At 40.2% G+C, this 131,025-nt stretch overlaps 5 protein-coding genes across 8 annotated transcripts; 3 read left to right on the top strand and 2 right to left on the bottom strand.

Moving 5' to 3' along the window:
* The first annotated feature begins 9,455 nt into the window (after nt 1–9,455).
* Nucleotides 9,456–28,264, top strand: gga3b (golgi associated, gamma adaptin ear containing, ARF binding protein 3b). Of its 3 annotated transcripts, none has more exons than XM_052132886.1 (17): nt 9,456–9,698; nt 10,486–10,570; nt 10,648–10,723; nt 10,801–10,899; nt 11,004–11,127; nt 11,216–11,319; nt 13,560–13,640; nt 15,218–15,355; nt 16,322–16,403; nt 16,505–16,621; nt 17,522–17,773; nt 17,910–17,983; nt 18,357–18,508; nt 20,163–20,446; nt 21,815–21,984; nt 23,595–23,705; nt 24,373–28,264. In XM_052132886.1, exons 1-17 carry the CDS (start codon nt 9,650–9,652, stop codon nt 24,481–24,483), a joined length of 2,109 nt encoding a protein of 702 aa, XP_051988846.1. In that variant the 5' UTR covers nt 9,456–9,649; the 3' UTR covers nt 24,484–28,264. The 3 variants fall into 3 exon arrangements, with proteins under 3 accessions (XP_051988846.1, XP_051988845.1, XP_051988847.1); XM_052132885.1 differs by having other exon boundaries at nt 20,160–20,446; XM_052132887.1 differs by lacking the exons at nt 10,486–10,570; nt 10,648–10,723 and having other exon boundaries at nt 20,160–20,446.
* A 112-nt stretch (nt 28,265–28,376) lies between these two features.
* Nucleotides 28,377–41,753, bottom strand: LOC127648296 (nuclear pore complex protein Nup85). The gene is made up of 19 exons (XM_052132890.1): nt 41,619–41,753; nt 39,585–39,678; nt 39,332–39,488; nt 37,951–38,021; nt 37,823–37,866; nt 36,265–36,334; nt 35,741–35,862; nt 35,523–35,657; nt 35,093–35,215; nt 34,883–35,014; nt 34,686–34,792; nt 34,524–34,607; nt 31,830–31,895; nt 31,594–31,745; nt 31,369–31,486; nt 31,177–31,277; nt 29,339–29,490; nt 28,624–28,713; nt 28,377–28,548 (listed from the first exon to the last, which is right to left on the bottom strand). The coding sequence occupies exons 1-19, from the start codon at nt 41,649–41,651 to the stop codon at nt 28,450–28,452; spliced, it is 1,950 nt and encodes a 649-aa protein (XP_051988850.1). The 5' UTR covers nt 41,652–41,753; the 3' UTR covers nt 28,377–28,449.
* Nucleotides 41,754–44,290: 2,537 nt separating this feature from the next.
* Nucleotides 44,291–51,712, top strand: LOC127648360 (small ubiquitin-related modifier 2). The gene is made up of 4 exons (XM_052133023.1): nt 44,291–44,390; nt 45,035–45,166; nt 49,280–49,351; nt 50,961–51,712. The coding sequence occupies exons 1-4, from the start codon at nt 44,370–44,372 to the stop codon at nt 51,021–51,023; spliced, it is 288 nt and encodes a 95-aa protein (XP_051988983.1). The 5' UTR covers nt 44,291–44,369; the 3' UTR covers nt 51,024–51,712.
* Nucleotides 51,713–53,620: 1,908 nt separating this feature from the next.
* On the top strand, nt 53,621–70,330 carry LOC127648357 (jupiter microtubule associated homolog 1-like). Its single transcript, XM_052133020.1, has 5 exons — nt 53,621–53,788; nt 56,755–56,894; nt 61,334–61,449; nt 63,401–63,428; nt 69,861–70,330. Exons 1-5 carry the CDS (start codon nt 53,733–53,735, stop codon nt 69,977–69,979), a joined length of 459 nt encoding a protein of 152 aa, XP_051988980.1. The 5' UTR covers nt 53,621–53,732; the 3' UTR covers nt 69,980–70,330.
* An 11,671-nt stretch (nt 70,331–82,001) lies between these two features.
* LOC127648283 (GTPase IMAP family member 8-like) lies at nt 82,002–102,514 on the bottom strand. Of its 2 annotated transcripts, none has more exons than XM_052132873.1 (6): nt 102,492–102,514; nt 102,148–102,189; nt 97,871–97,950; nt 87,361–88,095; nt 85,223–85,846; nt 82,002–84,721 (listed from the first exon to the last, which is right to left on the bottom strand). In XM_052132873.1, exons 4-6 carry the CDS (start codon nt 87,953–87,955, stop codon nt 82,788–82,790), a joined length of 3,153 nt encoding a protein of 1,050 aa, XP_051988833.1. In that variant the 5' UTR covers nt 87,956–88,095; nt 97,871–97,950; nt 102,148–102,189; nt 102,492–102,514; the 3' UTR covers nt 82,002–82,787. The 2 variants fall into 2 exon arrangements, with proteins under 2 accessions (XP_051988833.1, XP_051988831.1); XM_052132871.1 differs by lacking the exon at nt 97,871–97,950 and adding an exon at nt 88,245–88,286.
* Between the last annotated feature and the right edge of the window lie 28,511 nt (nt 102,515–131,025).

Raw genomic sequence — 131,025 nt, 5'->3', positions numbered from 1 at the left:
CTCGGTTCAGACATAAGCACATACATACATTTTCTATCCTCATCTCCCTCTACGAATGAGAAGACCAGGTGGCATTCCTTTGCAATGACTATTACTGATCAATGAGTATTACAATTTCTACAACATATGTTACAGCCTTATTCCAAAATTGATGAAATTCATTATTTTCCTCAATTCTACAAACAATACCCCATAATGACAACTTAAAAAAAGTTTGTTTGAATTCTTTGCAAATTTATTAAAATAAAAAAACGAAACAAAATCACATGTACATAAGTATTCACAGCCTTTGCTCAATACTTTGTTGAAGCACCTTTGGCACCAATTACAGCCTCATGTCTTTCTGAATATGATGCTACAAGCTTGGCACACCTATTTTTGGGCAGTTTCTCCCATTCTACTTTGCAGGACCTCTCAAGCTCCATCAGGTTGGATGGGGAGCGTTGGTGCACAGCCATTTTCAGATCTCTCAATCGGGTTCATGTCTGTGCTCTGGCTGGGCCACTCAAGGACATTCAAAGAGTTGTCCCGTAGCCACTCCTTTGTTATCTTGGTTGTGTGCTAAGGGTCATTGTCTTGTTGGAAGATGAACCTTCACCCTAGTTTGAGGTTCACTGCACTCGAGCAGGTTTTCATCAAGGATGTCTATGTACATTGCTGCATTCATCTTTCCCTCGATCCTGACTAGTCTCCCAGTTCCTGCCGCTGAAAAACATCCCCACGGCATGATGCTGCCACCACCATGCTTCACTGTAGGGATGGTATTGGCCAGGTGATGAGCGGTTCCTGGTTTCCTCCAGACATGACTCTTGCCATTCAGGCCAAATAGTTCAATGTTTGTTTCATCAGACCAGAGAATTTTGTTTCTCATGTTCTGGGAGTCCTTCAGGTGGGCTGTCATGTGCCTTTTACTGAGGAATGGCTTCCGTCTGGCCACTCTACCATACAGGCCTGATTGCTGGAGTGCTGCAGAGATGGTTGTTCTTCTGGAAGGTTCTCCTCTCTCCACAGAGGAATGCCGGAGCTCTATCAGAGTGACCATCGGGTTCTTGGTCACCTCCCTGACTAAGGCCCTTCTCCCCCGATCGTTGAGTTTGGCCGGGCGGCCAGCTCAGAAGAGTCCTGGTGGTTCCAAACTTCTTCCATTTACGGATGATGGAGGTCACTGTGCTCATTGGGAACTTCAATGCTGCAGAAATGTTGCTGTGCCCTTCCCCAGATCTGTGCCTTGATACAATCCTGTCTCGGAGGTCTACAGACAATCCCTTGGACTTCATGGCTTGGTTTGTGCTCTGACATGCACTGTTAACTGTGGGACCTTATATAGACAGGTGTGTGCCTTTCCAAATCATGTCCAATCAACTGAATTGACCACAGGTGGACTCCAATCAAGTTGTAGAAACATCTCAAGGATGATCAGTGGAAACAGGATGCACCTAAGCTCAATTTTCAGTGTCATGGCAAAGGCTGTGAATACTTATGTACATGTGATTTTTTTTTATTTATTTATTTTTTTTTTATAAATTTGCAAAGATTTCAAACAAACTTCTTTCACGTTGTCATTATGGGGTATTGCTTGTAGTATTTTGAGGAAAATAATGAATTTAATCCATTAGAATAAGGCTGTAACATGACAAAATGTGGAAAAAGTGAAGCGCTGTGAATACTTTCCAGATGCACTGTATATGACTGTTCAGTGACATCCTGCCATTGCACTACATCGCTGTTTTATTGTTATGGCAAAAGGCTGACCCTGAATTAAAAGGTTTTGTGTCACAAATGAGGATGTCATTCTCAAATGAGCTGAAACTTGTGTCCAGAAAGAGGGCAGCCGTCCATTTTTACCTGGGAACTGGTGGAAGTCATGAAGCAGGGTGCGGCACTTTTTGGGAGTACCGGAACATTGTTAACTCATTTAGCCCAGTTTCCAGAGAGCAGCCATGCATATATACCGAAACCATTTTTCATCACATACTCTTTGTATTATTTTTATCTTATATATTACTTTTTAATTTACAGTATATTGCTTTGCTGTGTTTTGGTATTTTATAACCTTACATCGTGTAAGGAATACTGTTTAAGTAGTTAGTCATTGACTTGTGCAAGGCAGAACTTTGTAACTCTTTTCTAGAGACAATAACTGTATCACGGTCACAAGTTAGAGATTAGGGTGTGTCTCCTTCAAGGTCTTCAAGGTCACAAGACACTTTTATGAAATTTCCATTGCCTTTGATTCTAATCAAACAAAGTCAGACAGCGTTTTAGAAAGACGTATCTAAGATTAACAACAATAAACCTGTACATTTCTTATCATCACTTTGCCTCCTCACTTCTGCTCTTCCCCTTATATAGTCAATTCAAGATATTTAATTAGTTGAGAGATAAAAAACTTGGGAGGAACAGCTTGGAGAGCCCGTCCTCTGCTGGTAAGTCACAAAGGCTATTTAAATGAGGTCTGTCAATTGATTAAAACATTATAATTGTTTTATTAAGCTTAAAGACGTAAGAACTAAGCAGCACATAATTCCTTATTAAGGGCAATGTACCGAAGGTGCCTAGGCACCAGTTATATTGGTTAGTAATATTCTGCTTCTTCTGCCGTTGTCTAAGTCTAAGGCAGCCCATAGAATCATTTGGAGGAAATGTATCAATTTGGCATACTGATAGAGGCCAGTTTGGACATACTGTATAACATGGCAAATGTGGGGTCTCTATCTCAAACCGTCTAGTGCCACCAACAGTTCAAATTTGCACTTACGTTTATGTGAACTTTGAACTTTAAGGTCTAGAAACGTAATTATTTTTCTCCTGATTTTTGGATCAAATTGACACCATGCTTAACATGAGACTCACAACAAAAAGTTATAGTTTAGTATTGTCAGTGAGCATGCCTAAGAGAAAGTGAAGCTACATCATGGCAACGCTTTGGCGAATTGAAATTAAACTAGCCATATGTCATAGCCATCATACTCTGAGGATGTCTAAACAGATTCGGGGAAATCACCACCTACTTGTCAAGAAATGTGAACAATTGGAATTTTTGCTTTTAACTTCTAATTTGCTTGGCCTAAAATCATGGCTGACACTTTGTTTTCAAAAGTGGTGGGATGTACAAAAGTGGTACACTTACAAAGTGGCAAACGTATAAATATTAATTATCTTTTAATTTTTTGATACATGGTCATACTTGATGACTAATACAAGCACTCCAATACAGAAAATACTTCATAACACATAGGCCAGCAAAATCTAATCCAAAATGACTGCTTGGCCTCATGGTGAATTTTTTGCCTTTAGAACAAGGAGTTCTGGGTTCTAATTCTCCCTATCACAACTTTTTGATCAATGCAGAAATCTCTTTGCATTTTGCTTTGCCATTTAAATGGAAAGGGTCAAAAGCTCTGTAACAGCAGAGAGAATGAAGCGTGCATCAGGATGCATTGCTACCCACTGTCACTTAACAGCACTTATAACAGCCGCAACAAGCACTCATCATAACATTCAAGATAGCACATTCCTGCACTGGATCACCACTTATTACACACAAACAAAATGGAAACTCCTGTTCAAAAACTGGAGATGTTTCTTCTGCATTAGACACTTACTTGACAAATGCCATTTCAAAAAGTGGTGGGGACAAAACTGGCAAAGGATAAAAAGGTAGGGACATACGTCCCACACGTAGAGGACGCCTAAAATCATGAAACTGGTCTCTATAGTAACCGTGGCGCAAACAAATTCGAATGATACCCAATGACCTAAGCCATATTTGGTGTCGGCCATTTTGAATTTTGTTGTAAAATGCTACATTTTACAAATGCATTGATGTATTGTTACAAAACTTGTTATGTGTCATTGGGACCATGCCCTGAAGGTACTTGAGAAGTTTCGGGCTGTAAGTAAAAAAATAAATAAAAGAATTATGACATTTTTTAAATGCAACTTACAACTTTTTAATAATTGTTTCTATTGTCATTAGACTGGTCTCTTTTCATTCCACGGGTGATGCTGAGTACAACAGTACCAATTTTGCAATGGTGGCCATTCTTCATTGTTCGCCATTTTGAATTTCATTGAAAACCTTTTCAAACTCCTACAGCTTTCATCGGATCATCCCCATGAAAATCCTTAAATAAGAGTCAAGTCAAGTGGTTTTTCAAGTCAAGAAAAGCCTTAGTGACAATAACCTACACATACAATTATAACTGATGGTTTACATTTACATTTATGCATTTGGCAGACGCTTTTATCCAAAGTGACTCGAACCATTTATGACTGAACGTTTATTCACTGCCTTTCAGTTTAAATGCTCTTGGCAGTTCAAATTGAGAGTTATTGAGGAACAAGCTACAGTGATGCCACTGCTCATGTATTTCCAAAGCACATCCTGCCACACATTTTTTATTTTAACAGACAATTGTACCTCTTTTATGACAATATGGCTACTAAACTTTACCTCAAGATGTTCCAACTCACTTCAGTTTCCCCTGTTTGTGAGTTTAGTACAGTAGTAGACTTCGCCTGTCAAGAGGAAAGCCTGATGGTTTATGCACCCAATCAATCAGTGTTATTCACAATTTGTAAATTTTTCCACTCAGTCTAATAGTTATTGATTGAGTATTGGAGGTTTCCCTCTTACATAAAACTCTGGGATTCCCCCAATGTACGAGTGCATATATGCAGACATATATGCATATAGGGACATATAGGGATGTACTTGTGTGTGTAAATGGTATAGTTTATAGTATAGACCATTTCAAGGATTGTTCGTTTGTGACGTCAAGTGATGTCATTGTTCCATGAACATTTCCTGCTTCTATTGAAATGAATGGGAGAAATTGGAGTGCCCAATGGCAGCAAACAGTCAATGTATGTAGAATGGAAGTCCCACCTTACAGATAAAATTGCCAATAACCTTTTAGATACAGAAATTGACTGTCAATCAACTCGAAAACATGCATACGCATTAGTTATACAAGATGGTAAATTTGAGTTAAAGACGCACAATTTGTTATACCAGTTGTGACGGAGCGACATGCCCCTCCCATGGATCACCGTCGCCTGTGGTGACTTTTCTCCTTTTGGCGGTGCATGATGGGGCTCACCTGAACCCAATGAAGAGCCTCATCACCGCTGCCTTTAACCACAGAGTGCACCTCTCCTCAGGAGCCCGGTCTCTTCCTGCTGGCATTTTCGCAGGTCCAGGAACAGAGCCCATCGGCCGCAATGTGTGCTCCAATCCCCAGCATCACATCTAACTCGCACCAGACCCTCCTCGCTCCGTTCCTGGACCTGCGAAAATGCCAGCAGGTAGAGACCTGTCTCCCGAGGAGAGGGGACTGCCGGGACACCGCACCTATCACATGGACCTTCCCCTGTTCTCACTACTCTTCCTTTCCACTGCAAAGTCCCCAGATTCCCCTTTGTTTTGGACATTTTAAATAAATGCCTCTTCAAGGCCTGACGACACACCCAGTGTGTCCGTCTCTTGCTCAACCCGCCACACAGTGTTGTCAGATTTTACTGCTTATTTGAAATATGTTCTTTTAATGTAATCTTTACCAACCATTTTGGAGATTTCAGTCTATCCCCATTCAAGTAGATAGGAGCTGCACTGGCATGACACATGTTTGCATAAATAAAATAGCTGCTCAAACTGCCCAAGAGCTTCCCAAAAAGGGCCGCAGAGTGGACTTGCCTTGAAAAAGTGACTTTTTTTAAAGGATCCGGAAATACGTTTGGACCGTTCTTATTAATTAGTTTTTGTTTACATTCTTGAAATGGTCTATATATGATTTTCCCACTGTACTCCCAGACATGTTGAATTCTTTCCACTGTGTTGACATGTTGTTGGGCTCCATCTTATGTAGTTGTAATTATCTCAAACAGAAATCTCAGAGACGTATGTGTGCTATCAGGGTAAATATTTAACAGACACAAAATCATCACAATTAATGGCTCATGATATGAATTTCAGCCCATGCAACCTCAATTATAAAATTCAGAGCTATTATACATTACATATATCAAATGCATAAATGCAAATATCTACAGTTGACCATACTGCTTTTATAATATATAAAAAGCATTTTTTTTATTATGGTTAAAGATTAGTCTCTTTACAAAAATGTATTCAAATATTAAACGTTTTCACATAGTCTTTAAAATAATGTTGAGTAAGCACTGAGTAAGGACTAGTTCACCTAAAATCATAGTTTTCTCAACCTACACGTTGCATTAAAACTGTGTATCTGACATCTATAGAACATCAAAATGAGATATTAGACAGAATGTCTGCATCAATCATGATTCAACTTCATTGTATGGGAATAAAATGCAGTCTTAACACTCCATTTGAGTTCTATGCAGTAAAGGGACTTTTATGTTGTAAATGTGCAGGTCATGCAGTAAAGGGCTTTTATGTTGTAAATGTGCAGGTCATGTGGTAAAGGGCTTTTATGTTGTAAATGTGCAGGTCATGCAGTAAAGGGCTTTTATGTTGTGAATGTGCAGGTCATGCAGTAAAGGGCTTTTATGTTGTAAATGTGCAGGTCATGTGGTAAAGGGCTTTTATGTTGTAAATGTGCAGGTCATGCAGTAAAGGGCTTTTATGTTGTGAATGTGCAGGTCATGCAGTAAAGGGCTTTTATGTTGTGAATGTGCAGGTCATGCGGTAAAGGGCTTTTATGTTGTAAATGCGCAGGTCATGCAGTAAAGGGCTTTTATGTTGTGAATGTGCAGGTCATGCGGTAAAGGGCTTTTATGTTGTGAATGTGCAGGTCATGCGGTAAAGGGCTTTTATGTTATACATGTGCAGGTCATGCGGTAAAGGGCTTTTATGTTGTAAATGTGCAGGTCATGCGGTAAAGGGCTTTTATGTTCAAATGTGCAGGTCATGCGGTAAAGGGCTTTTATGTTCAAATGTGCAGGTCATGCGGTAAAGGGCTTTTATGCTGTAAATGTGCAGGTCATGCAGTAGAGGGCTTTTATGTTGTAAATGTGCAGGTCATGCAGTAAAGGGCTTTTATGTTCAAATGTGCAGGTCATGCAGTAGAGGACTTTTATATTGTAATTGTGCAGGTCACACGGTAAAGAGCTTTTTATGTTGTTAATGTGCAGGTCATGTGGTAAAGGGCTTTTATATTGTAATTGTGCAGGTCATGCGGTAAAGAGCTTTTTATGTTGTAAATGTGCAGGTCATGTGGTAAAGGGCTTTTATGTTGTAAATGTGCAGGTCATGCAGTAAAGGGCTTTTATGTTCAAATGTGCAGGTCATGCAGTAGAGGGCTTTTATGTTCAAATGTGCAGGTCATGCAGTAGAGGACTTTTATATTGTAATTGTGCAGGTCATGCAGTAAAGGGCTTTTATGTTGTAAATGTGCAGGTCATGTGGTAAAGGGCTTTTATATTGTAATTGTGCAGGTCATGCAGTAAAGGGCTTTTATGTTGTAAATGTGCAGGTCATGCAGTAAAGGGCTTTTATATTGTAATTGTGCAGGTCATGCAGTAAAGGGCTTTTATGTTGTAAATGTGCAGGTCATGTGGTAAAGGGCTTTTATATTGTAATTGTGCAGGTCATGCAGTAAAGGGCTTTTATGTTGTAAATGTGCAGGTCATGCAGTAAAGGGCTTTTATGTTGTAAATGTGCAGGTCATGCAGTAAAGGACTTTTATGTTGTAGAGGTGCAGGTCATATGGTAGAGGACTTTTATGTTGTAAAGGTGCAGGTCATGCAGTAGATTGTAAGTGTGCAGGTTATGCAGTAGAGGACTTTTATATTGTAATTGTGCAGGTCATGCGGTAAAGAGCTTTTCTGTTGTAAATGTGCAGGTCATGTGGTAAATAGCTTTTATATTGTAAATGTGCAGGTCATGCAGTAGATTGTAAGTGTGCAGGTTATGCATTAGAGGACTTTTATATTGTAATTGTGCAGTTATGCGGTAAAGGGCTTTTATGTTGTAAATGTGCAGGTCATGCGGTAAAGGGCTTTTATGTTGTAAATGTGCAGGCCATGCGGTAAAGAGCTTTTATATTGTAAATGCGCAGGTCATGCGGTAAAGAGCTTCTATGTTGTAAATGTGCAGGCCATGCGGTAAAGAGCTTTTATGTTATAAATGTGCAGGTCATGTTGTAAAGGGCTTTTATGTTGTGAATGTGCAGGTCATGCGGTAAAGGGCTTTTATGTTGTAAATGTGCAGGTCATGTTGTAAAGGGCTTTTATGTTGTAAATGTGCAGGTCATTGTGGTAAATAGCTTTTATGTTGTAAATGTGCAGGCCATGCGGTAAAGAGCTTTTATGTTATAAATGTGCAGGTCATGCAGTAGAGGACTTTTATGTTGTAAGTGTGCATGCTATGCATTAGAGGACTTTTATGTTGTAAAGGTGCAGGTCATGCAGTAGAGGACTTTTATGTTGTAAAGGTGCAGGTCATGCAGTAAAGGACTTTTATGTTGTAAGTGTGCATGTTATGCATTAGAGGACTTTTATGTTGTAAAGGTGCAGGTCATGCAGTAAAGGACTTTTATGTTGTAAGTGTGCATGTTATGCATTAGAGGACTTTTATGATGTAAAGGTGCAGGTCATGCAGTAAAGGACTTTTATGTTGTAAGTGTGCATGTTATGCATTAGAGGACTTTTATATTGTAAATGTGCAGGTCATGCAGTAAAGAGCTTTTATACTATAAATGTGCAGGTCATGCAGTAAAGAGCTTTTATGTTGTAAATGTGCAGGTCATGCGGTAAATAGCTTTTATGTTGTAAATGTGCAGGCCATGCGGTAAAGAGCTTTTATGTTATAAATGTGCAGGTCATGCAGTAGAGGACTTTTATATTGTAAAGGTGCAGGTCATGCAGTAAAGGACTTTTATGTTGTAAGTGTGCATGTTATGCATTAGATGACTTTTATGTTGTAAAGGTGCAGGTCATGCAGTAAAGGACTTTTATGTTGTAAAGGTGCAGGTCATGCAGTAAAGGACTTTTATGTTATAAATGTGCAGTTCATGCAGTAGATTGTAAGTGTGCAGGTTATGCAGTAGAGGACTTTTATATTGTAATTGTGCATTCATGCGGTAGACGGCTTTTATATTGTAAATGTTCAGGTCATGCAGTAAAGAGCTTTTATACTATAAATGTGCAGGTCATGCAGTAAAGAGCTTTTATACTGTAAATGTGCAGGTCATGCGGTAAAGAGCTTTTATACTGTAAATGTGCAGGTCATGCAGTAAAGAGCTTTTATGTTGTAAATGTGCAGGTCATGCGGTAAAGAGCTTTTATACTGTAAATGTGCAGGTCATGCGGTAAAGAGCTTTTATGCTGTAAATGTGCAGGTCATGCAGTAAAGGGCTTTTATGTTGTAAATGTGCAGGTCATGCAGTAAAGGGCTTTTATGTTGTAAATGTGCAGGTCATGCAGTAAAGGACTTTTATTTTGTTTTCACGGGCGTCTAAATCAAGGACCACAACACAGGCAGCTAATGATACTGCCGGCTGATACAATAATTATTAAAAAATAAAGAAGACAGTATTTTATCGCTACACGCGGGCTCGGAGGGAACACATGATGTTTGTTTTTATTATATTCAGTGTTATTTGATGAATGTCGGCGTTATGATCTATTAGATATGCGCGGATTTATTGAGTCAGAGCTTTAAATGAGGATCATGGCGTTTCAGGAGGGAGAATCGCTCGAATCCTGGCTCAGTACGTGCATTTTGATCATTTCACAACTCATAAGAGATTTAAATTGTATTGCTGTTAAATGTGTTCAATGTATATAGCAATACTGGTCCGTTAAACTCTGTTGTTCAGCGAAATTAAAAGTCATACTACGGCGAAGGCTTGGCTTATGAATATTAACCAACTCATTCTGATGTTGCCTGGTAACCTTCATGTAGCACGCAGGACCTCTTCTAATTAATATTCATAAACCAAGCCTTCACCATAGTGGGATTCTTTATCAACGTCTGTCATTCAGCCAATGAATAAGTCCACTTCGTGTACGTCATTAGTCCTAATTAATATTCATGACAAGCCTTCACAATAGTAGGATTGTTAAATGCAGCGTTTATAATGTGTTTAAACAAAGAGCAGCCAATGCGCCCATATAAAACTGCGTAGATTTTGTTTAACATATTGTAGGATTAATTTAATACTCAGAGCTTTAGGGTTTACAGCAGGGATTGCTTGCTAATTATTAATGAGTTATTTTAGCTGATTATTGAGATTTTTTTTTCCATTGTGTCTAACAGTACACTAGTACAAGTTCAGTTTGACAACATATCCAAAAGGTACCATAACAGCACCTTTTTAAAAGGCTACAAACAGGACATTTTCTCTACAGCATAGATTGCAACATTGACGATTTGTTGTTTTCCAAAAGTTGGGGCCGCTTCCTTCTAGTGGCCCCTGGGATCTTCAGTATGTCCCTGATTGTTGTGCCAATGTACCACAGAAATACAACAGGCCCGATTGTTCATGTCCTCCACAGATAAAGCCACACACCCGACAAACCGACAGGAAGACTGGGAATATATAATCGGGTTTTGTGACCAGATCAATAAGGAGTTAGAAGGGTAAGCAGCTGTAATCCAACACGACAGGAAACTAAACGGTTTCGTATGGATTATTTTCTCACTCTTTACGTTTGTAGTCCTCAGATAGCCGTGAGACTGCTCGTTCACAAAATACATTCACCACAAGAATGGGAAGCCCTTCAAGCTCTGACGGCAAGTGTTGTTTTCGTGCTCTTTCACCATTAGTAGGTTTTATTTACAGATCATGTGATGTTTATCTGGTTCCACAGGTCCTAGAGGCTTGCATGAAGAACTGCGGCCGGAGATTTCACAATGAAATAGGCAAATATAGGTTTTTAAATGAGTTGATCAAAGTGGTTTCCCCCAAGGTTGGTGCATCTTTTAACACATTTGACATAATTCGATATAAATGTCTAACCTTAACATGCATTGAACTGACATGTGTGTGTGTGTGTGTGTGTGTGTGTTTCAGTACATGGGAGACAGCGTTTCAGAGAAGGTGAAGAATAAGATCTTCGAGATGTTGTACAGTTGGACGGTAGCGTTTCCCAATGAGGCCAAAATATCAGACGCTTACCAGACGCTCAAGAGACAAGGTGAGAGACACCCGAAACTGGCAAATGTACTTATTTACTTAAAGCGGTGATGTTTTGTTTCATACCAGGTCTTTTCTTCCTCTCTCAGGACTCATAATGTCAGATCCAGAACTGACTGCAGATAAAACTCTCGTTCCGTCTCCTCCCGCACGCCCCAAAAACCCTGTGTTTGACAACGAGGACATGGGGAAGGTGAAACACCTGATGGCATCGTTTGCTGTGTCAGAACAGCTTTGGTTTATATTGAATCATGGTTGCAAACTGCTCACCTTTTGGCTAAGTTTGACATTTTGCAACTGAAATCTGACAATTTTGTGACCTCAGTATAACCGCGGCAGATTGCTTGAACGATTACAGGCCTTTGCACGCCAAATGTGAATTCTCGCCTCTCGATTAACATTTTGGAAAGAAACAATGGGTTCCTATGGAGCCATTCACACCTGGAGCGAATATTCGCACGCCTACAATGCATTGTATTGTTCGTAGGCCTGTCGTGATTATTAAATAACCGTCTGATCACAGATTTTTTTAATCTGTTTATTGTCCACTTTAAATTTCAGTCACATTTTAATGCCCAAATAAGGGAATTTTAGGTTTTGCTTGAGAAACAAGGACTCATGGGTTTAATTGTTATGCTGATGACACACAATTTGACCTTCCTGTCAGGTCTAACGACTGTTGTTCCATCAGTAATCTCATCTCCTGTCTTGAGGAAGTTAAACTAAGGATATCTGAAAACTTCCTCACGCTTAATGAGGATAAAACCGAGGTCGTTGCTTTTGGCTCTTCGTTACTCACGTCTGCAAGTAGTCCAAAATGCAGCAGCTAGACTTCTAACGGGTACCGAGGAAAGAGAGCATATCACCCCTGTTCTCGCTTCCCTACATTGGCGTCCAGTTAGTTACAGAGTTAAATTCAAGGTTGTGCTGTATGTTTATAAGGCCTTGCATGGTTTAGCCCCTCAGTACATTGCTGATTTACTTCATCTACATTCTGCACCCATGTCTCTTCGATCATCAAATCAGTTGCTCCTCTCTGTTCCTCGATCCCGTTTGAAAACTAAAGGTGATCGGGCGTTTGTGGTTGCCGTCCCCAGGTTGAGGAATGCACTCCCATTTGTCGTTATGTCTTCTTCGTCATTGCCCATATTTAAATCTAGATTGAAGACACATTTTTTCTCTTTGGCCTATAATGTTGAGAATTATAGGAGTTTTTTTGTGTAGGTTTTACAATGTTTTTATTAGTTTGTTCTTTTGAACATTTGAAGTTCTATTTAATTCTGTTATTAATGTTTGTAAAACATTGTACATCACTTTGGTCACAACACTTTTAAGCGTGCTTTATAAATAAACTTGAACTAATCAAAGAACATTAAAATAACGTGTGAAAGTGAAGAAATTAGGACAGAAATATTTGTACTGTTGCATAATATAATGTAATGTAATGCAATATAATATAAACATTTTCTACCAAAACAAATATATATAACTTTTTATGAGTTCCAAATGCAACAATGTTATTAATATAATATAAATGTTATTCAGAAGTATTTGAAAGGCTTACAGGGAAATCATATTTCCCTATTTTATTATTTAATTTATATGTTTGAAGTTGAAGGAATATTCAATACAAATTAGCTCAATCGATAGCATTTATTTTGACTCGTCTCTCTTTTCTTTTAACAAAGCAAAAATACGGGCGAGTACTGACGCTGACTATCATCCATAGTTTGAGTTTGAATCCAGGGTGTGCTGAGTGACTCCAGCCAGGTCTCCTAAGCAACCAAATTGGCTAGGGAGGGTAGAGCCACAGGTAACCTCCTCGTGGTCGCTATAATGTGGATGTCACTCTCGGTGTGGTGAGTTGTGTGTGGATGCCGCGGAGAATAGCATGAAGCCTCCACACGCGCTATGTCTCCTGGGTAACGTGCTCAATGAGTCATGTGATAAGACTCCTCAATACTCGGAGACTTGACTGACACACACACACACACACCTGTACACCATCCAACTTTTGGATGCACTGTCTCTCACTGTGCCTATTGTCCTGTTCCTTTTATTAATTTATTGTACTGTCCCGTACTTTTTGCTCACGTTTGGACGTGCACTTTATATAGGTATGTTATTTAGTCTGTGTAGTCTTGTGTGGTTCTGTGTTTGTCCTATGTTGTTTTATGTGGCACCATGGTCCTGGAGGAACGTTAGCGCCACCTTTTGTAAAGACGTGACTGTCCTAAAGGCGATCATTCGCCTCCCTTTTAATGAGGACGCGCCATTCGTCTGCGATTCGTTTCACAATGTTGCGTTTCCTCCAGTGTGCAAAGGCCTTACAGCAACGGTTTGAAATAACATTGAACTAGACCTGCTATCCCTTTTGAAAGCACAGAAATTGTTTATAGTTTAAGACTTTGTTGATCTGTGATTTATGTGCAGTTGTTGGCCGAACTTCTGAGGAGCAAAAACCCAGAAGATCTTCAGGAGGCAAACCGACTCATCAAAAACATGGTGAAAGAGGTGGGATCATCTAAAACAGGTCTAAGGAAGACATTATTAAGATGTTATCCTGACGTTTAAAGTACGCTTATTTGACAGAGTCTATGCTGGACTTCTGAATAAGTCTTCTTTTGTTGTGACATTATGTTCTGTTAGTCCGTTTAACTTCTTTTTTTGGCTGCCGCCAGCAGTTTTTCACTCACACGTTTACTGTACCTCACAGATACAGTAGACTAATTGCATTTAATAATAATATACATGTTTACAATCTTATGATGCACATATGTTTGCTCCATCTCCCTGCAAAATGTCTTAGTTCATTCCACTAGAGGGCAGCAAGACAAATAATGTTTCATCTATCACCTTCCATCACAATATACAGATCTGTAATGTAGGTGGCGCTCTTATGCAGATGAGCACTCGTGCATAGACATCCTATCAGTTTTGGATGGCATGCATATTCCCCAATCTTTTGTCGTATATCTCGGCCTCTGAATGGACTAGAAGCTCAGAGAAAGATCCTCAGATTTGCGATGATATATAACATTTCACTATGAGTAGTTGATAACATATTTTGCAGATGACTTATTGTTAATCATGCTTTTTCTGCTGATCTGCTATTTTGGGCATCCGTGATATAACACTGGTTTACTTTATCAAGCAAGCTCACAGACAAGTAAAAATGGCTCATTTTGAAGAAAACAGCCTAAGGTAAGAGCTGATATGGAGATTTGACTACTTTGGGGCTTACAGAAGCATTTACATTACATATAAATACGTACTTTTATCCAAAGCGACTTAAAAAGAGGAAGAATACAACATAAGCGATTCATCTTAAGAAGACCGTCGTATTACAGAGACGTTGCGATTCTTATTATAACAATTATAACTGTGGTGTTAGGGCAACTAAATAAACCATGCAGTCACATTTCTGAAAACGAGAGCTTTCATTTGATATATGACTTGTCTAAGTTCTATGTGAACAACTTTTATATTCATAAGCATAGTTATACATCTTCACCTCTAGGTGGCGATCATTCGTGACGCAAAGTTTTTAAGTCTTTATTTTGTTATTTTATGTAACATAAACGCAAATGTGATGGTATTCTATGAAAAGTTCAGATTATAAGCATTCAAATGATTCTACATATGAGTGTATGTAGTCTGAGAACTTCAACAATTTAACTATAAACTGATCGTACGCATTTGGCCCCGCCCACTGACCTGCCGGCGGGTCTGTGCAGTCATAGGTTTGTTTCTTCCACAACCTTACTGGAAGAACCAGGTCAAACCAGTTTAAGGCAGCCAAGCTGGTTAACCATTGAAGATGTGTTTTGAAACCTGGTTAACTGGCTCAATCCACATGAATGGGGATGTGGCTGAGGGGTTGCCAAAAAGGTTGACCAAAATGGTGTACTTGATTGATCTTGACCCCACAAGTGAGTAATCAAGCTGATCAACCACCTCAACCAGCTTGCACCAGCTAGAAACCAATTGAAACCAGATACCATCATGTTTTAGCTGGAATGTTCTGTAGGAAGGGGACAAACCGTATTTGAGAGTAAATATGGGAGAGTAAAGCTGTGTCATATGTGCAGGAGGATGCACGGGTACAGAAGATGACCAAACGCATCCACACACTGGAGGAGGTGGACAATAACGTGAAGCTCCTGGGAGAGATGTTGAGTCATTACGACAGGGACCGGTCATCAAACGCTGACCGCGAGCTCATGAAGGTGAGTCTGTATTCTACAAACTTGTTTGTGTATATGAATGAAGAGTCAAACGTACTTACCATCTTATAGAGTCTACACATACTGCGAACAGGGAAGTTTATATTTACAGGGCCTATTAGACGTAATAATGCGGGCTTGTGCTGGAAATACTAAATCGTGCCAGTCTAAGGTGGTCCAGCTGGTTTTTTTAAACAGAGCAGTGCGTTTCTTGTTGGTAAGTGTTAGGGCTAAACAATTATATCTCAATATTTTTCAGCCTATTGACGATATTCTACAGATACACTCTTTATGAAACTTAATGGCCAAATGAAAACGCACTGAAATCATCACGATATTAACGATATTGTGATTTCATTTTGGGGCGGCTGTGGCTCAGGTGGTAGAGCGTGTCGGCCACTAATCACAGTATTGGTGGTTCGATTCTCGGCCCACGTGACTCCACATGCCGAAGTGTCCTTGGGCAAGACATTGAACCCCAAGTTGCTCCCAATGTCCGGCTAGCACCTTGCATGCAGCTCTGCTGTCATCGATGTGTGATCGGGTGAATGAGATGCAGTGTAAAGCGCTTTGAATACCGCTAAGGTTAAAAAGGTGCTATATAAGTGCAGACCATTTACCATATTGGTCAATTTTACATTGTCAGCAAAATTATCTGGATTCAATCGTTAATATTGGATATATAGTCCAGCCCTAGTAATTGGTTAGTTCATAGATCATCTTAGCCAAGGCAGTTTACTAGGTCTAACCAGACTGACCATGACAGTTCACTAGGTCGATCTTCGCCCCGCCGGCTGGCATTAGCCAGCTAAACAATCTCGTACCAGCTTCAACCATCTGGAAACCATGTAAACCTGCTTTCTTAAGGAGAACAAGCAACTAAACAGTGTACAGCTGAGATCATGTAGAGAATCCATAATAAGTAATCTGACAGCAGCAATTCACACGTGACCTGACGTCTGTGCACAGGAGCTGTACGAACGCTGTGATAAACTCAGACGCACCGCTTTCAAACTGGCCACTGAAGCCGAGGACAACGACTCCAGTTTAGGTAAAATTGTTGCCATGCAACCATGAAATGAGACCATGTTGTCTGAGAATGAAAAGCAGATAAGGTAAAGCTTTGATTGTCTGCTTCGTGTTTTCATTTAGGTGATATTCTCAAGGCAAATGATGATTTGTCAAGAGTAATCGGCTCTTATAAACGAATCGTAGAAGGTCAGGCGGATGACAACGAGGTTGAAGATCCCAGACCAGCGACTGGTGAAGGTAATTCAGTGATATCTGTGTTACTGCTTGTCTAGACCTCAAAGATATGCCATTCACAATAATCTCATTGACCTTTTCTCAACGGGAAGACTTGATGACACATCATTTCATCAGGATTTTTCCAACAACAAACGAAATTCAAATATCAACTTTTTCCATTTTCTCTTTTTTCTTTATTCTTCCTTCCTCCTTTCCTTCCTTTTATCCATCCTTCATTCCTCTTACTTTTCTACTTTCCTTAATTTCATTTTCCTCCTTTACTTCATTGTTCCTTCCTTCCTTATTTTCTCCTTCTTTCCTTTATTGTTGTTTTTCTTCTGTTTTATTCCTTCTTGCCTTCCTCCTTTGCTTCATTTATTTACCTCCATCCTTCTTTTCTCCTTTTCTTCATTCATTCTTCTTTACTCTTTCTTCTTTCCTTCTTCCTTCCTTCTTTTTTCCTTCATTGTTCCTTCCTTCCCTTTCCTTCATCTTTCCTCCTTCTTTAATTTCTTCCTCCTTTCTATCCTTTCATCTTCCTTTTCCTTCCCTTTCCTTCATCTTTCCTTTCCTTCCTTCCCTTTCCTTCATCTTTCTTTTCCTTCCTTCCCTTTCCTTCATCTTTCCTCCTTCCTTCCCTTTCCTTCATCTTCCCTCCTTCCTTCTCTTTCCTTCATCTTTCCTCCTTCCTTCCTTCCTTCTTTCTTTAATTTATTCCTCCTTTCCATCCTTTCATCTTCCTTTTTTCCTTCCCTTTCCTTCATTGTTCCTTACTACTTTTCTTAATTTCTTCCTCCTTTCCATCCTTTTATCTTCCTTCTCTCCCGCCTTCCTTCCTTCCTTACTTCCTTCCTTTCCGGTTTTCCTCCTTTGTTTAATTTCTTTCCCTCCTTTCCTTTCCTTCCTACTTTCCTCTCTCAGGATGTGAGACCACAGGCACGCTGATTGATCTGGCTGGTCTGGATGAACCTTCCTCTCCCACAACAGTCCCACCTCCTGCTCCTCCTCCGCAGGTCTCCTCCACCAATCCTATGGCCTCTTCCATCCCTGTGCTGCCACCTCCTCCTCGCCGATTGGGTGGCGGTCACGGCAGCCAAACAAGCAGCCCCAATCACAAACCCCCGGAGCAGCAAACATCCCTCTCACTTTTGGATGATGAACTCTTGTCTCTAGGTAATACATATTTTTAGAATTGGTGTGTGACTGCCTTTGATGTATCATTTTAACATTTATATGAGTAGATATTCTTTATGTTTATATGAGGCTGAACATGCTCCCTGAGGTATGACATCACATACATCATTTTTAGGACTGAATGATCCGCCCTCTGTGCCAAACAAAGCAAAGTTGGATGAATTATCTGGTCAGTGGACCTCCTTACAGGTAAGGTACACTGTCAGTTATACAATGACTTTCAGAAGGGTCGACTCTTTAAGGGTTTTTAAAAGTAATCTGTTATCTTTGGTCTTGTGCAACCAAAATGTCAACTGGCTTAAAGATGTTCTTATAAGTTTTATATATATATATAATTTGAGAGGAAATGGTAGGAAATATGTTAAAGACCTTTCCTGACATTCTGTACTCATTTTGATGGTATTCCACAAAAATAAACGTTTAGACTCATTTGTGATCTGACTTCTGTGGTTACTGGTCATTGTAGTATTAGTTAATGCGTATAATTCAAACTGTAAATAGACCTGAAATAAATGCCTGTAATTCACAACCTGTTTGTCTCACAAAAATGTCTTCCCATCAGGCTTCTGATCCAGGCCTGGACCTGTTTGGGAACATCTCGGCACCAAGCTCTGTCTTTCCAAAAAAACACACACCCGCACAAACCTCACACACACCTGCTGTGAGTCAGGGTTTGCAGGATCTCTCCATGCTAGACTTCACCGGAGGAAAGAGGTGAAATGCATCTCATGAGTGGAGTTACACATTTACACTGTAGGTGTTGGTGTCCTGCATGAGGGATTTGTTTGTTTGTATCTTGAACTTCAAATGAATGGAAGCTAGAAATTTGAATGGATGAATTGTAGATGTCAAACTGGGTCAAGAAACACACGGAGGCTGAGGGATATTACCAGTTTGTCCATAGCTTTGTTCCAAACCCTACAGAGCTGCCTACCTAGACAGCATTTTTACAGTTACTAGCACTAGAATGTGATTAGCTAACCGTCCTGAGAAATCAGTTATCAATGACTCAATGAGTTTGTAATTTGACCATACTGAACCACACTCGATTGGAAATGCTACCAAAACCATTACTCGGCGTGCTCAGAACCGTTTGGCTCGATGTTGGAAAAGTGGCTAAAGTCGCACGTGGACCCATTTTGGTGTTATTCTATCCATCTTTTTCCTGAATGCAGAAGAGATCCAAGATTCAAAACAGAAGCCATTTTTAGTTTTCCAGTCTCTAGTGTTTTCAATGGCATCTGCATCTATTTTTAGTGGATAATGGGATGTTTGGGATATTTTAAAAACAAATACAAAATTATCCCTTTTTCTCCCAATTTGGAATGCCCAATTCCCACTACTTGGTAGGTCCTCATCGTGGCGCTGTTATTCGCCTCAATCCGGGGCGAGTTGCCTCCGCTTCTGAGACCATCAATCCGCGCATCTTATCACGTGACTCGTTGTGCATGACACCGCAGAGACTCAAAGCATGTGGAGACTCATGCTACTCTCCACAATCCACACACAACTCACCACACGCCCCATTGAGAGCGAGAACCACTAATCGTGACTATGAGGAGGTTATCCTGTGTGACTCTCCCTTCCCTAGCAACCATGCCAATTTGGTTGCTTAGGAGACCTGGCTGGAGTCATTCAGCACGCCCTGGATTCAAACTCGCAACGCCAGGGGTGCTAGTCAGCGTCAATACTCGCTGAGATACTCAGGACCCTGGGATGTTTGGCATATTACATTTGTACAAAAATTGCCAAGATGTCACTCCATAGTGCCAAAACTTTACAGAGTTGCAATTAACATCTTTTGGCAGTGCCTTAGCTGAGAGGGTAGAGGGTAAAAAGCGATGACCCATGGTTAGCTACATTGATATCATTAACTACTTATTACGAGTTGTTATGACCACCAACAACTGCACAAGTTGAGCCTGAACTCATGTTTACTTCATCCAACACTTAAAATGGTTGCTGTTCTCCATCTAGATCGCTTGTTTTGGTAGACATATTGGTTCTTATGGAGACCAAAACCAGCAAACAGCCAATCAGAATCATCATGGTGCCACCCAGTGGTTGGTCAGGACAACTGTGGATAGAAATTCATATTTTCTAAACCCTAGGACATGAACAGAAGAATCTCAGGGTTACAAATGTTGCTGTAATTACAATATGAGTTGGTCTAGTCTCCTGTGTGCTTCATTTACACATAAGAGTGATCGTTATCTTTCACTTTTGAGGATCCCTTCCTTAAAATATCCTCTGTAGACAGCGTGGCAGCTCAGTATGGTTTGAAACAGTCCATATCTTCACAGGCTATCTGTGTTCATCTGAATGAGATTTAAAGTACAACACAGTATGTCTTACTCTGTCTCAGTAGCATCCCTGGTCTGAGCGGTATCGCTGGAGGTAGTTTTGGTCTTTCTGGATCTGTAATGAGCTCCACAGTGGCCCCTCTGCAGCCCATTAACCCTTTTGTGCGTGCTTCGGTGCCCGGCTCGCCCGCTGTGGCCCGGGCTCAGGCAGTGGCGGGTGGATCGGCTCCAGGCAGCCCGTACTTTCAGCCCTTCTCTTCCCCATCTCACTCACATCAGAGCAGCCCAGCACGGAGCTTCGAGCCCAGCCTGTCCAACCTCCATGTCCCCCTCGAATCTATCAGACCCAGTAAGTGAACACCTCACGAACATTTCACTATAACGCACAGGCGAATGTTTATTTGCATCAAAACCTAGTTACAATTCAGTCGATTGCTTTCAAGTGATCAACACCAGACACCAGACCCACTAAGACCAAAAACCAGATACCAGACTACAATAACCCAGAACTAAGACCAGACCTCCAAAGACCCAGAACTAAATTGATACCAGCCCTGATTAAACTAGACTGATACCAGTTCTCCCCCTCAAGACCCAGACCAATACCAAACCTCTCTAGTCCCAGACCCCATAAGACCCACCAAGACTAGACTTCCCCAAGTCCCAGACCAAGAATAGACCCCATAAGAAGCACATCAAGACTAGACCACCCCAAATCCCAGACCAATGTCAAATACCATAAGACTCACCAAAACTAAATCCCCAATGAGACCAGGAGCAAGACTAGACTCCATGAGACCAGACTTAGACCAATACCAGCCAACATAAGACATAGACTAAGACTAAATCCCCCAAGACCTAGTCTGAGACTAGACCCTAGTAGACACATACCAAGATTAGACCCCCCAAGACCCAGACCAAATCTAGACCCCCGCAGGATCCAGTCTAATACCAGCCCACTCAAGTCTCAGACAAATACCAGCCCTCATAAGACCCACCAAGACTAGACACCCCAAGACCCATACTAAGACTAGACCCCATTAGACACAGACCAAGATAAGATCCCCAAGGACCCAGACCAAGTCTAGACCCCATAAGTCATAGACCAAGACTAGACCCCCTCAGGACCCAATCTAATATCCAGACCACTCAAGTCTCAGACAAATACCAGCCCTCATAAGACCCACCAAGTCTAGACACCCCAAGACCCATACTAAGACTAGACCCCAATAGACACAGACCAAGAGAAGATCCCCAAGGACCCAGACCAAGTCTAGACCCTATAAGACATAGACTAAGACAAGATCACTCAAAATCCCAAGAATAAACTCCCTCTGAGACCAGGACCAACACAAGACTCCATAAGACCCATCAAGACTAAACCCCCCAGGACCCAGACCAATACAAACCCTTCAAGTCCCAGACCAATACTAGACCCCATAAAACCACCTATACTAGACCCCCAAAGACACAGAGCAAAATCGATCCCATCAAGTCCCAGACAAATACCAGACCTCATAAGACCCTTCAAGACCCATAGCTAGACCCCATAAGACGCATGCCAAAACTAGACTCCCCCCCTCCAGGATCCAGATCAATACCAGGCACCTTATGTCCCAGACAAATAGAATAGCCCGTAAGACTCGCCAAGACTAGATTAGTGGATCTCCTGGGAGGTTTTTGCCATTGTAAAGTGACGTGCTGCTCATCTCCTCAGGTAAAGTGTTGCCCGTGACGGTTTACGATAAAGATGGAGTACGTGTTCTGATGCACTTTGCGATGGACTGTCCGCCGGGTCGACCTGATGTCTTGGTCATAGTGGTGTCTCTGCTCAACACAGCGCCGTTACGTGTGACGAATATATTGCTACAGGCAGCCGTGCCCAAGGTACCTCATCTCCAGCTGTAAATGCAGCCTTATATGTTCACATGATATATTCACGTCACTTTGTTGAGAAAGTGTCTGCTAAGATCATTAGCTTAATAACTGTGTCTCATTAGAGATGAATGAATCGTTCTGTGGAATCGGTTCTTTTTAATGTTTTGGTTGAACCAATTCTGTAGGGCGTAAAACTGAGGTGGGCGACATGTTGGAACTTTCTTACATTCAAAGTAAAATGATGACTTCTGGAAGTCTTACTGAGCGATGATTCAAATTATTCAGTAAATTGTGTTGTTTTTTTAACCCTTGTGCGTCAATAAAGAAGTTACTCAAGGACCGTAGAGGACAAAAATATCTGCATTAAAAAAACTGCCATATTAATATTATATATTAATATTATTTGTATTAATATTTAATTAATAATATTATATCCTGATTATAACTACCAAATATTCATTCATTTTCAGGATTTTAACCCTTTAAATGCCATTTGTTTATATAATGCCACTGTTGTTTTTTTTACACACACACACGCATACACACTCACACACACACTCACACTCACACACATATACACACACACACACACAAACACACTCTCTCACACACACACACACTCTCTCACACACACACACACACACACACACACACACACACACACACACAAACACACTCACTCTCACACTCACACACTCTCACACACACAAAAACACACACACTCTCACAAACACACACACACACACACTCACACAAACACACTGTCACACTCACTCTCACACACACACACTCTGACACACACTCACTCTCACACACACATACACTCACACACACACTCTCACAAACACACACACTCTCACAAACACACTCTCTCACACACACACACACACACACATACATACACACACAAAAACACAAACACACTCACACACACACACTCACACACACACATACACACACTCTCACACACACACATACACACACTCTCACACACATACATACACACTCACACACACACACACATACATACACACTCACACACACACACACACACACACACACACACACACTTGTATCTGCATCATGTATTCAGTTGTCCTGCAGGTCTCTATAATACAGCAAACAGAGAATAGGGGGAAAGCTTGTATTTGCTCCACAGGATAAACATGAGGAAAATGGCGCCATCTGGTGGAAAATATTAAAAATGTCATTTTGAATCCCTGAATGAAAGTATAATATCATAGAATTCATGATTTTATGCTTTAATGGCACTGGGATCAAATATTGCAGTTTTAATGGGGACATTTTTGTCCTGAAGGTCCCGAGTGAAACTATTTTGTGTACACAGTGTGTTATAGATGTATTATAGGAACTGAGGTTGAAATATCAAAATTACCCCAAAAATACTCCCCTTTGGCAAAATGTATGCTGTTGGCATTAAAATAGCCGAAATGATCAAAAGGTCCCAAAGGTCGCACAAGGGTTAAACCGATTAAATTCACCTCGCTAAGATGAATCGGATTTGATCTCTTTTGACTACTGTAACATTTGAATTTACAACCATGCACGGACTGACCTTTCAACTTTTACCCTGACCCCCTGTGTTGTGTTTGTGTCAGTCTATGCGGGTGAAGCTTCAGTCTCCATCGGGTACAGAGATTGCCCCCTTTAACCCCATCCTGCCCCCCGCCTCCATCACTCAGGTCATGCTGCTCGCAAACCCACTGAAGGTGAGAAGATGCATACTCGCGCACACACACATGTTGGTCTACCTATCATTATGAGGACTTTCCATAGACATAATGACTTTTATACTGTACAAACTTTATATTCTATCCTCTAAACCTAACACAACCCCTAAACCTAACCCTCACAGAAAACCTTCTGCATTTTTACCTTTTCAATAAAACATTGTTTAGTATGATTTTTAAGCGATTTGAATTATGGGGACACTAGAAATGTCCTCATAAACCACATTTATAGCATAATAACCTTGTAATTACCAGTTTGTAACTTACAAAATTGTCCTGGTATATCACAAAAACACACACACACTACACACACAGACACACACACACACAGACACACACGCACGCACGCATGCACGCACGCACACACACACACACACACACACACAGAGATAATGATATTTTCTACATCCTAACCCCAATCCTAACCCTGGGTGCACTTTATTTTACAGTATGTGTATTTTACTTACCCAAGAAATACTGAGTAATAGTAGGTAACTACATGTACTCCATATGGGTTAAATTTGGGGTTAGTACCTAGTAATTATACACTTTGTAAATGTAGAACAGTGCTGTACAATAAAGTGCTTTAAAACACTATGCATCTGTTTTTCACTGGCAAATCTCTCCATTATCGTGTGTGTTTCAGGAGCGAGTGCGTTTGCGGTATAAACTGACGTATCTGTTGGGGGATCGGCAGTACTCTGAGGTCGGAGAGCTCGATCAGTTTCCTCCAGCGGACAGATGGGGTTCCCTCTAGGATCTTCCTCTGCTGATCTACATCTGCTCGGCACTGTTTACCTGCTTGATCTCTAAACCGTTCATGCCCAAGTATTTTCATTCATCCGTCCTGTTGCTATTTATTTTGTAATCAGTGTTGTATCGTAGCATCATCCATCAGTATTGTCTGACATGTTTGTGAAAACCCAAAGTAGATATTAGTACAGCAACGCAAAGTCTTCAGATAACACACATGACGGTCTGAACCGGACACGTTTTGGAGATCTTTTGCGGGCCGTTGCTCCCGTAATTCACCACGGTTACCACTATCTCCGCAGAAATGCCATGTTTGCTGCAGCTGTTGTTACTACAGTCAATCTGTGGCAACTTGATATTCTGCAGCACTCGTCAAACAAATGTAAAGGACAGAAACATTTATTCTTACACCGTTTGAAAGAGATATTTATTATTTTACAGTTGTTACAATAACTGGCACTATTCGCAAGAAGCACGTTACTCTTTTAAATCAAACGTATTTCATTTCGACCCAGTTCCCAAAGTTATTTGAAGAAAAACAATCAAATATATTTGTTTTATGTGAAGTATTATGGATAACTACAAACTAGCTAATCTAGACTGAGTGATAGCTTAATTTAACCCTTGTGCGACCTTCGGGACATTTGTGTCTGTTTCATTATTTAGCTGTGTTAATGCCAACAGTATACATTTTGCCAAAGGTGTGTATTTTTGGGGTAATTTTGATTTTTCAACCTCAGTTCCTATAATACATCTATAACACACTGTGTACACAAAATAGTTTCACTCGGGACCTTCAGGACAAAAATGTCCCCATTAAAACTGCAATATTTGATTCCAGTGCCATTAAAGCATAAAATCATGAATTCTATGATATTATGATTTCATTACGCAGCTTAAAATTTTTAATATTTTCCACCAGATGGCGCCATTTTCCTCATGTTTAGCCTGTGGAGCAAATACAAGCTTTTCCCATATTCTCTGTTTACTGTATTATACAGACCTGCAGGACAACTGAATACATGGTGTGTGTGTGTGTGTGTGTGTGTGTGTGTGTGTGTGTGTGTGTGTGTGTAAAAACAACAGTGGCATTGTATAAACAAACTTGCATTTAAAGGGTTAAAATCCTGAAAATGAATGAATATTTGGTAGTTATGATCAGGACTCATTATAAGTGAAAATAATATTAATATATAATATTATTATGGCAGTTTTTTGACATGGACATTTTTGTCCTTTAAGGACCTCTGAGTAACATTCTGCTATAGATATATAGGATTATAGGGTATAGAGATACAGCTCATACAATATTTACTTGCATTTTCAAAGGTTAAGCACCTTCCACTGATACTTTTAAAACATATTAATATGTATAAAATTAAGAAGTTGGCTGACCTATTTTCTTTTAAAGTTTAAGACCCTGTTTTGTACCTTATTTGTTCAAAGTAACAACTGGAGTAACTGGTATTTTTGCGGTAACTACGGTTACTGTGGTGAGGTCAGCAGCGATGACCGTGATGTGTCGCGTGACCTCGCCGCTGTCTGTGGAGTTTAATTTGACATTATTTTGCACTATTCTGACAGTTAAAGCTGTGCTCTTAAACTCATGAAACCTCAGAGAGAATGTACCTGCAGTGAATGAGTCACACCGCACAATGATGCTTTTAGTGTTTTATAGTTCATCTGTGTCTGCGTTTATTTATTGCTGTGTTACTCAGCAGATATTTTTGAGGTCTCTGATCGTGAATGGCGTTTATTGGCAATATTAGCTTTGCTTATTTTATTATCTCACATATTTGCATTTGCATCGCTGCCTCAAGTTTAGCAGAATTGGGTGAATTTCACGAAACCTGTCAAAAACACTTCCAGGTCATATTTCACCATAAAGCCAAATAAAATAAGAACTTCTAGGCAATGAAGTAGAGGTAGACCGATATATCGGTTTCACCGATTGATCGGTGCCGATAGTTGCCTTTTTTAATTATTGTTAGAAATCTGTGCCGATAGTTTTTTCATAATTTCACAGCAAGAATCCCCGATGTGTTTCGGGCTTGTTGTTTATACCTAAAGGTCCCACGTTATGCTCCAAATCGTCACTTGGTTTTTCGGATTATTTGGGGGATTTTGGTTAAAAATAAACTGCATCTGAGATTTTATTCATTTAGGACTCTTTGTCTGTGCCCATCTTACTCAGAAAAGAAATATACGTTTAGTTTTTTTTGACTTTCTAAAAATCGATTTTAAAAACTTTTTTAGGTTTTCGGCCTTTCCGACCACCGTAGTTATCGGTATCGGCACGATTCACCATCGTTCGACCTTTACAATGAAGCCTCCGTTAACATTTATTTCATTGTGACTAATTTAATGTCAATTAAACAAATTTTCACCCAAATCCTCATTACTGTAATGCCAAAAAAAGAGAAGAAAAATACAATTATATACGATTTAAATTGTAGTGTTTATACAGCATCGATGCATTTGTGCTGCCTTAAATATGTTGAATTAAAAAGGAAATCGTGTCTGGACCGGTTAGTTTGAATGTCTATATTACAGGAATGAGAATCTAAAGGTAATTACAACAAATACTACCATAATTGCCATTTAAATGGTATATATTTATGTTGGCGTCATAGCAACGAGAAACATTTTTTTGCATTACTGTGGAGTTTAGACGTCCTTGTGATGAAAGTGGTCACAAAGCAATGAATCCAATTATGACTGGTCCTTAAAATAGGCTTCATTTACTACATGCCGACTTTAGATGATGCAATTGGAGATAAAACAATAAACCGTATTGGTTGGTTGAGATTTGAAGCATAACGCTGAACACTTCACATGAATTAGATTTAAAGCGAGAGGAGCTTAAATGAAGGTTTCCTGATGGATTGGTGCCACAAACCTGCATCAAAGCATTTGGAGTATTTCAGAAGAAACGAGTGAGCAATCAGACTGTTCCAGCATGACATTGACGATGAAAATACACCGCTTTGATCATTTAATGAGTTATATTGCACCAGTAATGGGGGGTCACATGATTTCACTGAAGTCTCTTGTCCTCAGTGTTTGATGGCCAAACCGAATCCTTATGTTACGCAGAAATAGATCAAAAGACATCCATGTTGAATTCAATTAGCATAGAAATAAACAAGAGTAAAGGACCAATGCGTGTTGCTGTTTTGAGAAGGTATTTCATGCTGTATGTTCTCAAGATAAAAACAAAACGATTAACTCGATCTACAGGTTTGTACACCTCAACAACTCTTTGTAAAGAACTTTGCAGGGCCGAATTTCATTTTTACACGATGAATGTTTGATTTCATGCTGCTTCTGAACTCTTGATGTGTCCTACTCATTGCCTGAGTGTTTTGAAAGTTGACGGTGTAGAGTGCAGATATGTGTGTGTGTGTTTGACCTGGATTTATACATGTTACTCATGTCTGTACAGTAAACCGTCCACACCATAATGCATGCAGAATAAAATATTTAAGCAGATCATTGGGAAGTCTGTATGTTATTTGAGTCCCTGAAGTCCACTTATAATGTCGGTCATAATTTCGTTTTTCATGATCATATTCCACACCCTCACTGACCCTCACAACGTACAATTGAACAGGCAGTTTTTGGTGCTGTACCTTTAAGACTTCTGTATGCAAATTAGCTCTGTGATGACTGGCTGAAGTCTGCATACGGGCGTATCAGTTGCTGAATATGTGAATGTGGGCTGTCATGTGTTAATGAGCTGACAATCATTGTGATGTCATAATCAAAAAGAGTTCTTGTTTCAAAAGTGCAAAACAAATCAAACTATTCCCCATAGATGGGACATTATTAAAAGAAAAATGCATCAGAATGGCAAGCGTTTTTGCAAATATTGGACAACATGTATAAAAAGATGTGTTCACCAGCTTTATTTGAATTATATACAGTACACAAAGACAACGGAATAAAGAGCTGCCCGCTGGTATCCAACTCATGTTTCTATCGTTCCTTCTTTCACGATGGCCATGGCGAGATTTCGGGCCAGAGCGAGTCGCAACAGCTCCATCTTTGTGGACTCTATGTCTTCTTCCTGAAATGGATAAACAAACTCAGAACAATCCTCATTAACAATTAAAAGTGTCATTTCTGTGTTGAGTCGCGGTACCTGTGCCGTCTGGTTTGGGTCGTTGGCTCCTGATGTCAGTTCCTCAAGACAAGACATGAGCTCGTATGTCTGATCCACAGAAAATATCACCTTCAAACGCAAACATACAGCGATTCAACACATGAAAACAATACAGCGGGAATGAACTGAACGTGGAATGACATTTGGAACAACATGCTTTTATTTTTGGTTGAACGATCCTTTTAAAGAGTTCTCATTGGTGAAGTTTAGCGCAATCAATCTTGTCCTTGCAGGGGTCTGGGTAGCTCAGCGAGTATTGATGCTGACTATCACACCTGGAGTCGTGAGTTTGAATCCAGGGTGTGCTGAGTGACTCCAGTCAGGTCTCCTAAGCAACCAAGTTGGCCCGGTTGCTAGGGAGGGTAGAGTCACATGGGGTAACCTCCTCGTGGTGGCTATAATGTGGTTCTCGCTCTCGGTGGGGCGAGTTGTGCGTGGATGCCGCGGAGAATAGCGTGAAGCCTCCACACGCACTAGGTCTCCATGGTAACGCGCTCAACAACCCACATGATAAGATGCGCGGATTGACTGTCTCGGACGCGGAGGCAACTGAGATTCGTCCTCCACCACCCGGATTGAGGCGAGTCACTACGCCACCACGAGGACTTAGAGCGCATTGGGAATTGGACGTTACAAATTGAGGAGAAAAGTAAATAATTTCCTTGTGTTTTTGTGAAAGGCTCGTTTCTCGCACCTCTTTCTGCTCCAGTAGCGGCAGTGCGTCAGTCAGCAGTGTCATCCACAGACTGCGGGGGGCGATCTTCGCCGTCATGAGTGACAGCAGGAGTTTCGCTGCATCTGCGAATCGCTTTTCACCATAAAGCCGGTGGAACTCACGGTACTTTCCTACGAAAACACACAAAAATCACACTCTTAAGGCCCAAGTATAACTCATTTGTCCTTGCTAATGATAAGCTATATTCGTCATCACAGGGACTGTCATGCGCGTGGCCCGTGCGCATCGTAGCGCATGCGCCTGCCAATGATGGTGCTAAAAGTGCGTGACCGTGTGCGATCCGGAATGCAGAAAAACTAAGTATACACGAGCATTTGGTGACATACTTATGGATAAATAATCATTTTGAACTACACTAATAACCCAATGTTAGTGCTTCGTTTTCAAATCTATATTTATTTGTTACTTCTCTCGATTTAACGATTTAATTTGGTGCGATTAAAGGCGCTGTAAGTGATTTTAGCCGTTCTAGAATTTCCACAAGCTGAGCTGTTGACTTAGCCACGCCCCCTCTTTCCAAAACCCCGCACTCCAAAGATACCAAATGAGATTTATTAAGCAGAAGCAGTTGTCAAAAACAAGTGGCAAAACAGCGCCCTCAACTGACAACTGTAATGAGCAGCGTGGCATAAAAATGGAATTCAGCCTAAATAAAACGAAAAACTGCAACTACAATAATATGGGAACATAAGAAATGATTGACAGGCAGAAAGCATCACAGAACATGGCCCACAACACATTTTGAGTCTAGAGCTGTCACAGAAACCGGCGAGATATCTCATGACACTTGGAGTAGGGAAAGTTTTTGCATACACTTCCATGAAAAATCAAAATCGTTTACAGCACCTGTAAAGGCGTGGCGGCCACACATACCTTCGACATTTTAATGCTGCACTTTATCCTCGCCACTAAAATGATATTTGTCCTTTGTGAATATTCAGTGCAGTTGAGTACGAAGCACCGCCCACAACGAGGCCACCGCCAAACCAAGCAACTTCCTATTGGTCGATTTCGCCTGACAAAGTTCACCAAACTCGAACTCAGTGCGAGGAAATTCTTCGCCACTGGAAGTCCGTTGCTCTAAATACACGATCGCACAAATTCCCATAGAGATGACCGTTTTTCATCAGCAGAAATTCCCCACGTGAAGGTATTTTCTTTGCATATATACTTTTACTTTTTTTTTTCACATATCCCAGCTAAGCTGGGGATTCGTCCGCCCCCACCCAGATTGAGGCGAGTCACTACGCCACCACGAGGACTTCAAAATTTAGGAGAAAAGGGGAGAAAATCCCCCCTAAAAAAGCCAGATGGGATTAGGTCAATAATAGCGTTTTGTTCAATGATATGGAAATAAAACAAACAATATTGAGACTTTTAAAGCACGTTTTTGTATCGTGTAAATGCTATACTTGTCTGTTGCCACAATATATGTATATGATGTCATTGATCTTTTTGTTATTAAATATATTATTCAAATAGTTACATGCTAACGTGTCAACATCACCCTAAAACAATGGCTAAATATCAATGTGACGGTTCATTAGCATTAAACAACAGACCAAGCACTCAGCTGAAAAGAACATTCATATGCAAGTCATTACATTTTGACGAAAGGTTACAAAGATAATCTTTTTTGTTTCATTGGAGTAACATGCAGTGTTTGTGCTCCATTCAAAAGGTTTATTTGTGATTTATTAAAACCAGAACCCCTCTAGCATGATATCATATCCACCCCTATTGTGACCGCAGCTTGTTACTCTAGATGTGATTCTTCAGTCTCTCATCAGTTGTACCTAAAAATGTGAGTCTGTCACTGAGGAGCATGGCAGGACCCAGATTATCCAACAGATCCAGATCAGTGAAAAAGCCTTTATTACTGTAATCCTGAAGAAACCTGCATAACACACACACACACACACACGGGTTAGGGAAAAATCGATATAATAATATTACATTTCATGCGACAGATAGACAGACGGTTTAACCTCTCAGATATGAGTGTAGCAAACGCAGCGTCTTTGGCTCTGATGCTCCAGGAGAGAGCAGAACCCAGTCTGTTGTTCCTCAGAGCTCTTTTAGCCATGATCTTACAGATACTGCGCACTGAAACACACACACACACACACACACACACACACACACACACACACGGTGTGAGGATGGGCAGTGAATGGGCGTTTCAGCTAGTTACACCAAACAAACTAACTCACCCTGTTCACTCATCTGTCGGTCTTCACAGACACGCAGGACTTTAATGGCTTTGCGTTCTGTGTCGAGTGGAACCCTCTCGATCTGCAGCTCCAGATACACACGACCAAACTCAGGACAGTGATCGAAATAATCCACCGCCAGCTGCCACAGACTAACACACATACACAATTATTACCAATTACTAGTACTTTATAAAACGAGATAACTTGCGTTTACAATTGAACATTTAAATCACCTGTGATGTGTGAAGAGGCCAGATGCATACTCCAAAACTAGAAACTCACGCAGGTTAGACCCAAAACTGCAAACATATATAAAAATAAAATAAAACACAAAACAGTTATGGGTGTTATATCGAACGAAACCTTCCTAAAGACCCAGAAGTGGATTTGGATCTTTGGTCTACTGTAGAGGTCGACTGATATATCGGTTTTACCGATATTGTAATGCATTGTAGATAATTGTCAGACTGGCATGACACCAAATTTAATTTAAATTTTTATGGTTATTATTGGGATTTTTATCAGTTTTACCAATATATTGGTGCCGATAGTTGCTTGGAACGATCCGTTTTTAGCAAAAATCAATGCAAAATAAATAAATTAATTATATATATAAATAGATAGATTTTATTCCTCCATTTCTGCCGCAGGAGTCGTCTCCCATTAGAACTTCTTGGTTTTACAGTACAACAGCGGCCTCTAGTGGTGAAATAAAAACAATCACTGACTCCGCATGGAGTTTGTTGTGCAACGTAGCAACTACTATTGATGAATGATAATCTTCTGTTGATTAATTACTGTTAAAAACAAGGTTTTTGACATAGGAATGCAAATTAGATGACAGAGGACCTAGACTCCATGCAATATTATTAAACCAGTTACTAGGACCAAAAATTGTCTTTGTTTAACTGGAGAAAGTCATTGTCCATCCAGCATTTCACATCTTTCAGACACACAAAAAGAGATTTAACAGACACATCATCACCATCTTCAACGGGAGGTACATCTGCATATCGTCAGCATAAAAGTGATATGAAATCCCTTATTTTCTAAAAACAGTACCCAGGCGAAGCATATATAATGAAAAGAATACTGGTCCTAAAGTGGAACCTTGCGGGACCCCACAGGTGATCGAAGCTGAGGGTGACACCAAGTTTCATACTGTATTTATTAGCCTATGACAATGTTTATATTATAGTCTTTATATTGAAATACCTTGTAGATGAATGTAAGAGTGCATGTCACCAAATTCTTTTTTCTTTCGGTTTATTGATTGGTTTTAACCAATATTTCGGCACAAATAGTTGCTATTTGTAACTATTGGTTATCAGCAAAAATCAATGGCAACAGTATTTTTGTAATTATTATTCCTCTGTTTCTGCCGCAGGAGTCGTCTCCCGTGAGAACTCCTTGATTCAACATTACAACAGCGGCCTCTAGTGGTGAAATAAAAACAATCACTGACTCCGCGTGGAGTTTGTTGTGACTCCTATTGAAGAATGATTATCTACGGTTGATGAATTACTGCTCACACACAGTATTTGTAAACCTATGGCAATGATATAGTGTTTATATTATAATAAATCATAATTGTAAGAGCATGTCATAAAATCTTATTTCTTTCTGGTTATTATTGTGATTTTGATTAGTTTTACCAATATAGCGGCACCAATGGAACGATCGGTTATCAGCTAAAACAAATGCTAATCGTTTTTTTTTTTTTTATTGTTCCTCCATTTCCGGTGCTGAATGGTTCTACAGTAGAACAGCGGCCTCTAAAATCATTGGTAACAGTTTTTATAATAATACATTTAATTTATATTAGCGCTTTTCCAATGATCAAAGCGCTTCACAAACAACAAACCATAAGAAGTAAATACACCAAACACCACAAAACAAGAGAGCCAGAGTCAATCATAGAGTCCGGAGTGAAATTATACTGTTAATCTGCACATATCTGACACAACAGTACAGACAGAATGAGTAGCAGGGGAACAATTACATATCCAAGGTAGTTCCGCATGGAACGGGGGCACCAAGCGACCCGTTTCGCCCCACATCTCGCATGCCACAGAGCCAAGACGAGTGCAAACTCCAGGGCCTCAAATGGCAAACGGGAACACACACGAAGAGGACAGCCACCACGCCATGAAATCTCTCCGTCAGATATGCAGCCGTCCGCAGCAACCACGGCGAGAACACCGCCAGGTAGGCAGGCCGGTGAAGTCAGGTAGGCAGGGTGAGACGCCACACCAGGCTGGTGGAACGGAGCGACCAACCCCCCCACGCACCAGCGGGAACCAGGAAAACAGGCGAATGTCCGTTAAGATTAAATGAATGTCCATTTTATGAATAAGTATCAACTAAAACATAATTTTTATTCCTCTGTTTCTGCAGCTGAAGGAGTCTACAGTATAACAGCGCCCTCTAGAGGTGAAATGAAAAACAATCACTGACTCATGTGGAGTGTGTTGTGCAACATGTCTACTATTGATTCATGCTGATGTACCATTGATGGATAACTGCTCAGTCATTACCGTTTGTCTATGACCAGGTTTACTTTATAGCGTTTATATAGTTACACACTGCAGATGATTGTAAATGCATGTCACCAAATCTCACGTTTTTTGGTATTTATTGGGATTCTGATTGCACAATATATAAAAATTTGGGTTTTATCTTAACTCTGGACTCTTGTTGCCTTTAAAAGACAAATACATAAAGACTTAAACATTCAGTAAATGTATTTTTAAAAACTAATCTGTTATCGCATTGGCAAAATCCACTACCAGTCGACCTCTAGTCTACAGTGTATTTGGTGTAAGAAACCATGTGTAACCATATACAGTAAGTGAACTACAAAATGCCACCTATGGAACGTTACTATAGCCGAATACATGTATGGTATGATGATGTGAGATACGCACTGTAGATTGTGTGACTGCAGGAGTTTGCAGTGATCCAACAGATCGGTCAGATGAGCCACAAACCACCAGTTATTGAGTGCGATGCTGTAGAGACATCAACACGCGTGTTAGCATTGAGTGTGTGCAGAACCTAGTGTTCAGACTAAACACGAGTCAATGTACCTGCAGTCTTTAATGACCTGGTGTATGTCAAACTCAAACGCAGACAGCAGGATGATGTCCAGAGGCTCCAGTGACGCCCGCGGACCCAGAAACATGTTCATACTCGACTGAAACGCACAAACACAAGGTCAGTATTACAGATATTCAGCTTTCTGAAATCCAACCACACAAAACAATGTCACTAGTGCGGTGTGTACTTGTGCGTAGTAGTGCAGATCGGGTGGCTTGATTGTCGGGTGAGAGTAAAGCAATCGGGTCACCAGGAAGTGATACCAGGTGTTCAATAGCTCTCTCTGTTCCAGCAGCGTATCCTCATCACCCACCAGAATCTGACAGAGACAGAGTCACAATGAAACGGCGTTTGTAAAGGTTCTCAGTACAGGTCAGCAGAGGTCAGGACTCTTCACCTTGCAAATGGTCTCCAGGTCACAGTTGCTAGCGAAGGTGTTGTCCTGGAGACAGCGGTCACACTCTTCATGCCAGTGTCTCCATTTCATGTCAAACTCTGTCAGCGTCTGAGTGCCAGTGGGCTACACACACACACACACACACACACACACACACACATTGTAATAACAGAGTATTTGAGTCATGTGGATCACTTTTATGCTGCCTAAATGTGACTTTAGGTCTGTTAAATTGCTGGGCACCCGTTTACGTGCATTATAAGGACCTGACAGAGCTCGATCTTCTTCTAAAAATTTTCATAACCGCATTATGGGGTGAAATATGACGTGGACATGTTTTTGACCGATTTCATAAGATTCACCTTTGAAGCTTTAATGCACTCCATTCATGGAGATGTGTTAAATCCATGTCGTGTCCTGATATACGTACGTTAAATATAGGCATGCTGTGTAACAGAGTGTCCATGCGCTTGAACACAGAGCTGCTGTCTGCCCGCAGAGACGCCTGTTTAGACAACACCTGCCGAGCTTCATCCATACGTCCCTGCAGAACCAAACTAATCACCTACAGTAAGAAAGACAGACAGTGAATAGAATGACACAGAGGAGTACTGATGCATGGACTCTCAGGAGGTCATGTGCTCGTACCACTTCCCAGTAGGACTGATGTCGGGTGGGGCTGTCGCTCTGCAGCACGTCTCTCGCTTTGGCATCCACATCAGACTTGTGTAGACGCACCCAGTCCAGCAGGTGGAGCAGCAGTGAGCCGGCTATTTTATGGTAAATAAATTTGTCAGGGGCAGTTCACACCGAACAAACACGTTTTTGTATCCTACGCTGCTTTTCTATATAAACATGCACTAAATGGACATCTTTGACTATTGTGGCATGTCATACGGGGTTCACTTGTATCTCGCTTTTAGACGCTGTGCATAGTTTAGAAGAACTTCAACTCAACAAATGAGTAGGTAAGCGGTCTCAAATAAAAAAAAGGAACCTCCGCTGGCATGCATGACTGTGAATAAAGAACATGTCCAAACCACTCCCATGATTAGTTTTAACCAATCGTCCACGTTCTGCAACTATACGTCTGGCGGAGGTCGCTTACAGCAGCTTTAACTGAAATGGTTTTACAGGAATCTGGCTTCTGGATATCTTTATCAAGTCTTTACCTGGAGCTGCATCAATGAAGAGCACCTCACACAAGTTCCAGATGAGCTCAATAGCCAGAAGAATAGACACCTGGAGAAGGAGAGAGATAGTTAAAGTGCAACAACAGATAGTTAAAGACAACGTGCAACAACATTTGCTATGTATTTCTCCCTTCTCACATACCCTTCCGTTAGGTATGTGTTAGCTGAGCAGCTACTTTTGATATGCATGGGAATGTTATTTGTATTATTAGGGGCCAAGCACCAAAGGTAAATGGTCTGCACTTATATAGCGCTTTTTTTTAACATTAGAGTTGCCATGCAAGGTGCTAGCCTGCCATTGGGAGCAACTTGGGGTTCAGTGTCTTGCTCAAGGACACTTCGGCATGTGGAGTCATGTGGGCCGGGAATCGAACCACCAACCCTGTGATTGGCAGCTGTTCCGCTCTACCACCTGAGCCACAGCCACCCCTGCATTGTGTTGGGTGCATTGGCAGCCCAGTGAAACACAAGTAGGGTTATGCTGAAATTTGGCACACTGATAAAGGACCGTTTCAAATGTAAATGAACAATATTTGGAGTCTCTATCTCATAACCTCTAGTGCCACCAACAGTTCAAAGTTGCACTTCAGCTTATGCTAATGCTAATAACTGTAGGGCCTAGAAACAATGTAATTTTTTCCTCTGATTCCTTGGCTCATGCCAGGTCGAATGGACACCATGATTACAATTTCCACCCGACTAGACTTTCCACCGTTTAGGCAATTTTTCGAACCCCTTCTAGACCGTACGGCCAATTCACTCTAAATTTGGCGTGTATCATCTAAAGACACTCGTGAGAAAAAGTTATGGATTTCAGAATGATGGACCAAACCGTTCTCGTATACCGCTTCAACGAATTTCATGGCGAGCATGGCAAAATGGACACAAGGCTGTCTCTTTGCAATACTTTAGCATATTGACATGGAACTTGGTATATGTCATCATAAGCATGACCTGAGGGCACCTGCAGTTTTGGCACAGTGCCACCAAGTGGTTAAAAAAAAAGGCTATTTTTGCATATTCTAAATTGTTTGGACTAAACTCATGAGACTGGCCTCTTTAGATTCCTAGGGGCATATGGAGTCAAATGACACCAAATTTGCAATAGTCGGCCAAACCTCCTGTCAGCCACTTCCTAGGCCGTACATCTGATTTGCATGAAATTTCCATTGTATCATCCAGGGATACTCATGACGCAAAGTTATGAAAAGCTTTTTGTTAGACCAAACCGTTCTCGTGTAATGCATAAATTATATGGCAAGATGCCAATAAGGATCGAAGGCAGTATCTCATTAACACTTTGGCGTATTGACGTGTTTTTTTCACCACTCTGCTTAAAATGTATTTAATTCTCAATTCAATTCAAATGTTTGTCATTTGTGTGCTTGGCTTCATTATTGCTTATGGCAGCTTTATGCATTATTGTTATTAAAATACCCATAATGCAAATAGTTTCAGTTGTTGTCACTCAAATAAATAGGGTTGATTTTGATTTCATGTTGACATCTGAAGCGTGTTTTACATGATTTGTCAGTACCTGATCTCCATACTGTGATGCTAGAGAACCATCTTGAGTTGCAACTGGAAATAGAGGGATGGGTGAGAGAATCTGAATCACTTCGGCTGTTAAATTGAATCAGCATCATGTGTGATGTGATTGATTACCTGCATTCTGCTGCAGCTCCTCCATACAGGCTCTGATCACAGACCTGTAGTTCTTACTGATACTGACAAACCTGCAGGAAACATCAACAGATTGATCACTCGCACTTTAAAAGCACATCAAAAGTGGTTTAACAGGTTTTGCACTCCCTACCATTTTAAAATTTTTACAACCTTCCTAGTTATTTGTGATTACTGCATAAGGGTTTTTAAAAGGATTGGTGGTGGCGTAGTGGGCTAAAGAACTGAACTGGTAATCAGAAGGTTGCTGGTTCGATCCTCACAGCCACCACCATTGTGTCCTTGAGTAAGGCACTTAACTCCAGGTTGCTCCGGGGGGATTGTCCCTGTAATAAGTGCACTGTAAGTCACTTTGGATAAAAGCGTCTGCCAAATGCATAAATGTAAACTGAAGTGCTGATAAAGCTGCACATACATGCACAAGGGAACTTTGCATGGTTTGAACAGAATCCAACTTCACCAAAAGGGAAACAAATCACCTTAATGGTGACTTCACATGAAAAAACTAATTACAGCAAAACAACATCAATCAAGAATACTAAAATCTCTCTGAACTCCTAATAACAACTGATCAAATGCCCCAATAAGTTCATTTTGACCAAACAAACGTGCTTAAAATTATGCAAGCGCAAGGGCGTATGGGTATTCCCCACATCCTCAGGTTCAGAACTTGATTATTTGAGTTAGAACTTAAAATCTTAATTTGATGGATTATTAGGCCAAATATTATTCAATTATTAATTTACTTGATCACTCAAGTAAATTCAATCTTGAGTGGATGTGGCTCAGGTGGTAGAGCGGGTCGGCCACTGATCGCAGGGATGGTGGCCCACATGACTCCACATGCCGAAGTGTCCTTGGGCAAGACACTGAACCCCAAGTTGCTCCTAATGGCAGGCTAGCACCTTACATAGCAGCTCTGCCATCATTGGTGTGTGAATGGGTGAATGTGACACAGTTTAAGCACTTTGAATACCATTAAGGTTAAAAAGGCGCTACATAAGTGCAGACCATCACCTTCAAGATATATTTTATGTTGAACACATGAATGCAAATTAAGAAAAGCTAAGAGAGTAGAAGTGATTCATTTTCATATGTTATAGTTGCTAAGCCAAAGAATAGTTTTTTGTTTTTCCCCCAGTGTACTGTACACCAGAACAATCCATACAGAATAAATATATTGAACATAAAAGCATAAAAACAAATTAGATTTCACTCCGGCTTACATGTTTTGCAATATCTAGCAATGAAACATTTTCAAGCAGAGCATAACCAGAAAATGCCTCGTTTACTTCAGAAATTATAATGGATTTTAAGGTCGTATTAACTTGAGTTTCAATGAAATCTGGACACAAACACTCACTGTGTCTTCTTGTTTTTGCTCGGCACGTCCTCGTTAATTTTCTGCAGCCCTACAAAAATGTGATGAGACTCGTTGAAGAGTTTGCGCAGGATCGGAGAGCAGATATCTTCATCTTTCCTCACGATGTGGACGAATGGAGAGCCTGCAGATTTCGGACCTGAACAGGAAAACAGATCAGACCGGCTGTGTCAAGATATTTAACTGTATATTTCACATATACACAAGGGAGCGGTTTATCCGGGGAGAATAATACCTTGCAGTTTGTAGTTTGTCTCGTAGGCTAACAGATCTCCAGGACCCCACTCGAACCCCAAGTGCTTCTGATGAAAGCCAACACCAGGAATATGCTGCAGAAAATAAGAACATCAAAAACACGATTAATGCTGCTCTAAATGTTCCACCATCATTCTGTGTATGTGTGTGTGAACATATGACAATGTGTGTTACCACAAGCAGACACTCACAAATAAATGACCAGAAATGACTATATGAATATATTGTAATCTATAGTTCCACCATGAACATATGGTAATCATTCAGCATTATTATAGTATTTTAGGGTTACTGAATGATCATCTGGTACCTTCACTATACCAGAAACTCAATTATTCTGCATCAGACATGACACAATTTATTAACATTTCCACAGAGACCTGTAGAAATTAATTTAGACATCATAGTAAAAGCATATATGAACAAAAAGCTCTAAAAAGCCATGTTCTGAGGTAGTACCATTTCTGAACATATACCATAATATTCTCTGGAGTACCACATACAGCTGAGGTCAGAAGTTTACACACACTTTGGTATTTGGTAGCATCGCCTTTAAATTGTTTAACTTGGGTCGAATGTTTTGGGTATTCTTCCACAAGCTTCTCACAATAAGTTGCTGGAATTTTGTCCCATTCCTCCAGACAGAACTGGTGTAACTGAGTCAGGTTTGTAGGACTCCTGCTCACACACACTTTTACAGTTCTGCCCACAAATTTGCTATCAGATTGAGGTCAGGGCTTTGTGATGCCACTCCAATATCTTGACATTGTTGTCTTTAACAAAGACAACAAATACTTTGGAGGTATACTTGGGGTCATTTGGAAGACCCATTTGTGACTGAGCTTTAACTTCATGTCTGATGTCTTGAGATGTTGCTTCAATATATCCACATAATTTGTGAAGTGCACCAGTCCCTCCTGCAGCAAAGCACCCCCACAACATGATGCTGCACCCCCATGCTTCACGGTTGAGATGGTGTTCTTCGGCTTGCAAGCCTCACCCTTTTTCCTCCAAACATAACGATGGTCATTATGGCCAAACAGTTCAATTTTTGCTTCATCAGACCAGAGAACATTTCTCCAAAAGTAAGATCTTTGTCCCCATGTGCACTTACAAACTGTAGTCTGGCATTTTTATGGTGGTTTTGCAGCAGTGGCTTCTTCCTTGCTGAGCAGCCTTTCAGGTTATGTCAATATAGGACTAGTTTTGCTGTGGATATAGATACTCGTCTACCTGATTCCTCCAGCATCTTCACAAGGTCCTTTGCTGTTGTTCTGGGATTGATTTGCACTTTTTGCACCAAACTACGTTCATCTCTAGGAGACAGAATGCGTCTCCTTCCTGTGCGGTATGATGTCTGTGTGGTCACATGGTGTTTATACTTGTGTACTATTGTATGTACAGATGAACGTGGCACCTTCAGGTGTTTGGAAAGTGCTCAAATGGGTGAACCAGATTTGTGGAGGTCCACAATATTTTTTCTGAGGTCTTGGTTGATTTCTTTTGATTTCCCAATGTTGTCAAAGAGGCACTGAGTTTGACATCCACAGGTGCACCTCCAATTCAGTACTCCTCCTATCAGAAGCTAATTGGCTTATTGTCTAAAGGCTTGACATCATTTTCTGGCATTTTCCAAGCTGTGTAAAGGCACAGTAAACTTGTGTATGTAAACTTCTGACCCACTGGAATTGTGAAAAGTGAAACAATCGGTCTGTAAACAAATGTTGGGAAAATTACTCGAGTCATACACAAAGTAGATGTCCTAAACGACTTGACAAAACTATAGTTTACTAATATGAAATCTGTGGAGTGGTACAAAAATAAAATAGAGTTTGAATTACTTCAACCTAACTGCATGTAAACTTCTGACTTCAACTGTCAATATCATGGTAAATAAATATGGCAATGATACACTTGCGTAGTACCTCCACAAGTGAACTTCAGTGAATATACGTCACTTACATGGTCATTTTCATTCAAATTAACACATGGATCTGAATAAACCTGCACTTACCGTGGTACTGGGCTCCACGTCTAACTCCTCCATAACACCGATATTAAATCTTCCTGATTAATAGAGAAAATTTTCATTTATAAACACGCGCGTTTATGTTCAGTATATCCAGCGCCAAAGACACTGAAGGACCCCGGATGGATTCGCGCTTAGTATGACTCACTGAACGCCTGAGCAAAATACAGATTCACATATAAAGGAATATTCCGACGGGTTCAAGACCGGTTAAGCTCCATCGACAGCATTTGTGACATAATGTTGAATACCAAAAAAAATAATATTTCGTCTCGTTGCTCCTTTTTCTTTAAAAAAAAAATAAGCATAGATTGCGATTACAGTGAGACACTTATTATGGAAGTGAATGGGGCCAAAAGCAGAAATGTGAAGCTTATAATTTTATAAAAGCACTTACATTAATTCTTCTGTTTAAACTCGTGTATTACATGAGCTGTAAAGTTGTTCAATCTGTATTGTAGGCATTATGGCATTACATCGTCATGGCAACGAACCTGTAAACTTGGATATTAACTTAACCCAAAGTTAAAGAAAACCTTAGTAACCATTTTGTCACACTAAAGTCACACTATTGTTTAGGTCTTGTGGCTTTACTGTTGAAACAGTGATTTGCACTACGTGTGTATGTGGGTATGTATGAAGGTGAATGTATGTACGTATATGTATAATTATTTATATTGTGTTCTTTTTTGTTTTTTGTTTTAATTTCCTATGTCTTGCTGCTGTTTTTGGTATTGTTTGTATTGTACACTGGAAGCTCCTGTCACCAAGACAAATTCCTTGTATGTGTAAGCATACTTGGCAATAAAGCTGATTCTGATTCTGATTCTGATTCTGATTGTAATGTCTGTGGAGTGGCCCCCATTTACTTCCATTGTAAGTGCCACACTTATTGTTGCCATCTGTCCAGGATTTCCCAGGATCGTTCCGGGTTTTGGCCGTCCGTCCTGTAAAAATTTAATTCCATTCCGGTACGCAAAATGTCCTGGAATTTGAATATTTTCATACGATGTGAGAAAAGTGCCCCAAGTTGTTGCGGAGCAGCCTGACAGGAACAATTCAAGGGGCATGTTTTGACAACGCATTTAGGCATTTTTTCAAGATGTACAAATTTAAATTTCATAACAAATTTCAAATAAAATTGCGCAATCTTTAACAAAATTTAATTAGATAATTTCCATATCAAACAATGAGCAAACAATCATGTTTTATATCTTGTGCGATGGCCAGCAATGTGTTTTTCGTGATTGATCAGGTGTCCAGGCATTTTCCAAGGCTGAGGTGGCAACCCTAGTCTCACTATAATTGCATTTTTTGCTTCTTCTTCTTCTTCTTTTTTTTTTTTAAGTAAAGGAGGGACGAGTCAAAATAAACGGTCGTGATAATCAACATTATGTCCCAAATGCTGTCGATTGAGCTTAATTGTATTGAACATGGAATATTCCTTTAATTGGTTAAAAAAATAAAAATAAAAAAACCATAAAAAGTGCACAATTATTCTCACATGTTTTCTTATAATAATAATAATAATAATAAAAATGAAATCATAATCAGTGTTGGGTGTAATGCATTACTAAGTAATTAATTACTGTAGTTAAATTACTTTTTCATTGAAAATTATAGTAAGGATTACTCTAAAATTTTCTGCAATTTAATGACAGTTACTTCTGATGTAATTGCGTTAAATACTGTATAGATTACAGAATAATTTTATATAAACAAATACTGAACGTAAAATCGAAATGTAGCATCTAATGTTAAAATGTATGTTTTTAATTTAACGCCACCCCTTTAAATTCTTCCGCCAGTTCATGAATAATTTATTTCATTTTATATTATTTAATTGAAAGAATTAAAAGAACAGTTTCATGACTATCCATGCTTTTTTAGTCTGGTCGAGGTTGATCAGAGTTTTAGAAAGGTGTCTGTGTGTGTGTGTGTGTGTGTGTGTGTGTGTGTGTGTGTGTGTGTGTGTGTGTGTGTGTGTGTGTGTGTGTGTGTGGTCATAACAGTGTTTAAATATTGAAAGGATATTTTCATCACATCAAAATCATTCTAATAATAATTAATCGTTGGATGTTAGAAGTAATTTAATATTAGGGTGATCTTTTGTGCTGGAGAGAATGTAATTTTACACAATTGTTTTACACACTAAATTGTGATAAAGGAGTTCAGTTTCATCATTGTAATTGAAACACTTTTCACAGAGCTCAGGGAGGATGATGTTTAGTGTACATTTGAAGCACAGTAGTTTTAAGTGTATGTATAAATGACAGTTAGAGGCAAGTTCATCTTGATCCGTCTCCAAAAACAAGATGGCGTCTCTTCAACAGCCCAGTGTGAGGAACATTTCCTTAGAATCAAGGAAACACTCGATGTACATCGTTCTTAAGGGTGTTCCCATCATATATAGGCATGACTAGTATTTTTATTATGAAACAATCGTAGTTTTGTGATATGTCTGATCGCATTTCGTCAAACGTTTAGTGAAGAAAAAAGACATTGTGTACGAATGCGCGTGCACGTTAACCTGGCACCGCCATGCAGGCTTTCTGGTCTCGCGCATGACGTCACAATGGTCCCCTGACACACGCTGGCCAATCGCGTTCGAGCGCGGCGAACGGGCGCGCCGCTCGTGACCGCGCACGCCGCAGTCGCTTTTAATCGGGGGCGCGGACGTGCGCGTCCCCGCGGAGTCTTTGTGTGGCGGCGTAGAGAAGCGCAAATACAATAACCATGGCCGACGAGAAACCCAAGGTGAGTGACGTTTAAAAATAAAGGGATTACTTATTATTATGTACTGTTCATATCGTTTGAGGGAATGTGAAAAATGTGAAAGGCGCGAATGGTCAGACATTTAGTGCGAAATATCGCGCGTAGTGGATAAATCCTGTAATTGCCGCTTCAGAAATACCGGAAGAAGTCGTGTGAACGCGCGTGGTAAGCTCACACCGCGCGCGCGACAGACGCAGACACAGTGAAATGACAAATAAATGAGAAAAGATGGAGACATGATCACAATCAGCCTTGAAATGATTATATATCGTCGTTATGTGCATCCTCCCAATGTTTGCATGCTGAGATGAAAACTTTTGTTTTATGTTGGTTCGAATTTGAAGCTAAACTCATTTTACATTGTGCATAACACTGCAAATAATACTCAGAGGTTTAAAGATGAAAGAGAGCAGAAACAATATGCACATTTATGTTCTTTCTTATAATAATAATAATTTATTTTTAAAAGTATAAAATAGTTGGACATAGCCTACATAATCATTAAATTGCAAACAATTTCTTTAAAAAGGCTTATCCAGAACTTTAGTTTGAGTTTTTCATCATCTTGTGGTATGATTAATTCTAAAACTTTATATTTGTGTGTGTGTGTGTTTGTTTGTTTTCAGGAGGGTGTAAAGACAGAGAACAATGACCACATCAACCTGAAGGTGGCGGGGCAGGACGGCTCGGTGGTCCAGTTTAAAATCAAGAGACACACACCCCTCAGCAAACTCATGAAGGCATACTGTGAGAGACAGGTGAGATTCTAGTCATACACATTGAAACCAGGAGCAGAATTTATTTCCAGAATCTCTGCCCAGAGAGCACATATACATCCTTAAGATGTTTAAAACATCATAATCTAATCAACATCTGTTATATATCTTAAAAAGTTCAGATTTACAAACACTCTACATCATAAACATCTTAAAGACATCTGATGAATGTCTTATTTTCATCTAAGAAAAACGACCCTGATTTGCCCAGATGTCTTTGAGATGTTTATGATTCAGAGTGTTTGTAAATCAGATCTATTTAAGATGTTTAGCAGATGTTTAAAAGATGGTGATGCTTTCCAGATGAAAAGATGTAAAACAGACATCTCAGAGATGTACATGCACTATCTAGGGTGTCTAGTATCTCAGTTTTCTATATCTATATAGTCTTTCAAAATTTCTTCCGTGTAAGCATGCTAAATCAGGACAAACAATCAGATTATTTTATTTTAGGACTTGGAAAAAAGAAGAGCTTAGGAGAGTGTGGAGGTGAGGGCATGTTCGAGCGCCCATCTGGAGAGAGAAAGCAGTATGGATTTCCACCTGAGATGAATTACTACTAATTAACTTTTCTATGCTTGCAGTGAGAGACGGGGGAGATAAAAAGCAACCCAGACCACAGAGTGAGGGAGAGAGAGGTACACACCAGAGACTGCATGCCCATTTACACAGAGTGTGTTGTTTATCCTGAAAAGCAGTATTTTGGTTTCATTTATGATGAAAAGCGACTTCTGAGACTCACTTGAACTGTTGAAACCGGCTCCCGCTTCCTTCATTATCCATCACACAATGAACCTTGTCACACTGGTGCCAAAACCCAGGAGTTGTTGGTCCGTGAGTTGGGCCTCCCCAGTCAGAAATGTTAGGAGGTGGACTGCCCATTGCACCCTTGGCCATTACAGAGCTTAGGCTGTGTGCTCGAAGAGCTCCAGCATGGTCTCCGGATCATCTTGCGCCCTCATCTTCGCCAGCGTCACATGGGGGTTCGCTACTGCCGGGGTCGCGGCGTGCCCCCCTACTGGGGTACCAAGCTATTCAACGCCCGTCGGAGCACCTCGAAATGTTGTTGCTGTTCCGCCTGCAAACCCATGAGGGCATGGTGTTGAGCCTGGTGGATGCTGGCGATGGATCTTAACACTTCCTCCAGTGGCGAAGACGAATCCATAACAGTGTATCTTTCCTCCTTGCCGGGTTCGGAACCAATGTGACCAGGTTCGTTGTGTAACGGATAAAAGATGAAGCTGTAGCTGGTTTCCACATTCCACATGAGTCACTTTTATTACAAACAATACAGAAGTCACTTTTCAGCATAAACAACACTCTGTGTAAATGGGCACACACGCACGTCTCTGGTGTGTGCCTCTCTCTGTGGACTGGGTCGCTTTTATCTCCCCGTCTCTCACTGCGAACATAGCAACGGTAATGAGTAGCAATTAATCTTACCGCTTTCTTACCTCCAGACAGATGCTCTACCATGCCCTCACCTCCACAAAGAGATAGATAGATAGACAGACAGAGAGACAGAGAGAGATAGACAGGCAGATAGATATATAGACATGCACACAGAAAGAGAGGGAGAGAGAGAGAGTGATAGACAGACAGACAGAGAGAGAGATAGACAGACAGAAAAAGAGAGAGAGACACAGATAGATAGATAGATAGATCTGCAGACAGACATAGAGACAGAAAGAGAGAGAGAGAGACAGACAGACAGAAAGAGAGAGAGATAGATAGAGATAGATAGATAAAGACTTGATCATTTTGCTCTTGGTTTAAGGATTTTGGAGAAACTCTAAACCATGTATGTAGAATAACAGAATGTTACCTTTGTCAAGCCAACATAAATACTGCTGACATCATGATGTCTAAAGAGGAATATAACATTTTTTGTGATCTGAAAGTCAATCTCAAAGCCAGCAGTTTCAGTTTGAATGTGATTTTATATGAGTTTGCTCACTCTGCGTTATTGTTACTGGGCTCCACACAAAAGCTCTTCAGTTTGATCAATAAACACTCGTGTGTTCATGTATTTCCTCAACAGTCCTATACCATCTGCTGCCTTTATCTCTCCCTCATGTCCTGTTAATGCTGCTGTATGTCCGGTTAAAGCTCTGTCTCATGAGCACTAGCCGCTTCTTCTGTAGGACATTCCAGATAGAGCTTTAAAGGGTCAGAAAGAGCACAGGTCTGATGCTTTTGCCTTCCAAAAGTAGCAACCACCCCAGCAAACTAAAAGCAACGTGCTGATGGCGCATTCACGTCTTGTCGTAAATTACTGTAATTACTAGATTCTGACATGGAGAAAAGCATTCATGTCTTTGTACAATTCGTAATCACAAGTTGTAATCTTGGAATTCTTTGAAAGCGCCGACTTGACAGCCATGACGGCGTGCAAAAATAACTAGGTTGCGGAGGTCGTGGCCTCAACAGTTAAAGGTAGTGAACAACACATATTTCTGCTTGAAATGCCATTTTATTATTCCATTGTTACCTGTAGTGCTTTCATTGTTTAACATTTTGCAAGAACATATAGAGGTGAATTAATCTAGTGATAAATATTTAGCTGTTATCAACAACAAAACGGTTTTGCCATAGATTCAAATAACTGCCAAGTTCTGCAACCACTCAACAACAAGTTAAAACACCGTAGCATCTGCATAGCAATGTCCTGGCAACCACCTAGAATGCCCTATAAACCACATAGCAATGCCTTAGAAACAACACAGAACACCCTGGCAACCGAGTAGTAACATGCTAGCAACCATTCAAAACATCTTAGCAACCACATAGCAATGCCCTGGCAACCATCCAGAATACCCTAGTTACTGCAAAGCAATGCCTTGGTAACCACCCAGAACACAATAGCAACCATTACTACAAGCAAACAACCACTCAGAACACCTAACAAACTGCATAGCAATGTCCTGGCAGTCACCCAGAACACCCTAGTAACCACATAGCAAAGCCTTGGAAACCACCAAGAATACAATAGCAACCAAATAACAATGTGCTAACAACCACTTTGAACACCTTATCGACTGCATAGCAGTGCCCTGGCAACCACCCAGAATACCTTAGTTACTGCAAAGCAATGCCTTGGTAACCACTCAGAACACAATAGCAACCACAACTACAACCTAACAACCACTCAGAACACCTAACAAACTGCATAGCAATGTCCTGGCAATCACCCAGAACACCCCAGTAACCGCATAACAAAGCCTTGTTAATCGCCCAGAACACAATAGCAACCAAACAGCAATGTGCTACCAACCACTTTGAACACCTTAGCGACTGCATAGCAGTGCCCTTGTAACCAAACAGCGATGTGCTAAACACCATTCAGAACACTTCAGGAACCGCATAGCAACACCTTGGAAACCACTCAGAATATCCAAGCAATCAAACAACAATATGCTAACAACCACTCAGAAAACCTTAGCAACTGCATAGCAGCACCTTGTTAACCACCCAGAACACTCTATTAATTGAAAAGCAATGTGTGGACAACCATTTAGAACACCTTAGCAACCACATCGCAATGCCCTGGCAACCACACAGAACACCCTAGCTACCAAACAGCAATAGCAATGGGCAAGCAACACTCGCAATTTCTTCAAAAAGTGTAAAGATCTATTTTAAACAGAGCTCTCTATTGATCTCTTTGCATGGCTAGTGTCTTTTCTTCTGAATGCCTCTTTTGCTTCATATCGAAGAGCTCGCTGTACACACATACACACACACACACACACTCGTACACAGAACATGCTTTATTAGCATGTAGAGTCCTGCAGTCATGCCACGGGCTGCTGTAAACACGAGGAGCAGCATGATCTGTAGGTCAGGAACATGTTTTGCTGGCAGAGAGGCGGCAGCTCATAAGCTCATTGTGGACGCTTTGAGATGTAGGACAGTGTTTTACTGGCACACATTCACAGGGAAGGAAACATGCCCGATCAGTGGTCTTTATCTTAGCGGGAACGAGAAACTGAATGTTATGGTTCTTCCTGTGATGTAGTGGGATATCTCACTAGTGTTTTGGGGATTTGAGTAGCTTTAAGATATTCAGACGGTTGTGTAAACTTGTTTTCACAGGGATTGACGATGAGGCAGATCCGATTCCGGTTTGACGGACAGCCCATCAACGAAACAGACACGCCCGCACAGGTATGACATCACTGAGAATCTTTCTTCGAAATGTAAAAACTCTCCTTCTCTCTGAAGTTACTTTTATTTTCTGTTAACCGAAGCCACATGGGTGGGGAAAATTTAAATTTCACTTTCACTTTCTGGAAAATGACAACTGGTCAAAATAACAAAAAAGATGAAGTGTTTCCAGACCTTGAATAATGCAGAGAAAACACAATACTAATGTTTTAACCAATATTTGGAGGAACAATCCTGATTTTCAATCACAGCTTTCATGCGTTCAAGCAGCTCGGCTTTGTTTGATGGCTTGTGACCATCCATCTTCCTCTTGATCACATTCCAGAGGTTTTCAATGGGGTTCAGGTCTGGAGATTGGGCTGGCCATGACAGGGTCTTGATCTGGTGCTCCTCCATCCACACCTTGATTGACCTGCTGTATGGCATGGAGCATTGTCCTGCTGGAAAAACCAATCCTCAGAGCAGAAGGAAGCAAGTTTTCTTCCAGGAGAACCTTGTACGTGGCTTGCTTCCTTCACAAAGACGAATCTGCCCTATTCCAGTCTTGCTGAAGCACCCCCAGATCATCACAGATCCTCCAACACATTTTACAGTGGGTGCGAGACACTGTGGTTTGTAGGCCTCTCCTGGTCTCCGTCTAAGCATTAGATGACCAGGTGGAGGATCGGTGATGATCTGGGGGTGCTTCAGGAAGGCTGGAATTGGGCAGATTCGTCTTTGTGAAGGATGCAGGTATCAAGCCACGTACAAGGTTATCCTGGAAGAAAACTTGCTCCCTTCTGCTCTGAAAATGTTCCCCAACTATGAGGATTGTTTTTTCCAGCAGGACAATACTCCATGCCACACAGCAGGTCAATCAAGATGTGGATGGAGGACCACCAGATCAAGACACTATCATGGCCAGCCCAATCTCCAGACCTGCACCCCATTGAAAACCTCTGGAATGTGATCAAGAGGAAGATGGATGCCCACGAGCCATCAAACAAAGCCGAGCTGCTTGAATTTTTGCTCCAGGAGTGGAATAAAGTCACCCAACAGCAATGTGAAAGACTGGTTGAGGGCATGCCAAGATGCATGAAAACTGGGATTGAAAATCAGGATTATTCTATCAAGTGTGTGTGTGTGTGTGTGTGTGTGTGTGTGTGTGTGTGTGTGTGTGTGTATTATTATATAAAGTAATTATATAAATTAAATAATAGATCATAAAAAAGTATTTTGGTCTTAACTAGTTTTAAGTGGGATTCATGCTGGGCATCCCAGAATCCCACTCCTCATGACTATATCAGATGCCATCAGAAATGTAAACATCAGTGATCTTCTGATTGGCTGAGATTGTGTCATGTCAAACGGCACTTTCACGGTCAGTGTGGACAAACAAGATGGGATTAAGATGCTATTAGTGTACACATGCATCATGACACAGGAGTGAGCGGTGATTAGAATGGAATTTCACAGTCAACAGGAAGTCTCGAGAATTCCGAATGAAAGGTTCAGATGTGAATTTCATGGACATGAGCACGTGAATCTCAGGACGAGAGTTCTACTGACCTCACGTGACTTGTATTTAATCACTGCAATAAAGAAATGACCTCATGTTTGTCTTCCGCAGTTGGAAATGGAGGATGAAGACACAATTGATGTTTTCCAGCAACAGACAGGAGGACACAACTAACCCGGACCGTCACCAAACCCTTCCTCATCCTCGCTCTGCCTGGTTTTCCCACACCCCTCTCCTCTCATGGTTATCTGTAACTGCTGTTGTATAGTGTTTCAGTTCACCACTTTCTCTTTGTTTTGTACATAAAGGATTCCTGCTACAGTAATGATTACATTGGTATTGTTTATTGCAGGAATATCTGACATGTCAAGCCCAGAGTTTTGAAACTAGTGATCGCTAATGATAAGAGAACACGTTTAACGCCCCATCTCATGGACATCGTCATCTGTGTACAGACCAACAGATACATATTTCCCCATCAGTGATCATAGTCAAGAGATTATCAGCCATGTATTTGGGTTTAGAAGTCGTTCTCTGTATCTGAACCCAACATCTGGTTCAAATATAAGCACCCAGAGGCTTTTTCAAGGGTAGAGCTGTAAAGAAACCTTCTGCTCTGTTACACATTATGCAGACTAACCTGCAGTTTAAATGGGTTTTCTGTTGTCTGCTCAAACAAATTGTTTTTAAGACTTTTTTTTTTTTTTATAATTGTAGTGGTCATGTATAGTGTGACACTGGTCTTAAACACGCATTAACTCGACTGCGTTTGAGTGAATTCATGTTTTGGACAAGTCAAGCATCTGTCTGTATTGTTTAATCTCTTGTTAAAATAAAATATTCTGTTTATATCAAACTGTAAATGTGTCTTGGCCATTGCACTGAATGACTGAATCCTTTTCATACCAATCATGACTTATTTCCCCAATTGTGCTGCATAATTATGGAGTTTTACAGTAAGTAAAATGACTAAATGCAAAACGATGCCTTGTAATATATGTTATTAAAGCAATTTATTTAAAGGAGTACTCCGGGTTCAATACAAGTTAAGATCAGTCCACTGCATTTGTGGCATAATGTAGATTACCACAAATAAATCCTTAAAAAAAACAAAGCAAAAGAAGTGGGTGCACTGGAAGTGAATGAGGCCATCGCTATTTCAAACATTATATCTTAACATTATTTTAGTGTGATTACATTCAATTCTTCGACTTCGTTGCAATGATGATGTAATCTTGCAAACCCTAAAATAACATTTTTATCAACTGTACAGCTCAAAAAATACAGAAGAATTAAAAGTGCATCTATTACATTATAAACTTAAGATTTCTGTGTTTAAACCCTCCAAAAAATGGCCCCATTCACTTCCATTGTAAGTGCCTCACTGTAACCTCCATTTTGGGGTTTTAAAGAAGAGGGACGAGTCGAAATTGTTTAATCGACACTATACTACAAACGCTGTTGATTGAGATGAACATGCATTAAACCCATAATATTCCTTTAATGCTACTTAAATGTTTATATTCAAATTATAGCAACAGTTTTAACCATGTAGATTTAAATTATCACAAATAATATCTAAAATGACTTGTTGCAAAACAATGCCTGTTAACTGTAAATTTAAATGATAATTTTAATCATATTTAAAGATATAATAATTGTATTTCAATTATAACAACAGTTTTAATTATTATGTTGTTTTGCATAATTATGATGTTTTTTATTTGTTAATAAATAAATAAAAATGAACTATAATTATGTAATTAATTAAAACCAGCTTAAGCTGGTAGCTGTGTTTTGGAACCAGGTGGCTAGTTTAAGCTGGTCATAAACTGCTTAAAGCTGGTCATGAGCTGGTTAAAGATGGTCATAAACTGGTCGAAGCTGGTTAAAGATGGTCATAAACTGCTCAAAGCTGGTCATAAACTGGGCGAAGCTGGTCATGAGCTGGTTAAAGATGGTCATAAACTGGTCGAAGCTGGTTTAAGATGGCCATAAACTGGTCCAAGCTGGTCATGAACTGGTTTAAGATGGACATAAACTGGTCGAAGCTGGTTTAAGATGGCCCTAAACTGGTCCAAGCTGGTCATGAGATGGTTAAAGATGGTCATAAACTGGTCCAAGCTGGTCATAAACTGGTCATAAACTGATCGAAGCTGGTCATGAGCTAGTTTAAGATGGTCATAAACTGGTCATAAACTGGTCGAAGCTTGTTTAAGATGGTCATAAACTAGTTGACCAGCCACCATCTTCCAAAAACCAGCTTGAGCTGGTATGACCAGCTGGTATCTGCTTGGACCAGCTTTGAGCAGTTTATGGCCAGCTTAAACCAGCTACCATGTTCCAAACACAGCTACCAGCTTAATCTGGTTTTTCCACAGGAATCAAATTTTGCTGTACAGTTTAGTTAGTGAGAAATAATTACATAATTACATAAATATTTCTCACAAACTAAAAATGACTGCAAAGTGATGTTTGTTAAAGAAAATTGGACCCTCCGGTTTAAAAGAGCTTTTAAAGTAAAATGTTAAAGTATTTGATCATATCTGAATTCACAAAGCAAGCATTTTATTCACAAAGCATGCTTTAGTTGACGATAATGCAGGAAACCACATGACAAAACCCCTCATGAAAGAGTCATCCAGGATGTTGACAGATTGACAATCGATGCTCCAATCAAACGCCACTTACCGCCCTCTTCTGTCCAATCACGTCGCGCCTCGCCTCGGTGGGCGGGGTTTCGTGGGCTGGTCTAAGGGCCGCGTCGCTGCGCTCGGGTTTCAGCTGGTCCGGGCGGAGTCCATGCGGGATAAAGGATTTACACGGATTTAGCCCAGCTGAAGGTTTATAACGCGCTTTAGCGAGCACAACACCCCGGCCGACATGACCACGACGACCACTTTCCAAGGCATGGAGCCCGGTGCCAAAAACAGCTCCAGGTAAATGCGTTTATCCGGGTTTATTGGGTTCATCACGCGAACAAAAGAAAAGCAGATCTTAGAGCTGGAAGAGATATTGATGATGATGATGATGATGATGATGGTAGTAGTGAAGAAGACGGCCTGCTGGATTCTTCATCCAATGCATGGATCCAAAGGATGCATGCATGCCGCATTATATGGATTTAATCGATTTTGGATTTATAAAATGTTCGGATTTAATCTGAATTTATCCAGACTGTCGACCACCATCATCACCACCATCCTCTTCCTCATAGGTATGAAGACCCATCCACCCTTATTGTGGTCTGAGATCCAGTCCAGACACATTATTTTCTCATTTGGCATGTGTATGAACAGATGTCTGGTGCCTTTTGATGTTGATGGCAGACTGCCACTGAACCATCTCAACTGGCCTTTCAAAAAGATTTGCTCAAGTTTGTGTTTGCATTGCCGTCTTTTATGACCCAGTGAATAGGTGTTTTCTCTCTTTTGGATTTTGCAGTTTAATCTAAGTCATAAGACCATTCAGTGTCTAACCTCAAGCTCCTGCCCCAAAATACACGCTCCATTGTCCTTAAAAGGTTTCTGATACAAGGGTTGGAGCAGTTGCATTGAATTTCTTCCAACCAACCAAATGCATTTGACGGTTTGGATGTCTGGCCAAAGCTTTGTGATCCAAACTCATATTTTTTTTTGAAGTGTGTGAGATGCATTTTTAAGATATCTCCAACTTCCAGGGAGGAATGCATGCATTTGAAGTCATGCATTTGCATGTCAAACATGTTGCGTGGCTTCTGCTTAAAACAACAGTGGCTTTATAGAACAATAAGTGGTTTATTGCGTTTAATCTTGTTGTATTTAAATCAGGATTGTGCTATTGTGTTGCTTTTTAATCCTGAATTGAGATGTCCTGATGCGCATATTGATGCAACATGTTGTCACTCTGACAGATCTATAGATGCATTTTCTATCTGGTTGATTTTCACAATTGATTGAGCTTAAAATAAGCAGTTTTCTCCGATTTAACCTTTAATTTTGTGTGTGTCTGGGGTTCCCCTCAATTGGATGAAGTGTAGAGATGAAATGTAGGTCAAGCCCAAATCTGGGATGTTTATTGGACGCTCGGTCTGATTTGCTGATCTATTCGAGGACAGATCTTGGGCATGGGTGTCTTGGATGTCTTGGATGAAGGATTGTTAATGCCATGTGTCTGCTGTGTGGCTGTGGATCATGTTTGGGTGGGGTCTCCAGCCAACGGCCTTCTCGAATAAAGTCCCCTGAATAGACCCCAAGGTTTTGTCTGGTTAATGCATTATCTGTTTTACATCTATCCAGACGGCAGGTTAACTGCGCACTGGTTTTATAATCTCCTGTGTGCTCCACACCGTCGATTTTATTCACCGAATGAGCAGAAAGTTGCATTAGGATGGGGCTCCAGCTAGACCCCTGACAGCTGCCACCGGGTGTCAGCTGGTTGCATCCCGTGGGGGGTGTTCAGCTCAGGGCAGCAATTTTGCTTTTCAAAAGCATCGATTTGGACTTCCCTCAGCCACATCAATCACGGACCCGCCACTTTTATGCAGGCTTTGTGGATGCCGGAGCTCTCGCCCACCCTTGTGTCTTGTTTAATGAATTCACATGCGTGCTGAATGAAAACCAGCTAACAAGGGAATCCGATCCTTGTCTGAGCAGATAAGGTCAACTGTAGTCAGCTGTAGATGTGTGGGGTATAAAGGGAAATGTTATATTTTACAATGTAATAAAATGGGTTTTTAATTTGCAATGATAACTGGAGATAATAGTTTTATAATACCCATTCTTGCTGATTCAATTTCTACAAAACTTAATCGGTGTTAGCCAGTTTGGGAACATTACCTTTGCTATCATGGAGTTATAGTTAAGTTGGGTGATTTCTGACTATTATAGCTCATTTGGAAACCTAATAAATTATGTGTGCCCAATGTTTTGGCAAAGAGTGAATTATCTTATAAAAAGTTGGCACAAAATATTACTAATTTGTATTATTACTAGAATTATATTGATAAATAATCATCATTATTATTATTTTTAGCCCCTTTCCTCCCAATTTGGAACTCCCATTCCCAATACTTATTAGGTCCTCGTTGTGGCGCGGTTACTCTCCTCAATCCGGGTGGCGGAGGACAAGTCTCAGTTGCCTCCTCTTCTGAGACCGTCAATCTGCGCATCTTATCACGTGACTCATTGTGCATGACACCGCGGAGACTCGCAGAATGTGGAGGCTCATGCTACTCTCCACGATCCACACACAACTCACCACACCCCCATTGAGAGAACCACTAATCACCACCACGAGGAGGTTACCCCATGTGACTCTACCCTCCCTAGCAACCGGGCCAATTTGGTTGCTTAGGAGACCTGGCTGTAGTCACTCAGCACGCCCTGGATTGGAACAGGGGTGGTAGTCCGCGTCAATACTCTCTGAGCTACCCAGTCCCAATCATCATCATTATTAATATTAAATATAATTTCTCGTTGTGAGGCTATTGAGCAATTTTGGCACGTACCATTTTGAACTACTTTTCTGACTGGAATGCAGAGCTGGTACTAAGATGCCATCTTTGGCGGGGCATTTTGATCAGTAGGGTGGGCAAGTGGTTGTCTCTTCATTAGACTGGGATGGGGAAGTTTCTAGGGGCACAATGAGGTGTTACTCTATGACGATGCGCTACCCGGACTGTTTTCGCTGTTGCTTACCGTCTCCGTGTTTATATCACAGTCTCTCACTGAATGCATTTACATGCATACCTCGTGCAAACATCTCACGAAAAAGGTGGCAGATGCCGTTAATGATCCTGCCTGGTATGTGTGTTAATGTGGGCCTGAAGTACCCAGCCTTGTACCTTTGTCAGTATTCAAACGTGTTTTTTGCTTCAGATGAATGGGCGGTTGTGCATAATGTTCTGTTGACGTATGTCTCATAGGGTGTTGCGTCCCCCCGGCGGAGCTTCTAATATTTCCTTCGGTACAGACGAGGAGAAACCAGTGCGCAAAAACAAGATGGCCTCCAGTATCTTCGCTGGACCTGACGACCCCCATGCGCACCGGAGGAACAACCCACCAGGTACACACTCACATGAACATAAATTGACATTTTCTGTGAATAATGACTTCTGTCTGTTACCCTTAAAGACCTATCCTATGCCTTGGGAAAAGTTGCAGTTGCAATGTAGCATGCTGTGATTTTACCTACTTTCATTTTATATGATTTTTTCCACGGTTAACCTACTGTTATCTGTCCCTCAATGGGAAAAACTAAAGCTGCTTTCACAGATGGCCACAAGTGTGTCAGCATATCATTTGCATGATGTAATTTCCTGGACAGATATCCTGACTGCCCAGTGGTTCAGGAAGTGACTCAGGCTCTAAAGTTTGAAAGCCATGAAATGGAGCATGATGCTGTATGACATCATAATGATGCTTCCAGACCAGTTGGATATGCACACACCAAGATCAATCAGCTGTTACAAACTCTCAATTCCCAAATACTGAACTGCCTATCTAGACAGCATTTTAAGGCATCATAAGCTTCTTTTCCACCATTTCGCTGAACAGTTCTGGGTACGGAACGGATACAGTAGCATTTCCACTGGAGCACGTTTACGAACTGTCCTCGGCCTGGAATTCTCGGCACGGTTAGCTAACCGTACTCGACCGTTCCCAACCGTGCAGGTAGAATGGCTTTAGCATGTGGCGCCTCATTTAGTGTCTCTTCATGATGATGATGGTTTAACTAGTATTGTAGCCAACATTTATTTTTATGCATGACTTTTTCGTAAGGGAAGTAAATTACTTGCTCATTTAAACTCAGAATGCATCGATGTATTCTCATAGTTATACTTGAATAATAATTTGTCAATAATGGCTAGTCTGGTACCTCTACCTTTCTGCATATTTGTGTCTGGTGGCAAACACAAGCCCTCCGCAAATGATGGAAAACCTTGCGCCTTTCTCTCTTTACTTTCCTTTTAACAACATGGTCCGTGTCTTTGCTGTTTACCTCTCACGTTGTCAACTAAAGACGGTTCTGTTATGTACCACAGTGGAAAAATTCAACCTTAACCGTGCCAGCTGGCCAGGATCGGCATGGAATGGTGCGGTTTTGCGATGAGAACTGTTCAGCCCGATGGTGGAAAAGTGGCTATAGTTGCACTTGTGACAAGACTGCTATCCTATAAGCTAGCCAACAATATTATGCTGCCTTCTAAGAGACCATATGTTGGCAAAATTCTCTCTGCCTTTGATAGGAGCTCCCTATGTAGATGGTAAGGTAGCTCGATTAGCTTTAGAACAGAGCTTTGTGTTAGGATGTGTAGTGTTGGACTGAGGATCTCTTGAAATGGTACTATGCTATGTGTTTGTAGATAATTGAGGGTGATTTGAATGCGGAGTACAGCTGGTTTGGGTTGCAGTAGTGGTGCGATTAGCTCTGCACAAGCTCATACACAGATAATCGTTTAGATGAGGATAATCTGCACTTATGGCTCAGCTTTTGATTTGGCGGTAATGCTTCACTTGGGCAGGTGGCATTCTTATCTCTGTTCTTTCTTTCTTAAAATGCTTTGATCTGGGTGTTGTTGAATCCTGCTGCTAGCATGCGGCGTTTGGTTTCTTCGTGCAAACGGTGAGTGTTTCAGGAGGAAGTCTAGCATAGCCAGTCTTTTGACTATCAGCACAATGTCTGGTTGGCTTTAGAGGTCAGCCGATAGTGTATTATAAAGTATTCCTTTTATCACAAAGCACTCTACATGGCGAGTAAATCACTCGCATATGCGACCAAAATTCCGCACTATCTGACTAAAAGAGGACTTTTATTTCCCACTGGCGTGTACAAATTACGATTTTACTCGCCAAAGTTTGAGATGTGTTGTGGCGAAGAAGAACTCGAGCGCCACGATCCTTCTACTGAACAAGAAGGCATCATTTAGGAACCTGGATTCAACCTCGTCTTATACAACGAGTTTGCGCCCTGAAGGAAATTGACCTCATTTGTCTGCAAAGGGTCCAGATCTGTCGTGATAGTGCCGTCTCCATCACTTTAGTTGAGTCTTGGAATGCCGCTGACATTGTGTTTAACAACGTCAACTCTGATTTTGGTCAAACTGTTCCCCGGGCTGTACATTCTCCATTTTAAAGCAAGCCTACAGACCAGAAATTTGCCTGTTGGACTTCAGTTAGAAGGGCTTGTAGATTTGAATTTGAGAACGTGTACAATAAGTATTTGTGGTGGAGTGGCGGTGGTGTAGTGAGCTAAAGCACATAACTGGTAATCAGAAGGTTGCTGGTTTGATCCCCACAGTCACCTCCATTGTGTCCTTGAGTAAGACACTTAACTCCAGGTTGCTCCGGGGGGGATTGTCCCTGTAATAAGTGCACTGTAAGTCACTTTGGATAAAAGCATCTGCCAAATATGTAACTGTTAGTATTTGTACAAGTTAGTCATATACACTATACAAGTCAAAGTTTCCAAAGACCTGATCTAGGCGTGTGTAAATACATTAATATTTAAAAGTACAATCATATATTGTGCAATATTTTAACTTCAGAAAACATTGTAAATATGACAATTTCACAAATACAAGTGCATAATTCTTTTTGTGCATTGTAGTTTTAATATAGTAGCACTTGAATTATTATCTTTATAATATCATTATTAATTGTGTCTTCATTAGGTTCCAAACTTTCAATTTGTATGAAATTGTATCAAACAGTGACAGCAGCTGGTATCGTTTTTAAAAATGCAAATTCGTGACATCATATAAATTGAAAGAATGTGAAATTTGTGCAATTGTACACAAGCTAAAATGTGATTAAAAGGAACAAAGGTGAAATGTAAAAATGATCAGTCTTGCATACTATTGTGACAGGGTGGAGGGCGGGGCCGTGACACTGCAGCTTCCAGTCGGCCCTTATCCCTCTCTGAGGCTTGATTAGCCTGATGAGGGGCTGGGTGTGTAGCATTACGACCCGGCCCCGCCCTCCACCCTGTCACAACTATATTGTGTGAAATCATATATATTTATCAGTATTTTTCATTTGCATTACGCTTAAAAGTCTGGTGAGTAAAAACAAACATTTACTTGTAGTACATTTCCGTAAAGGGTGATGGCAAATATTGGTGCAGATATTTGCTGATAACTGATGGTTCCGAAAAGCAAATATCAGCACCGATTAATCGGTAAAACCGATATATCGGTCTCCCTCTAGTCCACTTGGCAGCTTATTCTGGTCAAAAACGGGCCACTTTGACAGGAACAGACTGTCTGACTGATGTGTAAAAATGGCCGATCATATTTCACGGTTATAGTTTTGTTACAGTTATGGGCGGGTCAATAAACAATGCATTATTCCACCTTAATAGAGCGCAAAAACAATGTCTTCTAAAGACAGCCCTACTGTGAGCTCTGAGGTTGTTAATCGATCATTTATGCTTCTGTTGAAGCTATCCGTCCGTGTTATTTCAGATTCATTTAAAAAAAAAAAAACATGTTTAATAGTACAATTTCTGGTGAAGAACTACACTACCCATGATCCCAAAGAGAAAGATCCACCAATCAGAGAATCGCATCAAACAAAGCTCACCAAAAGAGCTCTGCAGTGACCTCCCACTCCTATGAGCAACTTGGATTAAGTGCCTTGCTCAAGGATACAATGATGGTGACTGTGGGGATTAAACCAGCCACCTTCTGATTACCAGTTATGTGCTTTAACCCACTATGCCACCACCACTCCAGTATATATATATTGGTTCTACACTTAAAATAAACAACTTCAAATGAAAAGTTTGACATTTGATTTTGATTTGATTGTCATTCACAATGCTTGATGGGATTGTAGTACATTGCCTCATTAAAGACGTTAAGTGTCTTGTACCGTTGTCTGATTTTCAAGTACATATTTTGCTTCAAATCGAAGTTTGTAATATTTTGATTCACTTTGGAGCTGATAGGTTTGGTTTATGGTTCACAACTCTTATATTAAAGGATTTTAAGAGATCCCAATGGAAAAATTAATGGAACAAAGGTGGTTGAAAAGTGGGCAGGCACTGCGATTTGTGCAAAGCTAGCCAGAGTAGCCAATCAGGTTGGGCTTGTCATTATTTTGCAAGCTCTTGTGGTTTTGTGCAATGTTTTATGCATCATCGGGTCAGTGAGTGGTCTGTTAGTTAGACTGGAGGAGACTCCCATTAATCTGTGCAGATCTCACTCTGAAATTTCCTCTGTTTGTTGAGTGAGCGGCTCTTATGGGCGACAGGAAGTTCATAGTGTCGGCTAGAGGTGGTGAGACAGGATGTTCTTTTGATTCATTGAACGTTTGGTTTGATATATAGTCTCTTCGTGAATGTACCAAACCTGTTTGACATTCTTCTGTGGAACGTTAGAGGAGATGCTTAGCAGAATTTCCAAACATATGGAAGCCCACAGAGGACATGCATTATCATAATTGCTTTAATTTGAAAGAATATTGAAACTCTGTTGCCTGAGTGTTGTGATGTCATCGCAGGTGGAGAAGCTTCTGGCGTTCTGTGTGGAGAACCGTCGGCCCCTCTGAGGCGGTGCCAGCCCGCCATCGTTTATGACAACGGCGCACCCGGCGGCGACCAACAGGCCAACTATGTGGTGAGTTCAAACGTGTCCAATAAAACACGGTTCATTTGTTCTGAATATAGGTCAACTGAACTGCAGTTAATTATTAGTCGTTTATAGGACATCAAGATAACTTTGGTATTGTGTAGTAGAGCACAGTTTGGCTGGGTGTGTGCAGTAAGTTTAGAGGGGTTTTGTTATTGTAACTGTATTTGGCTCACACAGTAGTGCTGTTAACTGTCTGTGTGTCTTAAATAACACTGCTGGGTGTGGTAAGAACTAACAGCCGCACAGACGGCGTTTGGACGCCACAGCTGTTCTCTGGGTCAGTCAAAGCCTCGGCTCGCTGTACAGAGAGACAATATTTGTCCTTTGGAGGAAGTTCTTTCTGCTTCTACTTCTGCTAAAGTGCTAGCCTTATTTACAGGTGTTTGTTTCCCTGACTTTTCTGCAAAAATTATTCTCCAGTTCTGCTGATGTAATGAAGGCTGTGTGAGAGGGGCAAAATATCGACCAATAACATCGGCCCAATTTTCTTGATCCAACAAAATCCTCAAAAAAACAAAAAATTCCCCTGAATGTAATTTAATTCAGAAATGTCACGTTATAAATCAGCCACAATGTAGAAAAAAAACACACAGAAATGAAGAGGTTAGATTATAAAACATCAAGAGCAGGCACGGATGGGCCATTGGGAAGTTCTGGCATTTTTCCGATGGGCTGGACACGAAACGGGGCCGAATGGGCCGCGATAAGCTGAAATGGGCCACCACGTTATGACCGCGCTGATCTCTCTTCCCAGTCCGCCCCTGATCAAGAGTGAAAATGATGCACACCTACTCTCTCTCTTAAACACACGCAGTGAACTGGAGAGACTATAACACGGAGCACTTTTGTTTGAAATATATGTCAAATAAAGTAAGAAAAATCAGACACCATGCAGAACACACACAGAAATGAATCTGTGAGACCATAACACATTCACCATGCAGAACACACACAAAGACAAAGACAAAGATCCCCCATTTAGCCTTAACAGACTGTAGGGGCAAGTGCTGTTAGCGACCACCTATGAAGGCCGGAACAGTACACGAGGGGGTGGGTGGCCAGCCCGACCGCCTTTGTCTCCCCAGTGGCGATGTTTACACACCGCACCAGGTACTCATTTTAGGCTGAGTCTAACTAGGGGAGGCCCGGGACCGGTTCAGATAATCGTCACTGGTGTTGGCCATGAGCGGGAATCTAACTCTGGTCGCCAGGTTCGTAGCGCAGCGCGCTAACTGCTACACTACAGCTCCACTAAGTTTTCCAGCAGATGACGGCAATCTGATCCATTGCATGACATTAGAATATTTTTCCTCATACATTAACTTATTAGCTTAAGTTCAGATAACAAAATCAGTTTTTTGATGACAGTGAATAATGTGATTTAGTCATTTAGAGGTAAATAAGGTCTGAATACCCCAAAATGCACAACTTGAGTGTTTATTGTTGGTCAAATTTGACCCGAAGAGTACAAGTTTGATTCTAAAACGAAGGGTGCACGAGGGTTAATGATTTTTGGATATTTGTTCTGGAAAACAAGTAATATACCAATTAAAAATGCATCAGTCATTTTTAGACTTGTGTATTTATAATTTCCTTCAGAAATGTTACAATATACACTACAAACAAATGAAACATGTTTTTAACAAGTATTTTTGTCTTGATTTCCAGTAAAAAAATCAATAAAACAATCCCTTAAAACAAGATAAATATACCTGAAGCTAAATTGTCATATTTAAACGGTCATACCAAAGATATTTGGCTTATTTAGTTTTCTACATGTTCACACAAACACTTTAAAGTGGAAAAAGTCAAAATATCTTCTGTTGTGTTGCCATGAAGTAGTTAAACTGAAGAGCTTCATGTTTCACTTCAAGAGAAGGTTTACAAATACTGTCATTGCCGCTTTGCTGATGGGAAATCTGCTCTTGTTTTGCAGGATGAACCAGAACAACAAGACCACAATGGTGAGAATCATTTTACTTCTGGAAATATCAGTATTTTGTTGTAATCTTCCTCAAAAATCCAGTGTTGGATGCTTTGATTTGCCTCTTCTCCTGCGTGTAAACTGCAATGCATGACTCTCATTTGTTGAAGAATGTGGCGAATAAATGGTCGGTGAAGTCGTGCATTAGTTCTGGAATTTTCCCTCCGTCTCCTTTTAATGAGAGAGACAGACGGACACATATATTCCATGATTCCACGTCTGTTGGCCACCGTTTCGGTCTGGACTCCTCATTAAGGACAGCTGTAGTAACAGGCATTCCTTAATTTAGATCAGTGCTTCTCAACTGCTTTTGCTTCAGGACACAGATTTTACATTAGGCTCTACACTGTATACCTAAACTGGTACAAAACAAGAGTAAATAAACTATTAACATGACATGGCGTCAAGAGGCAAACGGACAGGCTTGTAAATGCAGAAATGATTACTTTACCATCAGTTTGGTGACCGTGAGAGGATTAGACTCCACAGGCTTGGATTTTGAATGTAGAGTAACATGTTGATTTGCCTTCACCTCATGCATTGGTCATGTCAGATTAACGAAGTACAAATACTTAAGTACAGTGTTTCAACGGCTTTCCAGCCGGGCGCCTTCCCTGGCCCAAACGGGACCTCTTTTATTTCAAGCCATTTGATATCATGGTGAAGTCCTTCATTATGAACGATAAACGTCCCAGACCACATTTTAGTAAGCTGCATAGGCCGGTTGACAAAGGTGGGCTAGGCCTACCCAAGATTTTATTTTATTATAATGCGTTTGGTCTCGGACATTTGCTCATTGGTCGCTCCCACCTGAGAGAGCCCCTCCCTGGTTTGGCATTGAACAGGAAGTTCTTGCCCCCATTTTGCCATTTGCAAACCCTTTCTATTAAACTAATTGGAGAAGTAACCCCCGGTATGGACAAAAGTGTCCAGAGTGTTTCATTCAGACATTTAATTAAATATTGCCTCGAGCTTTTGGCTGAATCCTAAATTTATGTATTAAAAAGTCCCCCTTCGGGAGGTCAGAGTGGACTGTGGGTGGGGGGGGTTAATATGCTAGGTGACCGATATGAGAGTGCAGTGCTGAGATCTTTTGAAAATATGGTTAAACATTTTAGGATTCCCAGTTCACAGTTTGTGTTTACAGCTGTGCCACCTGCTCTGTACTATTTTTGGGAGTAGCACCCCCCACCCAAAGTGGCAGATACCCTGGGAGAGGTGATTACTGCTTTTGGAAAAGGTCATGAGGCATCAGTGTATTACTCCATGCTAACTCAGAGTCTGGGGGTCGGATCTTTAACTTTTATTAAGAGATTATGGGAGAAAGATTTAAAGTTGGTATTGGAGGAGGGAGTTTTTGCTGTATGTAGAGATGCAAGGGTGCGTCTGATGCTATTCAAGATTGTACATGGATTCTATTGGACCCGCTCCTGATTGTATGGGCTTGGTCTTAGACACACCCACCTGCTGGTGATGCCAATCAGAAGACTGGTACACAACCCATGTTTTTTTGGGGATGTGCCAAGATCAAAGAATTATGGTTGAGGGTTCAGAGCTTTATGTGTGATGTATTGGACTCTCAATTTTCATTTTGCCCCAGACTCTGTATCTTCAATGGGGCGGTCATCAATATTGGGGATAGTAAAAAAAGCTGGGTCCTAGCTGCAGTTATCATTTGGCAGATGAATCATCCTTGGGGTGTAAGTCAGCTGGGGCACCCTCGTTTCGGGAGTGGTGCGGGGAGATGGGCGGGGTGGCAGCATTCGAGGAAGTGATTTTTAGAAGGCTGGAAAAATGGGATTTGTTTGAATATTGGGGGAGGGCTTTAATGTATTGTACTCAAGTATACATATTTCTTTTGACTTCTACTTCACTACATTTTGAAGAGAAAATTGATACTTGGCCTTTTGTTACTTTTTACGACTGACACCGCAAAGAATAACAAGCATGCAGATCGGTGATGGGTGTCTGATTCATGAAAGAATTGTTTGAGTTGAATCTTTTTTAAATTTGATTCATTTGAACCAATTAAAAAGATTCAAAACGCGTTCTGAATGATTTGTTTTGCGAATCACAATTTTCTCAATCAAATTCATTATTGGAGGTGCGGAGATACCAAAAGGGGGGTGGGGTACAGTGACGGCCGGGATGGAGAGGTGGGGCAATGGCCACCCCCTAGCTCCGCCACTGTCTGGAAGTTTGCAGTTGTCAAGGTGATGTCTTGGCTCATTGCTACAGTATGTGATTGCCAGGTTGTTACTATGCTGTTGCGAAGTCATTTTAACTTTGTTTTTAGCGCAATGCATGCAGTTGCTAGGGTGTGCTGGGTGGTTGCTGTGTGTTTGTTTAATGGCCCAAATGGAAAGAGCACAGTCTCTTGTCCACCTTCAGTGTTACAATTTATGGACTTGTTTTTTCAGTAGCATGTCTTATCCATACGTTTAACACATTGCCAATATAAACACTATATCAGTTATGTTGTGGTTTAAACTGGTTCAAGGTAAAAACTGCGTTCTTATTGTACAAGTTCAGAAGTCATAAATTCGATTGTAATGAGCGTTCAAGTGTTTTGCAACCCGTTTTGCAATTTCATCTTTTTCACTTTTTTTTTTTTTGTTTTGTTCCACCAATGCAATAACATGTACATGTATTCACATGTACACTGCATATTAGGTGTGTCTTATTTGATCATTCTTGTCTGGCCACATATACTGATGGGAAATGTTATTTTGTTGCACAAGATGGTCACCTCCTATGAACTAGATAAATGAGTCTTATTTTCTGGCAAGCTTTATTCATCAATGGGACAAAGTACATGCGATCTAAACTGTACAGTCACCAATTTGCTTGATCCTTGCCATGCTTCTTAAATTAGCATGCACCCATCGCAGAAAATCATCACTCCAAGACAATCACACTGGATTTACGACTTTGGTGCTGTTCTTGCACACTAATCTCATAAATATTATCATTATGACGTGACTTGAAAGCTTCATTAAAGGGATGGTTCACTCAAAAATGATCGCACCGTCTTCGCACCCTCATCCCATCTCAGATATGTATGACATTCTTTGTTCTGCAGAACACGTACACAACATTTTTTAGAAGAATATCTCTGTTCTGTGTGTCCTTTCAATGTAAGTGAATGGTGGCCAGACATATGAAGCTCTGAAAAGCTAATTAAAGCAGCATAAATGTAATCCATAAGACTCCAGTGGTTTAATCCATGTCTTCTGAAGCAATCCAGTTGGTTTTGGGTGCCAACAGACCAAAATAAAACTCTTTATTTCACTGTTCATCTTAACAGCAGTCTCCTTATTTCAAGCTCAATTACACTTCTTATAGCGCCATCTAGCGCGCTGCGCATGCGTCAAGCATTAGGAAGTGTAACAGAGTTTGAAATCCTGACCGTGCCTTAGGATTTATAGGAGTTATAGTTTGGTTTTTCACCCTAATCCAACTGGATCTCTTCTGAAGACATTGATTAAACAACATGGATTACTTAATTGTTGTCTTTTGTGTCCTTATTGGAGCTTCAATGTTCTGGTCACCATTCACTTGCATTGTATGGACCAACAGAGCTGAAATATTCTCCTAAAAATCTTTGTTTTCAGCTGAAGAAAAAAGTCATACACGTCTGGGATGGCATGAGAGTAAATGATGAGCACCGCCAATCAAATAAACTGCCGTCGGATTAATCAGCTGTTCTGTAAATTGTGATTTTCTTGTAGGCCTTGGCTTTTGATACTTAAGTATTAAGTAAATTTAAAATCAGTTACTTTAAGTATTTTTCTCATGAGCTACTTTAACTTTTACTTGAGTAAAAGTAAAGATACCTTCATGAAAATGGACTCAAGTATGACGAATGGATACTTAACACAACACTGGGTCGGTTACTGCGTGAACTGGGCTCAAATAAAGAGCTGTTTAATAGTCATGCACTACAGTGAATGTTCTGCTTTTAGATGATGCTGATAAATCAGTTTCTAGGGTCTCATTTCACATGCAAAGAGGCCATTTACATTGGAGTCAATCGTGCAGCTCTTTGGGTTAGAGACACCCACGTGATCTCATCTCTAAATTACAACGATTCTGCAATGTATATTAACGTTCCAGTGGCATGCATTCGTAAGGCGGTCACATTTAAAATCAAAATGAACTTCAATACGTGTTTTTAAATGTTGATGAACTTTATATGGCATCTACAAACACTGCGCTCCTGCACGAGACGCTGAATAAACTAAAACTCATCGGCCAAAGACGTTAGTCCAGCAGGGTGCAGCCACGATTAGCCAGGAGTGTGACGATCTCCGTTCAGTACTTTAATAGCCACCGATGCTACAAAAATACCATCAATACCAAGATAACTTCCTGTGCACTGTTCGATTACAGTCAGCTGCTTTCAAACACTCACATGCGTGTGCCTTTTTAATCAAAATACCCCTCTGTAGGTGATATTAATGTAAACACGTCTGTTAATGAAGTATGATAGTGTAAACAGACGGGACAAGTTGTTCAATGTTAGAATTGTGCGATGTGGAAATGTGTATATAAGCTTCATGTTGTCTGTTATAGGCGTTCATTCTTACTGCATCAAATCAGTATTAATGTAGATCTAATAATCGCACTGTAAAGACTGTCAAATATGAAAGTAGTTTCATTTTACATTAAATTACTTATTTATGTGACTGTAGGGCTTATGAAGCTGCTAGCCAGCTAATACCTCCGAACCGACTGATTTCTTGACTGATTCAACTTACTGTTTCACTCAAATGTGTGTATCTTTGACAAACGGCTTGTGTTTTTAGCAACACACATGACTCAAATGACTAAATGTATCATTTTATATAGTTTTTTTGTTTTTATATAAACATTGAAAACGTTGGCTGAACCGCACCTACGACCAGATGAACCGAACACTTCCTGCAGGAAATCTACATTTCCTCTGTATCAGGCTGGCGGTGAGACGTTACACTTATGGGCTCTTTAGATGTACATCTGTACTGCCGTCACCATATAATGGAAATATACAGACATTAAAATTCATTAGAGACCCAATACTGATATGCTCATTGAGCTTGCAGTTGTTTTTCCAGTAATGGTGAAGTACCAGTGCTTCTTACATATTGATGTTTAAGAGTATCCGTAGTACCAAGTACCAATGTAGTTGGGGTAACCACGCTGTTTGAATAAGCTCTCAACGTGAGCAGCTTGTTGGTTAAAGTTGGATTAATTTAAATGTTGTCAGTTATGGCTTATGAAAATGGATCGAACGGCACTACCATGAACTCTGAGGTTGTTAATCAGTGGAATATGCTTCTGTTGAAGCCATCAATCCTCGTTATTTCAACGACAACAATAAAATGTAATCGTGGAATTTCTGTTGAACTTCATTACCCATGATGCTGAAGAGAAAGATCCACCAATCCGAGAATTGGGGCGAACAAAGTGCAACTTAAAGAGCCCTGCCGCGACCGCCCACTCCCATGATGCAAATATTTAACGTAATGTTGTTTTTGTACTTGCAATTAAAAACATGAAATTAATTGTTATAAATTTCCATTTTATTTCATTAGCATCAAAAAATGAATGTGGAAAAAGTTCCAGGAAAAATCAAGATGGCTGAAAGTGGACTGACACTGTTGCGCTTAATACATGTTTACTTGAAGCTACAGTGTATAATTTCTGTGACAATAACACCACCGAAGACAATTGCAAAAATAAACGATGTTTTTAAAAAGGCTTTACATGTTTGCCCCTCGTCTGCAGTCGTCAAACTGTCAGATAGCCCCTCCCCCAACAACGTTACTCAACCAATAGTATGAGTTGGGGGTGGGGCTATCGGACGGCTCAAACGACTAGACGAGGGGCAAATATGTAAAGCTCTAAAACGGACCGATTTAAGCGTTTTCATACGTTTGTGTGGACGAGCAACTTTTGGAAAACGCTTGAAAACGTTAGTGTGGATGGAGAGCGTTTTGAAACGAAAATGCCGTTTTCAAATGTATCTGGATTAATGTAGACGTAGCCTGAGACGTTTATCATTCAGAATGTTTGTAAATCCGATGCTGTTAAGATGTTTAGCAGATGCTAATTCGGTTTTGACGCCTTCCTGATGAAAAGATCTAAATCAGATATCTTGGAGATGTACGTGTGCTATCTGGGATAGTTGTCTCTGCATATTAAGCTGGGATAGAAGGAAATATTACAACACTGAAAAAGTTACTTCAGCTTTATGAAACATTAAGTAAAGTTAGTTTGCTTTAAATAATAAATATTAACAGTGTGGTCAATACCGTAGTCGCTTCTGCTGTGGTATTGAAATTGGTATTGTGAATAATGAACCACTGGGATTTGGGTGTTGTGACCGCTCTATCGCTATCCTAACTGTTGCTGCTCTGTGTGTGTTTAGATGAGGCTCCGGAGCCGAAAGAGGACGCCGCACAGTCTTCTGGTGCCTCAGTGCCTGCTGGCGCCCCCTCTGGCCGGAGGAACCCTCCCGGTGGCAAATCCAGTCTGATCCTGGGCTGAAACGCTTTTTCATTGAACTTTCTCTGCTCTATCTGTCTTTTCTCTATCTATTGTTTTTTTTAAGGAATTCCCTCTTCCTTCACTATTCTTGTGAGCCATGGAAAATGTGTCCTCCACCATCGTTTCATTTTTTCTATTGCAAAAAAAAAAAAGAGAAGCGTTTGTTGACAGAAGCACTTTATGTAAGAGGTCAGTTTCAGCCGCTCCTGCAGGATTCAAGGCATGAGAGATTCACATCGACTGTCCGTCTGCCCCGGTGTACATCATACAAGGAAAAAAGGACAAAAGAAAAAAAAAAACATTTGTTGCGCAAAATTTCTAAGTACAAATAAAGATTGATATGAATTTCAATGTTTGGTTCAGTTGAGTGTTAATTGCTTGGAATGTCAGTTTTCAGGTGTTGCTGACACATGTGACGTTATTGAAGTTGATCAATATGTTGTGATATTAAAGATTTTGTTTATACTGTGTTCCATTTTCAACTTTCGGAGACGTTTGTGTAAAACATATATACCGTATATAGGCTAATGCACCGTTTTCAGGAAGTAGTAAGCTAATATTTCATTTAGAACAAGGCCAAAGTTTGTCTATCCAAGGGACACTCCCATTGAGACCCATTCAGATCTCATTATACTCGTTTACATTTCTTAATTTCAAGGGTTGGGACCTGAGATGTAGAAATCTGGCTCTGCAATCTCAATAAATACATTTTTAAACGCCCTTATGCAGCAATTAGGAACGTCTGCGATTGGGCCATCCAGAGCAGCGCTGAGAAAATCGTCTCAAAAGAACCTCCTCGTTCACAAACCGGATATCAGGAAGTGACTTGGTAGTTTTTGGAAGGAAAACAACTACGTAAACATCAGTGAGTATTAACAAGTCCACTGTCGGCCATCTTTGGAATGGTCTCGGGAGGCTATTTCCAGTCATGCCAGTCTACTAGAATGGGGAAAGACCCAAATCTCAAAAACGGTTGGTCACGATGACAATCAAAGTGTATATTTCAAATCAGCAGTACAATCGGACAACACTGGAGTCATAAATTGTGTTACCTCGGATTACGCTAAAAACGTAATTTCCCCAGCTTGTATAGCTAATGTCTCTGATTGACAGGCGATGTCTGTATCTAATAGGTGATTGGCTCTTTTACCTGGAAGGCGGGTCTGACTTTCTACATGGGCGTTCCAATTTCTCTCATTCATTTAAATTGAAGTGGCCCGTCTCTACTGAATAGTCTCCGTTGTTAGCGATGGATTCGATGAAGTCCTGATGAACACATGAGAGTTTGAAGATGGTCAAATAACTTGGAAATTGAAAATTTCAATCTCTCACTCAAGTTAGTCAGTAATGGCTACCTTTAGCCCTTTATATCCTGGCAGTGCTAATTTCATTACCATTGTTTAAATAATCAATTTCAAATTGGTAAAGTAGAAGGGTGAGTGTCTGGGTAACTCATCGAGTATTGATGCTGACTATCACCCCTGCTGATTGACTCCAACCAGGTCTCCTAAGCAACCAAATTGTCCCGGTTGCTAGGGAGGGTAGAGTCACATAGGGTAACCACTTCATGATTGTCACTCTCGGTGGGGCGCGTGCTGAGATGTGCGTGGATGCCGCGGAGAATAGCGTGAAGCCTCCACACGCACTAGGTCTCCGCAGTAACACACTCAACAAGTCACGTGAAAAGATTTATTTAAAAAATAAATAAATGTAATACTGGTTTAATGTCATTCTGGTTTAAATGTCAAATGAAGGACTGTTTTGATATTTTGATTAAATTGCAAACACAAGGAGTTTAACAACATATAGTAAAATTTTAGCACATTAGAAGTTAATTTTGACTAATGAACATCATTCTGCGTGACATTTGTTCTTTATCCTGCAGGTGTTTGGACTGTTGTGTCTATATTCATGTGTGTGTGTGTCTGTGTTCCTTTAATCTTGTGAGTCTAAAAGGTTTTTGTTTCAGTGTCACTCTGATCAATTTTTCCCTCATCTGCAGAAATGTAAAATAAACACAGCTTTATGCAACTGAAACATCATTTCCAGATCATTCAGCGACTAATACATTTCAAATCCAAGAATTATAATCCCATATGAGAGACGTTTAGTGTTATTCAGATCTGTAAGCATAAACAGTGCAGTAATGATCATATTGGTATAAATGTTGCGTTTATTCCAAGGTTTCATTCTTCCGTCTTTTATTTTGAAGTCTTGTCTTAATTATTTGTGTTTCGCTTGATTGTTTCCAGGAGTATCCTATTTATTAGTCTAGTTAACTAATTTAGTCTTGACTCTTGTATTTAAAGATGATGAGTTATTGGTGTCCGTGGCTTTGTTCATCGAGACAGCAAAACTTATTTTTGGCATATAAGACTCAAATCGGTTTACCCAGATAGCAAAGTTGGGCCAAATTCGGCACCATTTCGGCAGAATGTTTTGCCCACATACCACGTGGGATTACGGTCTAAGACTGGCTCAAATTTGCAATAACTCCTAATTGAGAACACTGTAACATTCACTGGGAACAAGTCAGCGGTTTTGGACGCAGTTAAAGGAGCTGTAAGTGATTTTAGGCGTTTTAACTTCCATAAGACTGTGTTTTATTAGCAATGCTCACTCTTTCCAAAACCTGGCACTCCAAAGATGTCATAAAGGCTTTTCACACTGCACTTAACCCTGGGTTATCTTGATTCTAAACCCCACTTTTAACTCCGGGTAAAGCAACGTTTCACACTTGTAATGCTGAAAGGGGTTTAGCACCGGTTATGAGATTATGAAACCCTGCTCCAGAGTAGGGTTAGCACGATGCCGATATATCACACAATTTTATATAGTAAATAACAAACATAAAATTGCTAAAAAATACAGTCCATAGTGAATAAGACATTTACTCATAGCACACGAGATGTGCATTTACAAGCAGCAATCTCCTGACAGCCTGGATCACCTGCTTGGAACATTTAGGAATATTTAATCCTGATGTTTTGATTCTGGCTGATGGAATACACGCTCCAGAGGAAGACGTTAGATGAGTGCTCAACGGGAAGAAAATACTGGATTTTTGTAAAGTTCAGGAATTACATCTGTTTAAATGAGATATCTGCAGACGGTATATAATAAAATGTTTTATTGGTATTTGACTTTCATTATTAGACAAGTTAAAGGTTACAGGGAACTGTTGAGGAGAGACTGTTAGATTACGTGCTTCAGGGGAAGATTTATGAGCGCTGGATCTGCTCAAGTTTTGTGAGGTTGGCTTATTACATCTGTTTAAACGAGATATGTGCATATTTGCAGACTGTATATGCTCTTAGTCTTATTGATATTTGCCTTTTTATCATTAGACAAGACAGTTAATAGTTACAGGGAACTGTTGGAGAGAGAGGGAGAATGAAACAGGCGAGCACTTTAACATTATGAGCTCATAATGACATTATGTCTGCCGCGGCTCTGATATGCGGACCGTTTAAATGACACTGTGTTGCACACCGGCCTATTATTGTAGTAAAACAATGGCACGTAACAACAAAACGAACCACGACTGGTCATTTACATGTCTCAGTCGCTTCACATGCAAGCAGGTGATTCTCGGCGCCCTCAAGAAACAAATCGGCCAAACGGGAAAATGTATCAGCCGATGCCAATTATGGGAAAAAAAAGTCAGAATATCGTCTGATTTATCGGCTCAGCGATATATATCGATCGACCGCTAATTAGCACCGCATTTCCGGGGTTAACCCCGCGTTGCGGTGCCAAAGCAATACAGTGTGAAACGATCCGGTTTTAGAATGTTTCAGACAGTTGTTTAGCAACAGACAACCAATGAAATAAAGCCTCAGTGCTTACCTCATTAAATATTAATGCACTTTGTACCTTTCACACGCTGTTTACGTTCCCCGTCTGAGGGAAACCGGTAAAGTGTGGAACAATGGTGGCAAACGCGATAACTGCCATGATGAAGAGACATTATTCCATGTTTTTTGGCATATTTCTGAAGATGATATCCAAACAGACTTATTTGCTTGGCGACATTTCACAGACATTTGACAGTGGTATCGATACTGCAAATAATAACACCGGGTTTACATTTTACATTTTATGCATTTGGCAGACGCTTTTATCCAAAGCGACTTACAGTGCCCTTATTACAGGGACAACTACACCACTACTACCACCACTCCATCACAAATGTACAGTGTGAAACAATGTAACCTGAATACCCAGGAATAATTATTAATCCAGGTTAAAGTATGAACAGTGTGAAACATGAAACTGGATAACCCAGGGTTAACGATTTCAAGTGTGAAAAGCCCTATTGAGACAGACAGAAGAGCAGCATTAGTGCTGTATAGTGCCCTCAACTGGCAGCTATTATGAATCTGAATATGGCATTGAGCCTCAATGATTCCCTTCAACTACAAAACTATGAGAAGGCACAAAATGATTGGCAGGCAGAAAGCTTTAAAGACTGTGGACACATTTTTGTTTGCTTGTTTGATATCTCAGGACACTTATGTCAGAGTTATCTTTCAGAAAGTAGGAACATTTTCTGCATACCAGTCCATAAAATACGCTTACAGCACCGATAATGTATTCATTTGTAAAAATGCCTCCATGGCAGCAGCATGTGTTTGGTGGTGTCCAGGTGCCCGTCATTGGAATCAGGTGTGGTTCCCAGCAGGTGGCACGTCAGCGGGTACATGTTCACTGTCTCAAATGGACCCACCTCCAGATTCTTCTGGAAGTCTGGTTCCACCGTCCTGACAAACGGCTTCATGTCCAGAGCCTGATTATCTAAGCTGTGTGCTCCTTTATACAGTAGAAGTGCAACGGCAGATACAACAGCACAAGAAGCAGATAAAGAAGGTAAACAGAGTTAGAAGAGTAGACATATGTGGCGTAGCCAATGGTGGGCACAGACAAATTAGACCCATGCCCACCCAGAATATTACAGATTATACTTTGACTTCAAATATATGAACACTGAATAAAAAAATAGACCCTATTTACTTTCTCAACACATGTTCCTGGTCTTATTTTCTGTTATTCATTAGTGCACATAACTCCAAAGATGGGGAATTTGTTTTTTGTCTTCATAATCTTTAAATAAAATGTATCAAATCGCTCCGGCTCTGAAATGACTTTCTTTTTCGGCTGATGTCACCTAGCCAAATACCGTGGCTGTTGGGCATTAAGACATTGTTTCTGAGGTTTCCTGGAGGTGTTGTGCTTACTGTGTACAGTACAAGGACATAGCATTTTAAAGACAAAACATGCTTTTGCTATTTACCCTGATGTTCTTTTCCAATGTGCAAAACACTAGATGCATGCTAGACACTTGCCTAGTATTTTCTGCTCCCTGAATGATGCATGCATTAAAATGATACCGCAAGTTAATTTCTATAGCAGAAAAAAGAACATTGTATATTGTGCAGCCCATCTCGCCACCACTAAATACTCAGTTTGGGATGGTAGTTGTCTGTGCAGTTATACTAGCATTTTTAAATCCTGCACCTGTAATCCACCCCTCACCTGTCACAGTTATTTAAATATAAAGGTGTCTTCCTCAAGATGGCGCTGACCACCCGTAACAGCAGAATCTTTCATTGTACATGAAAAGCATGCTTGTCTATTAGTTTAAAGGATTAGACACAAATGATAATATGCCTGTGTAATCGACAGAGAATTATACAGCGTGAATTCATTTTAATTAATATTGAACAAAATGTCCCTTTTCTTAGTCAGAAGTCAGAAGTTTACACACACTTAAAACTAATTTTTTTATCACTCCACAGATTTAATATTAGTAAACTATAGTTTTGTCAAGTCGTTTAGGACATCTGCTTTGTGCATGACACGAGTAATTTTTCCAACAATTGTTTACAGACTGATTGTTTCACTTTTAATTGACTACATCACAATTCCTGTCGGTCAAAAATGTATGTTCACAAAGTTAACTGTACCTTTGAAAATTCCAGAAAAGTATGTCAAACCTTTAGCCAATTAGCTTCTGATAGGAGGTGTATCTGTGGATGTATTTTAAGGCCTACCTTCAAACTCAGTGCCTCTTTGCTTGACATCATGGGGAAATCAACAGAAATCAGCCAAGACCTCAGAAGATAAATTGTGGACCTCCAGAAGTCTGGTTCATCATTGGGAGTAATTTCCAAACACCTGAAGGTACCACGATTCATCTGTACAATCAATAGTACACAAGTATAAACACCATGTGACCACACAGACATCATACTGCTCAGGATGGGGACGCATTCTGTCTCCTGGAGATGAACGTTGTTTGGTCAGAAAGTGCAAATCAATCCCAGAACAACAGCAAAGGACCTTGTGAAGATGCTGGAGTTACAGGTGGACGAGTATCTATATCCACAGCAAAACGAGTCCTATATTGACATCACCTGAAAGGCTGATCAGGAAGGAAGAAGCTAATGATCCAAAACCACCATAAAAAGCCAGACTACAGTTTGCAAGTGCACATGGAGACGAAGTTCTTACTTTTGGTCTGATGAAACAAAAATGTAACTGTTTGGCCATAATGACCATCGTTATGTTTGGAGGATAAAGGGTGACGCTTACAAGCTGAAGAACAGCGTGAATCATGGGGGGTGCAGCATCATGTTGTGGGGGTGCTTTGCTGCAGGAGGGACTGGTGCACTTCACAAATGATGTGGATATATTGAAGCAACATCTCAAGACATCAGACAGGAAGTTAAAGTTCGGTCACAAATGGGTCTTCCAAATGGTCAATGACCCCAAGCATACCTCCAAAGTTGTGGCAAAATGGCTTAAAGACAACAAAGTCAAGATATTGGAGTGGCATCACAAAGCCCTGACCTCAATCTGGCAGAACTGTAAAAGTGTGTGTGAGCAGGAGTCCTACAAACCTGACTCAGTTACATCAGTTGTGTCTGCAGGAACGGGACAAAATCCCAGCAAATTTTGGAAGAATCCAAAAACATTTCAGTTTAAATGTGTTTGGCTAAAGTGTTTGTAAACTTCTGACTTCAACTATATATATATATATTACATATTATTCTTATTTGTTTGTTACTTCACAAGCTGTCTTCTGTGTGTATTTTTTTTTAATCTTTCTTGTGTCATCATGTTGGTGAACCCACCTGAATTTGATTTGGTGGGGACAAAAGTTTTTCAAATATTATTCATATTTAAAAATGTGTTTCACTGCTTATTTTTTAAGAAATAACAATAAAAGGTTTTTCTGCACAAATTTAAAAATGAAAGCTTTTGAAATGTTCATCTTTTAATGACACCTTTGTATATATATGATATATTTTTTTAGATAATGTAATAAACTTCATTATGTTGTGTTTCTAATCTGAGGTGGTGTAAAATGTCTTGGCAGTGTGATCAAAAAATGAGTCAGAAATGAGAAATAATGTTGATCGCTCAATCTACTGAATGTTCTTTGAGTGTTGAGGCTGCCTTGAACAGCAGAGGACGCCACAGACCACAAGATGTTTCACTGATGATTATGGTCTGGGGTTGTCATGGCAACAAGTGCAGTCTCACCCAGGGACCCCCGTATGGTGAAATTCAGCAGACATAGCTGGTGAAACCTCCAGCTAAGTTGTATTTGATTGTAGGATCCGGTTTGGGTTAATGAAAAATGTAGGATACAAAGAAAGGACTTGATATCCGGCTTTGTTTGATATTCGGATGCTGTGGTGTTGCTGCACTTGAAGGATTGACCTTTGACATCTGTTGGTCAAAGGTCAACAGGCACTCAAAGCTGCCTGCTCAAGTGACGTGATCTTCCGTGCTGTCATTGGAACAGAGTATTGATTGCTAGACAAATCAGATGGGCAAAAAATGTCTAATGTTTAACCCTTTATTTTCATTGTGATAAATCAAGGAGTAATATCAGCCGTGTCTTTACTTTTATTACTGTTATCTCTTCCTTGACACATTATTTGATCAGACTGTCAAAAGACAAACACACACATGACAGACAGCTGTCCACAACGCACGCTCTCTCTCTAGTTGCACCACCGTCCGCAGTCGGCCTTTATCCCTCTCCTGATAAGGGACGGGGTGTGTAGAATCACCACCCGGCCCCGCCCTGCCACACATCCTTTCACATATTATTAAAAGATACTAGGCACAATGTACTGTGCAATAAGGTGGTAAGGGGGTGATGTATAAATTATATAAATACTTACATATATACGCACACTTATCGCTGTGTGTCATTTTCTATTACCAGGTATATATTTTTGTTTTGTCTTCTATTTTAGGAATATTTGTTTATTCTGATCATGTGTGAAATTGTCTTTGATTGATTTTGTAACTTATGTTTTAAGTCCTACCTGGCAAATAAATTGTTACTTTTTGATTTATTCCATATTCCTCCGAAAACATGTATCACCGATAGATTCGAGGGACGCCTTTTGTTACTGCAAACTTATGTCCAGGATAAAGCTGCGTTCACACTGCCAGTGACTTTGTCGCTAGTGGGCGTTCCCACTACTGGTTGCCTAGTAACGTTTATAAATGACATTCACGGATGTCATTCCATTGCTGTTGACAGCGAATCTCTTTTCTTGCCACTAAAAACAAACATTTTGGAGGGAAAAGACTCAATCTAAATGGAATCAGTACATAAAATGCTTTATATCAAAGATGAATGAGAAACCAGGCGTGCTGTTTGCCAGAGCGGCTGTTTATCTGCGGAGAAAACGCAAACGCCGGTCTGTCTGGGTCCACAAAATCCCCGCGAAAATTTTCCTTAAAAAGGTCCTTGTACGTGGGAAGAGACATATCATAGATCACTGGGAAATTTCTAACAGCAACAATTAGCCTTTCATCCATCTTTCCGTTACTGCAGGAGCTGAGAGAGAGAGAGAAGGATCACGTGAGCTCTCCCGTCTTCTCTCCTATTGGCTGTCGCTTCCGTTAGTCGCTCTTCATTTGAATAAAGTTGAACTTGTCTCAACTTTGTCGCGTCGCTGGACACGCCCACATCCAGCGCCAACGGTCGCGACAGCTATTTTTATTTGAGTGCCAGTGACAGAAATGTTATCCTGATTGGTCACTCTTCCTGCTAACTAGACCTATCAGTTTTCTCTGTGGGCGGATTTTCAGGGACTCCTAAAAAGAAAAATGCATCTTCAAGTCTTTTTTTTTTTTTTTTTTTTAAGTTGAAATGTTCAACTCTGATTTCGCTGAGATGCAGGGACATGCTGTCACAGAAACATGTCGACACTCAGGGAGATTTACAGAGTAAGTGATAAACATTAACTTTATTAGGTAATCGATAAATGAGTTCGTTTCCACATTACATGAGATTAAAGGTTTTTAACTGCAGAAACAGGTGTATAAAACTTTATAATCTCTTTTGATAATCGTACACCTGAAGCACAAATGCTAGCGCTGTAGCACTGTTTATCGGTTGGGTTGCTAGGAGACATAGCGCTGCAGCATTGTTTATCAGATCGGTTGCTAGGAGACATCACTAATGAGAGTCAAACACCTGCTAAGCTAACGGGAGCGGTGCAGTTCTGAATATTGGGGAATATAATGCATTTATGGTCGGAGATATCATGTAGGAATATTTCTCATCCAACTTGAATGGAATAACCGTGTACCCTGACGAATAGATTTTTTTAGATAGATATTATTAGATAGATTTTTGATGGTCATTTCACAAAACAGTCATGCTGCAGTTAAAATTAGGCTTGCTTGAGTATTAAGTGTAATCAAGTTCTGGCTTTCGTGCGTGAACATGTTTTTAAAATGTCAATTGGTATTACTAGTTAGCTGTGACATAATGTACAGTATGATGCCCAAAGGCATAGGGTGTCTTATTAATTGTGAAATTGTGTTTTTTTTTAATGCCATGAATCACACTGAAGGCCAAGACTTAAAATGCACGGCCTGCCACTGCAGTCGCCCCTGTCCCGTGTTACCTGTCTTGAGTCTGTTCATGTTATTCGGAATAGTTCCTTAATGTCCTATGATTGCCAAGCCCTTCTTAATATTCTTAATATGAAACTAACAGAATATGGTAAATGGCATGCCGTTACTTGTAGTAGATGACTAAAACCAGCCCCAAAACAACATAACAGTATTTCCATTACTGGCTCAATAGTAATATTAGGGAGGATAGGAGGGGGTGCTCTTAATGTGGTCTGTGTGGGTCTTGACTCTTTATGACCCAGTACAGTGATGGGGATATGAGATGTTAAACCGAGAGATTTTTACTGACCACAGAAAGGATCAAGTCACTTCTCGTAGAGAGTAGTGGTGACTCCGGTGTCCTGGCCAAATTCCCCCATTGGCCCTTCTCAATAACAGCCTCCTAATAATCCCCATCCATTTATTGGCTCTATAACTCTACTCTCTCCTCTTCACCAATAGCTGGTGTGTGGTGAGTGTACTGGCGCACTATGGCTGCCGTCGCATCATCCAGGTGGATGCTGCACACTGTTGGTGGTTGAGGAGAGTCTTCTGTTCACTAAGGCACTTTGAGTGTTGTGTCAGAAAAGCACTATTTAAATGAAAAATGAATTCCATCCATCCATCCATCCATCGTCAACCGCTTATCCTGTGTACAGGGTCGCGGAGGGCTGGAGCCTATCCCAGCTAACATTGGGCGAAAGGCGGGGGACACCCTGGACAGGTCGCCAGTCCATCGCAGGGCCACACATAGACAGACATACACTCACACTCACCTCCACATCCACGGCAATTTTTTTGGAGACACCAATTAACCCAGCCTGCATGTCTTTTGGATGGTGGGAGGAAGCCGGAGTACCCGGAGAGAACCCACGCAGACACGGGGAGAACATGCAAACTCCACACAGAAAGGCCGGGGCAACCAGGGTTTGAACCCACGACCTTCTTGCTGTGAGGCAACAGTGCTAACCGCTGCACCACCGCCCGAAAAATGAATTAATTTATTAATAATATTTTGATTTTCCAGATTGTCGACCTATAATATATTGGCTGCTGGTGTATGACACAAGCCGAATAATGCAGGTTAATAATAATCTGGCCTCAATTGTAGTAGCTATTTGTATATCATTTGAAGTAGTTATTTTGAAAAAAAATCTTAATTTGTTACTCAAAAAAGCATCTTACTGTCTCAAAAAGTGTTTCCATATGTTGACAAATTTGCCCTGGTATCTACATGATATCATTATAACCCCTCCCCCCAACCTTTAAATATTAAACATTATTTTACAATAACAACTTTCTGTTCTAATTCTCTCACACAAGTTTTGTTGTTGCGTTCAAATTCAATAAGACATTTCCTTTTTCAATCTTGGCACACTTTGCAACCAGAAAGAAAGAAAGTATAAGTCCAATAAAGACTGACACAGCACTGTCAGTTATTACTTATTAGCCAGCATGCAAGGAGCCTAGCTAATAAGGAGAGCTAAGTTATTGTTAGAATACAGCTGGATTTTTGAGGTCAGCACGCTGTATATAGCTGGTAGTAGTCAATATCGATGCACGCGCATGGGAAACACTGGCAGCAGCGCATTATGAAAGACTTCGTCTTAGGTTTAACAACCTATGAAACTAATAATGAACAATATGAAACTAAAACGACATAAGCTTAATTTAAAATGGCTTAGGAACTACCTATTTAGAGGTGGATAAACGCAATTTAGAGCTGGATAAACCCACTTTGGAGGTGGGTAAACGGCGTTTACGTGCGTTTAGCCTCCACTACATCCCTGGTTATAAGGCCTGACTCTATATACTGTATTAAACAGAGCATTGAGCTGTATAATTATTATCCACATTATCCAAAGCAGTTTACAGTACTATACTAGTTGCAGCCACCTAAAGTTCTAGGGACTTTGAACATTTACAGCATGATTTTCTGTAAAGCTGCTTTATAATCAAGTGTATTGTGAAAAGCCCTAAAATGTGTTATTTAAGCCACCAACCTGTAGGTGGGAAAATGACATTAAATAAGAAAAGATGTACTTTAAATGCAAGACATTTATACACTGAGTGCAGTATTATTAGGCAGTAAGTATTTTTCATTATTAATTTTACTGTTCAACAGATACAACGCTGTCAGTGATTCCTAAAACCTTATTTTGTTGCAAAACTGAAAACTTAATCAAGAAAAAGTGAGAGTTGTGTTTCTCAGGGGAGTTGCAGTAATTTTCTCATGTTCTTCACACTTCATTTTCTCCACTAACATTAAAATGAACAGTAAAAAAGTAGATTTGAGTAAATAAATATTAAAGTAAATAATATTACCATATCAAATTATCATGTAACATTTTGGGCATTTCAAGATATTTAGTGGGCAATACAAGCACACTTCTTTTCAATAACTTTCATGAACTTTCATGAACCTTGAGCATCCATTAATTCATCAACAATTTTAGATCAAACAGCCAACACAGCCACCCAGATGTCATTCAAAGATGTGAACTGTTCTCCATCACTGTAAATCTCACATTTTAGAAGGGCCCACACATTCTCATTTGGGTTCAGTTCGGGTGGGGAAAGGGTCCAACTATAAAAAGAATAGAACCTTAATGTAAATTCTGATTGGTTGGGCTAAAAGAACTCACACCTGTGCCAAGTTCCTATGTTGCTTGGCAACCACTGTGAAAATCAGCTATATTACTTGCTATTTTAAATCGGGTATATCATTTATTCTGATTATTAATAATGATAAATGAAACTGTTTATTGAACATTGGTGTCTTTTATCATATTCCTGTTGCTACTGTCTTATAAAATGCAATAAGCCACTTTTGTTTGTGCTTATTGCTTTTTTGACATATCTTTAACATGAAGTATCACAGAATGGCACATTTTGACCTCTTCATTGAATATTCAAGCTGACTTTTTAGCTTTTTCGCTTCTTCATCTGATTCAATTTGTAAGCGCTGATACACTTCTTGCAGTAATTCAAATAGTTCATCACGCTCTCTTAGCGTTTGTCTGAGCTCTTGAAATTGCTGCTCTTTTTTGTCTTTGAAATCATTCAATTCTTCTGCTTTTCTTCGTGCTTCATCATCATGTTCATTTTTCATCTTATTTATTTTCTGCTCATATTCTTTTATCATTTTATCACGCTCTTGTTCCTCTCTTTCTTTTCTAGCGCTCTCCTCTCTTTCTCTTCTCTCAAACTCATCTTTTCGCTCTTGTTTCAGATCTTCAATCATTTTCTTTTTTTCCTCCTCTCTTCTCTCATCATCCTCTTGTTTTTTCCTGTCCCACTCCTTTTTCCTCTCTCGTTCCAGCTCACCATAATGACTTTCCATTTCACTTTTCTTGTCTTCATATTCCCTCTCTTTCTGCTGTTTCTCTTTGATCTGCTGCTGTCTCTCTTCTTCTCTCTTTTTTGTTTCTTCTTCTCTCTCTCCTACAAATTTCTTTCTCATGTTCTCCAGTTGTTCTTGCTTTTCTCTCAGCTCTTCCTCGTGCCTGTCTCTTCTGTTCTTTTCTTCATCCTCTCTTTCTCCCATCTGTCTTTTCTTTTCTTCCTCCCATTCTTTCTGTTTTTGTTTAATTTTCTCTTGAATTTCTTTGTCATTTTCAGCATATTTTATTTTTCTCCTCCACCTTTCTCTCTCTTTTTCTTCTTGATCACTCCTCTTTTGTTCCTCCAACAACCTCTTTTTAGTTTCCTGTTCTTGTTTCTGTCTCAGTTCAGCCACGGCAGACTCTTGCTCGGGTTTCATCTTTTCTTGAGCCTGTTTGTATTCCTCTTCTCTCAATTTATTCTCTTTCTCTCTTTCCTGTTGCTGTTTTTCATACTGTGATATCTGATTGTCCATCTCTCTCTTCATCTTTTCTATTTTTTGCTGATATTCAGCTTTTTGTTGTTTTTCCTCCTGCATTCGTTTCTGGTTCTCCGTGTCTCGCTTCTTCTGTTCTGTTTTTACTTTCTCGTCAAACTGATTTTTGAGAGCTTCCTCCTTTTCCATAAACTTACTTTCCATTTGCATCCTTTCCTTATCTGCTCTTTGCTTCTCTTTCTCCAACCTTTCCTTCATGTTTTTCATTTCCATTTCATATTTAGCTTGAAATTCCTCTTTCTGAGCCTGAATTTCCTTCTCTTTCTCTTTCAGTATTTCCTCCATTTTCTTTTTAATGGACATCTCTGCATCCTCAAACATGCTGTTAGTGAAGTACTGACCCTGGTTAGATTTCCTCACTTCTTCTATCATATTTAAAAGACAAGTCACTTGTGTGTGGTCTTTCTTTTCTTTGTTATTAAAAACGACGTATCTGTCTCCACAGTCTTTGATCAACCTCTTGAGTTCTGCTGAATTACTTTCCCTCAAATAATCTTCTATAGGCTCCTGTAGATCATCTCCTCTGGTGAAGACTACAATACTGAACTGTGCAGCTTTTGAACCAAACATCTTGTTTATCAGATCCACAGTGTCCATCTCTTCTCTTGTAAATCTTCCCAAAGTCAACACAATGATGAAGACATGAGGTCCAGGTGCTGACAGTAAAACACATTTCACCATTTCATCTATCACTTTTTCATTTGGCAGTGTTGTGTCAAAGAGACCTGGAGTATCAACAACAGTGACCGTTTTACCATCAACTTCACCAACTCCCTTCTGACAAACAGTCGTCACTGAATCTGACTTCAGTTTGCTCTGAAATGCATCTCTTCCCAGAACTGTGTTTCCTGTTGCACTCTTTCCATTTCCTGTTCTCCCAATCAACACAATTCTCAAACACTTCACATCAGCTGGTTCATCTTCAGTACCTGAAAATCATGTTGGATGAGTTCATGAATAAAAGGAATATTCTGGCTTAAAGTTCAGCTCTATGTACAGTACAGCTGTGACATGCTGTTGATTACAAAAGAATATGTCTATATCTATATTCTTAAAAATGTTACATATACAGTAAATGTTACATTAGTCCTATTTTGCTCCTTCACTTTTTGTTGAATTTAGTCAATTAAAATGAGCTATTGCAACACTTGTTAATTTTGTCATAAGCTTATTTTAAGGTATTTGTACTTGATGTATTTGTATTGGCTGTTAGGACTACATTAATAATTGTTATTGTCCATAAATGCAAGTAGAAAAATACAGATCAAGATGTTTATTTTTTTTAATCTAACATCATCTATGTAATTTCAGTTATATTCAATAGCCAATCTTTAGTTAAAGCCAAAAAATTTATAAAAATATATTGGAAATGTGTTACTTATGATATTTTATTATTTTAATATCAGAATTTTAGTAATACATCCACTCACCATCTGACTGAATCTTCTGCTGTAATTCTTTAATCTTCTCATCCCTCTCTCTCAGATCTTTTTTGTATTTATCTTCTAGTTCTTGTTTGACTCTCTTCTCATGATCTCTTACATGCATCTTAAGTGAATACGGTTCAGTCTTCATTTGCACCATGGATTCTAACACCTCCGAGGTCAGTTTGCTGTTTTTTTGGTCCTTTAACATCATCAAATTGTAACAACCCCCATAAAGACTGACAATCCTCTGGCATTCTTTGGATGCTAAAAAATCAGTATTTCTGTCATCAGTCGTGAAAAGCACCATGAGGCGATCTTTAGTATTAAACATTTTCTGGATTTTCTCCATTTCTGCTCTGTCTTTATCAGTAAGTTGACCAGCAGGAACAATGAAGAGGAAAACATGAACTCCAGGATCACAGAGAGAGACAGAGCGGAGAGATTCACATATCATTTCCTCTTTTGAGAGCTGAGTGAGAGCTGAAAGTTCCACAAGCGTGATTAGATGTCCTTTTTTCATTTTTTTCATTACCCGCCGAAATTGTTTGGACACGGAGGCCTTGAGTGTTGTATTGCTTCCACAGAGCATAACGTTCAGCTCTGGTTTTCCAGGAACAGGTACTGATGCTGAAAAACATTTTAAGAGACAGTAGACTCAGTTCAGCTTTACCTTACCTGCGCTTCCTAGTTCCTACAATTACTGTAATTAAAACTCTTTAACTCTGCACATCATTACTCTAATACAGATTTATTAATTTGATGTGCAAATTATGCCTACAGTATTGCCCACATGGTGTCTAATACGTTTTAATGAATTTTTTCATGTATTATTTCAGTACAAATATTTTGATGTTGACCATTTTCCTTGTGACTCTAGTGGTAGAGCCAAGAATGTTTTTTACCAAAATGTATTTGTAAGTTATTTCTATCCTGGATATTATTGATCTGTGTATTAGAGGTATTCACAGGTCCACCTGAACCCGAGGACCCGATCTGCAGTGACACGATGACTTACCAATTGACGATTGGCTCTTTTATTTAGAAGGCGGGACTTATTCCGCCATAACGGTGTTTGACAGATGATGTAAACCGAAGTGCATTATTGGCGTCGGTGTGATTTTTAAGATATTGTGGTTGGAGTGCGTTTATGATCAGACACGTCTCCGAGAGCACAGATGACAACAAATTAGTGATGCTAATGTCAGCGGCCGTGGCATTGAATGGGCAATCGTTATTATAGTTCAAAAGGTCAAACAGTGGAAGTTATCTTATTATGCAAGTTACAAAAAAACTGCAAAGTTGCAAAGTCGCGTTTGTCATCCGCCACCGTGACAGCAAGTGGACTTTTGAAGCTGAAATAATGAGTGGATTATTCATGCTCTTCAATCAGCAAGAGAGGAACAACATGGATGTTATTATACCATCTTGCTTGGCAAGGAGGATGGATTGTGTGCGTCACAGTCAGGTACAGGAGAGAAGGCTACTAACGTTACATTTGGTAAGACACAAAGTTTTATTTTCACAACTTGTAAATTAACTTGTAAATAGCAATAAGCTGTGGGATCTGTGACGATCGGGTTCAATCAGGTCTGTGTGTCTCTGCCGGGTCCAGATTTCAAATAATAGACGGGTCCGGGTAGTACATTTACGGCATTTCTCGGTTCTGTAGCAGTCCAAACTTTCAAATAATAGGTCTGGGTCAGTTCCGGATAGCACATGTCCAGGTCTCTTCGGGTCCAGGCACACATTTTTGGACCTGTGAAGACCTCTACTGTGTATTAACTAGACTTTATGTTTTAGCAGAATACATTGTGTATGCTAAAACTAGTGATTTTTGCATTTCAGTGAATTAAAAAATGTGTCAGGGGGACCTTGCAAATACTCTGGTGTGTATTAGGGCTATATAATTTTGTGTTAGGTTATTGCTACATACATAAAATAATATACACTTCTGTTAAATATGTTTGGTAAAATCACTGAAGCACTGCAATAGACTGACCACCAGGCTAAATTTAGAGACATCTTTAAAAATGTTATGTGTTTAAATTGTTTTAGAAGCTTTATTATTATTATAATTTTTTTTTTTTACTTAACATTTTGTATATACTCTAGATAAAGTTGTAGTAATCCTCAAAACTTACAAAAAACATTTAGAGCACCTCTTCCATCACTTTTTTTTACCACACTGGTATGGCTCTCTTTGAACTTTCCTTCCACTTCATGATCAGAATCCTCTTCTTCCTCTGGTCCGACTAAATGTCCAGATCTGCTCGTCTTATCTACTGGTGTTCCATCGTCTGCATCCTCATACATGTCACAAATTATACATTCTTCATCTTCTTTCTTGAGTATCTTCTTGATTCTTTGGAATATCTTAGAGAGATCTTTCTGTATTTCATTAAACTGAAGATGTCCTCCTCCACACTCCTTTATTAACTGATGAACAGTGGAGTTCACGATCCGGGAACTGGCAAAAGAGATGTATGACTCTCCATCAGTAGTCAGCACTATGGTGCGTTTAATGGCCTGCTCACTGAAAAGTTTCAGTACATGTTTCACTCTATGTCTATCCATGTTATTGAAGTTATTATGCTGCAATACAAGAATGATCACATGAGGTCCTGGAGCAGACAGTTCCACACACTCTTTCACTCTATTTGTGAGCTGTGATTCTAAGAGATTTGGCTGGAGTAGGTGAGGGGTATTGATGACTGTGATGTGTCTCTCCTCCACCATTCCACTGATTATCACACTGTGCTGCTGTAAATAAGCTGAAGATGCTTCACTCTCAGACACCTCTACTCCCAGGATAAAGTTTCTAACTCTGCTGTTTTCAGATGCATCCTTCCCCAGCAGAACAATCCTCCATCCACTCACTGAAACACACAACGCACATGTCATGCAAAGAAAAAGCATCGGAACAAGCATTACTTAAACTCAAACAGCATATACACAATTGTGTTCAGATAGCATTAATACCGGATTTAACGAACCAACACTTAAAAAAACCTTTTTATTGACTTACTGTTGGGATGATTGCTACTAGAACTTGGCAGCAATTTGGCCACTGAAAATAAAACAATGACAACACATCAAGAGTAAACTGTAGTATGTGCTATACGGGCTTGTTATAGTCAAAAATGATTTAGCAGAGATGGGACACATCTGTTTAAATGAATGGGTGAAACTGGAACACTCAACCAAGAAGCTCTGAGCGCCCGATGCTCAATGGATGTAGAAGTCCCGCCTTACAGTTAAAACAGCCAATCACCATTTAGATACAGACATCACCTGTCAATCAGCTCGAGAATGTACATGAGCATTAGCTATACAAGCCGGGAAAATTGTGTCTTTTAACAGTAAAGAAACACAATTTATGATACCAGTAATGTCAGATTACTGAATATATACATTTATTTAACCAGGAGGTCCCATTGAGATTCAGAATCTCTTTTACAAGAGAGACCTGGGCAAGGTAGCAGCCAAATCACAACAAATGCATACATAACAAACACCAAATTACATTTTCATGATAAAAGAAGTACATAATATTAAAAAATAAACACAATGAGACTCTTAAGAAAAACAAGAACATGTCTCCATCACAACACTCTTTACAGTAGTTTTAAATTCATTTATGGACCTAAGGGTTTCTAACTTTAGCTCTTTTTGTAGATTATTCCATCCCCAAGGTGCTAAATAAGAGAAAGCAGTTCTTCCCAGTTCGGTTGCAACTTTAAAATGCAACCACTTTGAGGAGCGTAGCTGATAGGTACCAGAGCAGACAGAGAGGAGGTTACAAAGGTACAGTGGAAGTTTGCCAAGTATAGCTTTATAAATAAAGATATACCAGTGCTGTTGTCTACGAATTTTAAATGATGTCCAACCAACTAAATCATAAAGAATGCAGTGATGGGTAAGGGATTTGAATTTGTTATGAATCGTAGTGATGCATGGTAAACTGAATCAACATGACGCAAGATGGAAGATGCAGCATGCATGTACAGTATATCTCCATAATCAATTACAGGCAGAAAAGTAGCTTCCACAAGTTTCTTCTTAGCACTAAAAGTAAAACAAGATGTGTTTCTGAAATAGAAGCCAAGCTTGACTTTAAGTTTCTTGACTAAAACAGTAATATGTTCATTGAAGGAGAGCTTATCATCTATCCATAACCCCAAATACTTGTATGAAGACACTCTCTCAATTGATTTCCCATCCAAGGACAAGAGACCACAGTTGTCAAGTAGCTGTGCTCGAGCTTTTGAGAAGACCATAAACTTTGTTTTCTGTGTATTTAAAACCAGTTTTAGACTCAGTAATGTGTTTTGCAATGCCTGAAATGCAGTCTGAAGTTCCTGCACTGCTACTGAAATGGTGGAAGCCTGGGTGTAAACCACTGTATCATCAGCGTATAAATGTAATTTGGCATGAACATCTCTATCCAAATCATTTATAAAAATGGAAAACAAAATGGGTCCTAAGATTGATCCTTGAGGGACACCTTTAGTTATCTCAAGAAAATCAGATTTATAACCTTCAGCATAAACACATTGAGTACGATCTACAAAATAATTTTGGAACCATGCAACAGCCTTCTCACTTAAACCAACTGAACGTAGTTTAGTCAATAACAAACCATGATCAACTGAATCAAATGCCTTAGAAAGATCAATAAATAATGCAGCAGAGTGTTGCTTCTTATCTAAGGCCCCAATAATATCATTTGTCACTAATGTAGCAGCAGTGAAAGTGCTATGGCCATTTCTGAACCCTGACTGAAAATTATTTAAAATGTTTTTGTCAGCTAAATACTGTTTTAACTGTACATTCACAAGTGATTCCAAGATCTTTGACAGAACAGAGAGTTTTGATATTGGACGGTAATTATTCAATTCTGACGGGTCTCCACCTTTATGTAAAGGGAGGACATAGGCTGCATTCCATCTTTTGGGAATAGAGTTGGAAAGAAGACTCAAATTAAAAATATGTGCTATGGGCTCAGCAATAATATCAGCTGCCACTTTTAACAGAAAGGGATCCAGATTATCTGTACCTGCTGACTTTTTGTGATCAATGTCTCTGAGGGTTTTATGAACTTCTGACACTGAAATCGGTTTAAAATTAAAGAATTCCCGATTTACATTTTCAGATGCTGATATGGCAGGACATGGGACAAATTTATTTATGGTTTGGTTAAATATGAATCCAGCCTGAATAAAGTGTTTATTAAACTGGTTGACTATGACAAAGATTTAACTGATTTCCAAAACTTTAAAGGGTTGTTTAAGTTTTCTGTGATTGACTTCAAATAAAACTCAGATTTGGACTTTCTAATCATCAAAGTACACTTGTTTCTTACAGTTCTAAATGCAGTCCAATCAGCAGAAGAGTTGGAGAATCTAGCTTGTGCCCACATTTTATTTCTCAAGCAGATTAACTCTGATAGGCTGTCTGAGAAACTGTGGTTGTCCTTACCACTGATCCTAAACTTTTTGATTGGTGCATATTTATTTACAATGGAAATTAAATTTGAATGAAAAAAATCCCATGCCATTTCAGCATCCGAAAACAAAGACACCCTGCTGAGATCACTATAATACAGATCATGCAGAAAAGCCTGTTGTTCAAAACTATTAAGATGTCTTTTTAGGATGATGCGCAATTTAACCTTGGGGATTTTTGTATTTCTTACACAAGCGACTGCACAATGGTCACTGACGTCATTACAAAATACAGCAGTTGAGGTATATTTATGAACTGAGTTTGTTATGATTAAATCTAAGAGAGTAGATTTTATTTCTGCTTTGGGATTGATTCTTGTCAGTTCATTGATAAGTTGCATTAAATTTATGTCATTACACAAGCCTTTAAAACAATCAGAGTTCCCAGAAAGTCAGTCCCAATTCATATCAACCATAAGAATAAATTCAGAGTCATTCACTTCATGTAATATTTCGGATATAGATTGGAAAGCATCCTTTGAAGCCGATGGAGGTCTATAGCACCCAACTACTGTAATATCAGCGTCTTTTGAGATATTCACTTTCACGGCCAGAATTTCAAACTGTTTAGCTTTAGTTAGTGCCAGGGTTACCGAGCTTATAAACTTAGATTTCACATATATGGCAACCCCACCTCCTTTGCCAACCCGATCAGTTCTATAAACTTTAAAACCTTCAATAAAAATAAGTTAATCAGATACAGATTTTTTAAGCCAGTTTTCAGAGATAATAATGATATCAGCATTGGTTGCATTAGCCCAGATCCTAATCATATCCATTTTAGGGACTTCTTCTAACGTTTAAATGTATAAAACCAAGGCCATGTCTGCTTTTGAAATCTGAAGGAGTGGCTAAGGATTGCAAAGTGTTTGGAAGACCAGGAACAGGACCAGGATTGGGCTAAACATTACCAGATAACATCAATAAAAGCATAATCATACAACATAGTTTTTGTTTGGCTGGGTAATATTTGTCATTACCACTGTCCTCTATGAACTGAGAAAAAGAGTAATCTGAGACAGTAAAATGATCATTTAACAACAGTAGGTTCTGGAGATACAGGGTCTTATTAATTTGTGAACAATTTTGTATTTGATTACACAGGTAGATTTTCTGGTGGTATATCTCATGATGGCTTGTAGATGAAATGGAGAAATTACCATAATTTAACTGTATCAGTATACTACTTCTCATTTTGGACATATTAAATTCATCTAGTATAGGGCTGGACTGTAGAAGTATGAAGAGTATAAACAAATGCATGATGTCAAGTTACCAGGCTTAGTTGAAGACACCCCTTAACAGGGGTGAACAGAAGCTTGGAGTCAAAAAGTCAGGGCTACAGGATGGAGGCTAGCAGGGAGGCTTCCAGGTGATAGCTAGCAAACAGGTCTAATAGTAGCAGGCTAGGAGTAGGGCTATCAATAGCAGGCTAGCAACAGGGCATAGCTAGCAGCAGAGCATCCAGGTAGTGGCTATCAAGTGGAGCTAGCAGCAGGGCATCCGGGAGGTGGCTACCAGCAACAGGCTAGCAGCAGAGCATCCAGGTGATGGCTAGCAGGCAGAGCTACCAGCAGCAGGCTAGGAAGCAGGGCTACCGACAACAGGCTAGCAGCATGAATACCAACAGCAGGCTAGCAATAGGTCATGCAGATGAGGGCTAGCTGCAGCAGGCTAACAAGCAGGGCTACCTGTAGCAGACTGCTAGCAGGGCATCCAGGTAGTGGCTAGCAAGCAGAGCTATCAGGTGGTCAATGTCCAGGTTTTAAGTTCAAATTCAGCCTTATCTGCTATTAAAATAATCCCAGTATAGAGGAGAAATGTCCTGTTTTTCGAGAGTATACTCATTTGAGTTTAAAAACATAAAACATCACAAGAAAAAACTAAAATCTTGAGATCTCAAACACTGAGATCCACACATAGGTGTGGCTTGGCTGCCATCTTGGATCGTGCAAGGTATCGTAATAGTGCAAGTAAGAGCATTTCCACACGCACACTGTGACGAGAACTTACAGGATTGAGTCTGTGAGTGCAGAAAAGATGTCATTGCTTATTTGAAATATGTTATTTGATTGTAATCTTGACCTACATTTTTGGAGATTTTGGTCTTTCTCCATTCAAGTAGATAGGAGCTGCACTGACATGACTGGAAATAGCCTCCCTAGACCAGTGGTTCCCAAACGTTTTACAGTGGCGTACCCCTCTAAACATTCAACATACTTTTGCATACCCCCTCTCTAATGCATAGACAACATTCACAAAAGGTATTTTGAAAATATGTCTATTTAACACAATCATCTTTGTAAATTTCTTTACATGTTGTGTACATTATATTAATCATATACATACTGAATAAATGGCTTATCGATTGAGATGGGAATGCTAGATATGATGTTACTGCATAACTTGAAAACTCCCCCGTATGCAAGAATAGTGTTCGCTCTGTACATGAAATTGCTCATCATTGCAGGTACGGCATTGTATGGCGACTTCGAGTATTGTGGGTGTCTGTGCCATTGCGTGGTCCGCTCAGGGTGCTTTTTTTATGTAACATTTGACACTGTTAGTAAGGTTGAGATCATTTGCTGAAAAAACATCATGCACAATGTGAAAACAGGTCTCTACCGTGTGAGTAAATGTGATTGAAAATGACTTCAACCATCTTCAACCGCTTATCTGAAGTCGGGTCGTGGGGGCAGCTGCTCCAGCAGGGGGCCCCAAACTTCCCTATCCCGAGCCACATTAACCAGCTCTGACTGGGGGACCCTGAGGCGTTCCCAGGCCAGTGTGGTGATGTAATCTCTCCACCTAATCCTGGGTCTTCCCCGAGGCCTCCTCCCAGCTGGACGTGCCTGAAACACCTCCCTAGGGAGGCGGCCAGGGGGCATCCTTACCAGATGCCCAAACCACTTTCAATGCAAAGGAGCAGCGGCTCTACTCCGAGCTCCTCATGGATGACTGAGCTCCTCACCTTATCTCTAAGGGAGAAGCCCACCACCCTTCTGAGGAAGCCCATTTCGGCCGCTTGTACTCGCAACCTAGTTCTTTTGGTCATGACCCAGCCTTCAGCCTTGGCGGAGACCAACCCCCACATGGAATGAACTCGACTTCGTGCCGAGGACCCGGACACAGCTCTCGCTTTGGACGTACAGGGATTGGATCGCCCTAAGAAGGGACCCCCACCCCGTACTCCCGCAGCACCTCCCACAGTCTCTCCCGGGGACCCGGTCATCCGCCTTCTGCAGATCCACAAAACACATGTAGACCGGATGGGCATACTCCCAGGCCCCCTCCAGGATCCTTGCGAGAGTAAAGATCTGGTCCGTCAGTCCACGGCCAGGACAAAATCCGCATTGTTCCTCTTCAATCCGAGGTTCGGATCGGCCGAACCCTCCTCTCCAGCACCTTGGAGTAAACTTTACCAGGGAGGCTGAGAAGTGTGATACCCCTGTAGTTGGCACACGCTCTCTGATCCCCCTTTTTGAAGAGGGGAACCACCACCCCGTTCTGCCACTCCTTAGGCACTGTCCCAGATTTCCATGCAATGTTGAAGAGGCGTGTCATCCATGACACCCCCTCCACATCCAAAGCTTTCAGCATTTCTGGTCGGATCTCATCAATCCCCGGGGCTTTGCCACTGCGGAGTTGTTTGACTACCTCAGTGACCTCCCCCAGGGAAATCGAATCTGATCCCCCATCAGTCTCCGGCTCTGCCTCTAGCATAGAGGGCGTGTTGGGATTGCTTCAAAGTGTTCCTTCCACTGCCCAATAACCTCCTCGGTTGAGGTCAACAGCGTCCCATCTTTGCTGTATACAGCTTGGATGGTTCCCCGTTTCCCCCTCTTAAGGTGGCGGATGGTTTTCCAGAAGCACTTTGGTGCAGACCGAAAGTCCTTCTCCATGGCTTCTCCGAACTTTTCCCACACCCACTGCTTTGCCTCCCTCACGGCCGAGGCCGCAGCCCTTCGGGCCTGTCGGTACCTTGCAACAAATCCTGGAAGGCCTCTTTCTTCAGTCGGATGGCTTCCCTGATGTGTGAGTCTGGTAAAAAAGTGAAGCATTTTACTTGCTATCACTTAGCTACGTCACCTAGCACTGGGCTGGGCTGGTGGAAAAAGATACTTGTGTGATGCACAACGCATGAGTAAATGCATTTTTTAACCACAACAGAATGAGTTATTTCATAGCATATTTTTCTGACCTTTATGACACAACCATTTTGGTGTTTCTACACTAGAGGGCACACACAATTAATTTTGCCAGTGAGAAATACATGAACTAGGTTTGAATGTTATTATAGACTGTGATGAAATTAAAAGAACATTAAACCTCAGAATGTTATTCGTGTACCCCCATTGTCACCTCACATACCACCAGGAGAATGCATACCCCAGCGTTCCAAAGATGGCCTAAAGTGGACTGACTTGCTAGAATGACTTTGTTATTGTAAGAGTTTAATTGTTTTGTGTTTTGGTTTTCAGTTCTATACTCCAAAAATACCATCAAAGTTTTTGTCAAATTCACAACAACAAAACTCTGAAAATGATTAGTGCCATAAGTATGCCATTGCTGCTACATTTAGCCAAAAATTCTAACTGCTATAAATCTCCAGGGCATTTAAGATTCAGCAGCAGCATGGACTGGATCCACTCAGAGCTTGTGTCAGAATGCCAATGCTAATAGGTAACTTTTGAGTGCATTTAATAAATCTCATGCATTAATAAGTTTATATTAACCTTCCTAATATTAGCATCATGATAGCACCGTGGATGGCCACCTCAGTGTGGAGCGCTCCTACTGTTTTGTTGTTTTTGTTTGTTTGTCCTGTGTTTAGTAATATTTTTCCAGTCAGTTTTACCAGAGACGAACTGCTGAACATTCGGCAACATAGACGCACATGTGTCTCCCTCACCTGGGTCAAGCTCCTTCGGCGTGGCTTTCGAACAGCACTGTTGGGGATTCATCTAGTGAATCTGTATTTTAAAACTAATTTTGTAAAAATCCAAGTAACTTTACAGATCTTTATTGTAAAGAGTTTAAACAATGTTTTCATGCTTGTTCAATGAACCATAAATAATTAATGAACATGCAACTGTGGAATGGTCATTAAGAAACTAACAGCTTACAGACAATTAAGGTCACAGTTATAAAAACTTAGGACACTAAAGAGACCTTTCTACTGACTCTGAAAAACACCAAAAGAAAGATGCTCAGGGTCCCTGCTCATCTGTGTGAACATGCCTTAGGCATGCTGCATGGAGGCATGAGGACTGCAGATGTGGCCAGGGCAATAAATTGCAATGTCCGTACTGTGAGATGCCTAAGACAGCACTACAGGGAGACAGGATGGACAGCTGATCATCCTTGCAGTAGCAGACCATGTGTAACAACACTCTGTGCATCTGAATATCACACCTGCGGGACAGTTACAGGATGGCAACAACAACTGCCTGAGTTACACCAGGAACGCACAATCCCCCCATCAGAGAGAGGCTGGACTGAGGGCTTGTAGGTCTGTTGCAACGTTGCCTATGGGCACAAACCCACCTTCACTGGACCAGACAGGACAGGTAAAATGTGCTCTTCACTGACAAGTTGTGGTTTTGTCTCACCAGGGGTGATGATCAGACTCGTGTTTATCATCGAAGGAATGAGCGTTACACCAAGGCCTGTACTCTGGATAAGGTCCGATTTGGAGGTGGAGGGTTCGTCATGGTCTAGGGCGGTGTGTCACAGCATCATCGGACTGAGTTTGTTGTCATTGCAGGCAATCTCAATGCTGTGTGTTACAGGGAAAACATCCTCCTCCCTAATGCAGTACCCTTCCTGCAGGCTCATCCTGACATGACCCTCCAGCATGACAATGCCACCAGCCATACTGCTCGTTCTGTGCATGATTTCCTGCAAGACAGGAATGTAAGCGTTCTGCCATGACCAGTGAAGAGCCCGGATCTCAATCCCATTGAGCATGTCTGGGACCTGTTGGATCGGAGGGTGAGGGCTAGGGCCATTCCCCCAGAAATGTCTGGTGCCTTGGTGGAATAGTGGGGTAACATCTCACAGCAAGTAATTTATGTATATTAATATTATTTGCATGTTATTTATTTTCTTTACTTTTAAGTATTATGGGTTTAAAGTGTCTATCTTGATTTGTTTTTTGTTATGTAATGCAGGCATTCATATTTTATGTCTATATGTATATTTTGGTTTCAGTTTCAGCTGACCATGCCTGCTGGATGGAAAATTCCAGTGTCTTCAAATAGTTACATTTGTGCAAGCAGTATGGAAAGAGAAACGGTTATTTTACAGTGTAAAGCACACAAAAAGGTAATTTTGATTATAAGTATAAGTATAAATTATAAGTATAAATACATCCCAGGGCATTTTCTCACACCAAACAACAGCAGGATTTCCACAAGTCCATAAAATATCATGAAAAGAATAGTAATCCCATCATCATCCCAAGACAACATCATGTTTCAGTTTTGATAGCAAGAGACTATCATAAGCAATCACAGCTTCAAGGTAGACACTTTACGGAAGGCGCTATCTTTTTGCCAGGCTTTTAAATTGTGGGAATCAAGAGATGCGTGTCTACATACCGTACAAGAGGAGGTCATGTCAATAATAAAAGATGGGCTGTGTTGTTCACCTGATTAAGCATCAGGGCAGTCCTTATTGAAATCATAGAGTCTATGGACACATCTTGCTTCATAAAAGCATTGAGGCGTTTCATTGCCATACATGGTCCTGTAAAGCAGATGCGCTCCAATCAATGGACCAGTTTTGTAGCATGTAGAGAACTAAAGATTCCTTCCAACTTGGATGAGAACAGTGACTAAGTTTCACACAGATTAAGGGTGTTCTTGGATCTTTAACCCACCCCATACTTCACACATGTGTGTGTCTTGGGAGCAGATGATCAGCTTGACTTGAAAGTTTTGGGATTCCATGATGTTGGAGTTACCAGCTACCAGAATCACACATGAGTTTCTCTCAACATTCATAACTGAAGCGACAGCAATAATACTTCTGGTAACAGTTTACATGGATCCGGAAGACTCCTTCAAACTTAACCACACAATATTACTTACTCAGATGTTTGGTCCATGTCCCAGTCCTACTGGAGAATTTAAATGGTACTGACCTCTATATGCATCAGTGGAAACAGTCTGGCATACATATTCTGGGACAGGTGGAAGAAACAGTATCTCTCAACACTGCAACCTAGAAAAAAGTGGCAGTCTGACAAACAGAACATCATAGTGTGCATTGTCTTCCTTATGAAAAACGATCTGTTTAAGTGTAACAAATGGCCCTTAGGATGTGTCACCAAAGTGATCCCAAGTGAGGATGAGAGAGTTAGGAAGATTGAGATCAAAGTCATGGATAAAGAAGAGTCAAGGTTGTTTTTCAGACCTATAACTGAAGTGGTGTTGCTCCTCTCTTCTTAATATTAATGGGACAGTTTCGCTCTTTAATTTACCTCAGTCTTATCGGAGGTAATGGTATGGCATCAGGAGATACCAAGTTGGGAGTGTGTTGTCAGTTCAGTTAAGCATGCACTGTCTCTTTAAAGGGGTTATAACGTGAGGAATACAATTTTCCTTGATCTTTTGACATATAGGAGGTCATTGTACTATAAAATCATGCAGTAAGTTTCTTATAAAATAAGTTTTATAAAAGAAAAAGAGCTTTTAAGTAAACCATGCTCTAGAAATGGGCCTTTAGAAATTTGTGGAACTTGTGATTTCACAAGGACCAAATACATCTGCATATGATTGCAAGACATCAACGCCTATTTTTCATCATTACACCCTTGGCCCTGCCCAGTTGTGCTCAGTTAGTCACACTCACACATGAAGAGGAGAGAGATGGGCCTGTCATGGGAGATTCAACTAAAGGGGACTTAAAAAGGTCACTTACATGTGCCTCTCTGAATTTAAATGATATTCATCCATGATGGATTTGACCATAATTAAACTTGTGCCACTTTTATACGTTTTTGCACCCATCTGTGGTAGATTTAGTTGTTAGTCTTTTGTACACGTGCAATATATGAACATCTTTAATAATTTGTATGTGTTTCTGGTGATGTGCAGCATGTTGCTCACTGGCATAATAAATACAATTATTATTTAATTACTTATTTTTAAACACGAATCACAATTGCATTTTATCAAACTACACAATAATGACTCTATGACATTATAGATATTTTATTTTTATCTTCTGTTTGTGCAAGATCTTCTGTAAAGCTGCTTTGAAACGATCTGTTTTGAAAGGCGCTATACAAATAAAAATGACTTGACTTGACTCTCTGAATGTGATGCAGAAGACCTAAGTGGGCTACACCGCCGGTAGTAGACACTATCACTCAGGCCAGGCATTTTAGGAAAGTACAACCACAACTTTTAAAAACGTGTCTCATTCAGCTGCCACCACTGTCTGGGAGAAACACATGCAGTTCTGTGTGTGAACAACAAGGAAGATGTGAGATGTAGCTCCGGTGAAGACCAGCGTCTCTGTTTTGGCGTGTTGAAGCCAGTGAAGCACCCAACGTCACCATGGACTGCATTACATTTTCGTATTCAGAACATTTCAGTGTGGATTGTATTTTTTTGGCTCATATCAGAGTAGTTTGCTTGTGAATCAGTCACAATTCCATCTTTGCAAAGGAATTGAAAGATGCAGCTGCTAAACACTACCGAACCTGTGAGTACAGTTTTGATACATTCCAATGAAATGTGTTGGGTATTATGTGTTAAACCTGACATGTAGTTTTATAAATTATAATGTAAAGTTTGTTCATTTTCTTTCGATTGAGTTTCAAATATAGCTGTATTAGAGGGAATGCACAATGTTAGCCAATCAGAACAGTGAGTGTTCACATTGGCCAGATAGCTTTAAATCAAGCTTTTAGACAGAGGGCCCGAGACGGTGGAAAAATCATCATATATGATAAATTATGACTGTTTTGGTGCACAAAACTTTACTCACATTTTAAGTGGACCTCAGGGAAGAAAATACAATTATTAAAAAAGAATCATATGTCATGACCCCTTTCAGAATTCTGTGTTGACTGTTGACATGTTGTCAATGTTTGCCAGCATCTGAGGAAGTTATTCAGTCTTTTAGCTGGGAGCCACATGAGAGAGATTTGTGTTCATGTTCGTGGAATCTTAATCAATCTGCCATATTTCATGCCTTTACAAGCATTGTCGGCATGCTAATTAATGTTTAGAAAGATATATTACTATGCTGTATCTGACTATTTTATGTAGAATTTCATGTTTAATTTGAAACTAAAAATGCATGATGCAATAACATGTGCTGACATTTATTATGTCTAGTAATGCTGCCTTTGTTACAGTTCTGATAGAACTGTATTCTTTGCGGTTTTACCCTATTGCCGATCAGCCATGAAACAGAGTTGAACCGAATATCTTCTTCAGCATGGTGGTTGGTGGAGGAGTTATCTTTCTGTCAGCTTGTGCAGGAAGCATAGGGGTGGCAGAACAGTTGGTGTTTTTCTCTTCTCTTCCTAGTTACAGGATGTGTGCCTTTTATGGTCATTTGCAAGCCTGCGCTTTATTTAGGAAGTAATTAGGCAATTCTTTACTTCCTGCATTAAGATAAAAAATTACAAATAAAATCCTAAGTAGTGCACAACAGGGCACAAGTCTCCACGGGGTAAAAGTCTCCTTTGATATAATTTTTCTCAAAACACTACATAGCATCAAAAACTACAGCAGTACTTTCCTAAACACCTGTTTGACACTATGAGCTGCAAAATATTCCCGTTCCATGAGATCATTGCTTATAATGTCTAAAGGTTGATTTTGAGGCAATCTGATCTAATATGTAATATTTTTTTTTAAATGTTGTACATTTATATAGCAATATATTCAAACCTTTTTTCATTTGGTGTTCTGAATTTCTTCTTCATCTTGAAAACTTGAAGCTGTATTTTTTAAAATGGGATATTTGCAGTGTAAGAATTCAGAACCAAAAATTTGCTGTTTGAAAATACATATTTATAAAAATGTGCCATAAAAAAAACAACTATTCAATTTGGTTAAATATGAAATGTCCAGGATTGGAGTTTAAAAAATTCAAATTCAAACCTATTCAAAATAAAACATAGTATAACATTTGGCAAAATCACACTTATAATTCAAATTCAAAAGTTTATAATTCAAATTTACACAATTCAAATTCAAATTGTTTTGGCATATTTCTGGCTCCATACTTTCACTTTCGATGGACCGGCCCAAAAACTCATTATTCTTGTTCCAGTGAACAATTTGACCAGATGGAAGATGGTGTAACATGAAGCCTATTTAAACTGCTATGTGACAATAAAAACACATTTGGACAAATATCAAATATTAAGAAAATATTAATTTTTAAGTATGAGCTTGAAGGAAATCAGCTTCATCTGGTAGTTGGTTTGAAACCAGGCTGGTCTCCCTGAAACCAGTTACCTTGTTCAAAAGCTGCCATCTTCAGCTGGTAAAAACAGATTCACAGTTGGGGCTCATTTATTAAATTAACTTTCATAATATAGAAACTAAAAATCCATCTTGTCATCTTTCTGGCGCCATACATTTTTGACCAAGTCTACATTTTGTTTAAAACGAATACTATTACAGATAAAGTAATATTATTTATATTAGATTAAATCATAGTTTCTCTGGCAAATTGTGATCAATTTCCCCTGCTAATTTTAAACCACTGTGCTAATACAGCTATCTAAACAATGGCGGACAGGGATGGGTGGGTTTTAACACACCTTTACAAAGTGATTAGATATAAAGTTAAACGGTCCTCACAACCTGACACAATAGACCCCAGTAGTGGAATAGGCTGTGACAAAGGTACACCGTGTATTTGACATCAACTCATGAGGTCTGTGATGTTCTTGCTAAGGTTTGAATTGGTGACATTTCTAGTAAACAAATGTAAGTATTTTGTGTAACATTTTGAGAACTCTAGCTTACAAATTCAGTGAGTTAAAGGTGTTGAAGTACTGCCGCCCCTTATACACAATCTAATTCCCTATGAGGGCACCAGAAAGTCCACCGGCTGCACTTACTCGCAATTCGCTATTCAAGGACCCGAAAGCAGATGCGGAACTCTGATGGTCGCTCACGCTCACATCTCGCGCGCCCCCTCCTCTGGATCTCTGCTTAGGGCATCACTTTGCCAGCGGCGGCCCGGAGTGTTACAACCATACCCGGTCTCCCCTAAAGATTTATTTACGCCGTTTTCCGTTTTTAGACATTTAAAGAATTGGCTTTTTCAATTCACTCTCACTTTTAGGCACGTGTAAGCCTGCGAGAATCATGAAGAAGCATGATGTTCATGAAGAATTCACATTCTGTCAGTAATTTTAAAGTGATTAAAGTGAATAACACTTACTGATGCTCATCTCTGTGCCTCTCCTCGCACTCCGTGTGGTGTCTGGACAAAACAGAGATCCAAATAAACACAAGTTTCAAACACAAAACTAATCTAAATATAGTTTGTAACGAAAAGAGGTCTCGCTTGCGATTTTTGATAAATGGGTATTTTTGTAATGGCGGGTTTATGTTCAAGGCTTTGTTCCTTTACTTCCTGCATAATGTAAAATACTATTTTTCAACATATAACTTTATAACTATAAATATACAATTTAAAATAAGCATTTAATTAATATTAGATTAAGATCGAAAAATGCATAAATGTATACAGCAGATTACAAATGTGCCTAATTTGATCCTTACCCATCGTTTATTTGATCTCACCGCCTTCAGGTCTGCAAACCAAAAGAGAAAGTTTCACATGCATCATATATATGCCCTTATCAGACAGCTAGAGGCGGGTTTAGTTGACAAAACATTTAAACAAATTGGACATTAAAAGGACGTTCTCTGTTTTGCAAAAGCCTAACTTGTTTGCCAACATTTACTGAAGCGTAAATAAATATGGTCAAAAGTAACCCATGAAGGTTATACACACTGCTTTGGGTTTGATTATTCCAGTAGGCTACCAGACAGACTGCAGTAAAGACAGTTTGCGGTTAGATATTCCGTTTATTTGCCATTAAATCTGCCGTGAGCTGCTGTAGACATGTAAATAATATCTGCTGTTATTGTTCACTATTTGTGATTTCAGGTGACGTGGTCCTCCAGCCCATAATCTGTGTTTTAAAAAAATTAAAAATAGCCTACTATAATTTTATAGTGTTATTTTGTAATGCATGTTGTTTAAAACGTTTGTAATGGTCACATACAGGGATTATGGTAATTAAGGGGCATGATACAGCTGCACAGAGAGAGCGCAGGAGAAAGGTGCAAAATGGAGGATGTGAGGAGATAGTTGCTCTCCACTTTTTGTTTTCCTTTTATTTTGTGTGGCTGAGTTGGATGTTATACGCTTCCCCACTCACCTTCATGTATGTGGAGGAGATAGCACTCTTTTTTTGATATTTTATTAAATACAGTTTGAAATGCTAACACCTGTTTGTCTCATGTGTCTCCTCGCGTGAGTTATATCTATTTTCCCTCCTAGAGACACCTCTAACATCCAACCTCCGTTACAAGTTGTACACCTAGAAGAGTGAAACCACTTTCACGACTCACGGAATGAAGCCTTAGAGAATTGCCCCGGTACCGGGAGTAATAACTTCAATCTGTGTATAATAGTGTGCGTCTATGAGTGATTGTAAGTACCAGTTTATACTGAAGACAATCCTTGTTAGTCATAGCGTTTGTTTTATAGTCAGTATGTGTTGACCGCTGTTATTGAGATTGTTAATGTTGAGTTAGTGTGTTCATTGCATTCACGCGCAGTGTTTATTCCTGCTATTGTGCGACGATGCTGATGATGTTAAATGTATATTTGGGCAGTGTACTGTGTGCATTGTGATACTATCACTTTCGTTTTTAAAGTACTATGTTTACATGACAGCGCTGCATTGCGTTATTGAGGGTTGAATTATTTCAGTGAACCTTAATATTGTCTAGATTAATGTGGTTATTTTGATATAACAGTCAAGTCTGATTATTTCTTTATTTCTTTTTTATAGTCAGAATCAAACTCTATATAGCCTGATTGCCTTCATGTAGGACTCTTGAGGGCAATAAATCGACACAAGAGAAAGGCTTGAGACATTAGAAGCTCCTCAGAACACAATCCTGATTCACCTACACAACATGTGATCTATATCACCCCATGCCCCATTGTTTTCAGAGACTTCACCATCCACGCTGAGAGCTTCGAAAGGCTTGGAGTTGTGGTGCCCAAAGGTAATTCAGTTTGAAACGATCTTCCAGCGTGACACATTTGTTCTCCCTTCAAAGTGCCCCCGAAGGTGTTATTTATGACGTTTGGCCATATATCTGATTTCTGTTTGGGAATACAAGTGGTTATGCTATTCAGAAGAAATAATCGAAAATACAAACTATACATTACTATATATGTAAAGGCCTACATAATATATATGTGTTTCTGTGTGTGTGTGTGTGTATATATATATATATATACACACACACACCCACAGATCTATGTTGGGCACTTATTGGCTGCTTTTATTTATTATTTGGTCCAAGTCATCAATTTCAAAAACCTTTTTTAATTAAATTTTAGTTTTAAAATGAAATAAATTAATATGTTGGCAAAATTATATTTTTGTCTACAAAACTAATTTCAGACATTTAAGCATAAGCCTTCAGATCAAAAGATTTTAAGATCATGAGAAACATTTCAGTCAAGTGTTTCAAAATTAGTGTATTAGTAGTGTATGTAAATGTATATAAATATGTATACAAGAGTACGATATGGCCCAACATCTGTACTGCTGTGTCAGCCGTAGGTAATCACAGCAGTGTACGATTGCGAGTGTGATATTGCTTATATACAACAGTTCAATGAACAAGTAATTTAAAAACATTTGGAAAAAATGAGTACGGTCATAAAAAATACATTTGTGCATGTAACTACTTACGCGACGGATCAGAATCTGCTATTGCTGGTTCTAAACAAATGATGCGTCCAAGCATTTGTTAGTAATTAAAAAATGTACAGAAATAGTATCATGGCTTGTGCTGTTTCTAACAAGTTATTGGATAAACAATTATGGATGTGTGTGTGTGTATGTGAGAAAGAGAGAGACAGAGAGATGGAGTGTGTGTGATCACCAGTTGCCACTCCCAGGCAGAGATGCTGTCAGCTTTCTGAAGATCGGCTTTCTCAGTGGAAAAATAGCAGTCCAAGCGGGGGCATTTCTCCCTATTTCACGGTAGCTGGTGCACAGGACTCGATCACTATAGAAACCGCAATGTCCACTGCCATTTTAAACATCACCCATTGTGTAATTAATCAGTCTGTTGTGTCTGTCAGCTGTGATGAGCCGTAATACTGAAGTTGTTTGTTTAAAGCCGTTTAAAGCTACTTCCTATCTTTAGTAGTGTAGTAATAATACGAGCAATCACGAAGAGCTGTTGTATGTAAACGGCTGATGCAGATTCACTTCACATCACCTAACTGGCTCATATTACACACAAAAATGATCTTTTGCCACCACCTGCAGGCTAACATATGTACTGTAAAAAGCTCTTAACACATCTGCACTTTAGTTTAGAATGGCATGAACACAAGCGGAGTGATACATACACAGTGAATCGTCTAAGTGCTGATGGTGTGAGACCATCAGTGATCATGGAACGTCTCTTGTCCAATCAGATTCAAGGACCAGAACTAACTGTTTATATATATATATATATATGTGTGTGTGTGTGTGTCTGTGTCAGTGTGTATATACAGTATCTCACAAAAGTGAGTACACCCCTCACATTTTTGTAAATATTTGATTATATCTTTTCATGTGACAACACTGAAGAAATGACCCTTTGCTACAATGTAAAGTAGAGAGTGTACAACTTGTATAACAGTGTACATTTGCTGTCCCCTCAAAATAACTCAACACACAGCCATTAATGTCTAAACCACTGGCAACAAAAGTGAGTACATCCCTAAGTGAAAATGTCCAAATTGGGCCCAATTAGCCATTTTCCCTCCCCGGTGTCATGTGACTCGTTAGTGTTACAAGGTCTCAGGTGTGAATGGGGAGCAGGTGTGTTAAATTTGGTGTCATCACTCTCACACTCCCTCAAACTGGTCACTGGAAGTTCAACATGGCACATCATGGCAAATAACTCTCTGAGGATCTGAAAAAAAGAATGGTTGCTCTACATAAAGATGGCCTATGCTGTAAGAAGATTGCCAAGACCCTGACACTGAGCTGCAGCATGGTGGCCAAGACCATACAGCGGTTTAACAGGACATGTTCCACTCAGAACAGGCCTCGCCATGGTCGACCAAAGAAGTTGAGTGCACGTGCTCAGCATCATATTCAGAGGTTGTCTTTGGGCATATGAGTGCTGCCAGCATTGCTACAGAGGTTGAAGTGGTGGGGGGTCCGCCTGTCAGTGCTCAGACCATATGCCGCACACTGCATCAAATTGGTCTGCATGGCTGTCGTCCCAGAATGAAGCCTCTTCTAAAGATGATGCATTTCTTGATTCGCTCTACTAGTGATACACACAGCCAGTTGTTCAGTTTTACCAAACTCTACCTGTTTATAACTGACAAAACATGGGACGAAACTGGCTCAACCTGGAGATTGTAAAATCTTGCAAAGGTATTGGGTGTAGCCCAGCCCGCTGCTCTGCAGATGTCTGCTAGAGAGTTACCATGGGCCAATCCCCACGAGGGTTCCACACTCCTAGTAGAGTATGCTCGTATTCCCAAAGGGGCGGGCATGGCCTGGGCCTAGTATGCCAGAGCGTTGTATCCACGATCCAGTGGGCAAGCCTCTGTTTGGCGACATTGTTCCCTTTCCGCTGTCCGCCGAAGCAGACAAAGAGCTGCTCAGAGTGTCTAAAGCTCTGCGTGCGATCCAAGTAAGTGCGCAAAACATGCACCGGACACAGCAACGACAGGGGTGGGTCTGCCTCCTCCTGGGGCAGCGCTTGCAAACTCACCACCTGATCCCTGAAGGGGGTCATGGGAACCTTGGGCACATAGCCCAGCCGGGGTCTCATGATCACATGAGAATCTGCCGGACCGAACTCCAGGCAAGTGTTGCTAACAGAAAACGCTTGCAAGTCCCCAACCCTCTTGATGGAGTTGAGAACAATCTGGAGGGCCATCTTCAAGGAGAGGGCTTTCAGCTCGACTGATTCTAGTGGCTGAAAGGATGCTCCCCAAAGTCCCAGGAGGACCGCAGAGAGATCCCATGAGGGTAAGAGGCATGGCCTGGGAGGATTGCCACCGGGTGCCTCTGAGGAACCTGATAATCAGGTCGTGCTTCCCTAGGGACTTACCGTCCACCTCTCCTGCAGGAATGCAAGCATTGACACGACTGCACATCTCTGAGGGTCTTCGGCTCAGGAAAAACACCAATTCGCAAACAAATGCCACTTCAGGGAATAAAGCTGCCTGGTAGAGGAAGCTCTGGCTTGAGTGATCGTGTCTACGACTGCTGGTGGTAGGCCACTTAGATCTTTCACGTCCTGTTCAAGCAGCCTTCCACCTTCTTTTGTTTTCTTTCTCTGTTTGTGTGAGCTGGCAGCACATAACTTTCATGCACCATAACTCTTTTTCTGGTTATTATTAGGATTTAAAATTTCACAATAAATTGCATCTGGGATTTGTCAATGTGGACTCTGTGTCTCTGCTTTGTGCCAAAGGAAGAGTACTCATCAACCATCATTAAATTCAGAACAATCTCACTTCTATGTGTAGAAGGCAAAATCTTCTTTTCAGTGCTGGCTAAAAAGTTGAATTTGTACATGACAGAGAACAGATACATCAACATCTCTATCCAGAAAGGTGGGATCCCAGGCTTCTCTGGGTGTCTGGCAGTTCTCAGTCAGATGATCCGGCAGGCTAAAGCAAACAAAGGCGACCTGACAGTGGTCTGGTTAGATTTGGCCAACACATATGAATCAATCCCTCATGCCCTAATTTATGCAGCATTGGACCATTACCACATCCCTCTGCTCATCAAGGGAATGATCTCCAGTTACTTCAGAGGTATCCAGTTACGGTTCAAAACAGCCCAGTTTACACCCCAGTGGCAAGACCTGGAAAAGAGAATTGTAACTGGATGCACAATCTCCCCCATCCTCTTTATTATGGGAATGAACCTCCTTGTAACAGCTACTGGGAAAGAAACCCGAGGTCTAAAAATAGAATCGGGCATCTGACAACCCCCAGTAAGAGGTTTCATGGCCAATCTCACTGTAACAACCACAACCCATGTGGATGCGAGTTAGGTGCTAACAGTGCTTACCGCATGGCAACGTGGGCCAGAATGAAGGTTAAGCCAAAGAAATCCAGGAGTATGGTGATCAGAAAAGACAAACTGATAAATAGGTTTAAGCTGCAAGTGCAGGGAGAGGATATTCCATCGATAGAGGAGAATCCAATCAAATGCCTCTGAAAGTGGTTTGATGACTCACTTACTGACAGGAACAACATCACCAACACTGAAAAGCAGTCTGAGGAATGGCTGAGCAGGATTGAAAATCAGGACTTCCGGGGAAATTCAAAGCATGGCTCTACCAACACGGACTGCTGCCGAGACTGATGTGGCTGCTGACAGTGTATGAAATTCCTATAATGAGTGTGGAAGGAGTGGAGAGGAAAATTAACAAGTTCCTCCGAAGGTGGCTGGGAATCCCTCCAAGATTCACTTCAGTAGGCCTATACATAAGATCAGGACAGCTCCAACTTCCTCTGTCTCCGTGGTGGAGGAATTCAAGGTGGCAAAGTGTAGAGTGGTAATGGCATACAGACAACTCCCAGGATGAACAAGTCAGACATGCAGAAGTTACTACAAGATCAGGATGCAAGTGGGTAGCCGACACCTCTGTCACAAAAGCTGAAAGTACTACGTGACATTATTTGAATGCCATACACAGGGAGACAGGGCCTCGGAACTTCCCATTTTCAACAATGATGGAAGACAGATACCAAGGAGAGCAGAGCCATGATCCAAGAGGAAGTACTGGTACAAACACACAGGAAACCAACACCATTTACCAAGTTTGTGAGAGAGGGAGGAAAGCCATTAACCACAGTAAGATCAACAAACAACCCACTACAAAAGGCCAAATCATGGGATATGAAGGTAGACCTGGGAGGAAGGTTGCAGTTCCCCCAGGTCATCCAGACAAGCATATGGCCAGATGTGGTCCTGTGGTCTGAGGAGAAGAAGATTATCATCCTGATCAAACTTACAGTACCATGGGAAGAAGGGTTCAACCAAGCCTTTGAAAGAAAGAGCACCAAATACCAGGTTATTTTGCAAGTCTGTGGGGAGAAAGAATGGCAGGCGTGGCTGTTCACAGTTGAGGTTGGCTGTAGAGGATTCCCTGCCCAGTCAGTATGGAGAATGTTCACAGCCATTGGAATGACAGGAAAGGAGAGGAAGACAGCAGTTCGCAGGATGGGGGAGGCAGCAGAAAGAGCCTCTTGCTGGCTATGGAACAGGAGAGAGGTGCCAAGCTGGAAGCCAGGAGGAGGTGATGGGCAGGGATTTGGCACCACTGCCGACCCACCAACAGGAGTGTGTTGCAGTTCAGGATCAAAACACCCAATGATCATTGGACACCGTCTGACGTCATCAACTCCTCCTGGCCAAAGCTACATTCACAGAAGGTGAAAGTAGGATAAGCATCAAAAATATGCATGAAAGTTAGGATATAAATATGGATTAATATAGTCTGTTTGATGACAGATTTAGACACAGCATATCACCAAGAGATGTCACTGCTTGTTTGTCCACGAGGAAAGAACTATCGGCGTTGATTTTTGCCGCCGATAACCTATTGTTCCACAAGCAGCTGTCAGTGCCAGCAAAACCAATTTAATTGGTCGATCTCTAATGCGAGGGTGTTTTAGGTGGAGGGGTATCGATGGTTTGACTTTGTACACAGGTTTTGGATTTGTAAATAATTCAGAGCTTATCCTGTATAAAAAAAACTTCAGTCCTTCCTTAGACTGATTTAAACATGTTTTTTCAGCAGGTAACAGTGGTTATGCTGTCCTTGCTATACAGTAAATGCCACTTGATTTGATACCCAGAGCCACTGTTTAACATGCTGGTAAGATAACGTGTAATGAAATGAGTTATCATTTCATTTATCAGAGCTTGATTAGCGTTAACCAGAGAGGACAGAGAGATAAGAGCATTTCATGAGACGTTACTGTAATTTTGTTCTGATTGTCTTCTGTTAATGACCTCTTCACACGTTTAACACTGTCAGCTTATCAAAGTACATCAGATTCACAGATAGACCTCGATGTCCATCGCTGTCATTGACAGACGTTCAAGTGCTAATATCTAATCTCTGTTGTGATACAGAATTACATGCATCAGCTCTACTTTACTAAAGGCAAATTCATTCAAACTCCATTTCATTACCAATAGGTCTTGACCAGTCTGACACATGAATGAGAGCATGTAGTCAGAGCAGTTTTAAACGTTGAAAGCCCTTGACTTGATCATTGATTAGAGCTTGTTATCTTAATCACATCCTCTCTACTGATCTAAAATCATTAGATTCTTTTACAGTTCCTTTCCCTAGTAGCAGAATTGCAATGTCTATTTAAAGCTGTAAAGACTCATATTTTTAATAGAAATGGTAAACCGCACATAACATTTGCTGACACTCTGAAAGGTCTCAACAATGGTTTTGGTGGGAAAGCATTGCATATTAAACGTGACGACTTGATAAACACAGCTTAAAACCTGGATTTGTATTATCAGTGGCTAGCTAAAAACACTTTCAATGATGAAAAACAGGAGAGAACATAATCAGGAAATACATTTTGGTTTGATCTCACCCAAAAATGATTGGATAGACATGGATTAAACCACTGAAGTCATACGGGTTACGTTTATGCTGCCTTGATGTGCTTTTTGGACCTTCTGAGGTCTGGTCACCATTCACTTGCATTGTACAGACCTACGGAGTTGAAATAGTCTTCTAAAATCTTAATTTGTGACCTGCTGAAGAAAGAAAGTCACACACATCTGGGATGGCATGAGAGTGAGTAAATGAGGGGAGAACTTTCATTTTTGGGTGAACTGTCCCTTTAAATGACCAAAGTTAATTTGCTTGGAAAGTCCCTAGGGAAGTATTTATCAAATTACTTTTGTACAAAATTGTATACGTTTATAAGTGTTTTGTTTCCGGATTAATTTCCTCAGGTCCGTCTGCTCTGTAATTTAGTGTAGTTCACAGTCAGAGCACTAGAGGGCACTCACAGACTGCACAGATGGGCCCATAGACTTCTATTGATGCATTTAATGATGGAGTACAGACTAATCCTATCCTGAACCCTAAAAGAAAACATAATAAAAACTAGATGTACTTGACAAACCATTTTTTGCTTTTGAGGACGTTCCCAAAGTGAGGTTTTGTCAGATTAAGCTCCCTTCTGAAGAACATTTTGTCACCAACGTGCACTGGGGGAAAAATGACCAGGAAGAGTTTTTCTAAGGACATTTTTAATTGTATACATTTAAGTTAAATCTATTTAGCTTCATGACATAACATTAATTAAAGTGAGTGAGTTAACTTACAAATCTAATGTACAAGGTACTTAAATAATTTTAAATTGTTCTTATAAAAATTGTAATCATGTAACACATGACATTCAGAAGCCTTCCACAGTGAAGCTTAATGCATGCTATGTGACCTACTGTATTCGACAACGTCATCTTGCGTTACTGGCGACATTGACCAGATACTGAGCTGCAATCGCAGGCCTCAACACTTGGTGCACAAAACACAATGATGGTAACAGTCAATTTAAAGTACAAAATGAACATCAGATTTCACAAAACAAGAATTTAACAAACATTAAAAATAAAAATCAACAATAAAAATTGTGCAAACAGTGAAAAAGCCTGTTGTTAATTCTATAACGATGCATACTGGGAACACCAGCTTCGAAAAGTTAAGTAAAATGTGCTTAAATAATTCACCTGTGATATTTACTTAAATTACCTAAACATATGTCAAGGTTTTCTACTTTAGGATTGACTCATGACACATTGTAAAGATAACAAACAATCCTAAATGGGTAACACTTTACAATATGGGTGCATTAATAAGCATTAATTCATGCTTAACTAATGCACAGTTAATATTGAGTTAATGTATGACTCATGATTAATTAAGCCATTCATTAATGATTGTCACATCAGCAACTAATAAAGAGTCTGTCTGATTAACATATTAAATCATATATGAATTGTGATTAATTAAATGTGTAATCGTGGATTAATTCCCTAACAACTTATTATATGAACTAATAGTTCATTTCATTAGAAAATTATCATCTTTTTTGTGTTTTCTCGCTCTTGTTTTTCCCTTTACTATAACAGATAGGGGTGGGTTTAAATAAGTTCGACTTCTTCCCATTCCTTTTCGAACATTTGACTGATCATGTTGTTAAAAATCAAATGCTTCTTACTACCATTGTTAGATGTCATGCTATATGTATGCCGTATTGTTCGAAACAAATTATAAATAAATAAATAAATAAATAAATAGTGTTAATTAATGTGCTAATTTCCACAATGAGCCAAAGTCATGTATTTGAACTTCCACCCAATACGGGTGCTCTAATATGCATTAATACATGCTTAATTACTGCATATTCATGCGTTAATTACAACAATTACTTAATGATGAGTTAATAGTTATGTGCCTCAACAAGTAAAGTCATAATATAATTATACAAAATATCACATATAAATACGTATATGTGATATTTTGTATATCTCTTTTTTTAATTGTTGTAATTAACACATGCATTTTCAGTAATAATGCAGTAATTAAGCATGTATTAATGCATATCAGTGTACCCGTATTGGGTGGAAGTTCAATTACATGGCTTTGGCTGATTCTGGTAATTAACACATTAATTAACTCGATTAGTTCGTATAATAAGTTGTTAATGAATTAATCCACGATTACACATTTAATTAATCACAATTCATGTATTATTTAATATGTTAATCAGACAGACACTTTATTATTGGCTGATGTGGCAATCATTAATGAATGGCTTAGTTAATCATGAGTCATACATTAACTCAATATTAACTGTGCATTAATTAAGCATGAATTAATGCTTATTAATGCACCTGTATTGTAAAGTGTTACCCCTAAATGATATGTACTTTATTATTTAACTACACTATATAAGCTATAGAGTATAGAGCATACATTGTGACATGTTCGAATAGAGGACAAATGTAGAATTTACTTCAACATTTTCAAATTCAGAGCGGTCTTGCTGGTTTTAGAGAGGATTTACTTGTAAGGTTTTTCAGTGGGGTGTTGATAATACAACGTGTTTGATGCTTCACAGAGATATTTCCTCTGAACTTCCAAAGTCTGTCAGTGAATGTGATGAACTTTGATAAAGAATCACTGTAAAGAGTTCATTCAGAGGTCATGTCAGTGTGAATTACTTGAACACATCTCTCTGTTTATTTGCAAACTGCATATTTAAAATGGGATCATCAGGAGACTTTATGTAGGAAAGTATCAAGTCTCAAGATGTGGATAACTAGCTCAGATTGTTTGCTCATGGGAGAATTTGAAAATAAATGTTTGACCAGGTAAATCTGAGCACATTTTGAGACATCATTGAGATCTCTTTGAAACTCTAGAGGAGACTCTTGTGAGATTATTGGGGTCTTTTTTCTCAGGAGAAACATCTGAGAGGCGGAAGACCAAAGGAAAAGACTCCATTCTCCATTCCCTCTGGAGTAATTTGTTTTCCTGAATGAGTGTGATGTTGTTCCAGTGATTACTGTGATCTTCCAGGTGTCGACGGCAAACTGTTTCAAACGACTCATGATAATACCTATAAATGAACTGAAGGGATTTTAACCTTAGATAAACCTTCACCTGTGTCACCAGCTCCCTGCGGCTCTGCTCCGGGCTAAAGAGCAAAGAGACACACACACACACACGCGTGCACAAAAACACACTTGCTTCAACTTGACACTGAACACCTGGGAATCCCTCCTAGTGAGACGAGAGCAGCTGTGCGTGTGTTTGTTCGTGTGAGCAATTAATGCAATAAGTTCATCCAAAAATGAAAATTGTAAAATGTTTTCATGCTAATGTTGATCAAATGCCAAGCTTATTTCTTTCCTCTGTGGAACACAAAAGGAGATGTTTAGCAGAATGTCTCCATACAGTTAATGCACATGGTGACTAATGGAAGTCAAGATCCAAAAACGAAAAAAAAAAAAAACAACAACAAAAAAGTAGAGGTCGGTTGACAATGATAACTAAGGTGGTGGAAGAGTAAGATAACTGATTAATCAGCCGATAGCTTCTAAAATCCATTTATAGTATCTTTTCTGCCAATTTTGTAATGCCCAATTCCCACTACCTACTAGGTCCTCGTGGTGGCGCAGTTACCTTAATCCGGGTGGTGGAGGACGAGTCTCAGTTGCCTCCGCTTCTGAGACCGTCAATCCGCGCATCTTATCACGTGACTCGTTGTGCATGACACCGCGGAGACTCACAGCATGTGGAGGCTCATGCTACTCTCCACGATCCACACACAACTCACCACACGCCCCATTGAGAGCGAGAACCCCTAATCGCGACCACAAGGAGGTTACCCCATGTGACTCTACCCTCCCTAGCACATGGGCAAATTTGGTTGCTTAGGAGACCTGGCTGGAGTCACTCAGCATGCCCTGGATTCAAACTCGTGACTCCAGGTGTGGTAGTCAGCATAAGTGTAGTCAGATATGTACGATGCATGTGCTGACGGGTCACGTTTCCATGTAGTTGCATTTTGGTTTGCATGCCCTCGCTTCAATTTAATACACTTGATTATCAATCAAAATGATAAAATGTGCATGAATGATGTGAGGATAAATATATGGATGAATATGGTCAACGATGAAAAATGTAGATACAGCAAATCCCCATGCGATTGTTTTTATCTCACCTCTAGAGGCCACTGTTATTCTGTGGAACCAGGTGCTTTAACGGTACAACTGTACATATCTAAACATGTAACATGCACAGATGCTCAGGATCTTCCCTGCTGAAGGGATTGGGATTATGGACATTGTTGTGGTGTCATCAGCCAGTCAGTGTGTCATCCTGATGTCATTATCCTATGGCTCCAGATTGATTAGTCAGATGGGACCTCTATGTGAAATCGCCCTTTGAGAAAAAAAAGTGTATGTGTGTGCAAGTCACCCAGACAAGGGGTCAAAGTGTCTCCTATGGGTCTCCTTCAACCCTTTCCAAGTGTGTGTTTCTAATCAAGAGTGGTGGTGGTGTAGTGGGCTAAAGCACAGAACTGGTAAGTAGAAGGTTGCCTGTTTGACCCCCACAGCCACCAATTTTGTGTCCTTGAGCAAGGCACTTAACTCCAGGTTGCTCCGGGGGGATTGTCCCTGTAATAAGTGCACTGTAAGCCGCTTTGGATAAAAGCGTCTGCCAAATGCATAAATTAAATACAGTATATTGTAAATCTCATGATAATGATGTTTGCCCACACTTTCCTGTGTTGGTTGTGCTGAATTAATCTGTCCACGTTCTTAACTACTGGAAATCAATCGCAGTAGAATCAGCCAATCAGAGTACATTGCTGCCACCATTACAGCCACCTCTGTTTGTGTGTGTTTTGCACAAGTCATCTGCTGATTATTCACTTCTCACTCTGTCACTGCAGAGGTCAGAGGTCACCCTTATGGGTACATGCATGGGTACATGCGTTCCCATGCAGCAGAGAGGTGAAGGGTCAGGAGTGAAGGATGAGTGCATTTTTAGCTGAGGTCAGGTGGAGTCGACCAGAAAGAAAGCAGGTAAGAATATATCTGTTTACAGAGAGAGTGACCTTTAACAGAACGGAGGGGGCTTTCACACTGGGCACGTTTGCTGCGGTCAGATTCCGAGTGCGATTGTTCCCGGTGCCCTGAGGTCAAGCCATGAGGTCAAAGGAACTGTCTGCAGAGCTCAGAGACAGGATTGTGTCGAGGCACATTCAAGGCAAGGCAATTCATATTTATTTGTGTAGCGCTTTTCACAACACATGTCGTTTAAAAGCAGCTTTATGGGAAATCATGCATGAACAAAAATGAAAATAAAAAATGAAACTGTAATATCTGTAATGTCTTAGAGTGATCACGGTGCACAGATCTACAAAAATGTTTTGGCTGTATTAAAGGTTCCCAAGAGCACAGAGATCTACATCATTCTCTCCACAATTCTCTCTCATAGTCACTCTGGTTGAGCTCCAGAGATCATGTGTGGAGAAGGGAGAAACTTGAAGAAGGACGACCATCACTGCAACACTCCACCGATCTGGAGTTTATGGCAGAGTGGCCACACGGACGCCTCTACTCTGTGCAAGACACGTACAAAAGCACCTAAAGGACTCTCAGACTGTGAGAAACGAGATTCTCCGGTCCAATGAAATGAAGATTGAACTGTTTGGCCTCAATTCCAAGCATCATGTCTGCAGGGAATCGGGCACTGCTCATCATCTGCACTACACCATCCCAACGGTGAAGCATGGTGGTGGTAGCATCATGCTCTGGGGGTGTATTCAGCAGCAGAGACTGGGGACTGGTCAGGGATGAAGGAAAGCTGAACACAGCAAAATACAGAGATACTCTATCCTTAATGAAAACCTGCTCCAGAGTGCTCAGGACCTCAGACTGGGCTGAAGGTTAAACTTTCAACAGGACAATGACCCTAAAGCACACAGTCAAGACAACGCAAGAGTGGCTACGGGACAACTCTGTGAATGTCCTTGAGTGGCCCAGCCAGAGCCCGGACTTGAACTAAATCGAACATCTCTGGAGAGACCTGAAAATGGCCGTCCACTGACGGGCTCCATCCAACCTGACAGAGCTTGAGAGGATCTGCAGAGAAGAATGGCAGAAAATCCCCAAATCAGGTGTGCAAAGCTTGTCACATCATACCCAAAAAGACTTGAGGCTGTAATCGCTGCCAAAAGTGCTTCAATATAGAATATAGTTGTAAATCTTAATAAATAGTTATAAATCATAATATATATTGTTGTAAATCCAAATATACAGTTATAAATCCTGAATATATTGTTATAAATCATAATATATAGTTACAAATCTGAATGTATAATTATAAATCTAGTTAATTTAGTTAATTTTAGCTAAAAGCATTTGTATTCACGTACTTGCGTAGACTTTCTGGCAGGCCTTAGACTGTCAATAAAAAGTATGCAAGAAAATAAACAAGTGAAACAACTGATAGAGGTGAGACAAATGACAAAAAGAGTGTTTTATTTGAGACAGCAGAATGATGGATGTTTCAGAAAGACACCTCTGATGCTACTGATGCACAGACAGACAGAAGATGTCATTTTTTGTTTTTGTAAAGGACTCTTTATGAGTCGTTCTAGAAACATCCACAGAGATGCAAGCTGCTCTGTTTCAACAGCAAGGACTCGGCTCTCAAGAGACGTTTAAAAGCAGAACGGTGGAGAGAGATTTCAGACAGAGTGTGTGATGAGTGTGAGCTACAGATGGACAACAAGGACAGAGAGAGAGAGAGAGAGAGAGAGAGATAAAGACAAAGATATAAAATAGTCCCATATTCTTCTCTCTGGTTTCAAGAGAGTCTGATGATGTAAAGTTTATTGTCCTTTCTTCGACAAGGACATTACACGTAGATTTGTTCAGAGGCCCAGACACACCAGAGGAGAGTTTGAGCTGAGTAGGCTACGTTCACACAGGAAACATGTTAAATTGCAGTAAAATTGTCTGATTTCCTTTTCTGGTAAATGCACCAAATCTGTACATCCTTCTGTCTTTTATCAATTATGCTATCATTCACACATCAGCACCAAAATGCCGATGAACTCTGTGATGTCATTTGCATTGGCACTTTTATTTGTGATGGTGGTGCAATTTTATCCCAATCGTTTTTAGTTTGCTGATCACCTGGTCTTTCTCCTCGTTCCTGAAGGAGGCCAGTCATGTCATTGTAAGTAACAGAATCACATTCTGTAAGCTGTTGACAAATATTCATATCTTTGCATAATCTTTAGTTTTAATCATACTAGTTTTGTAGGCCCTACATGTAAATAAAGTATAATGTATTTCAATCACAAAGAACACTTATAATGGAACCGAGTGATGCAAAGAATTACTATTTATACCCTTTCACTTATAGCTTCTGTTCTGTTGATACTTGCATTACAAATACGATTTATTTTTATCAAAATGATTGCACTTAATTTTATTTTGTAGATGTGCATGTGTAAGCTGAGCGCACACATCAGGCCCAGATGTGCAAGTGTTTTAAGCGCTCTCTTCTACAGTGTGTTCTCACTCAAACGGCACTGGGAAGCTCGAGAATCATTTTTCATGTTTCAACTAAATATCAGAATGAACCAATTAATTACAGTGCACTTCCCAGTGCTTCAGAGGACATTCTGGAAGAGTATGCTCGATTCACGAGTCTCTGTGCACGCTCAATAAACTCATCCGCTCGCACAACAGCAGCTCTACTCAGTTGTGTGATGTGAGGTGTCAGGACATATTTACAAGAACAAGTGCATGAGTAAAGCATCTAACCTGATGCCAATCCTTTAATAAATGCATCATTCTTTCTACGAGGCGCTTCATCATTGGATATATTGGAATAAGCTCCTGTTGAACTCTGCCAGTGGATGAAGCTGAAGGAGTCAGCACAGAACCCACTAGTGGAGACGATCACTGTGAATAGTGGCTGTACGTGATAGCATCATCCAGTGTCCAGAATATGAATTTCATATCGTTTCTCCATAGCGGGCCTAATTCTGTTCTTTTTCTTAAGTCTCTCAAGGGGCTTTGAACAACCCTGATCTTAAGGCTTTGATCACATATAGCATTAAAAAAAGTAAATTAACTCTTTACCGGATTTAATATTTACCATAGGTCCAGTTAACACGTGACCTCTAAATGGGAAACAAGCTTAAATAGTTAATTTTTCCTCAACTCCTTTTTGAACTCCTCGGGTCATTTGTCTGATTTGCACATCATTTGGTATACATCATCTACAGACCCTCCTGACCAAAAATAATCAAACTTCAGAGTTACAAGCCAATAAAATGTTTTGGCATGGCCAATTTTCGCATATCAACCCAGAACTCTGCAACTCTTGTTGGAAGTTGGAATTTGACATTTGGCATCTTCTTTGTCTCAAGTGATAATGTATCCTTAAAATATCGACAAATGAACAAAAATGGCCACCAGCAGCCAATCGAATTTCATGAGCTAATAACATCAGTTGCGAAAAGTGGATCATTATGAAATTTGGCATATACTTATGAGGTCAAGATAAGACTGTGCCCCAAACTTTTTGAGAATCGGCCACAAGGCTGCGCTATAATAAGCTAATTCACGCTTTTGCTAATAACTAGTAGATTTCCATTTCTGAAAAACACGTTTCGACCGCTTTAATTTTGGAAAAACATACTTTTTAAAACTAGGCTGTTTGTCTAATTCGCATGAAATTTGGTGTGTATCATCCAGAGATGCTCCTGACAAAAATGTATCAAAATAAATTGTATTTACTTGATTGTTTAGGATTTATGAGCCAATACGTTTTCGAGTGTGGCCCATATTGACTAATTGGCCTGTATCTTGTGATAGCTTGTGAATGTCCAAACTTAACAAAACTTGGTACACATGAACAACCGAACCTTCTAACGTCACATACCATATTTAACACATTTCTGATATTAGGAGGCGCTGGAACTTAAGAAAATCCTATTTGTGCAACTGTGATAAAAGAAGTTGAAATTTGACACCAATTCAGCTTTATTCACAGCATACCCGAATCAATTTCCAAATTTGGTCATGTTCTCTTCAAAATGGACCTGCGCCTTGATAACTGCTGCTTGTGGCTATATTTGTAGTTAGTTTTGGAATTATGTATTAAGTATTTGTTTAGTTTCCATTATTTCCTATCATGATAGTTAATGTTTTATTTCAGTTTGTTATTGTTGACAGTAAGTACATTGATTTGTTGTGGATTGTGGATTTTATTTTATGCTATTCGTACTTTTCACGTGATGCAGAAGAGTTCATTAGAAGCAGAACATCAAGCAAAGCCATTTACATCGCGTGCGCACAAGAAATGACCAATGTTGCGACACACTAGTCCGCTGTGTTGATTATAAAGAGAGCGAGCTAGTTTAGTCACATCGTTATGCACAGTTTGCGTCCATTGTAGGCACATTGTAGAATGTTTAACTAAGGCATTTTAGACTAAAATAGTGCCTTACATCTGCTTTTGTGTCCCACAGAAGAAAGAAATATACATTTGGAGTGATATTGATATGATATGAGGCTAAATTGAAAGTTTTGGGTGAAGTAGTCCTTGAAGTTTGGGAGCTTCTGATCTATTGTTTGATTATGCATCTTGTGGTTTAGATTTGGTTCCTCGCCAAAATGAGAGAAAACGGTCGACTCGTGAGGTTTTTAGTGTTTGTGAGAAGCAAAACACTTGCGTTCAGGTTTTCTCCGGTGAGTAATTAAGCAGCATTCAGCTGTTTTAACATAAAAATAACCCGGTCCCAGTTGAAACATGTTCTCATTTGCTGAACAGACTGTTACAAGCTTCAATCCTCCAGTTGTGCGAAATCTTTTCACATTGCTCTTTGTTATTGGACACAATCCCTCACCCAATATTCCTTTATTAAGAGAAAATAAAGAGTATATTAAGGCCTACAATGAAGTCACATTGCCACTATAGAGCACACATTCAACCCAGAGAGAGAGAGTTTTCTGTTAACGTGTCGCTTCGGGAGGCACAATGAAGAACAACAAGAGTTTTTCCGGTTGACACATTCTCGCAGTCGTTTCCCCTGAGTCGACTGTGACCGTGACCTTGAGTTCGGCTCCTGTTTGAAAAGATTCTTTATATCTCACTCAAAAGCACTCTGTTTTTTTGAGGTTTGGTCTCCATGAGCCTGAATTGAAAATAGAAGCTTTGTGTCTGCAATTTTCCCACCACAAGACATAGAATGTCATTCAATTGTGATGTGACGTATTTTCAGGTTGAAGAATATTCAATAACAAATGAAGGGTAGGACTTTATCTTCACAATCCAGTTAAAGTTGAAGTATGTAACAATACTTCTTTCTACACCAGCTTAATATGCAGAGACAGCTACAAGCCAATCAAAGGTTCATTTGCTCGAAAATTGTAAACGCTTTGCTTCTGTGGCACAATCAAATTCCCGTGTTCGTTTAGAGTGACCCGCTTAAACCCACCTTAATAATGTTAACAGTTGCGTGAGATGTGGGCGGGACTATCTGATGTTTGAACTACTGCGGATAAGGGCCGTATTCGGAAAGCTGTTTTGAAAACATTGTTTATTTTTGCAATTCCGTTCTTGGGGGAGTGTTCTGGAAATCTGCCTAAATATTGTTTTAACTGTATGTCATTATATTTGCAGTACTAGAAAACGATATATCATTTTAGTCAGCGAAAATAACAAAGGCATAAAGTGAGTATAATGACGTATTAGCTACAGTTTAGTCACAGTATTGAGAATTCTTCATGCTTTTAGTTTTTATTTACAGTATGTTTGTTTTAGAGACTGTTTAGCGGTTTGTACTACGTAATTATAACACATAGTTACAGCATTGGCCTTACACTGACTAGCATGTAACATAGATGATGTTCACTTAATTATTGTGGAGAGGTTGTAATATATTAATTTCATTCGGGCAGGGATGGATTACCGACTGGGCCAATGGGGCCAGTGCCCAGAGGAACTTGACTACAAGGGACCCCTTGACTGCCCGGGGGTGCCCTTGGCTTTAAGGCTGGGCAATCGAGTTTGGTGTGTTATAATTTTTTGGGTTTTCTGAGCTCAGCAACTTTTGGGTGGAGGGGAGCCCTTGAAGATAATTGGCCCCAGGGCCTTTGCAAGTCATAATCTGTCCCTGCATTTGGGATGCATTTGAGTAAGCTTATTAACAGTGTTGGGGAATCTACTTTTGAAACTGTTGCTTCCCAAGCTACTCATAACTTGAAGTAGTTAAACTACACTCGAGCCACTCTTTAAATGAAAGTGGACCCACCTTTTATTAGGTGTCTTTAACTACTATGTACTTAAACATTTGATACAATGTACTTATGTGCACATATGTTGTTACATTGCACTTACATTTAAAGTACATGCATTTAATTACATCTGTATTTACACTTTAAACCTTAGCCCTGCCCCAACCCCAACCCTTACCCTAACCCCTAAGCCTTGCCCATAACCCCTAACCCTACGCCTACACCTACCTAAACTTCAACCTCAGTAGCAGCAAGTGTGAATTTTGTCCTTTCCACATTATTTTGCCATTTTAATTGGTTTGTATTAGCTGCATGTTACTAGGGATTTTCTAAGCCATCTTTGCTCAATTACTTTTAATCAACTGGTGACTTGGTGATCTTTTTATTCAAATGAATGCCACTTTGATATGTTGTCATATAATGCAGCAACATTCATGCATTTTCAAATGTGACTTACAGTAAGTGCCCAAATATTTTTGGTTCCACTGTATTGTTTGGAGACATTTTTCTTTTATTTATTTTCTCAACAGAACATTTGCAGCCAGCCAACTACTGCCGTCACGGATCAAAATGTAAAAGAAAAATGAGGAAATGCAACTTTATAAGCTACAGCATCATCACACCTGAGATACAGCAAGCTGAAAGACTGACTTTGACAAGAGGTCACTTTTTAATAGTTCTTCTGTGAGATAGCAGCAAAGCTGGCTCTTTTTTTCCCCCACAGGAACTCCCAGTGGGGCCGTGGGGTGTTCAGGTTAGGATACGCCCCAGTGCTTTATATTAATGGCGACTTTGGAACTCCTAACGCTGATTCTCAGGGTTACAGCCCTCCGGACGCCCACTGAGCAGAATACAGGAAGAGAGAGGGGAACGATAGAGCGAGAGAGGTGGCAACAAATCCATTTCCCCCTTCATCCGGTCACCAGGGTCTCTATTTCTCTTTCACTCAAGGTGAATCGAGCACACGGGTCTGCGGGCGTTGACCCCATCACTAATGATTTCAAATGATAGCCTCTCGCTGAAAACAATAACGCCATCACTCGATCAGAGAGGGCACCTTTACTCTTCGGCAGGTTGCCATGACGCCTGCTGGGAGTGATAACAACCATGCTGCGATCAAGGGCTCCAACACCCCCACAGCGAACGCCACTGTCTTCTTTATGGATTTATTCGCATTATCGTTCCAATAACATTCCCTGTTTGAAGGTCCTGAGGATATATTGTTCAGCAGTGGACACTTGTAGACTGTTTTGATGGAAGAACATCCATGTTTCATGTTCAATTTTAAAGGGAGTTTGACTAAAAGCCATTTTCATTGAAAAGAACAGCTAGAGTCTCGAGTAGGGCTGGGTATCGATACTGAAGCTCTTGATTTGATTCTGATGTTGATTAGATTTGTTTCTGTTCCAATTAATTTGACTAGATTTCAGTTGTAATGTCTTCCTGTTTTCTTGTTAATGTTGTTTGATTATTAATGAAATACTAGACAGCAGTAGGTCTATTAGACTGCATTTACCCTTAGGGTGTACTCACACTAGGCCCGGTGTCCTTGTACCATGCCCAAGCATGACTGTCCCCCCTCCCTACTCCCCAGCTGGCCTGCACTCACACTGCAATTGATGTTCTTACGTCATTACGATGAATCTTTTTGTTTTGAAGAAAACAGGAAGAAAAGAGCTCCCGCAGAGCACAATGGAGTCCATCGTTGTAACGTTACTTTGTGGCTTATTTGGAGTCATTTGGGGCGCGGTGACATGCGCCCGTCTCACACTGGAATTGATCCTTTTTGTCTGATGAGCTGCCAGATTTACCTTCAGATATTGAACCCACAGTTGTTTCATATTGTCACAACATTGCTCGATGGTTCTTTGGTATCCACGAGCACGACGATAGTCACGAATTTGACCAAATATCTCAGAGCTGTTGTGTGTCGTATCCAGTTGTTCCTGTATACTCTCGTCGCCCCAAATTTCCAGTAAACAGTGCACCTCTGTCATAGACCAAAGTGATCCCTTTGCCGGCATGTTTGTTAAATGGAACAGTCGCATCACTGACGTCATGTTTCGAGCTTCGTGCTCGGCCACGATTAGCGATAACATTCGATGCGTACCGTGCCTGAACCAACTGAACCGTGCCCGAGCCCGCCTCGTCAAGCGGGCCAAAGCACAGTTCAGTGATCACACTAGTCAAACGAACTGGACTTTGGGGGTCAAATGTGCTACAGATCGCCTAGCGTGCGTACACCGCTCTTAACGTTCACTTTAGACTAGTGCGTTCATTTAGTGTGATTAATTATATGTTAAATAATGCTTAAAATATATAAGCACTTAATCATGCCCCCAATGTGCATATAAATTCCGTAATAGTGAATGTTCATCAGAGCAATTAATGCTTGTTATACAACCTTGATGTAGCAGTAGGGGGCGGTCAGCGCAACACCAGCAGCGAGAGCAACAGCCAGCCTTCCACGGATGCGTTTTGCACTTTAAAACAGCTCGACCGGACACAACAGACTACAGGGATTTTGAGTCGCACTTTTCAACATTTCAAACTACATTTAACTTGACACAGCATCCAAAAAACACAGCGCTTATGACCAGAGACGCTGAAAACTCTGAGATGCAACGCAACCAAAGTGAGATGCTTCATCTGATGCATGAGTGCATAGATCACCAATTAAAAATAGTGCAGAGGGAATAAGGCCCTCTGCACATCTCATATATGAGATGGTGTCTTTGTAGTGCATCTGAGTTATTGAAATAATTATTATAACATATTAGAAATATTTGAATATATAAAGGATTAAATAATCTTTACTTGGGAGCCTTTTATCAGTTAATATTGATATGCGATTAATTGTGATTATTTCAGTTAATGGGCACATCATGTACATGATTTGATTAAAACATTTTTAAGGATTAACAGCCCTACTTTAGACACAACTGACTGTGTTTACTTTAATACCTCACAAAGATTGGCATTTTTACATCATTTTAAAATGTATTTTACCATTTAGGCACATATTCGCATTACTGCAAATCAGCGAGTGCACAAACAGCACATAGGAACTGAAATAAGGAAATAAAATTGATTTTTAAGATTGCTGTTGGGGAAGTTTTTCTCTCTAACTGTCTTTTCCTTTTCGCCTGGTAATAAGACCAACCAGTGTTTGTCTTCTTGCAACCGACGTAATGAGCACCCCTGGCATGGAGTGAAAGATCGATCTAGTAATTTTAAGAAGAATCGATATCAGGATGGTTCAAATGAAGATTGCAGCCCACGTTTTGAGACACATTTTTAACGGCAGTTGTCCATAAAGATGGCTAGCTGGAAATGCTGTTGATGATGTTTCTTTTTTTAAATTGGGTTGTAGGATTGTAGTTTTTCAGTGATTTGTAGCACATTCAAGCACTCAATCATGTAAACACTCAGTACACTTATGGTGTACCGCCCCCAGCTTCTTCTGATTGGTCCGAGATTGATAAACAGAGACGTGTAACAATTATTGAAGCATTTTGAACTAAACACACCATCTTAAAAGACAATCCTCATGGAGCGAGAGGAGGTATTAAAATGCAGATTACATCTGAGCCTACTGACAGGAAGTTGGGAGCTCACTGCAGATTCTCTCTCTCTCTCTCTCTCTCTCTCTCTCCCTCTCTCACTCTCTCACTCTCTGTCATATATATATATATATATATATATATATATATATATATATATATATATACTGTATATACTGTATGCACCACTGTAATCACCCTGAAGAGGTTTATTTAGCAATAAAAACTGTCTGAAAGTACCTTATTCTACTTATTAAATGGCTACTAACCAAATAAATAAATGGACATGAAATATTGATTTGTGTTGATATTATGTAATTGTGTGAGAAGTAATAAATCACTGAACAGCTGAAATATACCTCTGGTTTGCATCTGTTGGTGTTTATTTTGTTATTAACGACCATCTGACTCCTCATTATTCAGCCAAGACTACTTTCAAAAGAAATAAATGCACTTAAAACATTTATTTGAGCTGAAATTATTTTATTAGCTTACTTTAAGTGATCTGAGAAGCAGGAACGACGGCTCGCAATACCCGGATGAGCGGTCTGATGTGTGGATGTGCGGTTGTTACAGTTGCTGTGTGAAATGTCAGGCCGCTAGATGGCGCCATTGACCAATCAGAATCGAGTATTCCACAGAGCCGTGTGATAATGTGTATTAAAGCACAAGTTTTGGCTCTTCTGTTCCTGTCATTTTAATTTCTCTCGCACTGAGAATACTCCATTACACCTGACAGATTCTATTACATGGTTCACAGTTCAGAGAAAATTCAGTTTCACTGTCTTATTCACAGTTAAACCTCAGGAACAAAGTATATACAAAGAGATGTTAAAAGCTCTCAGTGTTCAGTCAAATTAGTTTTTAAAGCCAACATGAAATCAAAATTGAGTTTTGTCTTAGTTGGAGGGTATTCTGTGCATTTCATTGTTTGAGTGTTTAAAAAAAGCCAGTGTTAGCTACGACACTCTACTTGGAGACAGTGAAGACAGATTCCTTTTTTTTGGTCAATGAGCAAGTAAAGACGCTGACTACCACCGCTGGAGTCGTGAGTTCGAATCCAGGGCGTGCTGAGTGACTCTAGCCAGGTCTCCTAAGCAACCAAATTGGCCCGGTTGCTAGAGAGGGTAGAGTCACATGGGGTAACCTCCTCATGGTGGCGATTAGTGGTTCTCGCTCTCAATGGGGCGTGTGGTGAGTGGTGTGTGGATCCTGGAGAGTATTATGAGCCTCCACATGCTGTGAGTCTCCGCGGTGTCATGCACAACAAGTCACTTGATAAGACGCGCGGATTGACGGTCTCAGAAGCGGAGGTAACTGAGACTCGTCCTCCACCACCTGGATTGAGGCGAGTAACCGCTCCATGACATGGACCTACTAAGGCCCATGCAAGCAAATCAGGCAGACTGTCCGCACTATTGCAAGTGATCGAATCAGATTCATGCGTTCAGAAATAACCAACCTGGGTTGCTATGGTAACAACGTAGGCATACCCACATGATGATGCTTTCAAAACAGATGCGGGAAAAATGGAGGAGCATCATCTCGCTCTCAAATAAGCGCCCAGTCCAGTCACGATGCAGAACTCAGAAAAGAAAAACTCAGCGACGGAGGAGACGGGTAAATATTGTGATGTTCTGTGCTGCAGTCACCGATTTTTTATGTCATCGTTGTGTGTCACGTAAAGAGTGACGCAAAAGACTATTTGAGCAGCCAGAGTGTCCGGACTGAGACGCATCTGAGAAAATCAGATTTCAATCGCATTTGAAACCACCTCCTGATGTGGTTTGAATCAGATTCTGAAAAATCAGATTTCATGTGTTTGTTTTGCTGTTCAAACTATACAAACTCATCTAGATACAATCTGGATATGCAAAAAAATCAGATTTTTAGTGGCAGTCTGAACAAGGCCTCAGTAGTGGGTACTGGGCATTACAAATTGGGTGATAAAGATAAAGAAATGGTAAGATAAATAATAGAATATATTGAAATATATCAAATGTTTCAATTAAAAACTATTCATTTCTAAATCAGATGAATTTCTGAAGCCTTTCTGGTGGCTTTTTATTTTTCATACACGCCTGCTATTGAACATTTAGATCAGTAATGTGCCAGTTCTGTGATACGTGTTTTACATTATGTCTGATTTTTTGTTTAATAATTGGGATACTGTCGATGTAGTTTATCAAATCAATAAAAAGCATTTTTATGTTTATGAAATTTGTGTGACTGCACAAAACTCACAACCTCTGGGAGCATGTGCCTCTATGTAACGACCCCTTGACTCTTCAGCTTATTATCATAAATGGACACTAATGTAAATGAATGTATAAAAAGAAGCAGAATTTCATGGTTTCTAGCGAGATAGCTCTCATAGCCCTTCAAATAAAACAGTGATCGGTTCACAGATATTGGGCAGAAATGATTCCTCTGATCTGTGGCGTCTTTGACAGCTCGTCTGATTGCGTTGAGGAACGCGTGGAGAATCTCGGGCTCTTTCAGATAATTCTGGTCCGTGTATTGTTCAAGCGGCGTTCTGACAGGTGCTGTTGAATATTCATCCTCTGAAAGGTTTTCCTGCCGTAATCAAGCGCAATATGCTCCAGTTCTGCGTCTGTCAATCATAGACAGCCCAAATGAGCCGCACTGCAAGCTGGTCATGAAAATTCATAAAATGTCAGACTGTTCCTTGCCCCAATCCAGTGAAGGGCAGAGGGGATTTCCAAGTGTGTGTGCTGCTTTTACTAGTTTATGGTTCAATTCATAGTTTCAGATCAGTCACACACCAGTGAATTATTTTGAGACTACAAAGCTTTTTTACTCCTAATGTCCTGTTTGATCAATGTAACGTGGTTCAGGATGGGCAAGCAGGAGGCAGGAACTGGCAGAACAGTCAACATAACTTTAATGACATAAATCAACTTAAACAAACAGCGGTCGTGTGTGTGTGTGTCTCTCTCTCTCGAACTGGTGCCTCCGACTCATCTTTATCCTCCTCCCGTCTGATTAAGACAATTCAGTGCCGGGCGTGCATCCTCACAGCCTGGCCACGCCCTCCTTCTCGTAACACTCCTCCATCGCCTGATTCAGGCCAGGGAAACCTTCGGCGTGACATACTCCCCTCTCTACCTGGAGCGAGGGGGCGAAACCGAGATAGATAGAGAGAGAGAGAGACGAGAGAGAGAGAAAAACTCACTCGCTGGTCCCCTGACACACCGCTGCCTGGTCCTCAGCCACTCCTCCGCCCTCTGTCAGACGACAGCCACTCCTCCCCTGGCGGATTACAGCGAGTCCTACTCCCCAGGCGGATGGTAATGGCTTCTCCCTTTTCTGGTGGATGGCAGTGGTTCCTCCGACTCCCGCCGACCGGCAACGACTCCTCCATCCCCTGGCGGACGCCCGTGGCTCCTCCGCTTCCCGGCGGACGGCAGCGGCAAGGACTCCACAACAGTGGCAGAACTACAACAACACATTATTTGATGTTTTACCTTGTGAATTTACTAGATTTTTTAGTGCTGTGTAACATCTTCTATAACACTTAAGCATTTGGGCATTGAAGACAACCTTGTGAAGTTCAGCACGCAGAGTTTTCCTTCATTGCTGTATTGTATGCTTCATAATGCGCCACACATTTTCAGTTGGAGACAGGTCAGGACTGCTGGCTGGCCAATCTACACGTCAGTGTGAATGTCATTGAAATGTTAATGTAGAAATTTTGGGGCCGTTTACACGACAACGTTTTCAACTAAAAACGTAAAACTTTTTAATGCGTATTGGCTGTTCGTTTACACGACAATGGCGTTTTGCGGCCTGAAAACGCAAATTTTGAAAACGGGTTTCAAAGTGCACGTTTTTGAAAGAGATGTCGTTATCATCTCCGTGTAAACATATAAAAACGGGAATTTGTGAAAACGATGACGTCATGCGCACGTGTTTTACGTGGTCAGTCTATATGCATGCGCGCGAGTACTTCAAAACAACAATGGCGGACTACAGGACAAGATTTTGAAGATTTATTGACACTTCTCCAGCAAAGTAATTGTAGTAATAAAGCAATCTCATCGTCCAACCAAAAAAAAATTCTCGATGCTTCCGCCATCTTCGTTGTTTGTATTCACCGCTCTGTGGAAGAATGCTCATGTGCGCAGGCGCGTAGTGTTTCTTTACAAAGTGACATCGCCAACTACTGGCCTGGCATGCTTAATACAGCGTTGTTAGTCGTTTTTAATGCATTGTTTTCATGTAAACGAACCCTTAGATGACGATGTAATTCATATCAAAAGCAGTCTCAAATTCTTAAACTGTAGACTGAAAAAATAAGTACATTTAACTGAAATGAATCCAAATAATGAACTACAGTTTTATGAACTGTAAGTTATGCTAACATTAGCTAACAAATACCAAATTTGATCATCAGCCATATGTTCTTTTGGTAGTTTATTTTTTGACCAATATCGTGTGTCCGCACGATATATAAAGATTTCTGCGTTTTTTTTTTACCTCCTATAAAACACCCGGTAAAATAATCCCAGGTTAAATTAAACTTTTGTTAATCTGAACTGTCTGTAAACCCTTGGTTTAATCAGGGACGCAGATTCCAGGAGTGATGGGGTGAGGAAACCACCCTAATAATCAACACAAGCAAGTACAAACCCCCCAATATTTATACCATGATAAATGGAAACATGTAAATGCTTCCGCTGCACCCCCCCAATGTTCAAGACAAATCTACACCCTTGGCTTTAATTATCATTGTTTCTCAAGATGCTGCTCATGTAACAATATACCAGAAACAAAATATGCGCTTCACAATTTAAGATAACGCTGGCTTTTGCACGGATGGATGCATGTTTTGCAAGTATTAAATGCAATTATGTGTTTATTTACCCATGTAAAAGAGAAAGAACTCAGTATGTTTTCTTTAAATTAGGGAAATTTGTACACATGCATGTAATATTGTTATTTGAACAAACTGAAGGGGAGAAGTTGTGCTTTTAAGTGTAGTTCAATCACGTTTCGCCACATATTTTCGTCAGGGTCGTAAAGAAATACATAATGTGAACGGATTGCCCATATTTTGAATTAAAGAGTGTAATATAGGATTATAAAATGGCTAATGTCACCAGTTGTGTTGTATATAGGTATTACAGGTATACCAATCAATCTCATCTAATAATCCCAGATAGGCAATATTTCTGTTTAATATTTCTTAATAATTAATCAGCACTGATATACAGTGCATTTTGTGATGGGTTATTTACATGTGACATCAGTGTGTAAATGCAGTGAGGTTACACACCCGTGTCTTATCCTGTGCGAATTGAATGTAAACATTACAGATGTCCTCAGTAAAAATATATTTACAATCAGACATCAAAAACGACCACAGCACTTTCTTAAACACCCGTTTGAACAGCAAAGTTCTTCTGTTCTGAGATCTCTGTGTGTAATGACTAAAGGTTGATTTTGAGGCCATTTGAGCTAATATTTAATCATTTTTAAAATGTTGTAAATGTATGTAGCTAATTCTGCAAATGATCACATTTATTTTAAAAATTGTCATTTTAAAATTAGTTCAAGGTG

Source organism: Xyrauchen texanus, chromosome 8 (assembly GCF_025860055.1).
Source record: "Xyrauchen texanus isolate HMW12.3.18 chromosome 8, RBS_HiC_50CHRs, whole genome shotgun sequence".
NCBI classification, from domain to species: domain Eukaryota; kingdom Metazoa; phylum Chordata; class Actinopteri; order Cypriniformes; family Catostomidae; genus Xyrauchen; species Xyrauchen texanus.
This window is presented reverse-complemented; position numbering and strand designations above follow the sequence as displayed.

Excerpts from the sequence above, each read along its gene's own strand:
- gga3b (XM_052132885.1), top strand. The coding sequence starts at position 9,650 with ATGAGGATCATGGCGTTTCAGGAGGGAGAATCGCTCGAATCCTGGCTC. Across the intron at positions 10,900-11,003 it reads TCAAAGTGGTTTCCCCCAAG|TACATGGGAGACAGCGTTTC; the intron begins GTTGGTGCATCT and ends TGTGTGTTTCAG. Across the intron at positions 11,128-11,215 it reads CCAGACGCTCAAGAGACAAG|GACTCATAATGTCAGATCCA; the intron begins GTGAGAGACACC and ends TTCCTCTCTCAG.
- LOC127648296 (XM_052132890.1), bottom strand. The coding sequence starts at position 41,651 with ATGGAGGAGTTAGACGTGGAGCCCAGTACCACG. Across the intron at positions 31,896-34,523 it reads CTGCAGTCACACAATCTACA|TTTTGGGTCTAACCTGCGTG; the intron begins GTGCGTATCTCA and ends ATATGTTTGCAG. Across the intron at positions 29,491-31,176 it reads TGACAGACTCACATTTTTAG|GAAAGTACCGTGAGTTCCAC; the intron begins GTACAACTGATG and ends GTGTTTTCGTAG.
- LOC127648360 (XM_052133023.1), top strand. The coding sequence starts at position 44,370 with ATGGCCGACGAGAAACCCAAG. Across the intron at positions 45,167-49,279 it reads AGGCATACTGTGAGAGACAG|GGATTGACGATGAGGCAGAT; the intron begins GTGAGATTCTAG and ends TTGTTTTCACAG. Across the intron at positions 49,352-50,960 it reads AAACAGACACGCCCGCACAG|TTGGAAATGGAGGATGAAGA; the intron begins GTATGACATCAC and ends TGTCTTCCGCAG.
- LOC127648357 (XM_052133020.1), top strand. The coding sequence starts at position 53,733 with ATGACCACGACGACCACTTTCCAAGGCATGGAGCCCGGTGCCAAAAAC. Across the intron at positions 56,895-61,333 it reads CCGGAGGAACAACCCACCAG|GTGGAGAAGCTTCTGGCGTT; the intron begins GTACACACTCAC and ends ATGTCATCGCAG. Across the intron at positions 63,429-69,860 it reads AGAACAACAAGACCACAATG|ATGAGGCTCCGGAGCCGAAA; the intron begins GTGAGAATCATT and ends GTGTGTGTTTAG.
- LOC127648283 (XM_052132871.1), bottom strand. Across the intron at positions 88,096-88,244 it reads TAGTAGCAATCATCCCAACA|TGAGTGGATGGAGGATTGTT; the intron begins GTAAGTCAATAA and ends TGTGTGTTTCAG. Across the intron at positions 85,847-87,360 it reads AGGTGCTCTAAATGTTTTTT|CATCAGTACCTGTTCCTGGA; the intron begins GTAAGTTTTGAG and ends AATGTTTTTCAG.